Consider the following 144,179-nt stretch of genomic DNA (forward strand, 5'->3'; position numbering starts at 1 on the left):
GAACAATGCAAAAAAAAAAATAAAACCTCCTTTCTATAAGGACAATTACCATCTGTGATTTTATGGTGAAATATTGTGAAATGTTAGAAAAATTGGAAAATTTTCTAGAATTTGCAATTTTTAGAAATATCTCCTGCAGAAAGACTCTCCCATCACAGTTCAAAGTTGCTCATGGTTAAGACATGTACAACATATATATGTAATTTATGTGTGTATGCTTGTGCTCTGAGACAAGGAAGGATGGTGAGTACCAAAATTCCCAGGAGTCTTTCTCCCCATCAACTTCTATTTATAGATTCTTTAAACTTTGTCTAGTAATATGAAAAGCCTGGCCACATGTTGTGTTCCATGTTATACAAGCATCCTAATTATTATTATTAATCTGTAGACCTAATTCAATCAGATATTCTCTTACTCACTGTACATGCCTCTTTTTTTTTTTTTTTTACTTTTTTTTTTCACATACACACAAGCTTCATACCAGGTTCTTCATGCATAGGAAAAACTTCATACCACTCTAAGGTGCTGTTGCACAGGGCAGCAGCTCTGGAGATTGTTTCCCCTGGCAAACAAGCTGTGATAAGATGTGCATGGAAACGCCTCACCTAACAGGTGACTGAAGTGGTTTACACATTTATCTTTCTGACCCCCCTGGGAACTTTATTTACTCCACCTCCATCAGTCACTTCTCTTTTTCTTCACTTTTTTATTCCTTCCGGCTTAGGTCACCAGTGGACAGACCAAGTTATCTGTTGTGATAGTCAGGCCTTAAACAAAGCACTGCATCTCAGTGACTGTAGCAGGTTCACTGTGACTGTAGGATACTTATATGTTCACTTAAACATAACACCACAGTAATAGTTTCTCAATGCTATCAGTGACACCATAGTCTTTACAATGACATTACAAGCGCACGATTGTGACTGTGTAACAGGTTCACTGACAGCAGTGCAAGCTTACTGCATTTTAGCGACACACAGCATAGCAGGCTGTACTGTTATTGTCACAAAGAAGGTGGAGGAGTCACAGGGAGAAACTATGCAGTGAAGGACATCCCGCCACCCCTTCTACTTTGAAACAAAAAAAGAAAAAGAAACAACTATTTTAAGCCACCCAGCAACCTGCTGACACTGGCGATGTGCAGAAGGCTGGGAGGGTCAACCAGTGTAAGGTAGCGAGAAGCATGAGTGACATCCCTTGAGCTATCCAGCCTACCATATACCCCTGACATCACTATAGAACAGCATGTCGTCACTACTCTAGAACTCTTTCTACCCCATGACATCCCTCCCATAATTCCAGTTCTTATCTAAATGCACCCCCTTATGTCAGCAAGGCTGATGCTATTTCCAACACCACAGTCCCACCCAGTTTTCATAGTTTGTGGCCTCATGAGTCACATCATGCTTTGTGATGTCGGATAAAAAAAATGATGCCCACTGGTCAGTATCCAAAGGCAATATATGCCATAGAATCAATCACGAGTTAGCACACGATTGTCAGCTGCATCTGACTGATGCAGGAACCTTGCCAACAGGCATGGGAATATTTTCGTGAAATTTAGAAGGCAGTTAATATACATATACGGAGTATGAAAGATTGTAACAATTCTTTCAAGTGCTCACACAAGTGTTGGCTTACGGCATATTTCAAGGAGAATAATAGCTTAACTTTCTTTTTTTTCCTCATCTCTTTTATTCTCGGCTTCATCTGGTACCTTTAAAATGTTCAGCAAGTTTTTAATACACAATAGAGACATAGCTGAATGTTATAGCCACCTGTTAGTAACAGACCATAAAGACACTTAGCAATAATTAACGATAATTTATTTCTTCTTCAAATTTCACAAAGGCATGTAACAAAACCTTGGACTGGTTCATGCCAAGAAATGTAAGATGCTGTTTCCATGCACAGAGAGCCAGAGTGATAAAGATAATGGATTACGGACAAGGGAAAAAAAAAAATAAAAACAGACCAAGAAAAAGAGAAAACTGAGAATTATCAGGAGGAAATGTGTGGATGATAATTTTATTTTCCAGATATGCCTGCATTGTTTTCAACGAACGGTGAAAAAAAAAAAAACCAACCCAACAGACAGTAAGGGATGCAGAAGCATCAACACGATCCAGTTCATTACCATCAAGCAAGACCAAAATAGCCGGCTGCAGAGTAGTGTTCGTTCACCACGGCTGCTGCAAGTCACACCTAACCGCAAACAGCATGGCTGGTAGGTATGCATGAAGCGAAAATCTCCACCCGCTTGCTGCAGATCCTGCATCTACCTAGCTCCAATCAGATGAAAAGTGAAATGAGCTCTAGCTTCCACAATCTTTGATATGATAAACTGTTGTCTTCCCGCCTTCAGTAAATACTTTAAAAAAAGCAAAAACCGCAAACAAAGATGGAAGAAAGAGAAGGTGAACAGGCAATATACCAAAGGCTACAACTTTATCTCTGAGTTTGAGTACAGATCAAAGCACATCTTCTAGAGCCTCTTTGCTACCAGACACTGGGATAAGGGACATCTGTGCTGCTTTTGCTGGGACAGGCGGTTCGTTTGATTGTTACGTTGTCTGACTTTTGGGGCAAGTGATGCTTACTCCGAAACACGTGTTCTGTAAAACGGAATGCACTGCAGGATAATATAGAAAGGGGCAAAGAATGTGCGGAAGTAAACAGGCCACAGCTGTTTATCTCCCCAGATCATGGTCCATAGCTGTTTATCTCGCCAGAACTAATGTCCACAAATGTATCCCCCGTTTACTGTCCACAGCTGAAAAGGTAAAATGATGAGAAAGGACAAAAGTTTTTTTTTTTTTTAAAAACCATCTTGGCTGTTGTATGGTACTGACTGTCGCTGAATCTTGTTAAAACAACTGTGTCTCTAACCCCACCTTAAAACTGTGCTCATTAATAAAAATGATAATATTTAATAACAGTTTGTTTAAAAATATTATTATTCACTACAATGTGAGCTTCGAAAGGGGAACAAAAGCGTGTAGGTAAAATAAGTGAATAGGTAAATTAAAAACAAAGAAAAACCATGCTGGATCGGGAAAAGTAAGAAACCTTCAGAATTTTCGGTCCTTGGGGAGGCTCCACTTATCTGATGGGTAGATTTTAGGTAGGGGGCGGGTTTTTTTTTTTTTTTCCCGGGTAAGGGGAAACTGAACATCTTTTCCAAACATTGTGGTCAACTACTGGAAGCAAGGGTGGAAAGGGGAGGAAGAACCGACGACTGGATGTTGGAAACTGTCTAGGGAGGGGTAGGCGAATTTATGAGAAAATCATCTTCACTTGGCTTTCCTCCAACATTTCATACCTTGTCTACTAAATCTCTCTAGTTCTTTATCCTTAACATTCCAATCACTTCAATCTACTTGCTTCTCTCAAGAACTAAATATAGTTTTAAGGTTATTTTTTTAAGCTGATGTTTCTTTTAATAGCTTACTGTCATCATTACTTTAACTTGCCGGCCACATGTGCTGCACAAAAAAAAGTTAGAAAGCATTTATGAAAAACTACAATTTAAAAGAAGAAAAGCAGCATTAAGCTGCAGTGTAAACAAGTGTATTGGTGGAGAGCATCAGTGTCGTGCGTGCATGAACCACAACGTACAACTGCGGTAACAGCCACCGAACATTACTTTTAGGCAATGTATATAACCTTTACGCTGAAACCCTAAGGCAAACCACAACCGTAAGACTGAAAGATAAATATGATGTACTCAAGAAATTCACTAGATTTTTAACCAGGAGACCTAAGAATGAAAGTAAAATCTTTTTTCAAAAAGTCCACAATTCACTGCTTAACATGCATGCGCGCGCATGTGTGAGCATGCTCAGTGTGTGTGTGTGCGCGCGCATCAAGCTCCCACCCGACTACTGCGCATGTGGAATGTCATCGGGTGATACGTCTGATCGCCGATAACTTGCCACCAGTTTGCCAAGACAGCTGCTGACTGTTCACCACAGCAGTCGGGGCGCCACGCATGGCACAGAATAGTCGACCCTCTCTGTCGACCCACGTAGCACGTGCAAGGGAAAAAAAATAATGATACGCAAATGCAGCCATGAGAGTGGTGTGGCGATGGTTTATTCAAGCTAGTAAAGAAATAGGCTACAGCCAAGGCAGGCCACGCCTACCAAGGGTCATGTCTCGCATAAAGATCGACGTTAAAAGGCTGAGCTGACAGAAAGCGGAAATATTCGTCGTCTGTGTTACAAAATCCGCACCCAACTGACTCAGATGAAAATGGGGCACAATGAGTCAGTTCATCTGCCCAAGTTTCTTCCCTGAGCGAAAAACTAGTCTACGAGGTCGACATGGCCTGGATTAAAATGGGAGACAAGTGTTATCGGTGTACGGGAATTTAACACACGCAACTGCCATCTCTCTCCAATGCAGAAATACAGTGACATTCAAACTAAGTAAATTATGTTCATGACGACCTGATTGCTAATGGGAGAGGATGGGGGAAATGGATGGAAACTGACCGTCACTATACAAGTTTCACAGCAACTTTTTTTTTAAGTGGGAAAGCTCTCTTTAAATAAGAACTGTACTAAGATTACACCATTTCGAATAACATCTTAAAGTACAAAACACACCTACAGAAACAATGCCTTTTCAGTCTTATATAAGTGAGTGCTGAAAGCATAAGTCAGGCAGAAACAAAAGACTTTTCAAGATATTCAGGCCTAAAATACTTGCTAATGAAGGAATCCTTACAGTAGCCAGCTGCATAAATATACAACAAAGAAATGGGAAGGGCATGTTGAAACCAGAGATAGCCCCTCATTGGACAGCTGATGACAAGAGGAAAATGGTTGACCAAAAGAAACATGGTGAAGATCAGCGAGAGACAACTAAAGGACCAGAAACTGTCCAAGAGCAACATAGCTAAACTTGCTGCTAAAAGACAAAAATGACGGTCTCCAGAGGATGCCTTATGTACAACCTAGGTACAAAGAGGACCAAGTACACACACCGTTTTCTGTGGTTGAGTACCTGGCATGCATAGGAAAAACATGAGAATCTAATGCGTGCAGGAGGTAAGGTAAAGTCCTTCCTTGAAGTTATCAGGTGGTTGGGGAGAAGTGTTAGAGGCCTCACTTTTCTGGAAGCCAGCTTTATAGAGGGTGGTGTCTATCTCCTCTCCCTCGTTGCCTTACCTTCCTCATCCCCGAGGAAGGGTGGCACAAAACTGGGGCCTGTTATCATGCTAGATTCTGGATCCACACACACCATTGTGTACTTTGTGACCTGAGATTTCCCAGACCTGTGGGAACTTCCAAAGTGGGCAAAGTATTTTTATGTGAAGAGTTAGATGGTTGGTTATGGTTGCCTGCTGGTTTACCACTAAAGGCCTTGTTGTTTATTAGCTTGGATGCCTTTAATCTCCATTGGTGACTGCACGGTGAACTGCCTCCAGTGGCTAATCTTTAGATAAGAGTGGAGGTAGGTAGATAGAGGGCAGCTACAGCAGGCAGAGTCTCCAGCAGAGGTGCTTGTTTCTCTGATGTCTTATCAGTTCTGGAAAAGTTGCTGCCCATAAGACCACCAGCCTACTTTCGTTCTTCTTTCAAAATTCATCTTTTTTCCTAGGGTCATTAAAGCCTGTGTATGTGGATGGGTAGTACAAGAATGCATGCTAATAAGCATACATGATACATAGCACCTAACCTGCAAGACGGCATTACATCCTCATCCCGCAGGACCAAAAATAGCCGCAAACAGGATTTCCTTATGTTTAAATTATTATACCATATCTCAGATTTATGGCTGCAACAATATTTAATGAAATTCTCTACACAAAGATTAATGAAGTAAACAGCTTTCCAAAGAATTCTAAAGACAGATTATTGATGCCTCTGAAAAAAAAAATCTATTAATTTTGCAGGTCGAAAATTTAAGTGAGTTACTTAACCAATATAAAGCCTACACACTAGGCCATGTCTTTCTATCAATCAAAACAAGTTTGTTTTATTTTAATTAGAAGAAAATACCATTAACCTTTCATGCTAGTTCCACAGCAGTCTGCTTTCATGATTATTCCAAACATTACTCTTAATATAAAAAAAAAATTACTTGTTAAAATCAAGTTCTTTAAAAACTCACTGAGAAATGCTAGAATACTGGAACATTTCAAACCAAAGACTTCCTCTCAAAAGAGAGGGATGTGGGTGAATGGGGCATCTAAGACAAAGTGGATTATGTTATCTGATACAGAAAAAAATCCACAAGAAAGTTTCTAACATTAAGCCCTGAACAATGGGTACGAATTGTTCAAATCCTACGTGCAGATGACATTGTGGGATATTTACACAGTGTAAACGCAAGCCATGTCCAAATAACTCATCCCTACCCACACCCCCTTTTTGCAGATTAAAAACATGGTTCATTAGGCATTTACCTTGCACGAAATGAACTCTTCTGATGCCCATCAGAGTGCTTGTCCTGTCTTCCTTCTTGTTTGTGCTCAGTCTTGTGACCATGTTTGTGAGGGTGGTATGGGAGATGAAGGTTTTCCAAAGAACCAAAGAAATCCAGAGAACGCCACTTTCTGCTAAGAGGCATGACGGTTACACTTACAGATAAGCAGAAGTAAACCCAATGCTCAGCTGAGAAGAGAATTAAAAGGATAAATATATGCATATATTTCTCCTTATGTAGATAACCACCACCTAATTCTGGTAATGAATTCCTCCCTTCTCAAGTTTCAGAGGCAAATCCATCTCGGTAGTACCAAGTCATCCCTTCTGAACTTTCAGGAAATGATCACTGCATCTGAAGCATCCCAAAGCACATACTTCCCTTGCATATATGGAACACTCAGCCATAATCCACAGAAAGAAATCCATTTTCCACTTTGCCTTACAAATTTACAATTCAATGCACAGTGTCTGACAAACTCATCTAAAAATTTTGCCTCTTCAAAATTAGCAATGCGTTGTCCTGATATGAAAATCGTAAACAAAAAAGGGCGGCATCTTTGCTTCCTGTAAGTTTTGTTAGTGAAAAAAAAAATGCACACTGCTTGATGACAAGGCACATATATACAAGCTGCTCCCTGAATAAACACTGTATGCTCCAAAATTACAAAACCCCTGTGACACCAAAGCAAAAGCTGATGCGGTTGTGCATAACATGTAAATCCAGGCACAAGGAGGAGAGCCAAGAGAAACTCGGGCCAGTGTCATCTGGCAGGTTTTCTCTTCTTAAATCACGTATGCTGCATTGATCACAATCCGGACTATCCTAGTAAGGCTGGCTGTGGCCACTGTTGATGCTGCTAAATGGGAGAATTGCCATTGTAATCCTGAATTTTGGAACCACCATTTACAAGCACTTGAGACCAGATGCTTCCTATCAGACCATCAACAGGTACTGAGACGGCTCTAGACGGCTGTTACACTGCAACTGAACTTCCAGACGCCACAGATCCCCAATTAAAATTCTATGTCGGCCTGCGCAAGGTCCCAATTTCTGAACACCGTCAGGTGCCCCCTGCCACCCTTTCTTCTGCACCTACCCACCAGACTTGTTTACCACAGCGCCTGGCCTCATAAACACGGCGTGCAGGCGTTAACATTCACTAGAACGACCAAGCAACAAGGCAAAGCACTAGGCGGTTCCGCTCTTGGTAACACCTCGCTTCAATGACCGTATCAATGCCACAGAGTGATGATCTCAGTCTTACTGCCAAAGAGACAGCGGTGATAGGGGTGCGACCAAGCAGAAAGCGTAAGACATCAACAGCTAACTCCTGAGTGTCAACAGGCCTAATGCTCGAGCGTGCACGTGAGGGCACAGCTAATTGTTGCCCTGCGCAGCGAGTGGAAGAGCCACAGATACTCCCATAATGCATCCCGGGCAAGGATTGCCACCGCTCTCCGTTGCCTGTCCCATTAAGAAACAGCTCTTTCCCCGACAGGTAGGGGCTTCTGGCTCATCTGTCTCACCTGACGACGAGAGGGTTTGGTGGAGGTGGTGTAGGCGATTACCCCCACCGTCTTGAACCCAGCCAGTGGATGTTGCCCTTCACGTCCGGGGGGCACGACCACGTTCTGCTGCACGATGGACCTTCAGGTGTGAGGCAGCGCGCCGCGCGCAATCCGCGACCACTTGCTGCACGAGAGGCGTTCCAACAGGTGAGGCTCCTTTGACTGGAGGTGAACCTCTCTGGGATACGAGCGCCGGACTTTCGTCTGCCAAGTTCTCCTCGTTACGAATCCGAGGCGGGTTCGCCTCGTCTTACGACGAAGACGTTGTCAACCACAAGCGACGCGATCGCACGTAACTCTGTGACACGCCTCGGTAAGTTTACGTGTATGCCTATGTGTGTATGTAAGCACGCTAGCACCTGTCGATGTTGCTTAACCGTCGCCCGTCCTCTTGTCCCTGCTTTGAGCTGTGCTTAGCACGTTAATAGCTTTATTCCCCTCCTCGGATTTCCGCCGTTCTGCGTGAGTGCGTGGTGAAAATGTAAAATCCAATTTTACAATAGCGTCGCCCTCCTCGGATTACATATGCTCCTCGCTCGCTGGCTGGAGAGGCGGGGAGAACTGACGCGGGGGAGATGGTGAATGGCTTAGATGTCGTGCCGCCCTCCCCACACCCGATCCCCCACCGAATGGGTTCACGCACCTTGCCGCCGCACGTCACAGCGAGGGTTGGCAGCAGTTAGAGATGAGTGGGTCTTCATTGGAGACACAGATCGCGCTCGTTTTTGACTTGCGAGGAACTAAATGCGGCCTCCCCATTGCTACCACTCTCAATTCTGCTCCGTGTCGCGCTGCTCTGCGTTGATTTTTGATCTGACGACAAAGAGTTCCCTACTTTTGACACCACAAGGCCGATCGTCACCCTGAAACCAACTTCTCGCTTCCTTGTCTGCTGCTGTTGCTTCCTCGTGTAAATAGCGGTTTACGAAGATGAAGCTGCGAGGGTGAGCCTGCCACTCCCCGCCCCCACCCAGAGGTCGCTTCTCCAGCATTTGTATTTTTATGAATGTCCCTTCCTCTTTACCCTTCTCGAGCTCCAGCCAGAAAACTATCGACGTAACAGGTGACGCGCGTAAATACAAGATGCGCATGCATCGCATCGACGAGCGCTTTCGACAGGCGAAGAAGGTGCGCGCGGATACAAACTACCCAACACCCTCACTTTCCGACAAACGAATACGCGGGAGTGACAGCGGACCCACCCTCCATGCCAATCACGACTGCAACACACTTCCCGCATGTCACGCAACAGCCTTCAAAGACACCCCGTGTCCGCATGTCGTTTTTGGCCGACGGAATGTTCAAAAACAACAACAACAAGAGTAAAGAAACGTCGATGGCGACACGCCAAGCGTCACAATCGATGAGACCAAGAATCATCAAAGGCAAGTCCCCTTCCCACCCTTCCCAAACCTTCTTGCACTGGGCAATCACAACTGTTTTACGCAAGACGGACGTGCGCTGGCGCATCGTTGCGACGCCATTTAAAAAATAATAATAATACATTGGCAATGTTTTGTTTCCTGTTCCATCGACCAGATCTACCTCAAAACTGTAGTACAATCTGGCCGTCGCATACAGAGGCCTCCCTCGTCCCACGTTTGCCATCGCCGCAAAGTAAACATTCATCGCGCACGCACACTGGGGAACCATGTGCGCGCCAAGCCATATCTCCTACAGCCCGCAATCGGCAGTGCGTGTACACTGCTCTGTGTGTGCATGGATTGGATGCGTGTATGGGTGTATTCAAGGAACTGCTGTGCTGCCGCCAAATTTGAATGGTTAATGGCACGCATGCCGTCGGAAACAAAAAGTGGGGTGACGACATGTATGTCGACGGTCTTTTGCGTTCGGAGAAGTCGACATATATGATGACTACTGTATAAGATATAAGCTAAGTACCTCTGGCATTTTTCCCTGTCACGATCCACATCCAGAAATAGAGCTTGTTCTGACATTTATTGTCTGACGGAACCGGTCCCATACCCAACACAACACAGCTGCCCTAGTCGCCCTGTACTTCTACACCTCGCCCCACCCACTTCTTTTGAAATGCATTTGAATAAAATTATTGAACTGATATAAACTGGCTAAACACTTGTTTGCCCTTTAGCATCAACTTCATGGAACTCGTGATACGCAACTAACAGACAATACTCATTTAAACGTGCTCTTAAAACACATTCTTTCAAGAAACTTCAGTCTGGCTGTTGTTCTATATCATCTGTAGTTTTTACTGTGATCATTGTACAATTTCTACCATTCGTGTTTTCGTACGTAGCGCTCAAAAAACACAAAAATGTTGTGATAGAGCGCTAGACAAATGTACACTTATTATTATATATGAAATGAAATCCATTAATTCACCAGAAACATTCTCTGTCCATATTTCTACAGTGATGAATTAGAGCTACATTTTGTAATTGCTCCAGATACGTGACTAACATAAGCAATATATCACCAGCAGGTTACAAGCTCTGTGTGAAGGTAAAAGTCCTCCCATGACATTGGGGAGTAAGGTGTTAGCGACCTCGGGGCTAGTTTTAGGTGAAGGCGTGCCCATCTACTCTCCCTCGCTGCTGTACTTTCCCCAACTCTCTTTGGAGACCCACTCCTGCCAGCTGGGTCGACTGGGGAAAGTGAGCTGCGCTACATGGGTATCGAACCTGCGCGCCTCTCAGTAAGAACACCAACGCTCTAACCATTCGGCTATTCGTTCCCAAAGAGCTTCTATATATATATAGGGGGGCGGGGGTGTTCGATCTAAGGGAGATGATGCCATTTCCTCTGCCTACTACTCTTACCACTACAGAGCCTATTTCAGTGATAAGTGCTCTCCTCTGGTTGCGGGCATCACCCTTTCATTCTCAGTACACGAGGTGACGTCAGCAGGCACAGTTTCCTGCAGTAGGGTAAAAGGAGTAAACGCGCCTGGCAGATGGAGTGAAAGATATTTCAGCGCTGCGATGGATAATCCTCTTGTGACGTATCATTCTTTCTTCCATTCCTTTTCTTTCGCCCACGCAGACGATGACTAAAACAGAAAAGAGCTCCACTGTTCAAGGACACCTGTTACTCAAAGCCGCCTTTCGGCTGCCTGGTACAGTCTGAATTCGGTGCCAGACATTCGGTCTCCGCGATAGCTTAGCTAACTACTAATCGTCGAGGAGCAGCGCTGGTCGAGGGACATCAACCACGTCCTCACCTGCGTCCCCCAACTGCCTCCATCACCCGGTGATCGCGCACAACACCCGAGCATGCACACATGACACATGCTAATGTTTTCTCTTGAGTTCACACCCGACACAAAGCCGGAGGCCGGGTGGAGTCGGCAGTGGCCACGACAAACAATAAAGTGCCCACGCCGAGTAATTATGAACCTGGTTGACAGGCTGCGGCAAAGACTGCACACAAACCACTCTTTGACTACAGGTGTGGATGAGTCTCAGCGAAGGAAGCTGTGCGCGTGGCACGCGCGACTGTGCCCGAGTGATATGCGCGTGCGGCCGTCCGAGCCTTTCAAGTCCGGACTTAGTGCACGCACGGCCCAGGATGCGTCTACTCGCGAGTCTTCGGTTGATGGCGAAGTTCCGCGTTGTGTCAACTGCTCGGTTTTCTGCTGTACTTGAAAACGCACCGCTTGCGGTCGACAAGGAATTCTCCAAGCAAACTGATAAGGTCCGTGTGATTCCCATGCACAATGCGTACCAACGTCTTTTAAATACCTTTCTCCGGCCGGTAAGCGTCAGAAATTGCAAAACAAAATTAAGTGTTACTTCTATTCTCAAATTTCACCTAAGGGTCTTCATAATCGGCGTGTTATTGAACATATGTCTATGTTTGGTTCACTATTTAAGATAACATTGGAAGCAGTTCATGTGTTTTACATAACTGACAATATATGTTTAATTTAAAAGACCCTTTATGATTTCTCCCATTACAGATATATGAGAATGGGTCAAAGTATACATGCACCATCACAATCACTAAGCGTACTACAGAAACTAATTTGCCTTCAAGACAATAAAACATGATGTTTGTTGGATTCAAGGTGCTATTTTCTTAAACGCCATCCAAGTTAATAACACCTCCTTAAAAATCCTAAAATACCACCTCAGACTATTTTATAGTTATATATTCACAGTTCACTGCTGGTGTTCACAGGTTACAATAAGAACTGCATATTACAGCAATACACTAGTGGATATTCAAGACATGTAAAAGTACTATTTTACAATTATGATACCAAATCAATGAATTTAACTTTTTTATGTTCCTTGAAGAATCATGTTGGCAAAGACAGACAACACAGGAGAACTGTTAATAATAATTCACTTCTGATTATGTCAGCCTTCTGTAAAGCTCTATTAAGGAAAAGGTTGCTAATTTGGGGGGCAGGAGTCATGTCACAATCATGAAGATAATAATTTAGGGGCTGTGATGAGCACTTCTCTTCAAATAAACAAAATAACACTAGACCTCCAGCAACAGCCAGACTCTATGGTGAATCAGTTCTTGCACAAATTTAGAGATGACTATTAACACATCTTCAGAACATACTTGCATTACTAAATTAATCCTGCCATTCTAATACTGTAGTAATAAGATAAGCGAGATATGCACTTTGATCATACACGTTGATAAGTTAAAGGACAACTTTTACAAAAAATATTGTATCTCTATTTCATACTAAATGAGTATCTTTTATCATTTAAACACCTGCTCTAATCATATGACTGACCCCTATACCCTTAGGTTCACAGTTTTCAACTGATGTGATTAATGGAGACAGGTGGCTCACACAGCTGTCTTCACTCTGTTGTAAGCAGACATTTGTATAAACTCTAAGCATTATCAGATGGTGCATGCGCTGCATAAGCGACAAAGCATGCTTGACAAAAATGACAAAAAACAGCTTCTAAGGATCTCTTTTAAGCACCGATGGCAGTAAACTATGCACAAATACTTATAATGCTTGCGCATAAATACTTATGTTGAATGAATAAGTCATAATCACAATTTCTAACTGCAGTCATTTGTGACTCTAATTATGAGCATGCCTATAGCAATGCACAAACTTAAACTCTAAAATCAATATAGCTTCAGCTCTCCCAACCCAGTTCCTTTTTTTTTTTTCAAAATAGTTGACCTCTGCCATCTGGTGATATTTTGGTGATCAGTATGCAGGATATGTTTCCTGTTTTTAAAGATTTCAATCTGTTACTATTCAAGATTCTTCATCACCTTTATCACAATCACAGCAAGCATGACACTCCACAAATTATTAAATTTAAAAGCCCTTTCACACTCAATGGTATGAGGAAAGCAAGGAAGCAGTGAAGGTACAGTTCCAACAATATCAGCTTTTTCAATATACTTCATAAAAACTTGCAACATTTATGTGGCATTTGCTATGAGCAACAGCATCTTTTAAATTCCAACACTTGTCATAGAGTGGGAAAGACTAGTCTTAAGCTAGAGCAGTGACTTGGTCTCACTCCAGTTAAACCTGAGCTTAAAATCAAGTGCACTAAACTCCATGCTAATAGTGAGCCCTCTTGAAATTATCTCTGTGTATTTCTTCAGGGGTAAACTTAAATCAGTAGAAAAGTGCATATAATAGAGAAACACTTTTACACCTTTTAGCATTTTGAACATTTTCTTTTTTTTAATAATTTTATTCCAAAAATTTCACATAAAATGTATGAGCTATATAAATGCAAACCACCAGCCTGTCAACACTAATGTCTGCTTATTACAGAGCAGCTTGAAAAATTTAGCATGCACTATCCACATCCAATGATTCCAAATGAAAAAAGTTTAAAGCTCTAATGGGATGCAATTTGTTTCTAATGACTCTTCTGTTTTCAAGGCACCTGCTTAAAGATGTCATTATGCTCAGAAAGAAGTCATCAGTATATGAATAATTTTACTTCGTCAAGATCTCAGCCAATGAGACAGCTGGGACCATTATGTCAGGAAACCCAAATAAGACTGTTTTTGAGAAACAAATAAATCAGAAGTTTAACCTCTGCCACTCTGAGGTGTTATACATGCCTGTAAACATCAGCATGCATTTTGAGAAAGAAAGGGGTTATTCATCCAGATTCTGGAAAATAGCATCTTTTATCCAGTGACTAGGAAAAAAACTGCAAGCCACTACATCTTCAAAGAAGTTGTTTGTTCTGTATTAATCTCATGAAAAGAACCTTTAAAAGGTGACTCATCTGCCAAAGACAAGTAACTTTTAAACGCATTTCTTTTGACCAACACAAAGTTAAGGGGACAGTACACACCATGTTCAGCATCTTGGCAATTACCTGAAAGAAAAGCAGTTTTTTCCAAAATGTGTCCACACCATTTAATCCTTAAAGATCACCTTTTACTAGCGGCTTGCAGCTAAAGTCTTTGAACTGTTCTTTGTTGTACATCACAGACTGTGATTGTCATGAACTGCTGTGATGTGTATAGCACAGTGAACTTGCTTGTTGGCTGGGATGTTGCACTGTGCAAGTAACCTTGATGAATAATTATCATTAAATGTTAGCAGCTAGATACATCACAAAGTAGTCAATACTTCAGCCAAGTGTGAATTTACTGGGTTCTGCTTGAGTGAAATTTTGGTGATAAAAAAAGAACCTTAAAATACTAAAATTTGGTGGTTCTAATTGAAACATTTCTAGCACAAATGTAAATAGTTTAATGTATAAATGTACAATGCAATAAGATAAAAATATATTTCCTGTACACTATAACTGCTTTTTCATGTATCAAAAAAGGTAGGGGAGGTGAGTGAGCTTCCTAATCATATTGTCACTGTTGCAAAATGCATGTCACCAGTTTCCTTTCACTCACAGTCAAAACTGTGTAATTGAATATTATACTTATACTCACTGCTAATCATTCATTCTTTAAAAAAAATCCAAAATTTAACACTGTTAGACTGAAACTTTAACCTTTGTCACGATGTCCCTTCACACCAGGTTGTTTTCATGTCTGTGACTGGCAGTCGCTACAGCAATATCTATCATCTTCGCTGGAGTTTTATGCTTTCTGGTCTCTGAACCATTCACTTCCTAGCTACATTTTTAAAATATGGATCTACATGTGTCACTTATATGTGCATAATGCTTTGAAAACTTGTGCATTGTTCTGCTCTGATACACCATCTCTACCGGTAATCTGTGTGCAAGCCAAAAAGGGACAGATATGTGTCTCGCTATCTCATTGTCTTTTTCACAGTTCCACTTACCCTGTGCACTCCTTGAGTTGTGTGCACTGTAACTGAACTGTGTTTGCTCATCTACATGCCCTTCAAATCATTCAACCCATCACTGTATACATAACCCCACTAGTCATTTAGGTGTTGTGTTTTTGACATTTCATATTCATTTTTCGATTATGATTTAGCTTTAACAATGACTATTTTTATGGATGTTGTGATGTGCAGTGAGTTCATCAACAGTACTGGGATAAAACTATATATTTGAAATTACTATTATCATCATCATGCACCTGCTTCAATGGATTGAAAATTTAATACCAATTCAGGGTAGCTTTCTAATTACCAGGTAAATATGCAATGATTCTAAAACAACTATTTTCAGTTTTCCTTCCCATTACAGGTTCCGAAACAATTTTTTCACATAAATTTAAACTACAGTATACGTATAAGATATAAATAAAAAAACAAACGAAGCATAAACATAGAAAACTCTTAACTAATTTCTTAATGACTAAAAAGCTAGCATAGTTTATGACACATGAAATCAACGCTCTTTCAATGTCAAACATGTTTGGCACACTTCTAAGAAAACAGAGGTTTACTGTATTTGATCATCCTGTATTATTATTATTAGTAGTAAAGAGCACTTAGGCAGTCTTTTTTTTTTTTTGCTTGGCAGCAGGCTCACAGAAATACACCAAAAAAAAAAATATAAATGGGAGATTGATGATGTGATTGTCTTGAGCTGTGAACAGGCAATGGATTCTCAGGTTTGTACACTCAGTCTTGAGCTGCTTGCTCACAGTCCACAATTTTGAACTTTTACTTCAAATCTCATCAGGTGATGACAAATATGCATATGCATTCTATAGATTGTGTACTCCAACAATAGCATTGACACAAAAACCATAATTTGCAGCCCACATGTCAAAGCCATGAGCAATAAACATCATCTACAGTCTCCAAACAGTATGTAGCAGAGAATCAGCAGTGACACAAAAATAAATCCGAAAATCAACTTAGGCCAAAAGGAAATTAAGTCACTGAGATGTAAAAAAAGCATGACATCTAAACATAAGAGCCACATCATGCACCAAAGTCCAGAGAAAGAGCAAGTTAGGCAGGATATATGTGACCCTCCACGACGAAATGAGTCTGGTCGGAAATTAAAGATTTCCCACATTGCATACTTTTAAAAAGTGAAGGTTCTGAACTTTCTTTAGATACAAAAGTTGCTTTTCTAGTCCCAACATTGAGTGAGTTATAATCGTTTGAAGTGTGAAAGTACGGTGGCAGCCATTTTGAGAAAAGCAGGTTCAAAGATTAGCATCACGATGGCCGACCAGGTTTGTTTACTCTAAACTTTTGCAGACAAATCTTTTGATATGTTAATATTTGAATTCTTCTTTAAAGAAGTTGAACATCCAGACTCTGGCTTTCTGGCGAGGTATAACACGATGGAGTTATGACAGGGAAACAGTATAAAAACAGCGTTTGGATTTTGTCTGAAATTGGTACGGATTGCAGTAGGGTAAAAAACATATTTAAAGTCTATTTCTAACGTTTATTCACACATATCAGTGTATTTTCCTGATAGTTTAATAACCAAGGAATCCATTTTTAAAGAAATGTCGAACTACACAAAATTGACCCCTATCACCTTTTGGGGCCTCTAGCACAAAACTGTTCCGTGCGACAAGACTCATTTTGTCGTGGAGGGTCACATATAAACTTCTTAGTTATGTTACAAAAGGTTCAAAATTGATTCACTTACAAAGTACTAGAAGACGTGCCACTTTCCCAAAAAGCCACTTGGTTAAATTAGTTACAAAAGAACAATCTAGTCATTCAAAGATACAGCATAATTAGTAACTCAGTAATTTACAAAATTAAATTCTTACGCATATACCAACACTAGCCATCTTGTTTACCCCAGGACAGTGGGAAAGAAGAGGCAGCTACAGAACACGCACAAGATTGTTTCCTAACAATATAACCAGCTTCCTCTATGTAAATACTTGTTCAAAAGGGAAAAAATGTGAATATAATGCTGCTTTACACAACACTATAGCTATATCTTAAGGCTGAGTAGCATAAATTAAGCCAATAAAGTAAGATCATTAACAAGACCAGATCTGCACCAAACTATTCATTTCCCTTTATCAATCTTTTATCTTAAAACTAGACTGTAAATCTCTATAACAGAAGAATATGACAGCACTGAAAAGGCAAATGATTAAATAACTGTGGAATGCAGAACATATATCACAAATGCAATGCACAAGCATGCAAAAAAGGCATATGTGTGCATCTTTAATGAAGAAGCTCTTCAGGTGATCCATATGTACAAGCATGAGCACTTACTATTCCTTAGGGTATGTCTCAATTTATGATAATAAATGGTAAAAAATTAAGCTGCTTTTAAAAGTTTGTCTTTGGATGACTGCTTAAACATTTATCAGCAAAACAATATCATAACATAAAAAGGCTTGTTTTTTCCGAACTGTTTATATTATCATGAAAAGTTAGATCGGCAACTAGGTGCTGATATTCATTACTAAATCAGGCTTGCTTAACTATACATATAAACACATATTAGGAAACCCATGCACACTTTTTGTGCATGAGAGGCTATGCAGCCAAATGGTTAGGGTAACCAAGATAATATATTTGGAAAACTACTCTATACTATTCCCAACATGTTTGAACAACCAATTAGAATATTATATGCTATGTGGGATTTATCAACATGAATCAACTTTATAGAAGGATTTAAAATTACAATACACTCACTTAATTATTTCTTGTGAAATGTTCTGTTAATACTGCTTTTGTGAGATACATTTAAGTGATAACAGATGTCTACATGTGAATAACTATTACAAAGATACTGGTTATACCAACAACATTAAAATATAAAAAAAGCATACTCTTGTGTGATCACATGTGTAATGAGTAAATTAGAAAGAGTTGTATTATCTGCACTAGTGACCTGTAACCAAACCTGAGCTCATGATAAGGGTACCAGTTACTGCAGTCAAGATCCCTATCTTAGAAAGTAGAACTGCTAATCTACTCTCTTTTAAAAATGCCCTAAAGCAGAATTAACTGGTACAACATTAAGCAATACAAAACCTGTCTTCGCATCTCCTTTAACTGTAAATGTAAGTCACGGGTAAGTAAGGGACAAAGTGTGCTTTAAACGCCAATTGAATTCATCGGTTCATCAGAATGCATGTATTGTTTAGATTTACTGTGATTTGTGAGAATAACACATGGGTAGGATACTGGAATATGAGCGTGCCGGCGAGAGAGAGACCAACTAACGAGCTAAAACATGAGTTTTTATGGGAGGTGCCACGACAAATTCCTAACACAACACCGCCCTTCAAGTCGCTTTCTCCCCATCCACTCGAGTATGATAACGCACGGTGATGCAGTATCATATGCTGAGCACACACAGGTATTAATGCACCAACTGGTGCGTTTCCATGTTGTACTCCCTTTCGGGAAACCAGGAAATTGAAGATTAACTCAAACGATCTCAAAGCTCCCCTAGTACGTATTGGGCCAGAGAAAGATGGATTATCTTCTCTGAATAAAGCTTTATCAATAAAAAAAAGTACCATGTTGTATGTATCAGGTGTGCCCAGTGTAAATCGTTAATCAGAGCAAGGCACTAGATGCAGCAGCACCGGAATCAAGTTAGATGATCCACATCACCAAGCACACTATCATGGTTGAGTAAGCACCATTTTCAGCATTTAGGATTAAGAAATGAATGTCAGGTTGTCCTTACCTCTCTGGGAGAGACATCGTTGGCGTCTTTCACTGCTTTGGTGCGCCTTTACATCTGTAAATCCCGTCAAAACCACCTCACATTCACAAAGTGTCGGATTTCATTTTAACTCAGGTCAATCTGCGATACGACGCCTTCCCGTGAAAGAATGCCTTGCCAGTTAGGGTAAATTACTGATTAACGACAGTCAAAATATCCAGCAATACACTAGTTCAACAAAGGATGGAATTTCACAAAACCAATACGACTCTGCATCTGTAAATCGAGAGTTTTGTTATCGTAAACTTGGTGTCATTCCAGGAATGATCGCAGTCTTAGCTCGACCTCATCACACATTCCGACTGCTTTTAGTTAGAAACAAATTCATCAGTGACATAATTCTGAAATTATAAAAGATATAATTGACTTCTATAAGAATAAAGATATAGCAGGGAGGTCAATTTTGGAAGATAGTTTACACCTATTTGAAGATCTATTTTCTACAAATATCATTACGCAGGACTATTTTTTTGTTTTAGGCTCGGAACACATACTTCCGTTTTAAGTTTTAAAATTACAATATGAAATTCTCTTTATCTGAAAATCAAATATTTTATTTGCAATAAAGCTGACTTTAATTTTTATTTTTATCTTAGTGATATGATTTTTCGTGACCTTTGACTTCATTCTTTCCGAGCTAGGTCATATGACCGTCGAGTCGTCTGGTCGCGAAGAAATGACTGTGCCGTTAGGGATCGAAGTATTCTTTCCTCATCATAAAAGAGAAATCACTGGAAGAAATGTATACAAAGAAATTGGGTAAGTTGCTTATAAATAGATTTATAACTAGACTGATCAATATATGTGACGGTCATGAAGACAGTTATCTATCATGTTTTAAAATCATTGTCATTGGTTATCATTCATATCTCGATTTTCCTAATCTCACTAGGGTCGTTGAAGTAGATGAAAGACTCAAGTTATATCATCACTATCACTTTACAGTTCTTGTGAATTTCAGATGCTGAAGCAGGCAAATGCGGCAGTGCGTAAATCATAATAGATGCACACTGCTTAATTGCTACTTAATACCACACCATAAATCTGTCAATGCCATAGGTTAATTCACTCTAAACCTTTTGCCTTTGCGTTCCCTGTTAAAACCACAGGTCCTTCCAAATGGCTTTTTTTCCCTCTGTCACATGTATGCATGTTTATTAATCTTGCTATGATGCCTAATAGTAAAGCATTTATAACACTTTGTAATGTTAGAATGCTCATACCATAACAGAAGAAGCACAGACCCACTAGCACATTAAGTTTGTTGTTCCTCTTTTTTAGCAACGGCATAATTTTCACTCTCAGAACTATTTTCGAAAATAATTGTCAGGGTTACAACTAGCTGGCCAGAATCTGCAGGTGTTAGGCAACTTTACTTTGGGCACTCATTTTTTTTTTTCCTATGCATCAGGTAAGTGACTCTAACCATTTTTAACAAAGAGAAGAAAAAAAATTATTTGGCTGTAGAATTCATACACATTTGAGTGAACTATTTGCACTTTAAATCCCTGTGACACGAATGAGTCATCATGAGTCCAAAATTAACTGCAGAACTTATGTTCCTGAACTTTCATTTTTGCAAAGGTCGCAGATAAGAATAATGCCATGACATTTGGACAGTGTCAACACAGATTGGTAAGTTTGAAGGAAAATGATGACTGCTTCCTCTGCATCTGCATGATTATTCTGCTTTTAGTTTTAGTAATAAGATTATATTGCCAGGATGGAGACTTTGAGTATAGAGTAAACAGAAGAGCATACAGCACAGTATAAAGATGTTGTACATATAATGTACTCTCAATTTTAGAAAATTTAGAAGTAATAAACTGCATTATGCAACATGCGTTTACATTTGTGTATGCATCCCATCATTATAAGTTGTCATTCTTAATCTGTGATGCTCTTGGTGATGGGTATAATGTTTGCTATTTTGATATTTTTGAAAACAGTTTTATATCTGTGGAGCAAACTCAAGATGTGCATGTGTGTTTGATGAGAGAGTGGAGTGGGGGCACCTAGTCTTTGTTGTCTCAAGCTGTTATTAATCTGTTTGTGAGTTGTGAGAGAAAGCATGCATAAAGTCACATTGATCACTGACAGTTGTTTAGATTACTAATAATTTAACTTGGGAACAAATAAAATTGTTGTGTAAGCTATTTTAACAGCTGACTTATCCAGGGTAATTTGTGTAATATGGACCACTGTTGAATTACAGCCTGGCCATGAGTGAAAGTGTGTTAAAAGTAAAATCATATAACTTTTAAAACAAAATAATCAAAATATTGCCTTTTTTTAATATTTATAAAAACCTTGGGATGGTTATCTAATATGAAAGTACACCTAAAATGTACACCAAAAGATGAATGCTAACCTACACTAAATGAACAATGCAAAGGGGAGCTCCATTAAAATGATCCTGCAGTTGGTAGAAAGGAAGAAAATTTCCTTCATGGTGTAGTATTCACCTTCTGCCATCATTAACAGAATCATACTGTCTGTATTGTTCATTTTCCGTGTAACTGGTCCCTACGTCCTCATGACAAATGCCCTGGCAGATATTTTGACAGACTTTTATCACTATAAAGAGCCCATAATTATAAGGGAAATGCTTTAAGAGTTTAGTGGGGGGGCAGGGGGGTTAGTTTATATTCAGTATGTAGAAGTTGAAAAGGTGAAATAGCTTTAAATTTATTGTTTTAGATTTGTGCTGACTTGGATAAAATAAATTTCAAAAATGTCTCTTTTTTAAAATAACCAGCATTGAAACTGTACAAAGTATAATTAAAAAGAATGAAATCAGATTTGTTGAGTAGATACATTGAAAGAATTGGTTTATAAAACACTTCATTTGCACTATTGTCTACCCACTGCACCAAAACTATGTAGGGTTTTTGTTTTTGTCTTTGTTTTTGTTTTTTGTTTTTTTGTAGCATATTACTAGATCCTTCACCCTAAAAATGTGATTGTGTATGTGAGATAGGGGAGGAGAGCAAGGGTTGTTGCAAGGGACCACAAGTTATTGTTTACATGCAAAGCAAAACTGATTTGCATTTAAGATTTATAGCATTTTGATATTGCACCATTTTTTGGACATTAGTGTGAATTTTCTGCATTGGTAGTGAATGCTCTTACACCTCAGTTGTAGCGATTGTTTTCTAAACTTATTTTAGTCTCTGAGTTCCTTGAATTGCTCAGTTCAGTGAATGAAAAAGTTACTTCCGAAAATGTAGCTGATCAGTGGTTAATGCTTTAGTTATGAACTTAATATCTTGACTTTGCTGTCAAAATATGTCGTGTGGCTGCTGATGTGCTTTTTCAGCAACAGTCAAATATATAACATCATATACATGTGCATTTTTTTATTGTTGCATTTCTTTCATGAGGGTAAGCATTTGGGTAGAAAAGTTGAATTTACAGTTTTTGTGTTTCAGTCATGTTGGTAGTTGTCTTAGAAACAGAAAAGTCCATGAACCTTGAATGAACATATTTGTTTCCCTGGTTTTTATTTTAAGAATATTAACAGAGACATGATAAAATCGAAGATTAGTTAGTCGTTTCAGGTCACTCAAGTGCTTAGCGGCAGAGGACTGATGGAGTAAGCCTGATAAATGCTGTGTTACTATTACAGATTGTACAATTAAATATTGTATATAATGCACATCACTTTTCGTGCATCTTTACTATCACGTAACTAGGGGAGACTATTCACTTGCAATGTGTTATTCGGCTTGCCTCCCTTTCTACATCTAAGCTGCTTTCGTTTGTCCATCACACGCGTGGTGTGTGTGTGTTCGGGTGTTCCTGCTTGCAGGCCCAGTTCTTCCATAAACCGAAGTAGGCAGTTGCCCATATCGCAAGCACTGAGTGGGACGCAGATATGGTGTGTGGTTTTGTTGTTGTTTAAGCGATGAATGGCGTTAGGAAAAAATGTTCTTAATATTACACGAATGCTTCCAGCACTATCTGTGGTGCCGCATTTCGAGTGTCGAGCGCCCACACCTAAACCGCACTGGAAGAGAGAGAGAGGGAGGGGGGGACATAAAAGTTGACCCCTGGGGTAGACGATACTAAATGCCTTCTTCACATTTCGCACCTTTTTGAAGTCATCAGAAGTCCCGCCACGTCTGCACCAGCTTACCGTAGCTAGATTTTGGGCCAGTGTTTCCGCAGTGTCGTTTTTAGTATCAGATTCATTGTTTTCTCCGATTGTTTGGGAGAGTTTGTCACAGTAAAGCATCGTGTACAGTAGCGGTGGGTATGATACGGCGGACATTGTGCTTCTCGGTGTGGGGAGGGGGAGGGGGGCTGCTCTTGCAATGACCGCTGGAGTGATGCTATTAGTAATAGCTGTGTAGACGAAAATTGTGGTTGTGATAAGAAGAAAAAATTTCTTGCTAACAGAAAACAGTTTTTGGTCGACATTTCGTATTATGATTTTCACTTAAATGACCCGTATTTAATGAGGTAGATCGGAATATTACATCGTGGGTAAAAAAAGTGGAAACAGACAACCGTTACCGCGACCAGCTAAACAAATGTCAGGCTTAGAGAAAAGTAGCGTAAAAGATGCAGCATCCGGCATTGATTCCTAAATAACTGCTAGTGAAGGGAACCTTATGTGTGAATATTTAATTAGCACTGCTGTGAGATATATGAACTTGATGTTTATTAAAAGCTCGTATATTTATTTAATTAGACTTATATTTGTGCTGATCAGTAATAATGCTGATCATATCATGGGTAAGTTGTTGTGCATCTGTTGTTGAAATAAGTGAAAACGGCTTTAGTCTATAAATTGCTCCATCTCTAGTGCTCCTCACTCGGGTAAAAAGGTATTGATAGCAGCGGCCGGCAAATGTTCTTTCCTCCAGTATACGGTTAAAGGTGGAAGAGTTAGACACAGGAGACCTTGCAGGACTCTTTCACTCATCAAGCAGACTGTCGCTTTCATAGGTTTGCTTTGTTTCCTCTATCAACTACCAAAAATTACGGCTTCGGCAAGAGCAAGCAACCGTGAAAGTGACTGCATGAGAACTTCTTTGATTTAAATCGCTCGTTCTCCATGTCAATAAAATTGAAATCCGTGGAAATTCGTAGAAGACGTTGACAGTGAAAGAACGCTTTATAGCTTGTCCTTCGCTCTTCATGTGCTACTGGGGATAAGCCAAGCCACGCACATACTTTGGCCCTTCTTTTCTGGTTTGCGCACAGCACTAAGAAAACTGCTAAAATCTGGTTGGACGTTGCCTTAGGACACCGATTTGAACAAAAGAGCTTCATTAAAAAAAATTATCTGAGGTCATCAGTTCTGCAAGAAACATTTAGTTAGGCTGAATGTCAACCACTGAGCATGACTTGGCAGCTTCACTAGATCAGAGAGAATAATATTTTGTACCCGGTTAAAAAGTATGGTGGGGGGTTCAAACCTCAAAGGAGCAGAACTTGTAATTTAATTGTTGAAGGTTTTATATTGGGTTGGGTTTTTTTTAGGGGAGGGGGGAGACGCAACATAACCTAGCACCGGCCATGTGTGAGGAAGAATGTAGCATGTGCGTGCGTGCATTAAGGAAGAAAGAAAAGGGCCAAAACTATGTTAGCTTACATACTCAGCAGCGAAATTTCCTTGTACAAATCACTGTTGTTTTCGGAACTTAGAACAGCATGCTGAAGGCGAGTAGTACTTCGTACATCATATTTTGTGTGTGGTCACGTTTCTGCTGTGCACGTAACATTAACAGATGACCTTCTCACAGCAGGCTATGGGGAGGTAAGTGGAAAGTTCAGCAAATTCAACCGACAGTTATCATCCCGTTTGTTAACTTGTTTCTGTATCAAGATAACATGTGCAGACGGCATGTGCCTAGACCAGGGGTGGACAAAGTTTTCTTTTTGCGGGGAGGTCTCAGAATTCGAAGCAATGCGGCGGACCGATAAAATACCCAAAAACCCATGCCAGGTGATTACACAACAAACCTAGTGATCATGGATATTATCATATAATGAGTACTTAATGGCGTTCAGACCGAATTTATTGTGTAAAGTGATGTTTGAATTCGCTCACAACAAAACTTTAAAACCAGCCTTTCCTTCTTTCCTTTGAAGACAGTCCCCCCTTCCCCTTGCTTTCTAACTACTCCATCAGACATGTCAGCCGCGTTATTTGTTATCTTTATCTTTGTATTTTGTGTTAGAATGTTACGGGCTACTGATTTCTAATGCTGCTGTACTTGATAAATTAAATTTCAGTCAAATCAACCGAGACTAAATATTAAAAAAAAGGAAAACAAATACACTTCACATTATGGCAGACGGGTCGTTCCGAAGATGTCCACGGGCCTTAGTTTACCAAACCATGGTCTAGACCAGACCTGGACAAAGGCCGGCCCTCGGCCCGCCCGCTGGCCCGCCCGCTGGCCCGCCCGCCAGTATATATACTATATATACCCTTATTGGGTAAAACTGACTTAACTATATTAGTCCGGCCCTCTAAAACCATCCCAATTTGTCATGCGGCCCCTTGGGAAAATTAATTGCCCACCCCTGGTCTAGACACTACAGTAAACAATAAAGCGCTACACTAATCTTCCTGTATCGACGATATTGATAGTAGTGACGTTCATTGTATTTCCCTAGTCACTGTCTCCTTGCTTTCCATTCTAGACATAAAACCTTTTTTTTTTCGAAAATACCTACAGTGATCGGTGTACCCTGACTTCCTCTCCCCTTACTGCTGTCTCTGTGTACCTTCGTGTTCCTGGTATTGTTTGACGTGTATGTGTGCACATGTGTGTTTGCCTGACTATTATGCCCGTCCCACTCATACATCATTGCCTATTGTCCCATGTCTCTTGCAGTGCATAAATGCTATCATTATTATTAAATAAGATGGGCTTTGTTTTTGTATGACTGATTCTCAAATATGCACGCGCCCTCACCGTACAAACTGTTGCCAATGAAGTTGATGTTTGCTGCTATCTGTTCCAGCTGTAGTATTATTGTCAACGCTCAATATGTCGCGTTATTTGAGTCAAGTTTATTCAGTCTGAGTGTCAGTTCAGAGAAATGGTAATATTGTACTGTTCGTGTCCTGTCCGAGGCTGCAATCGCCCTCCAACCCCCTCCAACATATACATATCACTGCAATCTGTTTTTTATTTATAGGACACCGACTTAAAGCCAGATGAAAAACGTAGTTGTTTTCCGCGTAAACAGCAATCGGAAACTAAAAACTGTGCGACATATTACGATATGACAACGGTCCTGTTACTCGCAGTTCCGTATGATCTGTTACTGACAGCCAAACACTTTATTGAACAATAGATCCACGATGACAACAGCTCGGAGAAATATTGACCCATCTCTGCTGGGCACGCTCTTATTTGACCACATCTTGCGCCAAGCTTTGTCTCAAAAACATTTGGGAAAATAGTGAAAAATCTGGTTGAAAAGACCTAAAATGTCAGATACAAGAAATAAGCAAATAAATAATAGCTGGCCATATTGTTTTGTCGAGGAACGCGTTCACACGAAAAGTGTAGGTGGGCGTTGTATGCTGTCTTCCCCGCCCCCTCCCTTTCCCTTGTCCAGACATTAGAAATTAGGAAGTATTTTAAAATTCGTGACTTTCTGTGTGTCAAGTTTCACCACCGCCATCACATAGACGTTCATGGCTCTGTCTCTCTCACCCCCCACTCCCACCCAACTCGTTCGATCATGTCTCATATAATCGTGGATGTGTTTGCGCGCGCGCACGCGTTGAGTTTGCAGGTGTGTACTGGCGTCTGTTTTGGAGATTATTTTACAAACACGGTTATCGTACGCATTAAATCAGGTGTTGACAATGGTACCATGGCCCTATTCATTCAAAAGGTTTGTTGTTCCCTATTGTCTCCAAAGCAGTGCAGATCCTAGGTCTATTTTTGTCACGTTGCACCACTTAGTCCAACCTGTTGTGTTGTTGCCATTACCTCGAGTACCAGCTGGTGAGGAGAAAGATCCCCACCCTGTCGCCTCTATCTGTCAGTGTGAGCTATGTTGTGAGTGAGAAAGAGCATTGGGTCTCCCTGTTTAAAAAGTGTTGATGATGTATGAACCAAGACATGTACTTGACCCAAACATTGTCATCTCTCTATCTTCTCATCTCATCCTGTTTATGGCTTAGCAGTCAAGTACTTGTCATCAAGACTGTAAGCTAGGATCATAGCAACGTGGACTCGGATCTCATTTCTGCCTCGTGTACTTTCGGGAGCTTAATGTAGTACCTGTTGACAGAGGTGGCCACTTTGACCTGCTGATTGAAACAAAAACTTTCGTACTTCATTCCTTTCTTCTGTAAGATTTTCATTCTTTAAACTCTCTCACTCACACACACACAAATTCAAACACGTTTACAGATTTACTTGCATCCAATCCGGTTTAAAAAACAAAAAACAAAAACGCCGATAGCGAGTATGAAATTACTGTTATCGGCAAAATTTTGACGTGACTATCGATCAGCCATCAGCAACAGCTGTTGAAAAGATACATTGCAGAGGACGAATATTTCCTTATCGGAAAACCGAGTGTAGTCTGTCTTATGTCAGCAACTAGCTGATCATGTGCGAATGAGCTGTCATCGTCATCACATACTACTACAACTGCCAGAGTGCCTAACAGGGTCTGTCAGAATTCCATCGTGTCCCTGGTTTACTGATGTTGGTCATAACTTTGCAGTAACACTACCCTGCAGTTATGGTCGCGACCAGAGAACATAGCTAATATTTCTATACTCTGTGGTCACAACCCTGCCACATCCTATGGTTCCTGGTCGCTGCTTGAAAATATTCTAAGATTCTCTTGTCACAGCTTCCTTATCAACTGATAACATCTCACTATACTTTTTTTTTTACCTTGGTTACAGTATTCGTTTTTGAGGACGGCTGTGACATATGTTGTCATAAATTGAAACTCTTTGTAAACTCTCAGATATTCCTCATGTTCTGGTAATCAAACTGAGGCTTAAAATTTTACGTTCTTTGCTTTTAGTTTTGTAAAGAGTGTTATTTTTCCGATCTAGTGGAGCTACCAAGTCATTTTCAATGGATAATAATAAACTTAATTTGTACATCATCAAGGGTTAGCTCAAAGTGCTTAAAAATATAAACACAGATAATAATAATAACAACACATACACGGACGCACGCAACAGAGTCATATAGGATGATGAACGAAATGAAGCAAGCAGTTGTTTCCAGCTTGGTCAGTCCACGGACGTGTATAGGTGGATTGCTGTCCGCCAAGACCAACACTTAGCCTCTTGCAAAAGTTCTCCGCTGTTAGTCTCGGCGAGCCATACCAATGAATGTGACTAAACCGGAAGCTTTGTACAAACCTGCCTCGTTTTTAGTAGTTAACTGGAAAAAAAATCGTCTGCCAGCAGTCCAGTAATACAAGTTCGTGGACAGTCCCACTGAAGAACTGCAAACGATTGGCCAGCCCAATTAGTCTTTCTTGCAGCATTGTTGACCTCAGATAATTTTTAATTACTGTCCATTGTGAGGAACATTTTCATCACTAGCTGTAGAAACTGACACGGTCAGTGCAATTCTGCAAATGTAGTACATTGAAAGTTACTTTTGAGATAAGTTTAGGGAAGCCTTTCATGACTGCATGTGCTTGCAAATAAAACGGTGACAACTCTTAAGAGAAGAGTTCTTATCTTTATTGGCACCTGTGTTGTCTTCATAGCAGTGGTTCAAAGCGAGAGAGAAGAAGACTAGACTAGTCTTGGTGGTATCAGCTATCTTTATGGCGGCCGTTTAAAGTATGGCTTTCACGTCTGTCTCCATCACAGCTGTCGATCTTATTATTCACGCTGTCTAGCTATTTCTAGATGGTATCTCATGGCTTGTACAGCAATATACTTTTTTGTAGTTGAAGAAATGATTTTTTTATTGTTTTATTTTAACGCAGAATTGGGAAGTGTGTCTGAACATAATGTATTTTTGACTGAACGGCGAAGAAAAACCCCGGCGGCCAGCAAAAAATATTTTTGCCGCAATTAATGGACCTTACAAAAGGAACGAACTTCGGGTCCGTCCGATACTTTCCTATGGATTGCGTGTGCAGTAGTCGTCCCCACTTGTTTTCCCCGGATATTCTGTTTTCCTTTCCTGCCCCCTCATAGTGTAAAATCATCCCTAGGTGTAAGTACTTTCCAGCCAAGCAAACCACTTAACTGTAAGTTAACTAAGCTGTTTTATTAGCTGTAACCACTGAGTGTTTCTGTCACGTACTATATTTTTGTATGACTGATTAACAGCGCGCGCGCGCACACACACATATATCATTTTATTGCCATTTTTCTTTCTTTTAATAATATGCTTATGTTAGAAATAATTTTATCAGCCTAGATTCTTCTCTTTAAAAAATGTGTAAAGCTGATAGAAATTAGGATGACTGCCCAGATACTAAACAGCTTTGTTATGATTACTCCATAAAGATTTGTGTAATAATACCTAATGCGTCTCGTTTTCATTTCCGTTCTTCTATTTCATCACCTTGATTGCATAAACGTTTTTCGTTTGCAAGGGCACGATGTTTGGAGAGAGAGATGAAGATCGTCCGACTTAATTAAAAAACTGCTTGCGATAACACCTGAAAGATGCCTGCATGCAGAGTCGTGTGCCGTGAATTACGCAAGACGTTACGCCTTAACAGCTACAGCAGGTCAAGGTCGGCAAACATGTAGAACTGACAATTAACCTTCACACTGATAGGTGACATCACACTGTCCTAACTGAGGAACTTTCTACTAGTTTTGTTAATCATATTGGGTAATAGTGAATAAGAACTAACTTGTCTCTTCTCTAAGCTCTTTTGTGTAAACTGTGTGTCGTTTGGATAGAGAATCGTCTTTATCGCTTGACAGTAGAGATCAGCTTGTATTAAACAGAATAACGTTGTATTCACGGGTGACGGGAATTTAACAGAGACTAACATTTTTGTACCGTATGCCAGTACTTTACTCAGCGGGTAAGTGACACAAGAGTGGAGGACAGAGGCTTACGTCAGCTGAAAGTCACACTTTTATCAAAATCCTGGTCAGGCATGTCCCCTCCCCCTCCGTGGCCGAAGGCCTTCTTCCATAACGCTGACCAAATCCCGCCCACCTCCCTAGGTGCTCCTACCATGGCAACGGAAGTCCCTCTTCATGCGCGTGCCTCTGGACGCATGACCACGTGAGCCAAGCATATTTACTATCAGTCACACAACAAACTGGGGTTAGTGCGAGAACCGTGCGTCCGGGCGTGCTCCTCTCCAGTTTTTATAAGCTGTCTTCCTCCTTTATTAGCATGTACAGGGCTTGACACTCATGTGTAAAAGCGGACTGCCCTCAACCAGTTTCCCTTCGCTGGACCGTGGCCATCAGTGTAGTCAGCAGAGCACACGTGATCGAGCAGCACCCCCTTTTGTACGGAGGGTCGCAAGGTTGACTACTGTTGTGTGTCGTTGCCGAGGATATACATTCAGGGCTTTTTATTTATGTAGAGTGCTTTAATTGTTTGAGGTACATACGCTAAGTTTCCACTAAAGCGAACGCTCGGCAGGCTCGTTTGAGCGGTGCGACGTCCACTCCAGCACTTGTAGTCGGTGGTCAGCTACACGTTTCACGGTCAGAGATGGCTAGTTACCACGCTATTAGGAGAGCTCGGTGAGAACGTTTTTCCTTTTTTTTTCAGAACAGTCCCTCCACATTATATCCTGTGCAACATTAATGACTGGTACATTGTATAATACAATGATGTGACAGATATGCCAGTTCACTGACCGCTCCACGCTCATTTGATAAAAGCCAAACTTCAGCTTATGGCGGAAAAGAACGATTCGACCTGAGGGAGGGTGAGAGGTTCACGCGGTGCCGGCAACCCAGGTGCTCATTCTTCGCTAATCGTGTCCATATTATCCGACTGATTTGGCTGCTATAGCACAATGGTAAAGGAACGGTTATGAATGCAAAGGTCGTAGGTTCGAAATCAAACAACCGACCTCTCACCGCCCTCCGCCGAATCTTTCCATCTTTTATTTAATCTCTGCGCAATCTGTTGAGACTTTTTTACTGTTTACAAAAATTTGAGTGTTACCTTTTTGCTAACAAAAGTTTCCTATTTTCAGCAGGTTTATTTCATGCTTTTCTAAAATGTAATGCAGTGTGCGAGTTTGTGTGTATGGGGTGACAACATGCTTGCTGCTATTGCAATATTCTTGTAAGCGCGCCTGATTCACTTTTAGGCTGGAGATGTCTTGTAGAGGTACCTTGTACCAGCATTTAGCGCGTCATAAAAAAATTGTTAAAGGGCAAGCTTGTGTCAGCATTTCAGTTTGTGTTGCCTTTTTTAATTCTAAACCTATTTTTCACCTTTGAAACATATTATCTCAGTTATTTTTAAAATGTTGTCCTTAGAGGTAAGATTCTCAATATGCTTTGAAATGTACCAGTGTAGGACAAAAATAAGTATCTTCTACTAGGTAAAAATATTTATTACATCTCTTGTGACTTGAATTCTGAAAGCAAGATTTAAAAGATGGAATGAATTTTAGTCAGTCTAGACTTAACAGCGCATATTGCTTTTGTTACCTGCTAATCAGAGTATGAATTGAAAGTAAGAATAACATTTGCTTTTATCAGCACCAGAATATGGTTGACGCTACTCTACCATATTGGTATTGCAACAATAGTTCTGATGGCCCCTAAAGTAACAACAGCAATAGTTGTGAAAAAAAAATTTAAATAAATTGCTATTGAGCCCTTACTAAATGCTTGCTTCTTGTACACCAGCTTTGTGTATGTGTGTATATATATGTGTGGTTTTTGTTGTTTCTCTACATCGTATTTGTGAAAGAAGAGAGCGTGTATATGTGCTTATTTAAAAATATTCCATGTAGGGACATGCAGAAAAACTGCAGCTGTTGCAAGGGAATGTTGCAAGGGAATCAGTGAGAAAAGTCATATGTCATTTTTCATGCATTTTTTGGTTGCGTTTCATGCCCCTTTCCCATTTATATAAATCATTGGTATCTAGAGACATTTGAACATTTTATGTATATATCAGGGGGTCTTTTTGTTTGTTTGTTTTTTTTCAATCAGTGAACATAACTAATCATCATATGCTTGGAAATGTTTATTTTAACTTCTCATAAAGTTGTCGCTCATGTAGGGCAAAGGAAAAGAGAGGGTTGTGCAGAAATTACACTTCTTCTCAAATTTAGTATTGCATTTGAAATGGTGCAAAGCAAATAACCAGGCTTGTGTTAGAATTATTTTTCACTGCATGCATCAAATAAATATGAAATATAATGCAATAAAATGATATAATTAGATGGGTTGTTTTTTTGTTTTTTTTTAACCTCATTGCCATCTTTCCATTGATGTGTAAAGGTGGACTGCTGTCTGTCTGCCAAGACCAACTTAGCCTCTTGTAAAGTTCTCTGCTGTTAGTTTCGGCGAGCCTAAACAAAGAATGTTAACTAAACTGGAAGCTTTGTACAAACATGCCTCGTTTTAGAAGTTAATCTGATATATGAATAAAGTGAAAGCTTTATACACAGCTGCCTAATTTTAATTGAAGAAAAGTCGTCTGCCAGCAATCCAGTAATACAAGTTTGTGATTTTTCTGTATAGCTGTTCTATAGCTTATGCCAGTCAGTAATTCTCAGACACTACACTAACTGAATATGTTGTTAAAGATGACTTATTTGTGAATGACTGCTTTATGCTGAAGGTGTGCTTTTGACAGTTTTCATGTTTGTGTACAATTGTGATATTGTTTGTCCGATAATTATTTCACTTCAATGTTTTAGGTAAAGCTTTGGTACTCATGTGTTTGTTGGTTTGGGGTTTTTTGTTTTTTTTGTTTCTTGTCACCATTACCTATGCTTGCTTTCAGGAGTTGAAAAAGTGAAAATATTGTTTTGGTTATTCATTTAATTCTTTGTAGGATTTTAGTAAGTTTCAGTATCATAAATGATAATCTTTGTGTAGTTTGTTGCCAGTCTTCTATCTGCCTTTTTCTGTCTGTGCAGATACCGTGTCTTCATCCTGATACTGACGTTTTTATGTTACGCCAGCTACCATCTGTCACGCAAGCCCATTAGTGTTGTAAAAGTAAGTAGACATGCTGTGTGGTATAGTGTGTGTGCAATATGTGGAGTTACAATAATGTCTGTGTGGACACAGGGATGAAGAGACAGGTGGTTTTTTACCCACTGTATTCTGTAGTCATTACAGTGACATCAAAAAGCTTCATGTTAAGATTTTGCATAATGTTAGTAGTGAAACAATTGTACAATAGATATGAACTCTTGACTTTGAGTTGTGAATATCAGGATGGCTTTTTTTATGATTTTGCTGAATTTTTTTTAAAATTTTATATTTCTTGTTAATTACAATAAGACCAAAGCGTCGTCAGGACTCAGAAGCAGACTTAAAAGATACAAAAATCATCCTGTTTGATTGTTTTGATTCTTGTACAGAATAGTTTGCACAAAAACTGCAGTAATGTTTTGCCACCTCCAGAGGTCACAAATGACAGCTCTTGGTGTAGCTGGGCACCATTTGGTAAGTCACAATTTTTATATTTAGTGTTTTAATCTGCTTGTTTGTTTTTTTAATGTATGTACTTGTTTTTGGAAAGACATAACTTTAGTTTATTAGGTGATCTCAGATTCTGTCAGCATGCCTATCATCCTTTGTCTCCAAATGTCAGTATGCATGTCCCCATTCAGTCCTCCTTTACATGCAGCTACCATGTAATCTGACTACCATACATTTATTTTTCAGACAAAAGCAACTATGAAGAGCTGTTTGGAGTACTGGATGTTGCTTATCTTTCAGCATATGCTGTTGGGATGTTCTGCAGGTATTGCTGAATGTAATCAGTTTTTAGATTTGTGTTAATCACATGGGTCATTAGTGTATGGCTCTAACATTAGCAGTTTAAAATGTGTGGAATGTTTTGTACTAAATGACAATAGTTGTTTTCAAAGTAAATATTTAATCTGTTTCAGTTTGTTGATTTTGTCATAAAATGTACATCTTTCTGCTTTTCGCAGTTGTTAATTTTTTTTTTTAAAGACCCTCCTAATTAGGAAAGTAAATTTTCATGCTATGCTATCTATGCAGGCAGTCATCGGGTTACGTCAGCCCTGAGTTACGATGTTTCATGGTTACGGCTCATCTCCCAGTTACTGTATAAAGCGTTGTTTTGACTTTAGTGGTTTTGCATCGTAAAAGTCGTAACCTGAACTTCGTGTTTCATTTCATTATTAAACATATTTATATATGTTTTTATGTTTTTTGGTAATTACTGTGTAAGGATAGGAGAAAGGCTTACAATATGTTAATTACGTACAGTATGTACATATGTTCCGACTTACAGTGAAATTTGGTTTACAACGCGATGTAGGAACTGAACAATGTCGTAAGTCGAGGACTGCCTGTATATAAATCTGTCATTTGTAAACAGTATTGTCTTCAGTATGATGCATTATAGCAGCAAAATACTGTTTGCTATTCCGGTGTAAAATTGTGTGTGTGTTTGAATACTTTTGAACAGTGGTTACATAGCAGAACGGATGAACCTGCGTTACTTTATGACCATTGGCATGCTGGCATCAGGCTTTTTCACAGCTGCTTTTGGGTTTGGCTACTTCTTCAATATCCATAGTTTTGTCTACTATGTCATTGTTCAGGTGAGTCTTAACTATAATGTTTACTTTCTTAATAATAGCTTGTTTAGGCAGTTTATTTTTGTGGATGAAAGAAAAACTAAAGTTGAACCTTGATAAGACAAGCTTTGCTTAAGGCAATAGATAGTGCTGTTCTGCCATCTTTTCCACCAATTTCCAACTGGAGCCACAGTCCACTTCTTGTCTCGTGTCAAGAGTCTTGGTATCATGGTGGACTCCACTCTCTCCATGTATCTATGTATTATTATCCAATGTTTTCAGTATTTGTCATAGATTAGTCCTCCTTTTACCCCTGTGGGACCCCGGGGTATGCTTGCCTAGCAAGCATTGTAAGAATAGGGTCCCTGCCATCCAGCCAGGCATGTCGTAAGAGGCGACTAAGGTGGACACCTCACCTAGAGGTAAAATAGGTTGTGGTAGGGCTAACAACCCCACCATGTAAAAAAAATCATGTTACAGAAACTAAAACCAGAGAACTCGTCACAGATGGCGAAGGTAATGAAGCACACCAGGAGACTGGACTAATGACGGACGACAGCCAACCCGAAAGGGAGCTGGCGCCCCGACAGTGGATTTACTGAAGCCGAGGCAAAAGTTTGAGGGTGGGGTGCTGGAACGTCCAGACCTTGTACCAGACTGGCAGGATGCTCCAATTAGTCAAGGAGTTTGACAACTACAACTTGGACATCCTGGAGTCAGTGAGGTCAGATGGACCGGCACGGGAAAGAGGAGACTAGCGTCAGGACATACCATCTTGTTCTCAGGAAGATCAGACGCTCAGCACTCTGAAGAGTAGCTCTACTCCTCAACAAGAAAACGGAAAAGGCACTGCTGGAATGGAAGCCTTATGGACCCAGGCTTTTGAGAGCAAGATTCCATTCAAAGTACACCAAGCTGACAGTGCTAGCTTGCTATGCACCAACAAATGACTCTGAGGCAGAAGACAAGGATGCTTTTTACGATCAGCTCCAGGCAGCCTCAGAAAGCGTTCCAACCCACGACATGTTGCTCATCATCGGTGATCTTAATGCCAAGGTGGGAAGTGACAACACCTGCAGGGAGCATGTCATGGGCAAACATGGAATCGGAACCATCAATGACAACGGAGAGAGACTGGCAGACTTTTGTGAAGAAAACAACCTACTGATTGGAGGCACACTCTTCCCACACAAAGACATCCACAAGGCAACATGGACATCACCAGATGGGATCACAAAGAACCAGATAGACCATGTCATCATCAACCGAAAATGGAGGAGCTCACTTCAAGATGTTAGAGCCTTCAGAGGAGCAGACATTGCCAGTGACCACACTCTTGTGATAGCCACAGTTTCTCTGAAGCTGCGTCGATCACGAGGAAAACAGGCACGTCAGCAGAGAGTGGACTCCGGCAAACTAAAAAATCCAGCCACCGAAAGGGCCTTTGCTATGGAAGTAAAGAACAGGTTCCAGGCACTAGGAGACCAACAAGAGATGACCTTAGACTACTTCAATCGAGTCTTACAGGAATCAGGAGAGAAAATACTGGGCTTCCAACGGAAAAAGAAAGAACAGTGGATCAGAGAAGAGACATGGAAGAAGATAGAAGAGAGAAGTCAGTCAAACAAAGAATCAACAGCACAAGATCTGAAACGCCTGAAGGAACAACTCAGACAAAGATATACAAAACTAAACAAAGAGGTAAAGAGGATGGCAAGAACCGACAAAAGAGACCATATAGAGAAACTGGCAGATGAAGCAGAAAATGCAGCAAGTAAAAAATGACCTGAAGACACTGTACAAGATAAACAAACAGCTAAAACAACGGGTTTAAGAACAGTGATGTGCCAGTGAAAACGTGAACGGTAATGTCATCGAGGGAGAGGCAGGAAACTACAGCGCTGGAGGGAACATTTTGAGTCGGTTCTGAACAGACCAGATCCCCCTCAGCTTGCAGACATCCAGCCAGCAGCTATAGACCTTGACATCTGCACAGACCCACCAAGCCTGGAAGAAGTGACAGCAGCAGTCAAGACAATGAAGAGCGGCAAAGAACCAGGGGCAGATGGAATAACAGCAGAGATGTTGAAAGCAGATATAAATGTGACAGCTCCCAAGCTGACTGAAATCTTCAGGCAAGTTTGGGAATCAGGGCAGGTCCCTGTTGCGTGGAAGACAGGGCTCATCTTCAAGTTACCCAAGAAAGGAGATCTTGGAGACTGCAATAATTGGAGGGGCATAACACTTCTTTCCTCACCAGCAAGGTCTTCAGCAAGATGTTTTGTCAAGACTGACGGCAACTCTTGAGAAAGACTCCGATCACAGCAAGCAGGATTTCGCCCTGGGCGATCCTGCTCTGAACACTCTTCATTCTGCGACAGATTCTGGAGCAGAGCAACGAATGGAACACACCGCTGTACATCAATTTCATCGACCTGGAGAAGGCTTTTGACAGCATCCACCGCGAATCCTTATGGAAGATCCTGAGGCATTATGGGTCCCTGCAAAACTTGTTCAGGTCATTGCAATGCTGTACAGCGATTTCAAATCCAGGTTGTCTGTGACACGGAGCTCACAGACCCCTTCAACGTCAGTACGGGGTGAAACGGGCTGCATTCTGTCGCCGTTCCTCTTCATCCTGGCCATGGACTGGATCATGAAGACTCACCGACAGTGAGAGGAGAGGGATCAGATGGACCATGACTATGACAGCAACAACAGCGCTGGAAGACTTAGACTTTGCTGATGACATTGCCCTGCTGTCACATCGCCACCAAGACATGCAGGAAAAAACAAAGGCCTTCTCAGAAACAGCTGGAAACCTTGGCTTGAAGGTCAGCACAAAGAAAACGAAAAGTATGAGAGTGAACGCAGAGTCCAAGACAGCATCAAACTAAATGGAGAAGAGATTGAGGAAGTTGACAGTTTCACCTATCTTGGGTCCAAAATGTCAAACACCGGGATGCGGAGGTGGAGATTCGAGCCGACTGGCGAAAGCCAGCCAGGCCTTCGCCTCACTCAGGAGCACATGAAGGCAAAAAACATCAGCCAGAAGATCAAACTGAGAATCTTCAAGTCAAATGTGATCAGCACCCTCCTTTACGATCAGAATCTTGGAAGATGACCAAAACCATCAGTAACAATTGACGTCTTCCAAAACAGATGCTCAGGCGCATACTTAAACATCTTTGGCCAAACACCATCACCAACGAAGAACTCCACGAAGAACTGAACCGAGTCCATACACACGCAGGTTCAACGAAGGCGTTGGCGATGGATTGGACATGTGCTCCGCAGCAGACACAGCAGACCTTTTCCAGAGTCTCCCTACGATGGACTCCAGACGGCCGAAGAAAACGAGGCCGCCCAAAGAAACTTGGAGAAGAACAGTGGAAGGGAGATGAAGGGAAAGGATGGACATGGGGTCACCTAGAGCGGGTTTTTAGCCGATCGACATCGGTGCGGACTCTGGTTGAGGCCTTATGTGCAACCTGATGCACGAAGAGGAATAGATAGATAGATAGTCCTCCTTTTATCAGTCATCTGCACTATTGTTTCTCGTTATTATTATTATTATTGCTATATTGTCATTTCCACTATCCAACCCTACCTGACATATGAGGCACTTGTCAAGCCGACCATTTCCCTCATACTGTCATGTCTAGACTATTGCAACACCTTATTTGCTGGTTTTCTATTTTGACCTTTCTATAACTTTCATTGTGCCCAGAATGCTGCCACCTGCCTGATGATCCAGAAAAATAAGTCATATTCACCTCTTTAGTTGGCTGCCAACCACCAGCTGTATTACTTATGAACTGTCTATACTGCCTTAGCTACAAATGTTTCAATTGCTGTGCTTCTGATTATCTTTTCTCTTGCCTCACCTTCCAGACTTTATTCCAGCTACTTCAGTCAGCATCTTATACTGTTTGGATATGTATCCCCTGCACCATACACTTTCTTCTAACCAGCACACCTTCAATTAAGCTAGTCCATGTGCTCGAGATACTTTTCCCCTTGCTACCTTTTTCGAGGAAATCAAGAAGCCACTTAAATCTCTTTAAAAGACTTGAGTACTTGCAAGCAACTCACCTCAACAGAGCCTTGAGCTGTTTAATGGGATCACTTACAGTACAAGTCTCCTTTAATTATTACTCACTTTGAAAAGATTACTAGCATGGTGTTGTAGCCGCTATAAAACGCTTTTCCTTTCTTTTGATGAGGACTTCACAGCTGGGATGACTGTAACAGTCTGAGTTTTTAGTGTGTGGTATTTACTTATATCTTTGTGTGCAGGTAATTGGTGGATTATTTCAGTCAACTGGCTGGCCAAGTGTGGTTACCTGCATGGGTAACTGGTATGGCAAGGGAAAGTAAGCTTATACTTTTGTCAGACCTGGTCAATATTTTAACCGCATTTCTTTATTGGAATATGGTGTCTTTTATAGGAATAAAGATAGTGTTTCAGCTATTAAGGGAAGATGCAGCTAAAAAAATTGAAAATCAAAGATTGACATGATTTCTCTGCCATTTTAATATCATTTGTTTTCCCTTGATTGAAAGTTCAAAAAATGTTTTTGCATGTTGTGCAATCAGTTACCATAGAAGTAATACAAGATAGTCCCCAACTAACCATTTTAAAACCTTGTAACTTCTTTCTTGTTGTGAGTAAATTCAAGATGTATCTTGAAATTGTTAAATTGTTAAATAAAAGAAATATCTACATTTTTATGTCTGGTAATAAGTAGAAACAATTTATTTTTTTGTTAAATATTTTGGTGTAAAATAGCATTAAAAAAACAAAGGATTTAAAACATTGCAACTGGTAAACTACTGTGCTCTGTCCCAAACATTCTCTATTTTTGAGAATTCTGAGCATGATATAAAATTAATGAAAATCAGCTTCACAGCAAAAGAACCTGTCTTGAATGAACACAGCAAGAACAAATATGACATTAGTCACTATCTTAAGTGACAATACATTTATTTATATAAAAATTAACTTGGACACATTAAACATTCATAATATGCCATAATGTCAAAATGGCAAAGAGTTAAGATTGAATTTAAGGGCTGTGTCTTGAGACCAACGAAAAACAGTCTATATTTATATATAATAGAGACATCATGCACATCCCATTTTTAGATGCTGATTTAGGGCTAAAACTCAATGCTATGTGTATATGAATGGTATTTTATACATGCTTATACAGACGAGGTCTCATCATGGGTATCTGGAACTCACACACCTCTGTTGGCAACATCCTTGGTGCAATCATTCCAGGATTTTTTGCTGAACATGAGTGGGGTTGGTCTTTTGTTGTTCCTGGCATCATTATAGCAGTGTTGGGCCTCATTGTCTTCATGTTTCTAGTCCCAAGTAAGTGTTTTGCTCTATCAGTTGAGTATTTGCCTCTTGTTCCTGAAAGGTTCTATATGCTTGTGTGTTAGGGATTTATTCATGCAAGAGGTTGTCTGTAATCTTAAAAACTACTCCTTGCCATAACTAAATCAGTAATTATAGATTTGTGATGAATAGTAAATTTTGTTAGAGGAAGTTTTACTTTATGTTCTACTCTTGTACTTCATTTTTATGCTGTTCATTGTCCCTATACGTACATCACTGTCCACTGTCTATTATCTTTCATTTATCATGACCTGTCTGCACAGAGAGTGTGATCTATCTTGGTCATGATGTTGTGTATTATAAGTACCCATTATTATTATTAAATAAGATTATTTACTAAATTATATGTTGAGTATACATTTTATAAAACTGCACAGAATATGAGTGTTAAATGTTCCTGAACTGGGAATGTGGGTAATGGTGATGATGTAACTCTTACCACCAAAGCTAACATAACCTTGCTGGTGAATGTTACAGTCGGTAATCATGTCAGTCACTTAAAATTTCATTACATGGCTCATGAGCCCCAACCCTCTTCCTGACAATATAACTAATCAGAAATCATTCTCGAACAAAATAAGGTCTTTATAAAGGGACGAAATTGACTTAAATAATATTTCTAAGGAGAAATGGCACAAGGATTTTTCAAATGTCTTCAGCTTAGCAAGTGCAGATTCCACACAGGAACAGGATACAAGTGAACCTTTAGTGATGAGGAAAGTGACTACTTAAACAGTCCAATTACAGTAGAAGAGATTCATAGGGCAGTGAAATCATTAAAAGATGGTAAAGCACCTGGACCTGATACACTGATGGTGGAATTTTGTAAACACTGAGTACATAAAACTGCACCCATTTCCTATTTTGATTGTCTCCTTGATAGCGTTCAATTCCCAGATGGATGAACCGAGGCAGTGATTCAGCCATTACTTAAAAAAGAAGAGAGAAATAATCCTGATAATTTTAGAAGAGAATCCCTCTTAAACATATGTAGTAAGATTTATAGTTCTATATTAAAACAAAGGATTACTTGGTGGATTGAACATAATGATACTGTTGGTGGGGAGCAGGCTGGTTTTAGAAGAGATCATACCACACAGGGTTCGCAGGGTCCTTACCTCTCCCTTCTAGTCCTTACGTAGAGAATTTTTGCCGAAAGGCCTTATAAGTCCTTACATTTGCCATGCGGTCCTTACAATTCCTCACACACATCCTTACATTTTCTCTGTGACCCTTACAAGTCCTTATATCGATAAAATATTACCACAGATTTATTTTTCGTGCCTCTTATAAATCCACAAATTTATTTTTGGAGTCGACTTTGGCGCAAAATACAGATGATTCGTTGCCTCACCGCTATTTTAATCACACGACTGCCAAGTCCCGTTCGTGACCAGAACCTACGTTTCGCGAGATTTTAGTCTTGACAGATGACCACATTTCGTTAGGTCTACTTATCTGTACTACACTAGCTGCCCCTCCGTATTCGCAAAAAACACACTCTTCTTTCCAAAGGTCTTTAGAAACTTATCTCTTTCTTGAACCAGAGTCTTGATCTTCTAGAACTGTGCATAGTTCTATTTCTCTCTCTCCCTTTTGAATGTATGTGAGAGAGAGAGAGACATGATCTGACTTTTGTATTATACCAAAGAATGGCTTTCAGGTCTTGCAGTTATTATTACTTAGATTTCTAGCAAACTTGGAACATTAACATTAACGGTGTATGTTATCTGCGTGCTAAAGAGACTTTTCAAGTTATCTAAATATGGCAGATAGCATCAAAATTAACTCTTTTATTATTTATTACTAGAATAGTGATACATGTATTTCAGAACATAGAGAAGACTAAAGATTTATAAATAATACTTCTTTTTCCGACCGTACTTGAGAAAAACTTAAGCATTGAAGACTGTCACTCAGGTCCTTACAAATGTATGAAAGGTCCTTACTTGGCACCATCCCTGATCCCTGGGAACCTTGAGCACAGTAGATCACATTTTTACATTATTGCTATTATACAAAAACAATGCAGCATCATAAAAAGTTATATGTAGTATTTATCGATTTTAATTAAGCATTTGATTCTGTTAAGAGGGATAAAATCTGGAATGTGATGCATAAAAATGATATTCCAGACAAGTTACTTTCAGTGATTAATTAAAGTCATGTATAATGTAGTAAAAGCTAGAATTCGTGCTGGGGCTAATCTGGTAACAACAGTCCCATGAAGAGACTGTCTTGCAACGAGCCCTCAGATATTTATTGTCTGTGCCCTTGCCAGGTGATGCTGTTGCCCTCGACCCTGACCTAATCAATGTTCACACCTGCACTGGCGCCAGCCCCCGCCACAGTCCGTTCTTGTCATTTTAGGGTATCTACCTCACATAATATTTCTCTAAAAGCACTACATAAAGCCCTTTTAATTACTTAATTTGTCTCTGGCCGAGGACACATGGTCCGTTTTAGTCTACACCTATGTGGGTGTTTACCGCGAAGGCATGATGAGGTATTAAAGTAACAGAAGAGTTTCGGCTTTCTTCAATACCCCCAAATAAAACTATATACCTTGTTATTTTCAGACCCAAAAGACGTTGGCTGTGAGCCCCCAGACCAGCATGGCAAGAAGGTGGTTTGATCATTAGGAATAGATTTTTGCAATATAATCATTCCAGGTATCTGTAGATTTACAGTTGATGTAGCGCAGTGTTTAGCACAGCAAAAAGATCATTTTGAATTGGACAATGGTTTCATGAGTTTTTCACATTTTAAGCAGGTTCTACAAGTTCAACAAGTGACTAACAAATATTTCAATCTATAATTTAAGATGCTGGTCGTAGATCATTATCTGCAAACATGAAAGACAGTGTCTGTCAGATACAATTTTGGCGATAATTGATAATTTGTAGTAAGGCCATTTCAGAGATTGCATTGCTATGAACAGTGAAATGAAAAGCAGCGTTTGAGTCTGTTGAGTGAATTAATCTGCATGAAGAAGTGCCTGCATGTTCATGCACATAAACACAATATATGTTTTTGCTGTGCAGACTTTTACATCCTCAGAAAGACAGCCATTCGAGGATAACACATATTCATCAGATTCTCTTTCAAACGGTGAATCTGGCATAGCCTCAACAGGGGAAGAAGGCACTGTGAGTTGGGTTTTTTTTTTTCCCCTTCTAAGCGATCAGCAAGCATAAAATAATTTATAAACAAATCCTCTGATTGTAGTATCAACACTTGACAAGAAAAACTTTGGCAGACACTAAATGGAAAGCAGGATCATTAGTTTAGTCCTTGTTACTCCTAGGGCCGCAAAGCAGGATCGTAAGCCTCATCATTTTCCTATGGTAGCATATGATACATTATTCTATAATTTGTTGGGAATAGATGCCAGGCTAATGCCTTTATTCTACAGACATTTCAGAACATAAAAGGTGTCATTTTTAATAGAAATTCTCAAAGAAATATTCTTTGATGGTGGCTGCAGAAGACAAAACAAGATTATAATGTTTCCATGTATTACATATACTGCCAAGGTTTTATATTTATTTTCTTTTAATTGTTAAGTTTATTTAGACACAGTTTAAAAGATCTTATTGTTGCAAAGTCGATGCATAGAAATTACAGTCATGCTATAAAAAAAGATCCCATTAAATATTCCGGGCTTAGAAATGAAGAGTAAGAACAAAAGAGTATTTCAGAATAAATATGGCTTAAAAATAACAAGAAATAACCAGAATAAGCAAAATAACTAATATTTTGCGAGGACTGAATGGGATCTACTTTATAGTTCTTAACATGAGAAGTAGGAATTAAAGTTCTCTAATCAGATGTGTTAATCGCTGTAACTTGTGAACGAACTGACAGTGATGATACAGCTTGTCTGAAGTTTTTTTTTTTAATTCCTGTTGATACTGCTGCATAAGCTGTCTGCAGGAAGAAAGGTAAATGTCATTGAAATAATGGTTGCTGAAAGCAAGTGCTGGATTGCATAACTTGTTGGGGGTGTGAATGGTCTGTATAATTGTAGATTGCAGTGGCAGAAAAGTGTCTGTCTTAATTTTGTGGTGGGATGGAATAAGTATCTCATGGCAAAGGAGTATTCTAGCATGGTGATTTCATTTATAAACTGCTAACAGCTTTTTACAAAGGGTGGAAAAGTGATTGGTATACATTTTACTGAATTGTTGGGTTAAGATTTCAGAAGCAAAATGAAAAGACAGGCAACAATGATTGAGGCATTCATTTTCTAGAAGATGTAAAAAGTAGTTATCAGATTTATAAGGTGCCTGTTCAGAAGGTACTAGGCACACTCATTCTGTCATGCATGCCATTTAGAAAAAGCAATACTCAGGCCATGTTCAGTCAAACTAGATGAGACCAAGTCAAGCCATATTAGAAGTGCATATTGTAGGAGCCTTTGAGGCAAAGTGGAATTTTCCCCATTAGAGAGCTATAGATGTTTCAGGTTTCCAAATGCCTTTGGTGCTCATTGGCGATGAGTTGTTTTTTTTTTTAAAATATATATAAAAGATTACCTTAAGAAGCCGAACTCAAATTTTCAATTATTACTTGAGAAGAGCACAACTTCTGTCGGAAAATGCCGATTAACCTGGTGTGATGTATTTCAGAAAATGAGCTGTTTCATAATCTTTCCAAAAACTGTTTGCTAGACACCCATGTGGCATCATCTTTAGGATTACCTTCTATACATGCTTTGTTTCAGGAGAGGTGGTTAATATTTTTGGTTTCAAAACTTTTTCCGTTTTCTGATTGCTCAAATGTTTTGTCTAGAAGCGGAATAAAATAGTTTTAAAAGTAAATGAAAGCACAATCTTAGAAGCTGAGATTTGAAGGGGTTTAAGACAGATGTGTAAGTCTTCATTCCATCATTAACATCAAGATTTGTGTACACAGCCTCTACTGAGCAGTTCTGGAGAAGAACAAGACAAGCCAATCTCAGTCTTCCAAGCTATCATGCTACCAGTAAGTGACAGTGTATTTCAGTTTTTTTCTTCTGAGCCTTTTGCTAATTAGAACATTTTATTGTCTGTCTAGCTGCAGCCTAGCGGTGGGATTATGGTGTAAGTAAGCAACTTTCTCTCACACACTCAACCAAATGCGAAATGAGAGCTGGGAAATGTACTATCCTATATTGAATGGGCTTGGACATATGCCATGTCCCCATCCATCTACAAGTTTTAATGTCATGTCAGTGGGGATAAAATGCTGCTTTTTCTTCTTTCTGTGTCACTGATTAGATCTCCAGCACATCTGTTATGTTGTCTCAGCTGTGCTCTCATATACCCCTCGAAGGGCTGCAAAACTTTTCGTGATTCTCATGTAGGCCTTCTACTAGTTGCACCAAGAGTCCTAACTCCTAACAAATCACTGCCAAGCACTTTTTTGCAATGCTCATGCAGGTCTATGCAGATGTGATCTAAATATAAATCACTGCTGGACAGTTGGCTATCACTCTACATAGCCATTAGCCCTTATTTTCATTTGGTTGCATGTAAACAAAATTGAAGGAGCTGTTAAACACATTCATATTAGGTTTGTGTACCTAATAATAAAAATTTGTCAATGGGTATTGAAAAGAGTAAATTGATATAAATTCACAGGAAAGATGAATCATTAATGTGCTAAACCCACCCCTACCTGCTGGCGTTCCAGTCTTTAAAACAAATTTCCTCTTCAAGGTGTGTGTGTGTGTACATGTACGCACACGTGTATATGTGTATGCATGGATCTTTGAATTTATTTGTGTATTTATATTGTTTATGATTTATATTCTTCTGCACGATGCATATCATGTAGCTTATTATGTAATGCCCATGCATGCTGAATGAATGTCTTTTTCTAAAACAGGGTGTTCTGGAGTTCTCCCTTTGCCTGTTCTTTGCCAAACTAGTGAGCTACACATTTCTGTTTTGGCTGCCAAAATACATTGGTTCTACAAGTGAGTCTAAGTCTTCTGCTAGCAAATAAATAACAATAAAAATTAACTTCATTCTTGTTAGTCGATAACAGTGATCAACATTTTTCAAGTTTTTGTCCTTATCACAAGGCAAAGAAAGATTTTAAATAGATAAAATAAATATCAGCTGGCTTCCTTTTGTGGGAGAAATTGTTTATGTAGGTTAATATAGGGGGCGCTACTCTGTGGCTTGACCCCGGCTCACAATCATTCTCTACGTTTTTTGACGTGTTTGAATTCTACGGGAATTTCGCTTACTCCAGCTTGTGCATGAATGGTTATAAGTGTTACTTCAATACGTCTGACTGTGAGGAGCACCGTATTGCTGCGTGTGAGTGTCCCTGTACGGGAGAAATTTCTTTTACCAATAACCGCGTCCATTTTGTGACCGTTGGTTAGATCTATAGATAGTCAGAAACGGACTGAAACGGACTACAGGTGCGGCCAATCGGGACTATCTGGCTGTTTACAACACTCCCTTCAGTGACTGAGTATCGTCCCTACCAAGCAGATCTATTACAATCCCAATACCTAGTTGAATCGGCGATAGATCTGCCATGATCGTGCTATGAGCAGTGTAGTGTAGTCTATGCGTGTGTGTGCCTGTACGGCAGACTTTCACACTTCGATGGGTTAGAGTGGCGACACAGTCATGCTGATCTACAGTCGGGACTTTCTGCTATCGCTGCGGCAGAAGGCCACACAGGCCCCTGTTGTGAATTTCAGTGACATTCCGACACAGGGCGGGCAAAGAAAAAAGAAACTGAGAGGATCTAGAGGAGGAGTCAGACACAGACTGAAGAGGAGAGGGTGCCGACATCCACTGCCAGCCATCACCCTGTCGAATGTGCGCTCTCTCCACAACAAACAGGATGAGCTCTCTGCGCTCATTAATTCGATGGAGACTACCGACGTTGTGACCTCTTCTGTTTCACTGAAACATGGCTAACAGAGGAGGAGACATTCGGACTTGAAGGATACACAACGATTCGATTTGACAGGAATGCACAAGCGACAAATAAGCATGTAGGGGGAGGCTTGTGTATGCTTAAAATGAGAAATGGGCCACACTACTATGAACTACACAGTACGAGAACAGACTAGTACCCCCCATTATGAGATACTGACAGTGTCCTTCAGGCCGCATTATTTACCTCGTGAATTCGGCCAAATCACTGTGGTCCTCGTCTATGTGCCCGGCCCAGACTTCAACCTTGCAGCTGAGCACATTGCAGACACATATAATCGAGCGACAACAAGATCAGTTGATCAGCCTGTGTTTTTGCTCGGTGACTTCAACCGCTGTGATGTCTGTAAGCTGCTCTCCTGTCTCCATCAATACGTCACGTGTCCACCCGCCTCGACAGAACGCTAGACAGGTGTTTCGGTAATGTGCCGGCCGCTTATGTTTCCAAGTGCCGGCCGCCGCTGGGCAGAATCGGACACAACATTGTTCATCTGCTACCCACATACAGACAGCTCCTTAAACGTGAAAAGCCGACAACACTATGTATTAGGACCTGGACAAATGAAGCAACTGAGATGCTCAGAGACTGCCTAGAGGTCACTGACTGGATCTGTTCTTCACTACCTGTGGAGACGACCTGGACTGTCTGGCAGACACAATCACCTCTTACATCACCTTCTGTGAAGAGTCTGTCATCCCTACCAAGCAGATCTGCAGCTATCCAAATAACAAACCATGGCTAGTAAAGGACTGAAGCACTGTCTCAATGAAAGAAGATAGCTTTTATGCAAGGAGACAAACAGAAAGTGAAAGAAAAGGAGAAGGAGTTCAGGGCAAAGGCAAGAACGGCTAGGGTGGAATACAGAAAGAAGGTAGAAAAGCAATTAATTGAGGGCAACGCAAGAGATGCTTGGAAGGGCCTGGACACCATGATGGGTAGAGAACGCAAGACACAAAGAGTAAAGTGTGATGACCCAGTGTCATTTGTTAATGAGCTCAACACTTTCTACGCGCGGTTTGATGTGAGAGACTTCAGCAATGAAGCAGAAAATATCTGTTCTTCACTGTCGGCAGCCACTGTCACCATCTGTGAGGGAGATGTTGTCAGAATTCTCTCTCATGTGAACCACGTAAAGCCCCTGGACCTGACCACGTGAGAGGCAAAATACTCAAAGAGTGTGCTAGTCAGCTGAGTGGTGTTTTTACCAGACTTTTTCAGCTCTCCTTGACTCTCATAGTGTCCCCGCGTGTGGAAACATCCACAATAATACCAGTGCCAAAGAAGCCCATGCTACAAACTTGAAAGACTTTCGACCTGTGGCTCTCACGTCTGTTGTGGCCAAATGTTTGGAGAGAGTTGTGGGAAGATTGTTAATCCCCACCATGGCTGATCGCCTGGATCCTTTGCAGTTTGCCTACAAGCCACGCAGGGGGTGTCTGATGCAACTCTCACGCTTTTAAATACTATCCTACAACACTTGGACACTTCTGGCACCTATGTTCGGGTCCTGTTCATGGACTTTTCCAGCGCCTTCAACACGGTCCAGCCACACCTTCTTGTACAGCGCCTACTAGACCTGGATGTCAACACTGGCCTAGTTCTATGGATCAGATCATTCCTGAAGGACCGACCACAGAGGGTGGGTTTCAGAGTTCCACCGACAGGTACTATAGGGTCCAGCAGCTCGTCTGACGGAGTTTATTTGTCAGTGGATGGAATGATTCTGTCAGATGAGCAGATCCTCAACACGGGTACCCCTCAGGGATGTGTGCTTTCCCCCATCCTGTTCTCTGTATATACAAATGGGATTAGTATTAACATGCTATTCTCAAACTTGTTAAATATGCAGATGACATGGCCCTTGTGGGCTGCCTGAAAGACGAGCAGTCCCTGTCACAGTACCTGGCCTGTGTGGGGGAGCTGGAGGAGTGGTTTGACCGCAGCTTTCTGGATCTGAACGTTGACAAAACGGAGGAGATGGCCTTTGGAAGAGCCTACGAAGGAAGAGATGGCACAACCCTCTCTCCCACCACTCCAAATCAAGGGACAGCAGGTGCAGAGGGCTGCTGTGTTTAGGTACCTTGGTACAGTGATCGACGGAAAGCTCTCATTTAGTGATCACGTGAACCAAGTGTACAAAAAAGACCCAGCAACGGCTGTACCTTCTGAGGAGACTTCGCAGCTTCGACGTCAGCTCTGGGTGCTGGAGACTGTGTACAGGTCTCTTGTTGAGAGCATCCTCTCATTCAACATCGCTGCCTGGTATGGTCATCTACTAGTCAAAGACAAGGCAAGGCTGGCCAGAATCATCCACCAGGCAAATAAAATTATTGGTCAAGCACAGCTGCCACTTTCTGACTTGTACTTCATGCAGTCAGAAGGATGGCACATAACATCATTTCGGACCTGAAACACCCTCTCCACACTAGCTTCCAGCTGTTGCCCTCAGGCAGGCGCTATAAGGTACACGCATAAGGAAAGCTGCCTACCAGAGGTCCTTCGTGCCAGCAGCCATCACCATCCTAAATAAAGGCACAAGACTCAGGAGGAATCAAACAGAGACTGAAGAAGAGTGAGTGCTGACATCTATTGTCAGCCATCACCTCGTGTGTCATTCTTGTCAATGACATTTTCTGGACGCAGCCGCGGTAAAGTTGAAGAAAATGAACAATTAGCAAAATAAACAACTGATCAATGCTTACGTGTCATCTACGGTGTCACCGATCACCGCAACTAAAAAATATATCCATGGTATTCATATTGCCATGGCATAGCGTCGCACGAACTGTTTCATCCTACACTTTGTGCGAGTTTGTTGCCTGTCTCGCGGTAAGTCGCTGCGATCTGCGCGGTTCGGACACGATAGGGACTCATTTCTGGTACTGTCATCTGACACCACAGACACTGTTACTTCTGGCACCACAGGCATTGTCACAAGAGTTCTGTGGTGATGGTTTGGAAGAGTAGCATACCACCCTGGCGTTTCCTCTTCACTGTCGTCATCCTGAAGGTATGGCGCCTCCCGCAGTTGAATGTCCTTTATCTTGGAGTATACAAATGATCGTCTAGGTACACAAGAAGGACTGAAATTAAACAGTTCGGCATGGTGGTCTGCATTAACCTCTGGAAAGTGGCTGGTGTGGACGTCAGACCCATTGGCATCCTGGAACGGGCGTGTTGCCAGCGGCCCTAGCCAGTCCTTTTGTTGACAATGTCTTCTCAAGATGAGCTTCATGCACGGCTGCCTGTACTGCCTGCGCCACATCTGCGGTAGAGTCCATTATCCGATCAAGGACGTTCTCCCTAGTAGAAGCGACACGCGCCTCCTGCGCTCACTTGTGACCACATCGACCAGGTCCTTGACCACCAGGATAGGAACGTCCTCAGACGCTGGCCGTAAACATGTCCACCACCGCCACTCCTGAGTTTGTTTTAGTTGTAAGTCCTGTATGTGCCCTCGTGCCCACTCGTCAGTGACCGTCGTTACCTCACTGCCGGTGTCGAGCAACGCCATCACTCAACTGCCATAAATGACAACCTCCGCCGTCGGACACTTTCCAGTCAGGCCAGCTACACTTTATTTCCCTGTCATCCTGTTACGGACGACGGGGGCAGTCACTTTCCCTGACCGGTCGGGCTGCAGTCCTCCGAGATGGTGTCAATCGCCGCCACTTCGACGCTCTGCGCCGCCTTCTACCTCGCCTGCTTAAATTCTGGAGCTTCGCGGCGTATTCGTCGACCACCTCATCACGTTGCTGTGGCACTGATGTCGACATCCTTCCGTTCGCCGTACGCCTCCACTAGGACACCAAGATCTTTCTCGGCGTATCTCTTGCGTCATGCGGAAGCATCAACACTCGACGTCTGGCAGGTCCTCCAGCGAGCTCAAAGATGTAACCACGAGCCGCATTCTGACACATCGGGTTTATGGCGAGAGCTAACTCGACCTCTGTTTCATCTCGTCGACACTCGTTGGTCCACCGGCAAACTACTGACAGCGGACTAACTAGTATGCTCGTAGAGCCTCTGCCACCCAACGGATAGCATCATGGTCCTCTCTATGTACTAATCTTCTGTCGTGGCTTCTGCCGTGATGAACAAATGTTTCTTTTGTTCAGCAGTGCTTTTAGGCTTGGTCACCAAGGTTTGTTGTTAGGATAAACATACACTGCCTTGATGGACTGGTGCAATCAACACTATTTTACTCCTCACTTTTACTTCTGTTTGTTAAATGTCTGTATGGGTATGTGAGCAAAGACAAATTTCTGTCCTCCTGGGCAGACAATAAAGTCTGTTTTGATTTTTTGATTTTTTTTGATGTAGAAGCCACCAGGGGTTAGGTGCTCAGAAAACCGCTATACGTTATCTGAATGACTAACAAAAAGCAGTCAGCTAAAGTACTGATAAAATTTAAGCTTTTCAGTTCACTGATTTGCACTAGCCATTTATCTAGTACTTACCAACATGCTGTGTGCCTCATATCAGGTGATATAAATAATCTAGTCATTGTCTGTACTCTATGTGCATGTATAAATAGAGAGCTTAATGTTTGGAAGGTTTTTTTCTTTTAAGTTTTGTGTGATGCTCATCAGAGGACATTTAATACTCTCCCTTTCCAAATCTACCACCTACTCACTATTGAATCCTTTAAACGTGCACTGAAAGCGCATCTCTTCCGTAAACATTACTCCTAACAGCCTTTCCCATTATGCTTTCCCATTCCACCCTTCTTTTGCAATATCCTGTTACTCTCATTTCTTCTTGTTGTTATTTGGTTCCTCTTTGTGTTTTCTGTTATTCTTCGTTTAGTATGGTTTTTTTATTCTTTTTTTCGTTCATATGCCATTCATTTGTTTTCCTGTCCCTCATATGCTTTCACTGTTTTGTTCTTGTTCTTAAGCGCTAAGAGCATGCTCCTTAGGAGTGTGAGTATGCTCTTTACAAATTTTGCATTTATTATTATTTATCTTTTTCATTTCACCAGTTTATTTTACTGTTTGTCCTGTGGATGTCTAAACTGGGAGGTAGCACACTTTCTCTTCTGTTCATAAGAGTTGTGAGAAAATTATTAAAAGCAAGTAAAAAGGCTTTCTTTTTCTTTTGTTAACAGCTAACTTTGATGCAGAGAAATCTGCTGATTTATCAACACTCTTTGATGTCGGCGGAATTCTGGGTAAGGAAGGCCGTGATGTATATTCTCACTCCTCAGTTCTTCGTCGTTATCCATGCACTTTGTTCTTTTTTTCCGATTGTTATCCATTTGCTATTTTTTTTTTCATGGTTAATTCTTGGTTTGTTAGTGGTTTTTCATGGGGAGTACTTTGAGCTTGCATTATGTGGGGTAATGCACTCTACAAATTAATATCATAAAATATCAACTCAAGAAGTGAAGATTTCATCAAGTGGTTTGATTCTACACAATTTGAGGAGTGCTTTTTTTTTTGGTCAGTACTCGCACATTTTGTATTGCATTAGATTATTTATATCTTGCTATTATGTTATCATACATTGTCTTGCAGGAGGCATTGTAGCAGGAATTATATCTGACTTGACGGGGGCACATGGATGCGTATGTGTAGCTATGCTGCTTGCAGGAACTCCAGCGGTATGTGCAGCACCATTAGAATGAATTATGAAAACTTTTTCATATGTTTATTTGGTTATATTTCCTTTATTGGTTTTTGCATCGCATAAAAATTGTCGAACATTGCCACGTGTGTCCGCTTGATGTAGTAAAGTGAAGCATTGTGATATCTCCTCGTCTAGAGATGATTAACCTGTGTAAAGATAATTTAATTTACACATTTTTCCAACTGTTAGCAAAACTGAAAATCAGTCAAGTATTATTTTTTTTAAGTAATATTGATGAGGTCATTGTTGTGCTTTTCTTATTTATATTAAAATCTAATTGTATTATCTTAATGTATCCCAGCTCTTCCTCTATGACCACCTAGGCAACAGGTCTTTTGGTCTCAGTATAGGTATGTCAGCTATTTAGTGACTTTCACTCAAGTAATGTTTTAAAAAAATGGACATATAGTCTACTGCTATGTATTTTGACTTCTTTCTATGCTTGTCCCTTCATTTAAAAAAAAAAAATCACTTTTTTCTATCTCTTTCACTGCTTTCTTTTTTTTTTTTTTTTCTTTTGTTTCCTTACATTGCATTGGAAATACTTAAGGATGTAATAAAAAAATTTTGATGGATTTTTTGAATAACCTGTAAAATGACTACGCTCATTCACTGTTTAATAGCTTTTAAATGATAAGATTGATACATGCATTTGTTGAAGGTGAATGCAAGTTGTATTAAAAGAAAATAGGCTCTCAAAGAAAGCATAAAAAAAACTTTTTTTTTAAAGCGTGTGTGTGGTAACTGTTAGTTGGTCTCTTTGTTCTCAGGTCTGTTAATGATCTGTGGAGCACTCGTGAATGGACCATATGCTCTAATTACCACGGCTGTGAGTGCTGATCTTGGTACACAGGAGGCGCTGAGGGGCAATGCCAAGGCGCTAGCAACAGTCACGGCCATTATTGATGGCACAGGCAGCATAGGTAAGCACATTAACAGGCTGACATCCTTTGCATCTTTATGGTGTGCGCAATGTGTTTGATGTGCATTATGTTTGTATTTATATATAGTATTATATATTGTATATCACTTTTTTTTAGTGTAATATGACATTTGAGTTTTTATACTAATTCAGGTAGATGGAGAAAGTATAAATATGTTCTGTAAAAATTTTAGCCCTTGAAGTACAGTTGTTTGTTCATTAAGTTTTGATTCCACCTAAAACCACCAAGTCCTGCAAAATCTTGCTTCCTTGCTCCAATTTAGCTTTGTAATACAGGTTTTCTCTGGTGAAATGTGATCATGTGGATATCAGCCATTCCATGACAATTTTAGCCATGTTGTTGAGTATTGGTTGAGTACTGGAAAACTTTGGGGGTGCATCGCTTCAATAGAGTAATCAGTTAGGTTTATCAATTAAAAAAGGTGGTTAGATCACTAGTCGGAATTGTTTTAGAAATGTACCTCTTGCCAGTCCTGGGTGGTTTCTCTTAGGGTAGTGCCAGTGTCTACAGACTGAGAGAAAATCACAAAGTTGCAACAGATGTTCAATTAGAGGCAAATTCTTTTCAAGGGTTTTGGTTTGAGTTGGCCTAGCTGTACTCACCTTTTGATAATTTTTTTTTGCAGGTGCAGCGTTAGGTCCACTGTTAACAGGACTTATCTCCCCTACAGGGTGGTCCAATGTATTTTACATGCTGATAGCTGCTGATATTGCTGCAGCCATTGTAAGTTTCTTGTTTCCATCTTAGATAATAATGGTAATGATGACTGTAACTAAGGTTAATAATTAAGATGCGATATATCCTGATATGGACATTGTTAATGCATTTTACAACATATCCAAACATTCCATACATGAATTCTGAACCCTTTCACCGACTGCTATAGTACCTATAGTGAGCAAACAGTAACAATAGAAAGCTTTCCCTCTATTTTCCCATTTATCTAACTGGCATTCACCATGAAGAATGGGTGCCACCAATATAGTGCTACATTAGTAGATTATACTATGCCCATTTATCTTGAAAAGAGTTCAGCATGAAAGGTTACCCCTTGCTACACCCCACCTTCCCTGTTAATGATCTCACCTCAAAACTGTGCAAAAAAAGAGCTTGTGTGTGTGTTGATAGGATAAACAGATTGAACTAACCATCAAGCCCTGTCTGATTAAAATGACAATGACTGTTCCACTTTATGTGTAAGTTAGCATACTTCTGTTTTTTAAATAGCCTTACAGCCATCTTCCTTCACTCTTTTTATTATTTTATGTATAGGAATAAGTATCAGAGTAGCCATAGAGTGCTGATTTTCCTTTCTTAACTTTTGTTTCAGCTGTTGACTCGGGTGGTGATTGTTGAATTACGCAACCGCTTCTGTCCTCGGACTTATGAGTTGGTGCTTTCCACTCAGGTTCCATCAGAGAGAGGAGCAGCCTACCACGACAAATGAGCTGGCTTAAAGAGTGATGAACATGGCATTTTGGACTGTCTTTCACTGTACAGATGTTAATTCTGCTGTTGTCATGGGCATTTGTATACATGACCGGTGCTTGCCTTACTCAGCATCTGGTGCCTGAAAGAATGTATAGATCCGTGTCACTTGAATGTGTTTTAAGAGCTTCCTCCCTTTCAAGATAAATCATACTTCAGCATTACATTTCGGTCTGGTGACATTGGACTCTTTTTGCAATTTTTAAGTCTTTCTCACACAGTAACAGTAAAACTTTGTATTAAATCAGTTTCTTTGCACTGTTACTTCTGACAAGAGAGGCACAAAGCAGCTACAAGTAGGTTTATTAATTATTAGTGTTTATGCTGTAAGAGGACAGACCTAACCTTGACAACTATTTCATTATACTAGGATTTTACTCTTATTGGGAGTAATTAGATTGTGTGATGGATATTTAATTGCTGTTAACATTCTGACATGTAATGTTGCAGATAATTTTAAAAGAATTACTTTATTGATGTGTAGACCTGAGCAGTTACCGGCCTGTTCTGAGCTCTGTAATAACTATCTTGATATTTGTTTAATTTAAATGTTGGTGCTAAATACTGAGCTTGTATAGAGTTTTAAAAGTCTGGAAGTATTTCTGTAAAACAGGAATCTGTTTTCTAAACTGAAAAAGGTTTGGAAGTTTGACAGTTTGTTTATCAAGTCTGGAAAAGTTTTGAAAGTTAAGCAGCACATTGACTTGCATGAGAAGTTTCCATAGATAAAATGAATCTGGTGATAATGTTAATCGTATCAATACTAAACTCTACTAGGGCAACATTCTATTTTCTTGTGCATTTTTTTTAATTTAGTTTTTACAAATGAGTAGTGAAGCACAATTTTTTGCAAAATTTTGTATTCTATATACAAACAAATCACCGAAATTTTTTGTTTTATAAGAAAAAGACATAATCCAAATACAGTAAAACCAGTGATATTTGCAACATGACCAGCAAGTTCCTTCCTTCTTGGCAGGGCTGGTGCTACAAACCCTGTGAATACGTTAAATATATATGCTTCCTTGAGAGATTTTTATGCTTGCATATTTGCCTCTACTGGGCATAAAAAGATAATCAATAGTACAGTTACGCCTCAAATATTTTTCACGGACATATTTAGTTACATGAACATCATCTCAATTTTGACAACTTCCCCAACCCTACTGACAGTTTACTCTCTATTATAACTTTTTTTCTTAACTTTTGAAAAAAGTGTATTTAAAATAAACTGCATCTGCTTACCTTAGATTATGATTTTCTGCAGAAATCATATAAAATAAATATGTACTGCTTGTTCTATACGTCACCAGTTCCAGTCAGACCTTGATAAGTCAACCTTCCATAAGTCGAAAACCTCCCTGTATCGAATTAATTGTTAGTTCCCGGCCAAATTGCATAAGACCAATGTATTTTAGATATCCTTCACTCAAAGATATTTTGGCTTCCAACCTCCGTTAGTCGAAGTCTGAGTTATCCCCAACCAGACGCAACTATGTCTCAAACTGTTCCAAGCTCAACCAGGGCATCATCAACAATTTCAAGTTGCGATAGTGCAAACTCGTCAGAAAATTGCTGCGGAATATCGAAGACAAATGCCCACTTGGAACTGACTTGCTAGAAGCTATGCGAATGGCCCGGAAAGCATGGGATGAAGTTCCGAAGGAAACCAACAAAAACTACTTCAAAAACAGCCGGTTTTGGACAGCAAACCGTTGATGATTCAGGGGACTTGAAGATATGCAAATGGAAACAGACGACGCACTTACAAGCCCCAAAGAATGGTCTACGGTTCTCACAGCTACTGGCGCTAGTAAGGAAGTGTCTTTTAAGACTTTCTGGAAGTTGACAGTGTGGTGAATGTTTGTGGAGAACTAATGGACGCTGACATTATTGCTGAGGTGGCAAACGAGGAACAAAAGGAAGATGAGAGTGCAGATGAGGAAGAAGATGACAAGGATGGTGATACACATCCTGCCCCCAGTCGAAAAGAAGCAAGGTTTTTTCTCTAAAGGTAAGCTGATTGGTTGTACTGTTCGATTGTACAGTACTGTACTAAATGCATCCGTATAAAACGATAATAATATAATAAACGGTTATAATACAGTAATTAAGCAGGAAAAACATTGTCCTTTCTTGATTAACCTGCGCCTATTACGCCATTTTCACTAACTCGAAAACTCCGTAAGTCAAATGTTTTTTCCAGGTCCATTTGAGTTCGACTTATCGAGGTCCGACCATATTTCAACCCAGTTCGTATCACTCCAGTCATGGCTTTCATATCGTCCCAACACGAACAGTTGAATCCATCCAGGCCTAAAAGGCGAATTGATCTTTGATGATAGGAGGAGACATTGTCAACAGAGCCATGTATTGTTCGCACAAATTCAGCCACCATTTTACTAAACAAATAAGCTGCTTGGCAATACACATTCTAAGAACAACTCGCACGGTGGTGCATAACATCGTTTTCTTATAATTTTTTTAAAGCCTTTGTCATTATTCTTTAGTTTGGAGGTTAGTATTAAATGTATCTGCAGACGTTCAGTTAAAATCTCACAGTGGCATATAACGCAATTTTCTTTTTTTTTTTAATTCTTTAAGAGGTTTTCATTGTGTATGGTCTAACCTGGAGAGTTTCCCTATAAATCTTTAGTCCAGCCTAACAATAGACAGCATGCATGAACTTGACAAAGTGAAAATGACAAAAAAGAAAGGCATTATGATGTGGTTTCTATTTCAACAATTCTGACGTGGAGCTCCCCCGGGCTTGTAGCCAGTAAATGAAATGTAACTTAAAAGGGAAGTTTTACTGACAAGAAAATAAAGGGTTTTAAGCAGACCTGGTGCCAGATAAGCGGCGGACACACGAGAAGCAAAAAGCACGAAACTTTTCCGAAGCAAGCCTGCTTTTCCTGCTTGCCGTGTGACCACCACTGCAAACTATCCCCAAAGCGGCTTCGTAAGCCTGCTTGGCTTTAGCTTGCGGCCTGCTTCGCGCTTTAGAACCTGTTCTACTTCTCCACGCGTTTCCACATGGCTGTGAAAGCAACAGGGCCTCTGGCGAACCTCAGCGAGGACCAGACCGTTCATTTGTTCAAATTAATTAACTCCCATAGCGAGCTATGGGACTCGAGACGGCCTAAATATAGGCACAAACAATTTAAGACCGAAACAGCGTTCGTGTGTGTGACCAGCGGCCCCCCCAAAGCCGGCTTATCAAGCAGCCCGCTAGCGGGCTCGGAAAAGCGCTGCTTCGAAAGCCAAGCTTGCGAAGCCGCTTTTTGCTTCTCGTGTGTCCGCACCTTAAGAGACCTGTTTTTACAAATTCTTCTTGCAGTATATTTCCTGAAGATCTGATTTCACCTGCTCCACCTTCCTCCCCTACATTTCAGTCTGTGTGTATATAATATAGAAGATTTAACTCCTTTGCATAGAATACTTTGTGATTTCCTATGGTTTTTATACTTTTATAAAGTACTAAAAATGGTTAGTAGCATCCTCACTAAATAAATGTCTAATTCAAAGCCACTCCTGGTTCCACTTCACGAATATTCACCTCATTTCCCTCTAAGCCACATGTAGAGCTCATTCGCATCTATGTATAACCATAAAATATATTTGCCTATGTAGTCTACTTCCAGGCTATTTTGCGAAAGCACTTGTTTCCCTTTTTAGTCATATAAGTATGATTGTATTGCACTTTGAAATTTTTGTGCAATTTTAAGCTTAAATGGAATATGCAAAGGTTCTTGTACTTTGTGTTTTGAGACTCTTTGTTTGCAATTTGGAAAATTATTTTTGCACTTATTTTATCCGGTGTACATTTTCTATAAATGTTGATTTGTAATCTATACTGTAAATTCTAGAGGGTTCATTTTAAACATAAACTTCAGATGATGGTAGGCAGACGTTATAGTATCATATTTTTACAGCTGTGGTATATTTGGATGTGGTTACTTTAGATCTCATTTAAATATTTTTTGATCTCATTTTAATAGAGAGTACTGTATAGCCACACTATAACAATGAAAAATAACATGGGATTTTCTATTTTCTGTTCTTGACGTCCTTTTGTCATACCTGATTTCACCCTTCTCTTTCCTAGTCTCATTTGCCAACTCACGAAAACAGTTCTCAGCACATATACGAAAAAAATTAATTTTCTCATAAGAATTTTATAGTCCTGACCAAAATTTAATGCAAACATAATTTAGGTTTCTCACATTTGACAATATTTGATCGAAAAAATATTAATTCTATCTTTGAAAATCTTATTAATAAGGTGAATAATTCAATGAAGAAATGTTTATCAAATATTAAATATTATGAACTCAGTTTTTATTGATGTGAAATCAGTGATTAATAAAAGGTTGCTCCAGAGAAGTTATTGTTTTGTTTTCTGTATAGTGAAGTTTTGTACCTGACTTAAGCAACAGCAGGTTTGGGTTATGTATTGATATATTCTTGATAAGCGTGCGGTGGTCATGTGGGTGTGACCGGACTGGGTAGGGCACTGGAGGCAGCCGCCGCCTCAAAAAAAAAAAGAGACTGAGGATGCAAGAATGTGAACGCGCTCCAACCTCTTTCCCCAAGCCGAGCATCTTCTTACGCCACTGCTGACTGAGGCGCAGCATTCTATTTCTACAGGCTTTCTGCATCCCAGGGTTGATCGATTTTTTTTTTTTCGTTTCTTATAGGCTGAAATTAGGGGAGATAACATAGTTTTGCAGTTGTAGAGCAGCAGCTATGTCCCCTATTTCGGTAATTCGGCTTATCAGTTCATATACAAAATTAAACACTATTTGTAGACTGCTGGAAATGACTTAATACTGCACTGTCGCAGGAAATAGGTAGCTGGTGAAAGTTTGAGATCAATCTAAGACGATGGGAAGTGGGTGAAAAATCGAGTACGAAATTGCACCGAACCACAACTTGTATTACCGAACACGCGGAAAGCTAAATAAAAGTATTTAAAGAAAGTGGTAACTCTTCCTTCAATAAACAGTAGATTTTCTTACACTCTTTTCTTGCTCTTACTTTAACATAATGCATTACATGTCATGATGATTACTTTCATAACAGATAAATCATAATCTTTTAACAATGAAGTATATAAACCAAATCTCGACAACAGATCGAAGCAGAAGCGGCAAAAAGAATCTGTAACGATAACGTTGTCTAATAATCTACTAAAAATGATTATAACCTCAACAGAAAGTTTAAAAATATTAATCCTGTAACACTTTTCATATCCTTTCGAATATTTCTTTCAAATACCTGTCTTGATATGCGACCCTCTCAACGAAGTTTGTAGGAGACAAGTGTAAATAATCTCTACCTAGAAATATTTAAAGATTTTTCTGAGAGTAAAAATTTTCAGTAAAATTAGATAGTTGATATAATTATCAAAATGTCACTTTTTGTAACTATTAGGCGAATTAAGTTAATTTAGCAATTTCTTTCTAACAAGAAAGAGACTATCAAAACAAACCATGGCCGACTAAGGAAAGTAGAGGAAGCTACGAAAGTGCAAGCATGCTTAGAAAGTGACCAATAATGGCAAACTACTTTGAGATAGTTGGAAGTATCGTAATTTTGTGTATATGTTTATGTTTTTCCCAGCTTGTTGTAAACGTCAAAAATAAAGGTGATGAGGTTATCGTGGAAAGTATCCAGGCGAATACAACCTCTGACACAGTGACGCTCGAATATCAAAACACTGATGGGACATTAATTACTCTTTTCATCGACTTCAAATCTGTGAGTAGAAAACAAAAGAACTGATTAGAGTTTTCGAGAATAACGAAAATTTTTGGAAATCTAAAACAAGTTCCGACCCAACCATGCAGAAAATACCCACGAACTTGCATTACACATCCCATCCATGAAATACATGTGTAGGATGAGGAGTTGGGTGGATAGAACTATGAAGACAAATTTCACCCCTCCCCCCATTCACGGGAACATTAGTAATGGCCTAGAACACCATGATACTTTTACAGACCAAAAAATAGGCTAGAACTAAGATTAGGTTTAGGAGTTGGGCTAGAGTGAGGGGTTGGGTTAGGGTTAGAATTCAGGTTAATGTTTATATTTTTGGTTTGAGGGTTTATAATGATAACGTCTGTAATAATCAGTGTCCCAAAATAGTTTTCTTGTTAAAGCAAAAGTTTTATAGGTTCTAATGTTGGTCATAATGATGTATTTTGAAACTCCTTAATTTCAGGAGGTCCAAATTTTCCGTATTATCATGCCAGGAGAAGAAGAACTTGGAGAGACACAGGCTCAGGCTATTTGTTTTCTTGCACGATTCAGCCACAGTGATTTCATTTCATCAGATGCTATGTCAAAACTTCGACAGGTATATAAATGTGTCGGAGTTTTATTTCTTTTATTTAAACTTGTGACAGTAATGAACTACTATGTAAAATTTCTAGGTAGCATTTAAAATAATGGCTAAAATATTCCACTTTTAAAATAATTCGTAATAGTTAAAAAAAACTTTTCGCTTTTCATATATATACATACACTTCTTCTTGTTCATCCCCACTGGAGCATAGGGCCACATTTCATATATATAAGGTACCTAAATGATTTGTCATGAACAGTCTTATGACTTATCTTGCACTAAGCATATAAGAAATTGTATTTTAGCATATTTTCATGTTAACCAAGTCATTTTATTGACATTAAATTTTCTGGAGCTAAACCCAGGAGAAACTAAGCAAATGCTTCTTTACCTATATGTCTGTAAGGGTTAGTAGACGATTTTTTTTTAAAAAACTAGTATACATAACAGTGGAATGAGAATTTTTACTGCTTTAATTATGCAACAAAGCTTAATGTTTTGTGTTAAGAGAAAGTGGGTACAGTTTGATACAGAATAATAGTCAAAGGCCAATACAAAATTGTGTACCAGTAGGTGGAGCTATTCAAATACATCAACGTCACTCCACTTCTGTTCTTCTTACCCCAGTTGGTCATTCATTTTAACCAATTCTAAAAATTAAAAAGTCCCTATAACTTGGTTCATTAAAGGTAGGTCATGGAAAAAAAACTCTGCACACCCTTGTTAACAATTGATTGTACCTATGATGTACTACCATTATTGTATACTGGAGTTCAACCAGATTATGTAATTTGTAGCTAAGTTTAAAAAATAAACTTGTGGAGGTAACTATAAAAGATGAACAATGCACATACTTTCAGGGTTTTTTCATAGGCATTTGTTTTCCAAAGGTATTTCCATGTAAGGCACATTCTCAATGTCTTCTAGATAAGACAAAAATGCAGCCACCATCTATCTTTCCTGTAAGATTTGTACATATTTGCTCAGCTATGTTCATATGGGATGCATCTGTTCACAGAAAAACCCCACAGCTATACGGACACCAGAGGAAGAAAAGAGCCCAACTGTCTACACTCACGACCTTCTTGCTGATCTTTCTAAAAGTCATGTGATCAGTCCTTACATCTACAACATCTGCAACGATGCCATAGATGCTATCTACTTTACAGAGGCAGATTTGCGGACTATTTCTCGCTGTGAGTGTTTTTCGTGGAGGTCACCTTTTTATCAATCTTTAACAATAACTTTACTGCATGCTTAAACACATCATTTTCAAACATTTAAAAAATTATTTTAAGTCTTACTGCCACTGTTAAGTTTTAAAAAATTTCATTTCTTTATGCAGAAAAATGTTTACTGTAGTTCTATTTTAAGCATTATTTGTGAGCTGAATGAAGTCTTGATTATAAATATTCTGTATGAGAGATATCAGCATTATTGATTTGAACAGATTATTTAAAACTAATAAGCAATTTAGAGCAAAAAGTGTGGATTTGGATTAAGTTTTGCTGTAGGATTATTAATAATGCATTTTTTCCATTTTATTTTTTGCTAATTTGCATTTTTTTAAGAGCAAAGTTTTGCTTTAGGATTGTTAATCATTTAATCTGTTTATTTCTAAACGTTATGCATTTTTTTTATTTACAGCACTTTCAAAAGACTATGCAACAATGATGTCAGCTATGCAAAAACAGGTTCCTTCCAGACATGGCGCTGCATGGACACCCAGGACATAGAGACTCCGTGTTTGTGTCGCTTTGACATGTGCATTGGATGGTATCCATGTGGCTTGAAGTATTGCCGAGGAAAGGATACAGTAGGAAAGGTTGTCAGCTACAGATGTGGGATCAAAACCTGCAAGCGATGCTTGACATTTTATCATGTTGTTGTTCAGAAACGAAGATGTTTATGGGATAGTTAAATCATGTCCCTAATTGTTCTTGAACTTGGTGTAGCCAGGCTATGTTTTTATTTGTCTCAAGGACTCATGTCTTCAGGACTAGCTTCCATGACATCTTTTGTAGAGAGTGTTTTCCATGGCCGCTGCTTTCATGAAGATAATGAAACAGCCCAACACCAAAATAGCTAATTTTTGAGATGTTTAACATTGCTGGAAGATTACTGGTTAGTCATTTTTATAAAACTTTTCTGATGCATTTATTGTTATGCATTGGATTATTTTGGCATCTTAATAGGGTCAACAGTTTTTGTAATACTACAGTCTTTCGACAATCTTACCTGCTGGTGCTGGATGGTCCATGCCATCTGCACATGTGTTACCTCCCTTTGCTTGAGTAAATAAATACTCGTTTTTAGGATTTGATAATGGCAGTACTACCCGTTTAAAAATTATTTTTTTGAGTGTCTATAAACTTTTGAAAAAGAAGTCTGGACAAACTGTGAGAGTGGACATTTGTGACATTTTGACAATGGTCAGCAGAAAAAAAAAGAAAAAAATACGTTTGATGTAGTTGGTTTAGTCTAAAACAAAAATTTCTTTCTTGCTAAAACTTTCATTAAATTCTTTGCAGGTGTTTCTAACCTCTAGCTGATGTGGACTTTGTGTCAACAACTTTCTAGTAAGATAGTTATGTGACCCTCCATGATGAAATGAATCTTAAGTCGGAAATTTGAGGTTTGCCAAATCACATATTTTTAAAAAATATAGGTTCTGAACCTTTTTTTTGATACAAAAGTTGTTTTTCTAGTTGTAACATTGAGTGAGCTATAAACGTTTGAAGTGTGAAAGTATGGTGGCAGCCATTTTGAGAAAAGCGGGTTCAAAGACTAGCGTCAAGATGGTCGACCAGGTTTGTTTACTCCTAAACTTTTGCAGACAAATCTTTGGATTGGTTAATATTTGAATCGTTCTTTAAAGAAGTTGAACATGCAGACTGCGGGCTTTCTGGTGAGGTATAACACGTTGGGGTTATGACTGAGATACAGTATCGAAACAGCGTTTGAATTTCGTCTGAAATCGGTATGGATCACAATAGGGTACCTTGATTAAAAAGTATTTAAAATCGATTTCTTACTTTTATATTAACATAACAGTGTATTTTCCGGATAGTTTAATAACCAGGGAATCCATTTTTAAAGAAAAGTCAAACAGCACAAAATTGACCCTTATATCCTTTCGGGGCCTGTAGCACAGAACTGTTCCGCACGACTTAAGACTCATTTCCTCATGGAGGGTCACATATATATTGTTTTGGTCAGGTGGTCATAGTGAGAGTTCACTATATGAAAATCTAGACTGTGCAGCTTAGTTTATTCACTAATGACAAACTATTTTTGGGTTCCTCTACCCTCTTGCAGGAGGAAATGTGTTACTAATTCATTTTTATTTTGAATGTTTTCACACAATAGAATATTGGCAGAAATGGTCCCTTTGTATATGTGCATTGGTATATGCAAGCAGTTCATTGTTTACTTGTAAGGATATGTAGAACACATTGGAAATCTGAGTTCATAGGAGACATTAAGTTACAGATGTTGATTTTGTTCTCTCAGTAGTTAAGATATTTGAGATGCAGATTTTCTTGGTGTGAATGTTGGCACACACAGATGTGAGAGAATGAAAAAACAGAAAATTTGAGAAAACGTAATAATATATACTGTTTGTTTTTCAATTTCTGTGGAATTTACATAATTTTGAATCTGGAGCCAAAGTATAACATTTTTATATACAAAAATGCTGATAATCTCTGTAATAGGTTGTGATTTTGGCTTTGACCAGAAAGAGGAAGCTGTGTTCATTTAACTGCTGAGTGCTTTCGTATACAGAGACATACTAATTTCTTCCACTGTTAAGTTTCATTACCTTACTGTAATCAAATCAGAATTGTTCCTGTTTTAATTCTTTAAATTTGTTGCTTTTAATCATGCATTTTTTAAATTTTTTTATTTTTCATTAATTGGTTACAAGATGTGTTGTCTCTCAACTGTTCTACAGAGCATCAATCTGGAATAAAAAAATGGTGCTAAGAATTTTATTTTTAGTGCCTTCTTCATCTACCAAAACTGAATTAGTCTGTTTATAAGAACAAAGGGGAAAATGTCACTTTTTGTTTTGATTTCAAACAGAAAAGACCAGTCCTGGTTTAGTCTTCAATTTTTTTAAATAAAATCTATTTATATGTGCACATACATATACCATACGGTTATCATGCCCCCAATACAAGGGAAGAATAGAGGAAGAAGTTATTATTCATATGAATAAAGGAAAAACAGTCAAAAACAAATTCATCTTTTTAGTCATGCCATGCTATAAAATAATGTGAATTATACAAGGCTGTTATTTATTGGTGGATGCCAATTCCAATCAAATACACTTACATTATTTCTTATTGGAGAAAGTGCTCGGCATTCAGACGTAATCAGCCTTCCAGAAGGGATTGTGGTCAAGTGCTGAGGAACCTCAGTACTTATGAGGCAGCCTTGAGAAGAAGCAATAAACAGATGAAGTGGCCACAACTGCATCAGACAGAGGAGCATGGTGTTGAAAAAAATTCTTATAGAAGGTATAAATGACTTGGGCCATGTTCTGGGAAACACCCTCAGTCCAACCAGCAGTGTTGGAGCATCAGACCAGTCAAGGGAGGTAAAGACTCTGCTGGAGCCTGGCCTGGGTTGTTCCAACACCAAGGAGATAATGATTGTTGAAATTGAGAGGTATATAACAACAGCAAACACCAATTTTCAGCTGGCAAAATGAGCTTACAAGATGTTTAAGAAAATAGCAGTTTTCCAGATTAATCTGTCCATACTTTCTGTTTATCATAAACGCAAAGAATTTTTTTTTAAATGTCAAGCTATCTCCTCTTATCACGGATGATTGGTAGACTTCATAATGGCAGGCCCCATGAGTGCTAGACTTCCTGAAAAACGAGCCACCCACAGCGAATATCTCGACAGTTAAGAGACTTTAATAAGAAGTGTTGGGAGGGGAAATACAGTTACGCTAGGAGGCATTCAGGCACGCATACAAAACACACAAAAAAACCTGGCCACGCATACGTTAATTGAATAGGGTTACTTTGACAGATTAGCTGATCATATATTGTTTTTATTTGAAGTCGCCGCAGGGCGCCTGTCTGTATTTACAAATTTCACATTTACACAAGCAAACACCTGCTCAGCCATCTACTGATGTTATCGCTTGATGACCGATTTGTATCATTTTGATGCATGGTTTTTGCCCCGTCCTTTGTCCACTTTGAGCTTCGTCGACATGGAATTTAGTACTGTTGTACTTTACCAGTTGAGATATTTTAATAGATTTTCAGAATCATTTTATCTTCCTCAACACTGCAGTGAAGAGACATCATTATGACACTTCACTGTAAGTGTTGTCGGGAAAGTGAAAGGAGGCCCTTTTCATACGTTAATTAAATATTTTGATAAAGAGACCTTTCATTCACGAAAAGTTTACTTCAGCCATGTTGTCAGTTTTTCATTACTGCCTATTACATTAAAACTATTGGTGGAGAAATAAATCCTAATTAATTAAACAAATAAGCGGTAAAAAAATGGACTTAAGTTTACTTTAAATTTGAAGCTTCGTGAAAAAAAAATGCATCGCCGACTTACACAGTCTACGTGTCTGCTTCTCGCACGATCTATTGACAGCTGGGAAGGAGAGAAGAATATGATTTGATTATCAGTGACTGTTATTACCAGCCTCTAAAGAAAGCTGGAGCCAGATGCTCGGCACAAAAGTAAGCACTAGCGGATAGTTTAGACTAAATCGTCAGCTAAGCTCCTTAGACTTCATGATCAATCCGGGTGAGTGCTTGGGGTTAATTCTCACGACGTGTTGTGCAACTGGCTATAGGACATCAGTCCGAGTATTCGATCATACATAAGTACACGATATGATTTTGTTATCAGTGAACTAGTTTCGTCAGAGGACATATTCCCAAAAACAACTTACTTGAGTAAACGCAAGAGGATTGCAACACATCGAAGCAGAAAAGACAAGTTTTATAATGTCAGTAGGTACACTGACAAATTATTTTGTGAAGTAAATCTTGGTACGAAACCAAGTCAGCTGTCGGTCATCGCAAAAAGACGATGACAAACGAAGATGATGTTTATGATATAATAATAATAAGCAATGGTTTTCGAATCAGATTGTTATTTGTGATAACAACTGAACAACTCTTGTTTGCAAAAATAGAAACTGTCTCTTACTCACACATATCCTCCACTCCCTTTTGATCATCTCGCGATTCACTCGGGCACGCTGTCTGCCCTCACCCGGATATGTTTTCATCTAGATATGTCGTCTGCCCGCAACAAGTCAGTTGCTGAAACCAGCAGGCAGAACAAATCGTGAGGACAGCTGCTGACCGTGTTTCTTTTTAAAGGGATCGTTTGTAAACAAACACTTTGGTGCAGACAGATGCCCCTGCAGACACATGTTGATGTACATGCACATCCCAATTCCTTATGGACTTGATGACCTTGTGGTGAGTTGGTTGGTTAATTGGCTAGTTTATTCAGTTTGAAAGTGATTTCATCTTGACGTTATTTCGCACTATTATGGAATTGGAGGGGTAAGAACAGGAATTTCGAGGGAAGGGAGAAAACTTGTGAGCAGGCGCCACATTCAGAAAAGAGGTTCGTGTGTCCCGAATTAGATTTGAACCCGAAACCTTTCGGTTCATGCTGTAGCGGTGAAACTAAAGCAAGTGTTTTACCGCTGCTCTACCGCGCGCCTGTGTGGTGTGTCTTAACAGGTCACGTGTTATACAAGATGCCGCTACCAGCATCACCACCTCTGTAAAGTCATTGTCTCCCAGATATTATTCTCCTCGCAGTTATACGATTCACTCTGCTAGTTCTGAAGTGTAATTCACTGACGTGTGACGAGCCGTAGAGGAACGGACTTTCGTCGAGGTTGTTTTAAGCGGCATCGAGCTCTTTGCACCAAGACAACGCGTACACACACCTGGAACATTCTTTCCGACGTGTGTCATATTAGATCCAATGACCTCAGTGACCTGCACTCTGAAAGACTTCAGACAGAGCAAGGTAGATTACACAACATACTACTGTTTTCTCGGAAACTAGCATAAACCCTTCTCCTATCTCACCTTCTTGACCTGTTTTTAGCTTCCTTCTCCAACAAGGAATAGGCTATGGACGTAGGCGTATCTTAATTAGGCCAACTGTTAAGAACAGTTTACTAGTTTTAGGAGAGAAGCGGGGGCGAGGGAAGATTGGTGTTATACGCCGAGCCAGCAACTAAGGCAAGGCAGCCAACCCTGTATAAAAGATGCCACAGAGAAAGAACAGTGTGCCCTAGACGAGATATGAACCAAGGACAGCCACCTATCACTGTATTGGTGACAGACGCTAATCATTTCGCCATTGAACGCTTTGCAGACGTCTACCTGATAGCAGGAACTAACAGAGAACTGAACAACTTTACCAACAGACTGACAGACAGTTCGAATGCATATTGAATAGAGACCAGCACCGATAAGAGTAAAGTCGTGGTCACTGGCAACGGGAAAGCTGTCTATATCTCTAGGGTACGACTTGAAGAGATAAAGAACTGCAAGGACGGCAGCTCTACGACAAATATCCGCATCAAGATCGTGACAGCAACAGGGGCAATGGCTAGGGTGCGCCACATCAGTTTTACTGTGAAGTACAATGTGCATAAGTTTTGGCTTAAAGACCAGCTTTGACGATCAGAGTAAATTTTTCTTGATTGGGTCTATATTCTTAATAGATTGCTTCTCAGATGTGAGTGAATAGCCCTGTCTGTTAGTGAGATGCAGCTCTTCCGGAACAGACATTCTAAATTTAGCCGCAAATCCCTGATGTCATCTTAGATCATGGGTACACTTAAATTATTCTATCCACTATTCACTCCATTGACTGTAGCCATGGCGATGTAAACACATCCCTGTAGCACAGTGACTCATTGCACTGAACTTTGTTCACAAGCGGGACATACTGACTTTTGTATCTCGTGAACTGTATAGGGCTATTCAATCAGATTTTCAGAATTATTGCCATGTAAAGAACCAGGGCTAGTCATTTGAAAACAGCGCACCCTAGTTGGTCTTTAACAAGAGGCTCTCGTTCAAGTGCGTGGGCGGACGCAGTTTACATATACCGTTTTAGTTTTGTGGTCACTCGTTGTGTTCTCTTTACGAGAAATGATCGTGTTGATATTGTCGGGGCTTGGAAGAAGGAAGTGTAATTTATCGCTTTACTTATTGCATGATCAATGTGGCTGCCGGCAGGCCTTACTGTTATTATTTAAAATCAGTTTTAAATGACGCGTTTGGCAGTTTTTAGAAAAGGCGGAGTGAATCTCCCACATCGGGGACCACTTGGAATTCGTTCTTGAAAGAACACATTTCTTCTTTGTGTAAAGGATACTGTCTCTCAGTCCTACGTCTACAGTATCATTAGGGGCGCCCGGTAATGTAGTGGTTAAACACTCGCTTGTCACCACTGCAGTGAGCGGCTCAGGGTTCAGATCTCGTTTCGGGACACTCTCTGTTGATACCTGTTCACAGGACTGGGAGTAGAGAGTTTTCTCTGGGTACTCCTGTTCCCTCCTCCTTCCTCTACGCCCACAGTGTGAAATCGCCGCAAGGTGGAGGCACTTTCCTACTAAATAAACCAACCAAACCAACTGCAGTATCATTGGAGCTGGAAGTTGTAAGCGGTTTACCGCATCTAGGACACGGCAGGTGCAAGGGGTGCTCTGCCCTTCCTTCCCCTTACCCTTCACTTTGTTTGAAAACTCAGGTACCCACTGTGGGCTGTGAGCCTCCAACCATGTTGATCATCTGCTCCGAAATCGAGTGGGCTGTGGGTCCTTCCCCCTCTTTGCATAGGCAAAGGTATCTTTTTTCCCCTTTGTTGACTCCCCTGCTCGTCCTCGTGCAGATTCACTGAAACTCTCAATCCTCTATTTGTTCCCTGATTAGTCTTCGCGCTGTCTACATTTGCCTTTTATTATTTGTCTGCACGGTTGTTTATCCTTTCAGCCTTCCTATGCTCTCCGTGTCTCCTTGTCTCAAGCGCTGAGAGCATGCTCCTTCATTCATGCACTATGTAAATCACACGTTGTTTTCGTTGTTGCTATTAACATTATTGCAAATACGTACTACACTGTATTACCAATTAATAAATTAGTAAGGTCATGTCATCAAAACAGAAAACACCAAAGAGAATTGTTAACCTTACTAGAACAAACAAGCACTTATTAAGGGATTCCCGTTTGGCGTCGGTGTGAAAAAGAAAGTTGGGTTTTTTACATCATTTTTTTCACATTTTTCGTCAGGTGCTGGGCTCTTTCCATTCTGTCATTGCTGATCTGTAATGCATGCTGACACTTGTTTAGACTAGGCTTGTCCGGAGTTAGGCAACTTGCCAAGATATATATATATATGTTTATGAAGCAACAGCAGCACAAAAGCGCTCGGGAGTTTGGGTTCAGTTTTTATTATAGTCGTCTTTTTAAATACATATTTTAGGTTTGTATCTTTAGTTTGCTTTACACATCGTGTGTTCGCGCCTGCACAATTTTTTTATATTATTATTGAACGTTACAGCATTAGCGTTGGGGCGTGGGTTAGGGTTTTGGTTAGGGTTAAAGTAAGTATCGGCACAAGAAATAAGTTTCTAAAAATGAGTAATTTTTCTTTGTTTACATGAAAGTATAAGAAAATATAAGAAAAACAAAGTAAAAGCTGAATCTCTATCTCTATTAGTGTTTCTATTAGCAGCTACAAACACTGACTTCTAGGCAAGTGACAAAAAAGTAATTTGCAAAAGACATACTGGAAAAAAACCCATCAAAATCTGGAAAAGTACAATTTCGCTGTTCATCATTTTGCACGAAAACATCAGACTTCAAGTACTACATTTCAAGGACAAGGCACTAAAACATATTTACTTCAAAGTAACCATTATATACTACTCTCCTAATTTTTGCTACAAATTTGTACAATCTCTTTTGTGAGATATGCTGAAATATTACAAATCATCAATTTTTCAGGCGGAAAGAACGAAAAGTTTAAAGGTAATATATTTTAAACATTTGTAATTTCTGATGCACTGAACGGATTTGGTTCAAACTTTAAACATCGATTAAAAGGACATGTACCTTTTAATATGTGTTAAAGCTAGTAATTAATGTTACACTTGAAATCACTTTACACGGCATCCTTCGGGTACTCGTTCGAGTTTTGTCGCTCAAAGGTGATGGATATTTTGCGCCTTTTATTAAACGTTAGGTCTGTTAAATTGATGGTTTTCTATTATAAAATAACAGTTTCTCTTTTACATAACTTGGAAAGTACATATTCTTTATAAGACAAAAGGTAATTTTCGACAGTTAGGCTTGGGAGGCTGGACATAACATTCACAGCGTCAGTTCCGAAAGACCTCCAATATACGGAAACGCAGAGATACTCTTACAGGTACACATGATCAAATAAGAAATTTGTACTTCCCCATATAATCATTGACTGACATAGCCAGTTCGATTATTCTTTGTCTCAAGCTCTTGTATGTGAAGACCTTATTCCTACTTCAACTACATACTACCCGATGTCCTCCAGGTAACTGTCAATCTCCAGGCCTGCTTGTTTGTGCCAATGTCCAACAAAGGTTATTCTATACTTTCTATCTCTGTTTTTGAAGAAGGGGTTTTGCATTCATTTGATCTCTGGTAGCCTTCTTGTGTATCGTGGTTGTGTATCTAGTATCGCAGCCAGTCAACCCGAACCTGTGCTCAACCCTTTAAAAGCACGGGTCTTGCAGAAGGGACAAAGAAGCCAACAGAAGGAAACATCTGTCCCCGATCCTGCGTGCTACTGCACGCAAAGATCACACCACTGTGAAGGAGAAGTTGCAACACCTGCATCCATTTAATATGATTTAGGTCCGGGCCACTTTGATGTCAACAGAACTTGTCCTTTAAGTGTTTTACACCAGTCTGCCAAATCAAATAAAAGCCGCTCAGGGAGCTGTCTAAGTTTTCTCACTTATAACAGAGAGGGACTTGTACATATCTGCGGTCCTGATGTGCGTTTCCTATATAACTATCTTTGCCTTATTAGCTGAGACTTTTACAGTAACGTTTATGATAACTTTCCACATCATGATGCTCACTAGCACCTGGCATCAGCTTTCTGGTGGTGTAGTTAGAAAGTCTCTGAAATCGTACGTTGAAAAAAGTCCACGTTGAGTACGACAATATGATTGTTTTATGATTGTAAACAAATATCAAGACAGTTATTTGGTTTAAACTCAGATGTTCTCGTGACTGGTGCCTGTCTGTCCCTAGCTGATTCGACATACCAAAGAGACAGACGTTTACAACGAAGTTTCTTTGATTTAAGTGTGTGTTATGGATTTATTTGAACGTTTCACAACCATTGTATCCTCTCACAACAACCCGTTTTATTCAACACATTTTCTCCACCTTGTAATCTCTACCCTTCCTACTTTTGCTTTGATGTGAAGCCGCGTGGTAACCGTGTGACTGACTGCCTTTATCACTGTAGTCAGTCATGTTGAAACTGTCACGGCTACCTCGCGGTGCTCGAAGTTCTTTTGCTGATTTATTTGTGTCACATGATTTCTCAAATGTCATTTTTCAGCACCTTATCTAATATCGATATCATACAAACCGAATTGCTTCATCGATAAAAATAGACATGATGTGATATACTCCAAAGTTCACCAGTTCGGACGTCAGGCAACCGAAATAGCGGGCTCTCATGACATGCAGCTCTGTCTTTTCCAGGAACGAAATAGCTTTCGCTTCCATTCCCCGAAAGTTCTGGTAAACCCATCCGTGTTTTACAGTTGCCATTGAAGACAGTGTATGTTAAATTAGCCTCTAAGAGACAGCTAGTATATAAGTGAACAATCAACGGTTCGAATCCCATTTAAACTTATCTCAACCTCAGGTTTAAACTTAAAGGATGCTGACATGTGTGTTACAAGCTTTCAAGAGGTTACACATACGAAAACTAGGAAAACATTGAGCCTATTTTATTTTCAGTACAAGCACGATGCCTGAGGCAAAGATTCATTTGAAACAGATAATTGGATAAATATAGGTTAAGTACAAAGAGTTTATCTGGCGATAATGATATAACAGGAAAATCTTAGTCATTGTATAGTAATCACTTTAAAACTGTTGGCGCATAGCCACGAGTTCCAAGGACAGGACATCCATTGCCAGTTCCGCACACTTAACCAGTTTGATGCCCACAGGGTGCAGCGTACTTCCTCCAGTTGACCCAACTATTGGATGGATTCATCACCCCTAGAGGCCGTTCAGGACAAACTTACAAGAAAGATTTGCTAACTTTGGTGAAATGTTTACAGGACAGGATATAAACACTTTGCCGATCTTGGTCAAGGTTCGTCCTAGAGGCAACTTCAAAACGACCAAAAGGTTGTTGGACTATATTTACTTTTTTTCAGCAACGCTATATCAAGGATAAAAAGCGGTTAAAAGAGGTTAGACGACATAGCCAATTAGATGATATGCGTTTAACGTCGTCAGCATCTTAGACTACATCACGGTGAACTAGTCCAGCTCTAGGAGCAAGTGTCATAAATAACAAGAAATAAAATTTACCGAAGGCGAAACCTGAATCCAAAGCTCTGGCTGTCGTGGTGACAAGCGCTCTACCGCTGCGCCACCAAGCTGCCTATGACGTAATGGAGTCTGTTAAACACTTGCATGACCAACAGACATATTGAGAACTTGATGAAAGGAAATAAAGGTAGCAGAAAGTGGAATCGAGAACCTCAAGAATCGTGCAGTAAGATTTTAGCTCAGTCATGATGATTAATAAACATGTAAGTATCAAGGTATGCAACTCTAAATTGAATGTTTCCCATTTGAGTGCAGCAGTTTCTTCCCTCGATTCTTGAGCAGAACATTCCTAGGACAGTTCAACTGTTGGTCAGCAGCAAACGCTGAAGCTTTACATACCCTGGCATTTCAGCATGTCAGGATTAGGTTTAACTACCAGCCTCAACCAGTTTTTCATGTTGCATTTTACGATCTCCAAGCGGCTAGCGCCTGGTGTGTAAAGTGGGGACAGTTACCCAGGTGGCAGGCGCGAGGCAGGGCATGACACAGAATATAGTGTGTTGTAGTATCAGGTAGACGCGATAAAAGTCACCCTTGCATATACCCACGACCCAGACACGCGCCGACAAGGGATCTGCCAACACCTACATATCATCGGAATGTAGGTGTAAGCAGATAATGGCCTAGTAATGTCTATTTTTAGGCGCACGGCCCTACACAAATCTGAACATGCTCACCTGAAGCTAACGTAAGCTTTGCTCCCCCCACCCTTACCTACCCACCTCTCTTCTCTCCCTTCGACGCCGTGTAATAAAAATCAATGAAACTTGGCGATCGATTCAGTTCGAACACAGCACAGATCACGGATGGGTCCACCGACACAGCCGTGAGTACCTGGTATTTCTAAGTTCCTATGTCCTCGAACTGGCTTACCTGCTCTTGATTTGTCCTACTGTCCCCTTGAGGTTTCTGTGCTGATTCGTCTCCTCCCTTAGCTTTCCACCCGGGTCTGATCAATTTTGTTTTATTCAGCTCGTCCGAGTATCTCGTCTTTTTTTCTTTCTCTCTCTGTTTGTGCGTCCATGTGTGTGTTATACATGTAATCTGTAAGTACAGGATTGCATGCCTGTATTTCAGTATTAATTTACACCCTGAGTACGGTAGTGGAATGGAAGGTAGGGGAAGGTGTTGAAAATGCGCTTCTACTCACGAGTCTACGTGTGTGTTGACTTATTTCTGGATACTATTCATATATAGATATATTATTATTTTGGCTCTGCATTCAAAATTGTTTGCTCAGCAGAGGCCAAAGGACACAGGAAGTCCCTGAGCTACGGTGAGATGTTTGTAACAGTCTCGTAGGCAAGACCTGCAATCTACTTGTTTACGCCCTAGCACCTCTCTTTTTTATTTGTCTGGCTTTATCTCACTCCTTTTATCTCATTCTGTGCACCTAACTCACTCACTAACTCACTTTTCGTTTCTCGTTTCCCTAGCAGAATATGTTGAGGTTTTTTTTTATGCTAATTTCTCCAAAAGGACTTTTAGCTGTTTGTGGATAATCTGCGATAAACATTATTCTTGACTCATGTTTCACGAATATCTCACAAAAACAACTTGCGATAAACAAAATGGCAACATGGACACTTTTCGAGAAAAGTATAAAACTTTTTTTTCAAACTACAGAGTGCCTGAGCACAGTATTTCGCGACCATTCCGTCATTGATGAACATTGCAAGATCATCGCTAACACATTTTACAATGACATTGAAAGGGACCTAACCTTGGCTGCGTGCTTACAGGCGAGTCTGTCGCTAGGTAAGCTAGGAAGCGCCAAACATGTAGTGCCGGGTCTCGGGCATTGTCAGCACCCATGCCTCCGACAGTGATACGGTTCGCAGCCACCGGGGCCCAGACGCACGACAGGGAAGTAGACGCTAGCCGAAGGGCTAACAACAAGTAGTCAGCTAAGCTTCTTATTGAATGTCAGAATAATTTTAGCTGACTGTTAAAACGTTAGATATCAATTAAACGTTTAGCGTTTGTGGATCTGGCCCCATACTTCTTGTCATGCAGACATTTGCTCTTTATTCTCGTTGTACTGTGCTCTCTGCCGTGTGTGTGTGTTCTTAAATGCGTGCGTGGGCACGCTTGTGACTGAGACTTATGGAGATCGACATCAGTGTAGCTTTCCATAAGAACTGCAGTGCTGATTGTTCCTAAATCCCTCGTCTGTAAATATATACGTTTGAAATCCCTTCCTGGTTCCATATTATCCAGTATTGGTTACGATCAATAAAAACGGCAAAGAAACACAAATTGCATATCCTATATCATGTATATATCCTACATCTTGTTTTTGATCAGTAGACCTTGTTTGTGACTTTCAACTCAAAAAAAATCTTTAACTATTGCCAGTTCATAGGCCATGTCATAAACTTTGCCGTATGGGTTCGATTATCGTATTCAACGATAACATATTAAGCAGATTCACCAATCAATCAGTCAAACCCACACACGCAAGGTCAATGGACATGCACACGCAGCTGGTGAACTCAAGCGTGTCATGGCTGCACATGTTATTCGGAAAAAGTCGTGTGAAGCAATGTAAAGCCAGACATGCCAGTGGACACTGCACATGCGTATTGTTGACAAAGCAGTTCAGGTCTGGTACGGAATAAAATCCCACCACGGCTCGTGGCTTATTCACTGCACAATGGAGTTCATTCTGTGTCAATAAACTCTGCAAAATTGTCTTTGAGCTGACTAAGCGGGGTAAAAAGGGGATTCCCTTCCTTCTACACCCTCAAGGTGCATGTTGCTCGGATAACGACTTTTTCATGTCGGAAAATTCGCTCTTGTGCAAGAGAAAGGTCTCAGCCCAGTTTTGTCATACAAGACATGCAGTAGCGTATGTGAATCTGTTGGGCGAGAAAAGGAACTAGTCGAAAAGATTTGCGGAGGGATATGTACAAAGTGAAAGAATCAATGTCAGAGAGGAAGTGGAGAACACCTTTTGATAGAAACAATATATTAGATATTACAATGGGGCAGTGAGTGATCGAAGGAAGCGACAGATAGGGGTAGTGAGAAAGATATAGTACTTTCAGTGAGTGTCGCTTACAAAGGACAGGTGACATAGACCTTATGTCTGTCAGTCTTAGTTATCTGTAACAAAATTCAAAAAGGAAACATTGCCACTTTCCTGTATGTATATGAACGTAACTCAGGTGCATTTTAAAAGGCAGCAACGGGAATTTAGGAATAATTTGAAACAATAAACATTGCGACAGTTATGTAGAAAGTGTGTCCATAGAGCTAGCAGTGTGGTAGAGAGGTGGCAATCAAGAGTGTGATTTGGACTCTGTGAAGCTGTGCCGAAGTGCTTAGATTTTTTTTTGTTTTTTTTTTTTATTATTATTTTTGTTTTCGTGGGAAAGGTTCCGGCGGAGTGTGGAACTGCTAAGTTCGCAAAATGTGTTGCGGATGTTTTGCAACAGGCTCGTGAGTTGCGTTAGCTTGTTGTCTGACATCCACTTCACTTTGTTTGCTGACGACTCCACCCTTGAAAGCAGCGTTCATTTCAGTTTTCAGACAATGCTGTGTTTTGGGTTATTCCATTCCTTTGTCTTGTCTTCCAGGCTTGGTTTTCATCTGTTAATTTCAATGTTTTCATCCATTTTTAGTTTGTCTTCTTCTCCAAATCTCACTTCTTTGTCTAGTCGCCTAATTGGGATCTGAACACGGATGGACGTCGCTATACTAGTACAACTGTTATCGTCGATGGCTGCTGCTGATGACGTCCTCGATGTGTGTGATAGGTGTTGCTATTTACAACTGTATCAACTGTAAATGCATCGCCTCTCACTTATGTCGTGGTGTCACATTCAGATGATCGAAGGCAATTCTTTCGGCTCTGTTGCATGTGCTGAAATATGCGATCACGCTGTTCTAACATTAAAGATAATCAGTTCCTTCAATCCACGACATACAACAAATTTATTGATAATTCTTATCGATGTCTAAGGAACTCGTCGAATCTTCCAATAATTATCTTTCCTTACATTTTGAGCACTCTGAGTAAAAACCAAAAAAAGGACGAAAAAAAGGCATATGCATGCCTCACTCTAGCTCCGCTCAGTCTATCGAGTATCTGTTAAAAACTTTGTATACGTTCGTGCGTGTGTGCGAGAGAGATTGAAATTCTTTCCAATTAATTTTTCAAATAACTGCTGGTGATAACTGCGGTGTCTGTAGTTCATGTAATTTTCTATGTAAAACAATGAGATAGTTTCAAGAAGTAGGCATTCTTCATAATTATCATTACTTGTGCCTGCTTGTTTCACTTTCTCACACTCATTAAATGTGAATAATTCTACCGACAACTGTGCATTTTTATTAATGATAACTGAATTGATATCGTGTACTCTGGCGTTGGAGAACATTTCAGACTTTCAGTATCTTGACACAAGCCAGGTAGAACCGTTTTGTGATGCATTTCTAAAAATCATTCACTATTTTATGTTGCATTGTGATCAATATTATCATCACATTTTATCATATTTTCTATCGCATTCCATCACCTTCCTCAACTTTTCATGCATCTTATCTTCAGAAGTAATTTCATTACAGCTTAAATTATTTCAAGTACAAACATCAAAGCTAATTTCATTATACTTTTTGTCATTATCATTTCTGAGAAAGAAGAAAAATGTGATAGAGTTTTGTTATTTTCAAGAAGTGGTAGTTGGATATTTTTGAGACATTCGTCGACTTCGTTGAGCGATTGCAGTTTCCTAAATAATGTTGAGTGAATATTTCCGAGGATCTGACAGAATTTCAATGGCGGCTTATTTATCAGTCAGGTTTAAGAAAAATTGTATGCATCCCTCAAACCTCATTTCTTGTGAAATCTTGTTCCACGCGAGGGCAAGAACAAGCAATTCTCATCACAGCTATGACATACAATGTATATCCTATACTATATCCTGGTTTCTGAGTTGACTTATTGCTGTATTTTTCAGAATCTGCCTTGTTTCCTGAAACGAACTCCATAAATATTAGTTTTGGTTCTAACGACCTAATAATATTAGTACTGGTACTAATATTCTGATCATTTTAGTTTTAGTACTGCTGTCCAGAGAATGCGGAGTTTGGGGTTTTCCCGAAGCTGTGGATGTCCAAGGTCTTGCTCATGCGCTGACTTTGCGGATGCTTTGCAACTAGGTTGTGAATGTGACTAACCTGGTGCTAGGCGTGCGCACAATCAGGTGGGCCTATCCGTATGCTGTGTGGGCCAAAAGAGGGCTTGAAGTTTAGGTATTCCCGCACCCCTGGTTCTGCTCATGTGCTGACTTTGTGTATGCTTCTCAACGAGGCTGTAAACGTGATTAGTCAACTGCCTGAAAACACACAGGATAGGTCCTCCTCTTATCTGGAAAGGTGGAATATGAGTTTAAATTTATTTGAGTCGTCTTGTTCATCTTATATAGGAATACAGGGATACACATGCATTGGCATAAGCATACACAGGTAGATATTTAAAAACTTCATGTATTGCTCTTGAAGATACTAAATTAAATGTAAACTATAATAAAAGTACCAGCAAAAAATGTACACACACTCTCTCACAGAGCGATGTTGCTTGTTTGTTCTACCCGTCATTATATGTGTACTGGACCTAATGAGATGTTCATCTGAAGATTACGAGTATCATGACCAGCCGAGGACGGCAGGTGTAGAGAACGGGTGATTTCTGACGTCAGCGGTGCGTGTGATAGGTGTTGCGATTTACGTGTGCATGGCAGTCCGTAAATGCATTGCCTGTCACTTACACCCTGACAACGACAGGCCCACGGGTGCAGCTCTTTCGTCTCTGAAGGGAAACATCCTACGTTCTCGTTTCAGTAGGCGAACATCTCCAAGCATTCGTTTCCGACATTAGGAATATTGAATATTAAATTCGACAATTTGACACAAACATGCACTCATAATGGAACGATATTCTGTGTATTGGGTTTTCCCTGGCGTTACTCACTCTCTTCTCTTGTGTAAAAATGTCGGAATTAAATAATCGGATGCTTAAAAATGATATCTTATTCATGCACAGGCATGTTGAGGGAGTGTCGTAGACAAATTTCATACCATACATGCTGATACAAGAAAAGGTCGCTGGCGTGTAAGTGTAATAAGAAGTCGGCGCCTACTTCTATTGCATCGTATTGCTGCTAAGTTATTGTTATATTGTTAATTGTATGTTATGCTATGCTAGTCATTATCGAATAGGTCTGTGACAAAAGCAAGTCACACTTAGTGCCCAAACAGAAATAGAGAAGTAAAAAAAAAAAAAGAAAGAATAATACTGCATTCGTTATCTGAAAACAAGGGTGCGAGCTGAACTAATGACAGAAAGGGAAAGAAGAAAAAAATTGATTGATTGGCTGATTAGAGCCATAGGGGTGTGTAAAGCAAGGACACATTTTACATACCGTGACAAAGTGTAAAGGCATTATCTTTATATCTGTACAGCTTCAGCAATACAAGAAAATTCTTTGCGTTTATGAGACTAACTGTGGCCTTAAATGCCTAATAAGCAAAAATGCAGAATTTTCTGCATGTAATTTTATTATTTGAAGACAAAAGCAACGAAAATCGGAAGATACTTGGGTTTCTTATATATTTGCGACCGATAAATTTCATTCTCAGGTTACCTAGGAATGGGCAGACAAGTACACAGTGGATTTCATCTTTCTTAGTATTTCCCCTTAGCATACAGAAAATGATCCAATGAAAGACAGACAGACAGACAGACAGACAGACAGAGAACGTTATAGAACGCTGTGTATTAGAGGTATGTGTGACTTGTAGTGAGAAGGCAGAAATGGCTGCGGTAGTAAGTAATCATTTAATTCCTTACCCGAGGAAAGGGTTTTGTGCTTAACCAATGAAGCGTGAAGCTCTGCGATTAGGTCAAGCATGAGCAAGTGTAGCAGACACAGCATGGCTTGTCCTGGAGAAGAATACAATCTGTGTGACAGACTGCGAGTTCTCGACCTGGAAAATGAAAGCCGACACACATTAAAACATTGTGCGTGCGTGCGTGCGCGCTCGTGGGCGTCGGTGTGTTTAGTGTGCGCACAAGTGTGTCAACTGATAATGATAGTAGTACTGTGAGTAAACTATGAGGAGTTCGACAAAACCTAGCGCAGTGTAAACTGATACTTCTCTAACGACGACGAGTTTTATTAACAAATCCTCTTTCTCCTTATTCATCATCAAAATCCTTCTGTTATTCATCGCTATTGCCCACTTTGCCCTCTGTGTGTTTTAAGAGTGACGTCTCATAAATTTTGCAATTTCTCGGAATCTGATATTCTTTTCTAGAAATGCTGGCAAGAGTCCAAGAGAATGACCCACGAGCCGAGCTTTCTCAAGTGTTTTCAAGGTGCAATGATATGTCGAGGTGTGTACGGAAGCCGGTTAAGTGTCATAAATACCTTTTTCGGGTTCCGTTAAAGGTGTGGTGGTGTCTGAAACGTGACCCTTGCGGTTGACGAAGGAGTGAGCGCTCCTGAATGTGATATTCTATATCCTCTTGGTTTTTTTGTAACATTACATGTTACACGTGTCTTTTTTGTCTGTAATAAGAAATGTCGTCAAGATGAACAGCTTATTAAGAAATCACGTGCTAGTTAAAAATGCAGACAAACGGTAAATAATTTGGGAAATAGGCATTTTTTACGTAACGACTAAGTCACTGAAAAGCAAGGACCGATAACAGTGCACCTTGCCCTAACCCCACATATTAAAAAATATTTTAATATCAATATTTTTCACTGAGAGATGCTAATGTTTTATGTTTCAGAACATTCTTTTCCGCTTAGTTATGAGTTTGTGAAAATCTCTAAAAGAGTCTTGTACAGAGGGAGGGTAATTTACAACTTATACACATAATGAACACGATTGACATCGTACATACGGTAACAAACTCAGGTCGAGTGGTTTGCAAGACTACAGCGTCACAGTTGTACTTAAAGCCCGATATCTAACAGCCTGTATGTTCCGTCGAAATATACAAGAAGTATTTGGACCTGTTGAAAAATTTTTAACATTGTTGAAGTTGTTGCTGCTTCTAAGTTTACCCTAACTCACATTATTGCTCGGTAGTGCCGCCGATGTGAGTGCTTTTGAAGCTGATAATAAAGGAGATGTAACGTTTAACACTCGTATAAATCGATGCTTAAAAGGTCTTAGATTTCTGTTGTTTTGTTGTTTTTTATTTTGTTAGTTTGTTCTGAAACTGTCCAGCTGTTAACTGCCTCGCTGAATGATGCATCTCAGAAAAGTTAAAAAAAATTCTGAATGAGATTTCATTTTATTTCCCTTGGATTCTGTTATTAAATATCTCCATGTTAAGCGTTTCATTTAGGTATTCTTTAGCTTATGTTGTCTATTATCGCTGTGTGTATGTTGTTTGTATTTTGTTTATTGGAACGAGGCATTTCGTGTGATCTGTTCTTTGCTTGATTTTTGTGGGTCGCATCGTTTATCATCTTATCGTTGGTGTCTTCTGCTATCTTATCAACTCTCACCTAAAAGCAGTCTATTTTCACCTAAACGTCGATAAAGACAGATACACACCCGAGTAATTCGTACAAGATATAAAAAACTGATAACGGGTACCCTCTTTGTCATGCAAACTACACGAAAATCTGATTGAAACTCTTGTATTTTATGTATTACTTCGTTCAGGGATAAGTGAAAAAAAAAAGTTATTGAAGGAATACTAAATTGTTTCATACAATTCGTCTCATAGAATTTATTAAGTTCATGTATATTTGACCAAGTGTTTGTCTGGATTGTGTCCAGTTTTTCTTCGTCTTTCGGTCCGTTTCATTTCATTTACTCCTTCCATCTTTCTGTCAATGTATACGTGTGTCGCAATGTTTCTTCTCAGCTTGAGTCCAATGCTTTCTTTCTTAAAAAATGAACTAATCAACCATGTTAATGATTCCCGGCAGCTTTCCCGGCGAGCGAGGCCTACTTTTAATGTGTTTTATTGAAATAAAAAAAGGATGATCTAATGAAAAAGTGTGCGTGGAACCTCGACCAAAATCGACCTGCAGTTTCCGTGAAAATAATTTATTTTCCTGCAATAGCAGCTCTCCGTACACAGTTTTTTTGCGTTTTAAAACCACTTATTACAAAATCTATTAAGGAGCCGCTAAACTTGAGTAAAACTTAAAGTTTCGTTTCATCTATCATAGGTACAGAATGACAGAACTGCGGAGAGTTAGCACTCGGTTCTGCAAGAATGATTTACTTAATCGCTTTAAACAGATGATCTTCTGCTGCTTTTTCTGTCAGCAAGACTAACGGAAAAGCGGAGAAAGTCGTGGATCAGAAAGACAGACTCAATTTAAAGCGGGGAAATCTGGAGGAAAACTGATTATCACAGTTCAAAAAGTTTTGAAAATTTATTTATCCCCACCCGAAGAAGTTGTAAGTACTACTGCTGGTGGTCGCATGATGCATTTTCGGATTTGATAAAGAATGACACTCGCCAATTGCAAGTATACCGCAAGCACGACCAAAACATATATTTACTGTTTTTTAAGCTTTTAATTAATGCTTTTTGCTCAGTTTCGTGTAGCTCTCTGATTTCACAAAGGATCCGGAAACGAATGTGATTCCGCCGCACGAGGTGGGTGAAGAAATGAAGGTTCAAAAAATAGTGAGGATGATTTAAGTGTGCTGGGAGTAAAGAATTTGATTTTGTTTTATCATTTCGTTCTCCTCCTCCAGGTTTTTCGATCCATGACCCCCGAAAATCCCCCTTTCTACACACTTGATTTTGACTTAGTTCTTCCTTTCTTTGCAAATGGGAATGACAGTTTTAACATCTGCATTGTGAACAAACTGCTACGAAAACACAACAGCTTATTTTATTTAGAAGAAAAGTCTCTTTAGTTGTTTAAAAGGCGTTAGTTATAAAGTGGACAGTGTCTACTTAGTTTTTTACAATTATAGATTGTTTTCTTAATATCGTCAGAAAAGATTTCGCAGATTATAGTTAATGACAGCTAAAATTGCATCTTTGGTGTCCAATCGTTCACTGTAACAATTATCTTGAAATATTTTTTGTTGTTAATTGGTTATTGTAAGACATTTTTGTTCCTTTGAATGCGATCTGTTTATTGACTTTTCGTTATGGTCTTGGCAATCAGGAACATGTTTTTGAAAGATTATAAAGGAATGCCACAAAAGTTGAAAGATACATAGGCATTGAAAAAAGCAAATGGACCTTAGAGGAGAATGAAATACTGTCGCAGACTGCCAGCACTCAATGTGTTCGGGCTCGGAAATGAAAATTGTCGATGGTTTCATATAAGAACAGACCCAGCAGAAGCGATGATCCCTTACGCTGGTAATAAATGACTCTCGAATCGAAAGTAACTGGTTGGCTGAGTGGCTGGCTGGGTGGCTGTCAAAGCGAAAGGACTAAAAGATTTCAGCGGAGTGGGTGGTGAATGATAAGAAACCGAGTACAGCGCGGGGTTTCGAGAGCTTGGCGAGGGAAGGTTATTCATATCCGACAATATTCAAGATTCTTTCACTCTCTAAGGTGTATTGAGATATTCAAGATATATATATATATGTATATATTCACAGATTCATATCTTTACATGCAATATCTCTTCTCTCTCTCTCTCTTATACACACATATATTAACTGATCGCTTTTGTAACATTAATACCTTACTAATTAATATATTAATGCTAATACATTAAAAGTTTTTTTGTCTCAATTACTTCAATTCTAGGCTTTTGAAACCTTTTAATCTGCGTATGTAATCAAATAAATCAAAGTATTTAAACACATGTCGACAAGGGATACACCGTTGAGGGGATGTTTATGCCCACTGTCTTCTCGTTATTACCTAAATCACAGATGCTTACACATACCATATCCTCCTCTCTCTCTCACACACACACATTTTGTTAATTCTTCTAGGTCACCTTTCTGAGTAATACATTAACATAAAATACGCGATTAAAAGAAAAGATTCAGAAAGAACCACCATTTTGGATATTAAAAAACTTGCACTTAATAAAATCCACTTAACAAAAGGTTATGTACGAGGAGCGTTTGCATGTGTGAGCAACTGAGAATGTCTCTCCTGTCGTACTGGCATCTTTGATGCGATCCAGGCCCAGCCCATGGCGTACTGACTTTTAGCGTCTTACATGTGAAACTAGTAACATAGGTAAGTGTACAGTGTCACACTCGTTACATAGGTAAGTACGCAACGTCACACTAGTTAAATAGGTAAGTATGCAAAGTCATACTATTTACGTAGGTAAATACGCAATCCCACACTCGTTAAATAGGTAAGTATGAAATGCAGAAAATATATACTGACGGTGTGCATTTTTAATGAGAAAATGTTTGCTTTTATAGCATTTTTTCAAATACCTCTTACTTATTTAACTTTTGTTGTTGCTGTATTTTGTTTTATTTCTTTCCTTTTCTTCTTTTGTCACTCAGTTTCTTCCTATTTCCTTCACTTACTTGGTTGTGTATATTTTTTTATTTTTGACCGAGTCGCACAGACAGGCCTCTGTAGTTGTTGGAATCAGTAACATTATTCTCACAAACTTTAATGCAAAAGACACGCCAAGTTTCAGAACCTAGGCTGTTACACAAATGGTATCAGAAGCAGCAGCAGCATCAATCATTTTAATGACTTTTGATGAGTCACGAGAAAAGATCCGACCTCCAGCTCTTGGGCTTTTTATTCAGAGCTATTAAACTTTCCCCCTTTTTTTTCACTCTATCCTAACTGCAGATATCTTCATCTAGCCCTCTTTTGACTTTCCTGGAAAATGTCTGCATCTGTGAGTTTACAGTCTCTGTATCATCAAGTATTATATTGTTTTTAAAATAAGGTTTTTATCTCAGGTTTCTAACTAACCGGTACGTCAGATGCAAATCTTCTATTTTCTCTTTCTGTATTCATTTCCCTTTCTTTCTTATTTTTCGTCTTTCTTTCTCTCACTCTTTCTGAGTATTGATTCGATTGGATGTATGTGTATACCTCACTGCGCAACTGTAAAAAATCATCTTTGTTCATTTCTATATGATATGAATTTATTATATATATAATTTTATGTCAGTGACTTGTTACATTGTATAAGCTACAAATGCCTTCAAAGATCGGATGTAATGCTGCTTCCAAATTAATGGTTAATTAAGATCATAACGAAGAGTATAGATTACTACAGTGTCTAGTTTGTGGCCTCTTAAAAAGATACGATAAGACGCTCGAAGCCAAGGTTTTCACTGTTGTCCCGCTTCTTTCTTTTCGGTTAACACTAGATTGCCTCAGTCAAACCCATGATCATTTGAGCGTGTCACATGATAAATGTACCGTGAAAATACATAGCGAGAGGGGAATTTACAGTTTACAAAATCGCACCGGTTTTTTTTTTCTGTGAGCGTGTTTGAGTAAACGATTTGTTTCTTACTTTCCTCAGCTTCTTGTCTAATAAAATGAACACAGCACATTGCAACCTACATCTTTCACACACCAGCGTTGAAAATACATGATAGCTATTAAACTACTTCTTATCCTTGTTTTTGTTTCTCGGGTAGTTAATGACTGTGGGAACGGACTCGAGAACAAACTCTGTCCCGTATACTTTGTCTCTCCAGTTTTTACTTCCTGTGCGCGACTGGAGCAACCTATGGATGACATGTTAGAAGGGTACTGCAGCCCAGCGAAAGGTTCTCAGCTTCTCGATCCTTTGTTTAAAAGACACTAACATATTCAAATCAATGTCATATTATTAAATATCCGAACCCGCTAGTACACCATGACATTTAGTTGGTCAGATTAATTATAGCTGAGGCAGTATCCTGCTGCTATCGAGGAAGAAGGGAATCTGCATGACAGAAGAGGTATGTGTGTGTGTGTTGGGGGGTGGTGGTAGAGAGAGAGAGAAAGAGAGAAAGAAGACAAAGGAAGCAGAAAGATAGATGTGGAGAAGAAATGTACGTTCCTGCCTGGTTATCAAATGATACACGAAGAATAGATTCTTACTTCTGTGTGTGTGTGCGCACGCGCTTGAAAGTGTGTTTACATTCTTATGTCGTTAATTCAAAGCAGGCACATCGTCAAACAACAAGCATATTTATTTTTCAGTTTATTTTTAAATCTCGATGTAATATACTTGAAGTCTTACTTTATACAAGAAATAAAATGGTGAATTACACTAACATTTAAAAACATTTGTGACAAAAACGCTGTCATTTCATCTTTCGTTTATAAACGCTATAGCAAACAAAATAGGCCAATGACAACATATATTTATTTACACATAAATGACCAGTAAAGTAACACATACTTCTTGCAATAAAGTTCGAGTCATCAGCAATATTATTATAGATATTTCTGAGGTACTAGATTCATACAAAATGTTGGCATAAATCTCGGCCATAGCGTCTGTGCTGTTAGAACTTTCTAGGTACGACGTTTAAAGTGAAGGTACGATATTGTACCTCATAATCATGTAAATACCGTCACCTGACAAATAAAGGATGACCAATTGTCCTCTCCCCCAAGAACAACGCTTATCGTTGTAACGTATTTAAAACTACGATTTCAAAACACGCGTTTCTCGTTTATAAACGTTGAAAGTCGCCAGCAGAGCTTATACAACCTCACTCTGAATTTCCTGAGACAACTGCTCTGCAGAAATATTCGACACTCGCTTGAAAACCCGCTCTAGCTACACAACTTCATTGTGCTTACAGTTTTTAATTATATTACTCCTGTAATGTATTTTTATTATCGTTTTTTCTTGAAGTATCATAAACTGTTGCCAGTTAAAGCATTCGATGTCTTGCAGAAAATTGCAAAAAATCATTAGTTTGGCTACTACCTGGACAATGGTTTTCTTCTATTCATATGACCACTACGCGTGCATATTAAACAGGGAACAAGGCATATTATAAAAATTGTCCATGAATTGTCAATACCTGCTTTTACCGATAAGCATGAAAAAAAGAAGGAAACAGAAACAGCACTACACTGCCTTAAGTACTAAAGAATATTGATGTGAGTGGTGTTCATCGGTCATATGTGTGTTCACTGAGCTCCCCGTTTCTCTGATTAAGTTAATTTATATAATATATTTAGCACAAATTATATTATCCTCACTTCGAGGAAAACAACGAAGTACTTTTATGGATTATTTTAAGAACTCAGTTTATCCAATGCTACCATTCACCGCCATGTCGTTCGGTTCAAACGTCAAATAAAATAGGTTTAAAAAAAACTTTTAACACACTCTTACACATGTAACTTAATATAAAAGTGTGAAGGGCACTCTCTCAAGCTATTAAAAATCTAATCATCAATGCTCCTCATACTTTTATATTTTAAGTTATATGTATATATAATTATTTTAAGAAAATCTCGAGACCTAAAGAAAAAATGATTTTACCTTTTCTTCAAATAAAGATGTGTCAAAAATATTTTACTTATTTTAATTTTAAATTTGTAGTCCTTTTTTTAATCACGTTGCTATTTCAATCGCGAACCCTTCTCGGCTTTAGTCTCCGACTATAATTTCTCCTGATGCTTTGCCTCTTTTTTTCTAGGCTTGTTTTTGCTTCGTTGTGGTTTCACCCATCTGTGTTCTCACTTAAAAGGATATGATTTAATATTGCATTATAGTGAGTTAGAGGGTCGAGTGTCGTAACGGGAAGGTTACTAATTAATCATCTGACTGACTGGCGCGCCACATGCTATTTCTACACGCTTTAATAGTCTCGAGACCTCAGTGACATCACGTGTAAAGCACGGCACTCGCAAAAACTTTCGCGCCGCGTATTTTCTTAACTGACAAGCACTGCGACAGTTCACGAACGTGAATTACCGGACTACTGACAGACGATATTTTTTCGGTTAATTACTAAAACGAGGCAGATTTGTAAAAGCTTCCGGTTTATTCACATTTCAGACTAAACTACTAAAACAAGACATGTGTGTATAAAGCTTCCGGTTTAGTCACATTCATTGCTTAGGCTCGCCGAGACTAACAGCGGAGAACTTCGCAAGAGGCTAAGCGTTGGTCTCGGCAGACATTAATCCACCAATACCATTCCTTGGACAGTTGGCACGCATGGGAACTTGAACAGCAGAAACTAATGTTACACTTGTGATACTGCTGGAAATTATTAAATATTGCATTGGCACTGGAAAGGACTAACTGGTGAAAATTTAAGACGTCTAAGACGATGGAAAATGGGTAAATAATCGACTACTTAATTCGACCGAACATGCTCAAAAGCCAATCGCCGTTTCTCCTCATACTTCGACACAGAAAGATCCTTACATAATTGTACATACCGGACGAGGATCTTTGAGGGAGACTTATAGGCAGTGAACCAGCAAGACCAACAGTGCCAATGCATCAAATATACCCGAGGGCGTTTAAACATGTGTTAACGAGACACTCGCTGGATCCAGCAACTGTGATAGCTTTCTGAGACAAGTAGTGACTGCACTGGTTACAGTCCTCTCTATTGCTATCACCGAAGCGCTTGACCCTTAGTTTAGTCAGTAAACCACAGACGGTGTGCAGCCACACACTGCAAGAGATGGCACAACCCGTAAAGAGGAGAAGACCGCAGCGTAAATATCAACACTTACAGCGTTTAACACTCACCACATTCTATACAAGCAGCTTTTCCTTTACTAGACTGTCCCAAAGTAATCTTAATCTGTTCTGACTTCTCCAAGACCACATAGCCGTAAACATTTGTTACAGTATAAACCCAGTGTAGCCGGTAGTTGTAGTCAGCTGAGCAAACACCAGACCTTCCCCATTCAAAAAAAAACAAAAAACCATTTCGTTGTAAACAGCCATCTTGCTTTACTCCTGTGTGCTTGAGGTAAATGGTAGTGAACGTGAGGGTATTGCATGGACTACTTATACCGATAGTTTAAAATTTGTGTGAAATGCACTAGGCACTAACTTATACCGAGGGAGTTCAACGTTATATTGGGCGATGCCGACAAAATTTAGTAATCATATGTGCAGAAAAATTATATACTGCGCTGGACACACGAGTATTATCACACAACTCTGCTAGCCTTGAAAAATGTATATAACAAAATAGAAGTTTTACAATTGATCTGTAGATACTACTACGAGAAGAGATTGAAAAATAGGAAAGTAGATGAGAGTCGTAACACCCCATCTAGTAATCAATAACACATCAAAACAAATTCTTACCTGTCTTTCTATGTCAGTGCTGGCGTTTGAGAGTGTGAGTAAGCGAGTGAGGGAGTGAGAGGGAGCGAGAAAGAAGTTTCACAACATTTTGGCAAATAAGAGAAAATAGGAGAGAACATGGGTTTGGTTGTTAGGAGCGAAGCAGTCAGTAAGTCTGTCTCTCAGTCGTTCCTTGACTGTCACCTGCAAGATGAGGAAGATAACGAAGGTTTAAATGAAAAACAAACCGAGAAAAATGAGAGTTATAGCTAGTTCTTTCCGCAAATACAGATGTGTAGCGAAAACGAGAATGACTTAAGGCTGTTGAGGAGCACTCACATAAGCATTCTCGCAAAGAAGCATCTAGCATCCAAGATTAGTAAAGATGATCAATGATGATCTTCCTCCGAGGCTATCGCTAAACACTGTCGAACATGCTGTAGTGGAACAGTAAAGGAGATGTCGCATACTTTTGTATGGATCTTGGAATTTTGTATTGAGCTGTGTTTTAATGTTACTGGGATCTAAAGAATGTAAGTTTGGAGGTTAGAAAGATCACTGGTAGACAAAAAGTCCATTCGAATTAAAAACTGAAATACATGACGTTGTAAATACTCATCACTTTAAAAAAAATCAAAATATTATAATAGGTTACTTGTTTGCTATAAAATGTCTTCCGCTAAAAAAGAAAAAGCCATAACAAAAACAAGGCCTAGGTTTCTAGTCGATGTGCCTAACTAGTCTTGAATAACCTTTCAGTCCTTAACAGAACTCTTTCACGTGTCCTTCTCCAGGTAATACTGTTTTGTCACGGAAATCATTTGCTCTTTTATTACTAAAGGATTCACTAATCGATTGTTAGTAATTCTAGCACCACTTCAGGGATGGTTGATTTTATTTGAAGTACTATCAGGAGATTACTTAATTTATTACTTCACGAAGAGCAAGATAGTCTAGCCTTTTCTTATCTAAGAGGAAAATGATTCTGTTTGTCACTCTTCGCATAACATGGTCTTTTTGTTTTTAATACAGTTCTTCCTATAAAAGTTTCTGTGAACTCGACTAGCTATCTCCTTAACCTGACGAATAGTGCCAGGAGCTGATGGCAGGCAGAGCAGCACGGACCGGAAAGGAACCGACTCACCTTGCATACCATCATCTCTTAGCTTTGTACTGGGAGAGGACACCCACCCATACACAACTAAGAGGCAGAAGCTAACGCAGCTGTCAGACGTGGACACGTCGGCTGATTTGTGCACATTATAAGGCTGCTTGTGCTTCCAGTCTTCTTAACATGCTCGCCTCTTCTGCTTGTTTCCACTTCTCTAGCACAAGGTTAAACGTGTAAAGGAAAGGATTCAGCGACGCATTTAAAGGCAGAACAAAGATAACCATGACTACACTGAATTCAGAGGGTACGGCAATTCCTGATGCCGCCATAATGCTGACCATTCCTATTGGGAACCAGCACAGGAAGTCAGATACCACGACAGTGGCCAGGCGGCGTGCTATGATGATATCTTTCGATTTCTTGGTCGTACTTCCTTTCATGGAATTCAATCGTACTGACCAGTAGATGCAGATCTGACCCACTGCTATGACTATAAACAGTATCATATTAAAAACGATCATAACTCCAAAGGAGTAACTGCGACCTCCAAAACTTTTTCTTGTTATCGGCAGTGGTATGCAAATTCCATTTTGATTATAAAACTCCCACTCAGAGAGGAATGGTGAAAAGGGAACAGCGGCCAGTGTGAACCCTACAGTCCAAGCAAGTCCACAAGCCCACGAGGCTGACCAGCGCTCAAAGCGGAATTTGCTAAACGGAAAGCGGAGAACGATAAAACGGTCGATGGTGATGAGACAGATAATCAAAGCCGACACCTCGCTGGACATGAGAGACACAAAGCCGGCCACTTTGCACGTCGTGCTGACTTTCCACTGGACATCGTTCCACAAGTAGGTGGAGCGGTAAGTTTCATCCGCAAACCCGACTATGGCCAGGTACACGCCCATCAGGAAGTCCGATACACTCAGGTTAGTAACAAATACCCCGAATCCAGACACAGACTGGCGCCTGTGATAAAACTGCTGAAATAAAAAACTGCCGACATTTCCTGATATCGACAAAACACAAAACACCCATAAGAATATCCGGTACACGTCAGATCGTAAGAGGTCGTCGCAAGACGAAATTTCATCTTGTGGGGCAAAGCAGGATTCGAGGCCAAACAGTTCTGGGAGATTCTTCTGGCAACAGAACTTATAATTATCCACATACACCGCACTGAGATACCTAGCGGCCGTCAACACTTCTTTAGGAAATACCGATAAAGAGTTTTTTCTCGCATCGAGTTGTGCGAGTCTGGAGAGGTAATCAAACTTACTTTCTGTAATAGTTTCTATATTATTAAAAGATATATTCAAAAAAACAATATTTGGAAATTCCAGAAATGCTTTACTGTCAAATGTGTTTAACAAGCACGTAGATAAATCAACAGCCTGAAGGTTAATATGATAGGGACTGAAGCCGTCGTTTGTTAACGTGGTGAGGGGGTTACCTGCCAAGCGCAAAACTTTCAGATTTTGCAATAAACGAAACAAACTTAAATCGACGGTGATTATTTTGTTGTAGCTAAGATCCAAAACCTGAAGGTTTGGAAGTTCAATGCTGGAAACATTTGTCAAACTACAAGAGGAAAGACATAACCAGATAAGATAAAAATTAAATTGTACGTCATTAACTGTCATACCTGAACCTGTGGCATCTAAGAAGCGCATTTGCAGATAATCTTTGGCTGCGAACGATTTGGTACAAACAAACGCTAAGCCCTGACAGACGCACGCATCAGGACAGCGCAGTCCACAGTAAGTCTCGTCGTCGTGTTGCGGACACTGTGGCCAGCCGTCGCACACGTTGTCGGGATGAACACAAACACGTGATCCACGACAGCGATAGAAGCCCGGACACGTGTATCGCTGACAGTCCTCCTCGTCCTCGTGGGAGGGACAGTCGTACACACCGTTACAGCGCACGTACACGGGCAGACAGTAAGCCGACTCGCCTGCACACCGGAAGTGCGTTTGTGGACATGGCTCAGAAGATGGTATAGGTGCTTGGTAAAACTCACCTTCACCGTCGAAATAAACAACAGCTGGTGCAAACAATCGTTGCTTTGGTGGATACTCGTAGAAAAAAATAGACGAACAGTCTTCGTCGGATCCATCCCAGCAGTCCTTGTACAAGTCACAGTAATATTTATTTGCAATACACTGACCATTACGACACGAGAACTCGTGGCACTTCTGTTTGTGTTTGCAAAAGTTTTCGTCAGATTCATCCAAGCAGTCAGACCTAAAGTCACACACTAGAGTGTAGGGGAGTATGGTGACTTGATCGTCACAGCGGAACATCTCTGTTTCTTCTCCAGTAATAGTTTTACACAGGAGGGCAGTTGCTGTTGCCCGGCAGTAGCTGTTTGGATCACACGATAAGAAGGAATGCGTCACGTGACCTCCCGCACATTGTACGACAGAGACATATTTGCGGTTATGCCAAAGCATCATTGGATTATCAAATGTGGGATATACCACCTGCTTTTGCTTTATGGGTATTTGAAGCTTTACGCGATATTCACAAATGAAACTTTTTATTATAGGGTTACGCATTCCAGAAGAACAGAACGTAAAGGCATAGTGAACTGGTAAAAACCACAAACATCACGTGATTGCCCCAAAAAGAAATCCTGCGTGGTGTTGGTTTCGTAAGACACTGTGCCGTCTGCCCACATCAGCGCGTACTTGTAGTATTTTGGCCAGTCTGTTCTAGATGTCCGCAGACCGATCATAGCCATGCTTAGTCTTTTTCCATATTGGAAAAGCTTTACAAATGCCTTCCATTCCTCTCGTGATTTCATCGTCGCAAGATGGCCTCCTCTCTTCTTACACTTCTCTTCTGACGAGCGGGCTGAGACTACCTCTAAGGTGTGTACGTTCTCATAACATTTGTCACCCACGGCAACAGAGCCATTGCAGGCGAGACTGCTGAAGACGCAATGGGGTCCCTCATCCTCCCCGCCGTCGCACTCGGCTTCCAGATTGCACTCCAGGTGTTGTTTAAAGGTGTTGTAATTAGGTACTGAACAATCCCACAAACCGCTGGTCAGCCTTCGTGGTGCTTCCGGTGAAGGATGAAAAGAAAAATATATTTTGAAGCCGGTGATCGTAATCGATCGTCTTTTTTGTAGATGCAGCAATATGTTCGATTGGATGAATGTTGGCCTTTGTCTTGTCCGTTTACTATTCCTAAGTTCGCTAAGGATCCGTCGTCATTGATCTTGTACATCTTGAGCTCAGGGGTCCTACATAAGATAAACTATTTACACTAGTGTAGACAGCCGCGAAGCTGATCATCATCACGTGACCTTGTGGAGCAATGATTAGACGTGTTGCGTTTGTACCACACGGAAATTCAAGCCCCTTTTCAAACCCATATGACGTCACGTAGCCGGAGCTTGGCGAAGTATACGTTATAGGAAGCGAGTGTAAAACTCTTTCGGTGAGTGGAACTGCTTGGAACTGCACTATGAACTCAATCGAGCGAGACGCATCTTCCAAACTATCACTAAAGAGGAAAAGCTGCTGATTGGAGCCACTGAGGGCTAACGTGGGATTTATCTTCGTATCTTTACAACTAAATACTTTCTGTTTACAACCTTCCGAGTCATTGATAACAGTAACTGTGACGTCAAGGAAGCAGGGATACAAACGAAAATGTACAGAGCTTGACGCTTGGTAGCCATCAGGGCCCCGCACTGTCCAGCTACACTCAGTAATTGTTCTTGAGAGATTTCTTCCTCCCGACTTCACGTGGATCTCTCCTGTCTCACCAGTAAAAATAATGACCTTTGCGCCAGCACACTCCATGATGCTGATGTCGAATGAAAAAATCATTCCAGTATTAACATACTCACTGCTGGTCGTAGTGTGATCTTCACTGTTTAACTGCCGTGTGTTAATCGAGACCTCAGTATGCTCATCAGTTTGATGGGTATAGCGAAAGTCATTGGACGTAAAATGAAAAAGTTCGATGTATTTTCTTAGAGCTTGATCATTTTGAAAATAGGTATTTATTGACTGTCGGAGTTCTGTACTCGTTTGCAGTGGAGAAGAATGTGTACGAGGCAGAGAGAAACTGAATGTGCACATTGTGAGAAACAATGTTCGTAGTAAGTGGTCGAAGGGATTTATGCACTTGTGGATAATATCGCAACTAATGTTAACTTCGATTTCATTTCTGCAGCACAAAATCTCAGATGTCCTGGTCGTCTTCATCAACTGTTGTATGTTATTCTGGTTTTTAGCAATGTCATTATTCGCCAGAATACGAGGAAATCAAAGCAGGTATAAACTGGGGCGTTTTCTTCACAAACGTGAGCATCTATATAAATATATGTATAGTCAAAAGTATTATGTTAAGAAGCTGATCAATCCCTCCATACCTCGATGTAGACTTCTACATTTTTTCTAGTCAAAATCGTATCATATTCCTGATGTCTTAAAATTAAGTGAAATCAATTAAAAAACAAGGCCTACCACGGACTGAAATGCTGCGTTAGTTTATCTGTTGTCGGAGTAGTGTAACAGATGGTGAATCGATGGATAGTCGCAGTTAAAGTTTTGATCTCCTGTTGTTTACATTGAAGGGGAGACCTTGCCTTTGAAGAAACAGACAGCAAATATTTAAAAGATCAGAGGGAGAACAGTAGAAGGGAAAACAGATCTGATAAAAACAAAATAAGGGGCAACACCAATCACATCAGCAAGATCTACGTGAAATGGACAACAATATTATGGCCTCATAAGGCTTTAATACCTTGTTATTAGCTTGTCACAAAATGGAACTACTCATTAAAAATCATCATTTACAATGACTACAGAAGCAATGAACGTACTGTACAGGATTTGAGACAGCGAGACCAAACTTCGTCAGAAACAAAAATTATTCTGGCATTAGAGAATATCTTCTTGGAAAAAACTACGTTGAATCCTGAATTAAGACCAGTGACTATGTAGTTGACAACATCTCACGCAAGACCCTTTCTAGAAATAGTAACATGGTGAAAGCCTCCCTGGTTTGGTCATGGGATCCGCTGTAACACATAGGGTTAAAGAACTTTTGATAAAGGCCGACATAGCAGACTAAGAAGTGACTTTGAAGAAATCTCTGTTTTACGTAAGTCCAGAAGCTCAGAATAAGTTGCTGCCTCCCAAAGTACATGTCTCGAAGCCACTTAAAAACAAACTCTGCAGCGCACCACTTACCTCTTTCCCTAAAACAATGTAACGAGCAAGATTACGTTACCGCGAAGTGAGGTTGAGATGGGTTGACGGTCGAAAACAACCTCAATGGGGAAAGGATAAAGACAACGACTACTAACTCCACTACTCATAACGACAGAACTGTGGACGCAGTAGCAAGCCTCGTCAGACGTGTGACTTTATAGTCGCCTTAAGGAGACGGTTTCTAAAAAAGTCAGCCACGCCCTAAGTGATGATGTGGAATTATGCTGGTAATCTGAACCTTTTAAAATTTCTTCACTCAAAGATGTTCATTACAATATCTCATCGTAAGCAGTGTAATAGTGGAATGAAATATTGCATAAAAAGATATTTTGAAATAAGTAATCTCCATTGTTTGAGACAATTTATCAAAAAGGAAATAGAAAAATTGACTGGAAATTTTAAGCTCCCGTTTCTTAAAAGGAACTTAGACATAGCAAAATGTATTTATGTCAGGATTCAAAAAAGCGTTATTATTTTCTCGTAAAAAATATCTATAAACGTGTATATAAATTACACTTTTAAAATAAAAAATGATAGAAAATGCGAACATTAAAATACATTAAAAAAACAATTTTAGTTAAAAATTTTGCAAAAAAAATTACAAAATATAATGCACTTAAATTTATTTTAGTAGAAAAAAATCTGGTGAAAGACTTTAAAAATCTGATTATTTACAAAAGAGACATTTTTGTTGGCATCGTACAAAACAAGTACACGACAGCTACGCACAAAATATTACGCCTTATATAAACTCTTCTTTACCTGATAAGACTGTGAAACAGGCAAACTCTCCACGACCGTGAACACATTTCACAAACAAGTCTGTAAAATGACATCACTTCTGCTGTTATTTTGGGTGTGGAGCTTTTCTCTCGTGACATATCTGCACTCTTTTGATGATAGGTCCATACAAAGATTGTACAATGTCACGGAAAATGCCTCCTGGAGTTTAACCGAAAACACTTCAAGCTTTGATTCTACAACTGTAGATTCCTCTTTCAACTTTGTTCATGACAGCAGCACATCACGTGACACGGACACATCTTTAATTGTGAATGATAAGGTTACTTTCCGAAATTATGACGACTACACTGAAAACATAAGCGACGAGGAGACGATTTATTATGTGACAGTGAATGAGTGCTTAGAGAACAAAATCCTGAGTTTTTCATCAAGATCGGGCATCGTCCGCGGTGTTCACATGACAGAGACACTAAACATAACTAATGATGAAAGTTGTATACTGAGTGTTTCTGTTCCCAAAGGCCCGTATATAGAGGCTACTTTTGAAAGCTACATCAGCTTGTTGAGCGAGAAATTGATGCTCAGATGTGCTGAAGATATCGACTTCCTAGAAAAAAGAGAGTCCTTACTGTACGTCCCCGCATATGAGCCCGTCTTCTTATCGGGGGAAGAACAGCTTTACTTTCAAATTGCAATTACTGTGATTCCAGTATTTGAAATTAGATTTACATCGAATGAAGAAGATTCGAGAACATCACTTCCGATCGTGTACACGTCACCGTTGTCCGGTTACGTAACGATAAGACTGTTCAGAGACAAAAGGAGACAAGCACTTCTACCGAATGCGTCTCGCGTCATAGACGTTCATCCAGGTCAAGAGGTCATGATCAGTTTTTCTTTTGTCGACTTTGAAGGCTATATACTTAATGATTGTCATTTACAAATATTCACAATCAATAATGATGGAAATCTTTCAATGCACATGGATATCACCAGGAGCTTAGTTATGCCTGCGTTGGTGTTCAATCAGTCGCTTCAGATAAGGTTCATCTTTGAGTCTCCATCGTCTACACGTCGAGGGTTTAAAATGTTATTCTCGTTACACAATCTGTCAGAAATTCCTAGTAAATTGGAGAGCGGGCTGTGGGATTGTTCCGTACCTGTCTACAACTCCTTTAAGCAGCACCTGGAGTGTAACCTGGTGCCGGAGTGTCATGGAGGGGAGGACGAAGGAGCGCACTGTCCTTACAGCAGTCCCGCCTGTAACGGCTCTATTGCCGTAGGTAACAAGTGTTATGTCGTCTTGAGCTGGGAAGAGGAAGTTCTGTGGCCGATGGCGAGTAAATTGTGCACAGATAATGGAGGTAACCTGGCAACTGTAAAAACAAAGGATGATTTGTATTCCCTTAGGAAGATAGACAAATTTGCAAAGGTATTAGCAGATTTTCACATAGGACTCACTACCTACCAGCCACCTTTGCCTTCATTGTACAAAAAAACTTTGATTTGGGCGGACATGACTATAGCCTACAGTTTTTCGTGGTTTTTTCAAAGACGCATTTCTATTAATACAATGAGCAAACTTTGTTTTCATAACTCTTACAGAAATGAATACGTACTTGAAGGCCAGTGCTATGGATACGAGATTTTTCTCACACTGTGTGAGTTTGCTTTAGACGGATATCAAACGAAAAACAACGTTCTGGTATCTTCCTTTGATGCTGATTTCGTTACTGGAAATGACAGCCTCTATGTCGTTTGTCCAGAAGGCCACTTCACATACAACTTCTTGTCATGTGATAAAGCCAGCCGTTGTGGTGCAGCAAATCTTCCTTTACGCTGTAAAACTCAACCAAAGAGTTCGGGGTCGTCTATTGTCACTGAGATGTTTCTCTGCTCCGACCAAACACGCACCTTGCACTACACTCTGGTTTGTGACTTCAAGCAGGACTGCAACGATGGATCTGATGAAATGTTTTGCACACGAAGTCAGACGTGTGACGGGTACCAGTGTCAGAACGGTCAGTGTATTCCACTCGACAAACTCTGTGACGTAGAAAACGACTGTTGGGATGCTTCCGACGAGGACTGCGATCAGTTCCAAGAGTGGTACGTGTCTCTTACTAATCACATTGATCCCCCTGCTGTGATCAATTTTGAAAAGGACGGTAACTTAACGTATAAGGCACTTAGTGTCTTCGAATCTTGCCCCGAAACTCACTTCCGGTGTCCTCCTGACGGCTACTGTTTGCCTGTGTACGTGCGGTGTAACGGCGTGTACGACTGTCCAAACCGGGAAGATGAGGCGAACTGCCAGGTGTACACGTGTCCAGGTTTCTACAGGTGTCGCGCCTCCACCGTGTGCGTGCACATTGACCACATGTGTGACGGCCGACCACAGTGTCCACAACACGACGACGAACTGTTCTGTGACCTCAGATGCCCACAAGGCTGTGTGTGTCAAGGTCTTGCATTTCTTTGCTCAGAAACATTCGACATGCAGAACGTTCCTGCCCTGCGTTATTTAGATGCTAGAGGGAGCGGTTTGTCAACAAAAGATTTGTCTCCAACAATTTACCTCGCGTGGCTTAGTCTCGCAGCTTGTAATCTGCAAGTTCTTTATAATATATCGCTTCCTACTCTTCAAACACTTGACTTGAGTGACAACCTAATCAGCTGGTTAGACATGTCGTATTTCATGCGGTTTGAAAATCTCCGCGTTCTTCGTCTAGCCGGGAATCCATTGCAGTTCTTGTTCACAAGTTACACAGAACCACAACATTCCCCTTTGACGTATCTCGACCTTTCGCGAACGTTGCTGAAAGTGTTTACGGGAGAGATGTTGAGTAGTTTTTCCGCCATACAGGTACTGAATCTGTCCATTAGCTGTCTTACAGAACTGCGCTACGACAGTTTTTATTACATTCAAGATGTGACCCACCTGGATCTGTCCAAAACACAAATCAGAAGAGTGCACAACGACACGTTCAAGCATCTGAAGTCTTTAAAAGTCCTACAAGCGAGCTCCTACAAGCTTTGCTGCCACGAACTGCTGCCAGACCTCGCCCACGAAGTGATGTGTTTCTCACCGGATGACATTTTTTCGTCCTGCCAAAATCTGTTGCGTTCAAAGACTGTTTTTGCTTTCTTCTGGGCTTTATGTGTTGTTTCTTTAACTGGGAATGTATATTGTATTGTGCATTCTGAAATCAAGAAGAAGGAAAAGCACAGATCCGTCTTTAATGTCTTGATGATTAATCTGCACGTGTCCGACTTTCTCACCGGCACGTACATGTTAGTGATAGGGGTGGCTGACGTGGTGTACCGAGACCGCTATTTGTGGTATGAAGAAGCATGGACGGGAGGATGGTTGTGTCAGATGTCCGGCCTCGTGTTCTGGGTGTGCGTGGATGTGTCTATCATAACCTTGACGGCCATCATAGCAGAACGTCTTATCGTCGTACGGTCTCCTCTCGATTTTTCTCTGCACGGCAAATCCTTGGTTACAATCTGTTGCATCATCTGGTTGCTTGCTTTAGTCTTTGCTGTTTTGCCCATTCTTTGTACGTGGCAGTGGCAGTTCTATGGGCAGAACTCAGTTTGTCTTCCTTTACCTGTCTTCGAGAAAGATTACAAAGGCTGGGACTACGTCTTCGTACTGATGCTTTTTCGCCTCGTCCTGACTTTAGTTGCTGGAGTTTGTCATGCATTCAGCGTGTGTACCTTGCACCCTAGTGAGATCTCTGCAGTCATGGCATTGAAAAGTGAAGAGATGGCGCTGGCTCGACGAGTTACTGTTCTTATCGTGACAAAAATTCTTAGCTCTTTGGTTACCAGCGTGTTTGGTGTAATGTCAGAGACAGCTGCTGTCATTGCAGGTGTACTCATCCTGTTCGTTCATACTATTAATGCGTCTTTGAACCCTTGGCTTTACATCGTTAATGTTTTTCTGAAAGAAAGAAGAGATTCTGCGAAAGGTCGTATTGTGAAAGTTCTACGATCTCGACTAAGGGTGTCTCAGAAATGTGTCTGAAAAGTACGATCTGCATTCAAAAATATAGAGCTTTAAAAACGGTTTCTTCTTTCAAATTGTTTGAAGTAAGCATTTTGTCTAAACACAGAAAACTGCACTAGTTTCCTTTTTACACCATGTCACATCTCTCTACCATCCATTGATTAAACCTTTTTCCATAAAAGGCCAATAACGGCGATCTGTCAAGGACTTTCTAAATAATGTTCTTCTTCCTCTTTTTATGTTGTTTGAGGTCGTGAAGCTTCCTAATTTATAACATGATGCGCTACCATGACTAAATTTTCTATTCTCTAGGCTTCTAAAAATGCAATTTAAAGAACTCAGCTGATAAAAGAGTGCTATCTACTTAAAGCCGCAGATTTTTGCTAAAGTGGTCTAATACTTCGTAGTATGTAACAGCAGCATCGACTATACGCAGGGCTCTAGTATACTACTAGAACATCCTACCTGCACTTGCTGCGTGGTTCAGAAAAGGTGATCGAGTGATAGCCAAATAGAACGCGCGTGCAGTTTATCTTCTGTTTTGTTACACACCCCCATGCAGCTTTCCCCTCGAGAAACGACTGGATGCCATTCGATGAAGTGTTTCAGTTCGGTCTTGTCTTGCTTGTCGTCTTGTTTGTATTGACGTGTAAGCTTAGGAAGATAGGACGCTGTCGTTGATTTACGACACCTGCCTATTGCTTGTTTTTATTTACGTTATACAATAAAGCTTACATTTTATTGTATCTTGTGTGGTCTTTTCTTCCGTATTTGTGTGTGTGGTTATAATCAGTTTATCGACAGTTACAAAGCAGCTGTTTCTGAATCGACAACTCTTGTTTGGCACCTTGGAGAATGATTCCTTAATTCGCGCATGCCTTTATAACATTCGTAGTTCATTTTTGCGAATTTTAAAAACTTTTGTTCTTACAGTAACCCATTAAAACTGCATAGTTATATCCCTTTGCCCCATGCCTCTGGCGTGTGTCTGCTCTCCCCTTCGTTCTCGTCGGTGTCTGTTGATGTTTGTCGTAATTGCGAGGGCTGAATGATATTTCCCTTTGTTGCTTTTCCTGCCATTGTTTTAGACTATTTTATATGTCCACGTCTGATTGTTTCCCTCTTCAACGAGTAACTGCATCAAATGTTATGGATTTTTCCGGTTTACAATAAATTGTCAACTCCCCGTAAGTTGTTAACATTTTCTGATCTATTGATGATTTTTCTCACTAAACTTAATACACCAGACCATGACAACTTACATTTCTATCACTCTCATGGTAACACACGCACACACACCCAAACAATGCTAACGAGAGATCCATTCCCCATTACACGCACATCCCATCATGAAAAAAGACGACGTGGTGATTAAATATGATTACTGAGAAGAGTACATGTATACCTAAAAATAATTAGTGTTTGTTTGTTTATATATATATATGAGAGAGAGACAGTGAAAGTATATGTGTGCCTTTACGTTCTTCTGACGGTAATTCAAAGCAGGCACATCGTCAAACAACAAGCATCATTATCTTTCACGATTTAATTTTTAAATTTCGATGTACTATATTTGAAGTCTTGTTGTGTACAAGAAATAAAATAATGCATTATACTGACATTTGAAACCATTTGTGAGAGAAACACTGTCATTTTATCTTTCATTTATAAACGTTATGGCAAACAAAATAGACCAATGACATATACATGTATATATATAATCAGGGCTTCTGCTTACCCAAAAAATTGCGTACAGTACGCATTAAAAGTTCGGAGGACCCCTTCAACTTTCGTCAATGGGGTCCCCTCCAAAGTTGGGCGAAGAACAGGGACCCCTTAAAAATCTGAAGAAGGGGTCCCTGGGACCCCAAAGAATTTAGCCTTAGCAGAAGCCCTGCTATAATGATCAGTACAGTAACAGATACTTCTTGCAATAAAGTCCGAGTCATCAGCAATATTATTATAGTTTATCTCTGATGTTCTACTATGTAATACAAAACTTCGGCATATATCTCAATGACAGTATCTGAGCTGTTAGAGCTTTCTAGGTGCGACGTTCGAATTGAAGGTACGATATCTGTACCACTTGACCAAATTGATCATGACCAATCCCACTCCCTACTCTCCAAAGAAAAAAACTGACAAAACACGCGTCTCTCATATATAAATGTTAAAGTCGCCAACAGAGCTTACTCAATATCACTTATTATTTCCTGAGAAAAACTGCGCTACAGAAATATTCGAAACTGGCTTGAAAAACCGTTAAAACTGTAGAAAGTTTATTGTGCTTACAGTTTTGCATTGCATTACTCCTGTAATGTATTCCCATTATAATTTCTTCTTGAAGTATCACAAACTGTTGCCATTTAAAACATTCAATGTCTTGCAGAAAATTGCAAAATTTGATTAACTTGTCTACCACCTGGACAATGGTTTTCTTCTCTTGATATAACCACTAAGCATGCATATTAAATAGAGAACAAAGAATATAGAAATTGTCCATGCATTCTCAAATCCCTACTTTTACCGATAAGCATGGAGGAAAGAAGGAAGCAGTAATACGGCCCTACATTGCCTTTCGTACGAAAGAATACTGATGTGAGTGGTGTTCACCGGTCAGATGTGTGTTCATTGAGCTCCCTATTTCTCTTATTATGTGTGTACTTATAAAGTGTACATATAAAGTACTTTATGTAATATACTTATCCCGCTGTAAAAGATATACATACTGCGAGGAAAGGAACAGAATCATTTTTATCTTAATGTGTATTATTCATAATGTGTCTTATTTTATAAACTCGATTCATGCAATGCTTCTCTGAACTGCCATGTTGACCGGTACACTCGATCCAGCAAGTGTGACAACTGTGATACCTTTCTGAGACAAGTAGTGACTGCACTGGCTATTGTCCTCTCTATTGCTATCGTCGAGGCGCTTGACTGTTAGTTTAGTCAGTACGCTACAGAGGGGGAGCAGACAGACCCTGCAAGCGGCGCAACCCGTACAGAGAAGATTGCAGATATCAACACTTACACCGTTTAACAGTCACCACATTACATAGAAGCAGACTCACTTTTGACTTGACTGTCGTAAAGTTTTATCGAGACTTCCCCAAGCCGTAAGCTTTGCTACAGTATCACCAAGTGTAGCCGGTACATGTAGTTGTAGTCAGCTGAGCAAACACCGGTCTAACCCAAGTAAAAAAAAATGTTACGTTGTAAACAACCATCTTGCGTTACTCCTCAGCACTTCACATGTGGCAGTAAACATTGAGTTTACTGAGAAAGAAGTTTCGCCAAATTTTGCGAGATTATAGGAGACAGAAGGTGGTAAGGTGTTGCGAGCGAGGCATAAAAGAGGGAGACAATAAAATTACAAAGCACGAAAAAAGGAAGGTTTGAAGGAAAAACAAAAGATGAGAGTTATATCTAGTTATATCTTTTCGCAGACAGATGTGTAGCGAAAACAATAATGACTGAATTCTCTTAGGAAGAACTAACCAAGCAATTTCTTGTGCAAAATCATCTAGCATCTAAGATTGCAAAGTTCTCCGCTGTTAGTCACGACGAGACTAAACAAAGAATGTGACTAAACCGGAAGCATTTAAGCCTAATGCATCGTTTTAAGAATTAACTGGAAAAAAATCTTGTGCCAGCAGTCCAGTAATACGAGTTAGTGTTTATACGGATCTGTAAATTTTGTATTGCGCTGTGTTTTATTGTTACCAGGATCTAAAGAATGTAAGCTTGGACGTTTGGAAGCTAAATGCTAGATACAAATCGCGTAGAATTCAAAAATAAAACGAAATGATACGTTGTAAATAACCATCCCTTTGAAGAATAATTAAAATATCACACTAGGTTACTTGTTTGTTGTAAAATGTTTTCATCCCGAAATATAAAGCCATGCCAAAAAGCAAGCCTCAACATATCTAGTCGATGTGTCTTACCAATATCTACTAGCAGTCAGGTTTAAATACATACAGTAATACTTCCTTTATCCACTCTGAATAATGTAGGCGGCGTCTACTTGAGACAAATAAAAGATAAACCAAGTGAACAAATGTTTGACTGTGTATGTACGAACACGGGTCGACGAAACACCGGTATCAGTACAACAACGGAAGAACAAGTTCGTAAAGAAGTGTTAATGAAATTTCTAAAGCAAATTCTGTGGTGCTAAATATTATTTTTTGGACACTCACTTTGATTATGAGAAGGTTGAGCCTGCTTGCTGTTGCATAGAGAAGCGAACCTGTGTCGATGTTCGTACCCACTGCTATTCGAGCTCAGCCTCTGCGTCCACACGATTTCGTATTTCGACTTCAGTGCTGCCAATGCTGAAATCTTGCTCACACATATACGAAGTTGAAAATGGCAGCAGAACTTTCATTGCTTTCTCAGAAAGGAGAGGATATTCACCGTTGATGCTAATCCAGAATACTGGTGGTTGAAGACCATTTTCCACTCGAAAGGTCGATGAGCTTCTTCTTCTTGTGGACAACCCGCTTGTGTAGATCAGCCAGAAATGATTACGAATATAATCGTATTTAGTCACATCAATTTCAGCGAAATAATGCTGAAACCTTTTTGCAGTCCGTTTAGATGGGCAATTCTTCACCTGATCAAGATTCAAAGTTACTCTTCTGCTTCCACAACGAAATGTTTCGGACGAAAGCATTCATCTTGTCAGTTGTTACATATGAGCACGGAATGAAAGGTGTGAATGATGGACGTTTCCTGAATGCGTGCCTTTTAGATGTTTTAAAAAAAAAAAGAGAGTTGACTGAGAGATGGAGATGGAGGCAGCGATGAGAGATGGAGAATTGGAGGCGTATGCACTGCATTGCCCAGACAGGTACTTGAATAGGGAGAAGCGCCTCTCCGGTTACACAATGTAAAGAAACTTTTTTAAAAACTTGATTTATTTGGGGTTATTCTAGCCACATTGCTCTGGGCTTAACTGATCCCTGTCACATGTTCTTTTCTAAGTAATACTGTTCAGTGCAAGGAATCATTCGCCCTTAGATTACAAACCATTGGTAGTTACATCAAGACTTAAGGGAGGGTTGATTTTATCTGCAGACTGCTCTTAAGAGATTTTCTCTTTTATTACTTCATATCGCGCAAAAACTTACCTCCTTATTTTAATTATCTAAGAAGACAGTTATTCTGCTTGTCACTCTCTGCAGATCATAATCTTTGTATACCTTTTAAATATATTTTCCCTAAAAAGAAGATTCGATAAATTTGTCTAGTTGTCCCTTTACATCTGACGAATAGTGCCAAGAGCTGATGGCAGGCAGAGCAAGACGGACTGGAAAGGAACCGACTCACCTTGCATACCATCATCTCTTAGCTTCATACTGGATGCGGACACCCACCCATACACAACTAAGAGGCAGAGCTAACGCAGCTGTCAGACGTGGAAACGTCGGCTGATTTGTGCACGTTATTCCAAGGCTGCTGTGCTTCCAATCTTCTTATCATGCTCGCCTCCTCTGCTTGTTTCCACTTCTCTAGCACAAGGTTAAACGTGTAAAGGAAAGGATTCAGCGACGCATTTAAAGGCAGAACAAAGATAACCATGAACACACTAAATTCGCCGGGGACGGCAATTCCTGATGCCGCCATAATGCTGACCATTCCTATTGGGAACCAGCACAGGAAGTCAGATACCACGACAGTGGCCAGGCGGCGTGCTATGATAATATCTTTCGATTTCTTGGTCGTACTTTCTTTCATGGAATTCAATCGTACTGACCGGTAGATGCAGACCTGACCCACTGCTATGACCAAAAACAGTATCATATTAAAAACGATCATAACTCCGAAAGAGTAATCGCGACCTCCAAAATGTTTTCTTGTTATTGGCAGTGGTATGCAAATACCATTTTGACTATAAAACTCCCACTCAGAGAGGAATGGTAAAAAGGGAACAGCGGCCAGTGTGAACCCTACAGCCCAAGCAAGTCCACAAGCCCACGAGGCTGACCAGCTCTCAAAGCGGAATTTGCTAAATGGAAAGCGGAGAACGATAAAACGGTCGATGGTGATGAGACAGATGATCAAAGTCGACACCTCGCTGGACATGAGAGACACAAAGCCGGCCACTTTGCACGTCGTGCTGACTTTCCACTGGACATCGTTCCACAAGTAGGTGGAGCGATAAGTTTCATCCGCACACCCGACTATGGCCAGGTACACGCCCATCACGAAGTCAGATACACTCAGGTTAGTAACAAATACCCCGAATCCAGACACAGACTGGCGCCTGTGATAAAACTGCCGAAATAAAAAACTGCCGACATTTCCTGATATCGACAAAACACAAAACACCCATAAGAATATCCGGTACACGTCAGATCGTAAGAGGTCGTCGCAAGACGAAATTTCATCTTGTGGGGCAAAGCAGGATTCGAGGCCAAACAATTCTGGGAGATTCTTCCGGCAACAGAACTTGTAATTATCTACATACACCGCACTGAGATACCTAGCGGCCGTCAACACTTCTTTAGGAAATACCGATAAAGAGTTTTTTCTCGCATCAAATTGTGCAAGTCTTGGGAGGTAGTCAAACCTATTTTCTGTAATAGTTTCTATATTATTAAAAGATATATTTAAAAAATTAATGTTTGGAAATTCCAGAAATGCTTTACTGTCAAATGTGTTTAACAAGCACGAAGACAAATCCACAGCTGAAGGTTAATATGATAGGGACTGAAGCCGTCGTTTGTTAACATGATGAGTGGGTTACCTGCCAAACGCAACACTTTCAGATTTTGCAGCAAACGAAACGAACTTATATCGACGGTGATTATTTTGTTGTAGCTAAGATCCAAAACCTGAAGGTTTGGAAGTTCGATGCTAGAAACATTTGTCAAACTACAAAAAGAAAGACATAACCAGATAAGATAGGTATTAAATTGTAAGTCATTAACTGTCATACCTGAACCTGTGGCATCTAAGAAACGCATTTGCAGATAATCTTTGGCTGCGAACGATTTGGTACAAACAAACGCTAAGCCCTGACAGACGCAGGCATCAGGACAGCGCACTCCACAGAAAGTCTCGTCGTCGTGTTGCGGACACTGTGGCCAGCCGTCGCACACGTTGTCGGGATGAACACAAACACGTGATCCACGACAGCGATAGAAGCCCGGACACGTGTATCGCTGACAGTCCTCCTCGTCCTCGTGGGTGGGACAGTCGTACACACCGTTACAGCGCACGTACACGGGCAGACAGTAAGCCGAATCGCCTGCACACCGGAAGTGCGTTTGTGGACATGGCTCAGAAGATGGTATAGGTGCTTGGTAAAACTCACCTTCACCGTCGAAATAAACAACAGCTGGTGCAAACAATCGTTGCTTTGGTGGATACTCGTAGAAAAAATAGACGAACAATCTTCGTCGGATCCATCCAGCAGTCCTTGTACAAGTCACAGTATATTTATTTGCAATACACTGACCATTACGACACGAGAACTCGTGGCACTTCTGTTTGTGTTTGCAAAAGTTTTCGTCAGATTCATCCAAGCAGTCAGACCTAAAGTCACACACTAGAGTGTAGGGGAGTATGGTGACTTGATCGTCACAGCGGAACATCTCTGTTTCTTCTCCACTAATAGTTTTACACAGGAGGGCAGTTGCTGTTGCTCGGCAGTAGCTGTTTGGATCACACGATAAGAAGGAATGCGTCACGTGACCTCCCGCACATTGTACGACAGAGACATATTTGCGGTTATGCCAAAGCATCATGGGATTATCAAATGTGGGATATACCACCTGCTTTGGCTTTATGGGTATTTGAAGCTTTACGCGATATTCGCAAATGAAACTTTTTATTATAAGGGATACGCATTCCAGAAGAACAGAACGTAAAGGCATAGTGAACTGGTAAAAACCACAAACAGCACGTGATTGCCCCAAAAAGAAATCCTGCGTGGTGTTGGTTTCGTAAGACACTGTACCGTCTGCCCACATGAGCGCGTACTTGTAGTATTTTGGCCAGTCTGTTCTAGATGTCCGCAGGCCGATCATAGCCATGCTTAGTCTTTTTCCATATTGGAAAAGCTTTACAAATGCCTTCCATTCCTCTCGTGATTTCATCGTCGCAAGATGGCCTCCTCTCTTCTTACACTTCTCTTCTGACGAGCGGGCTGAGACTACCTCGAAGGTTTGTAAGTTCTCATAACATTTGTCACCCACGGCAACAGAGCCATTGCAGGCGAGACTGCTGAACCCGCAATGGGGTCCCTCATCCTCCCCACCGTCGCACTCGGCTTCCAGATTGCACTCCAGGTGTTGTTTAAAGGTGTTGTAATTAGGTACTGAACAATCCCACAAACCGCTGGTCATCCTTCGTGGTGCTTCCGGTGAAGGATGAAAAGAAAAATATATTTTGAAGCCGGTGATCGTAAACGATTGTCTTTTTTCTAGATGCAGCAATATGTTCGACTGGATGAATGTTGGGCCTTTATCTTGTCCGTTTACTATTCCTAAGTTCGCTAAGGATCCGTCGTCATTGACCTTGTACATCTTGAGCTCAGGGGGGCCTACATAAGACAAACTATTTACATTAGTGTAGACAGCCACGAAGCTGATCATCATCACGTGACCTTGTGGAGCAATGATTAGACGTGTTGCGTTTGTACCACACGGAAATTCAAGCCCCTTTTCAAACCCATATGACGTCACGTAGCCGGAGCTTGGTGAAGTATACGTTATAGGAAGCGAGTGTAAAACTCTTTCGGCGAGTGGAACTGCAAGGAACTGCACTGTGAGCTCAATCGAACGAGATGTATCTTGCAAACTATCACTAAAGAGGAAAAGCTGCTGATTGGAGCCGCTGAGGGCTAACGTGGGATTTATCTTCGTATCTTTACAACTAAATACTTTTTTTTTACAACCTTCCAAGTCATTGATAACAGTAACTGTGACGTCCATGAAGCAGGGATACAAACGAAAATGTACAGAGCTTGACGCTTGATAGCCTTCAGGGCCCCGCACTGTCCAGCTACATTCAGTAATTGTTCTTGAGAGATTTCTTCCTCCCGATTTCACGATGGATCTCTCCTGTCTCACCAGTAAAAATAATGACCTTGGCGTCAGCACACTCCATGATGTTGATGTCGAATGAAAAAATTGTTCCAGTATTATCATGCTCACTGCTGGTCGTAGTGCGATCTTCACTGTCTAACTGCCGTGTGTTAATCGAGACCTCAGTATCTGCATCCAGTGAAGTTTGATAGGTATAGTAAAGGTCATTGAAGGTAAAGTGAAGAAGTTCATTGTTGTTTCTTAGAACTTGGTCATTTTGAAAGTAGGTATTTATTGACTGTCGGAGTTCTGTACTCGTTTGCAGTACAGAAGAATGTGTAAGACACAGAGAGAGGCTGAATGTGCACATTGTAAGAAACAATGTTCGTAGTAAGTGGTCGAAGGGATTTATGCACTTGTGGGATAATAACGCAACTAACGTTAACTTCGATTTCATTTCTGCAGCACAAAATCTCAGATGTCCTGGTCGTCTTCATGAAGTGCAGAGTGGCAGCGTCTTTTTGTCCTGCTTTGTGTTTTTCTGCGTTTTAGTAATGTCATTATTCACCAGCATAGAAAGAAACAAAAAAAATTTGATTGAAATTTGCGCGTTTTCTTTGTACACAACAAAGCTAGCACATATATATAAAGTCAAAAGTGTTATTTGCGGAGTTGATCAATTCCTCCATACCTCGATGAAGATATTTTTATGTCTTCTTCCAGTTGAAGATGTCCTAAAATTGAATGAAATAAAATAAGAATCAGGTCTACCGAGGCAGGGATGTTTCACATGCAAATATGCAAAGAAAAATTACAAGCTTCTGGACTGGCGTACATCTTTGATCACAAATGCTAGATATTAGTCACAGGTGATGAGTCGATGGATAGCCGCAATTTTCTTTTGAAGCTTTTATTTCCTATTATTTATATTTACGGAGAGACCTAGCGTCTTAAGAAAAAGACAACAATTATTTAAATGATCCCGGTGCAACACGTAGAATCATAATAGGGAAGTGTGAATGAAATGTAAAACCTCAGAGACTCTCAGAGGATTCTGTAGAAGGCAAAACAGAACAGAAAGTAATGAGAAACACCAATCAAATCGGCAAACGTTACGTTAAAAGGACAACAAAAGGATGGCTTGAAGAGGCTTGAATAGCTTTCTTCCAGCTTGCCACAATATGGCAACTGCTCATTAAAAAAATTATTATTTACAATAACTACAGAAGCAGTGCATATGCTGTACAAGGTTTGGGACAATGAGACCAAACTTCGTCAGAAACAATGAATATTCTGGCATTAGAGAACATCATCCTGGAAAAACTACATTGAATCCTGAATTACGACCAGCGACTATGTAGATATAGTTGACACCATCTCACTCAAGACCCTTTTCGAGAAATCATAACACGGCGAAAGTCTCCTTGGTTTGGTTATTGGATCCGTTGTAACACATAGTATTAAAGAGCTGTTGATAAAGGCCGACATAGCAGACTAAGAAGTGACTATATTGGTGGACAAATCTCTCTCTTATGTAAGTCCAGAAGCTCAGGATAAGTTGCTGCTTCACAAAGTACATGCCTCGAAGCCACTAAGCAAAACATAAACTCTGCAGCGCACGACTTACCTCTTTCCCTAAAACATGAAAACAATGTAACGAGCAAGACTCCGTTATCGCGAAGTGAGATTGAGAGGGGTTGACGGTTAAAAACAATCTACAGTGGGGATTGGATAAAGACAGCCATGACTAACAGGTCTCTCTCCACTACTCATAATGACAGAACTATGGATGCAGTAGCAAGCCTCGTCAGACGTGTGGATATATAGTCACCTTAAGGAGACGGTTCCTTGATTAAAATGTCAGCCACGCCCTTGGTGACAATCTGGAATTAATCTGGTAATCTGAACCTTTTAAAAATTCTTCAGTCAAAGATGTTCTCTCGAATATTTTATTAAAAGCCATGCTGGTAAAAAAAAAAATTTAAAAATGGAGATAAGCAGTGTAATAGTTGGAATGAAATATTACATAGAAAGAAAATCTCGAAATCTCCATTGCTTAAGACTATTTATCAAGAAGGAAATACAAAAATTGACCAGCAGTTTTATGCTGACGATTCCTAAAGAGACCGACTTGCACACACCTAAATGTATTTATGTCAGGATTCATAGAATTGTTTTTTAAATAGCTATGAAGATTTTTTTAAATACGTAAATATGTTTACATTTTAAATTTGAAATTAAAAATAATACTAAAATGCTAGAAATAAAAATTTATTAAAAAAGTTCTTTTAAGTTGAAAATTTTACAAATAATCTATTTCAATTATTTTTATAAGAAATAAACCTCGAAGACTTCAGATAGATGATTATATACAAAAAAAGACATTTTTCTGATCAGCGTAAGCAACAGCAAAGCGCAATATATTACGCCTTATATAAACTCTTGATAAGAGTGTGAAACAGGCAAACTCTCCACGACCGTAAACAGATTTCACGAACAAGTCTCTAAAATGACACCACTTCTGCTGTTATTTTGGGTGTGGAGCTTTTCTCTCGTGACATATATGCACTCTTTTGGTGATAGGTCCATGCAAAGATTGTACAATATCACGGAAAATGACTCCTGGAGTTTAACCGAAAACACTTCAAGCTTTGATTCTACAAATTTAGATTCCACTTTCAACTGTGTTCATGACAGCAGCACATCACGTGACACGAACAAATCCTTATTTGCGAATGATAAGGTTACTTTCCAAGATTATGAGGACTACACTGAGAACATAAGCGATGAGGAGACGATTTTTAATGTAACAGTGAATGATTGCTTAGAGAAAAAAATCCTGAGTTTTCATCAAGATCTGGCATCATCCGCGGTGTATACATGACAGAAGCGCTAAACACAACTAATGATGAAAGTTGTATACTGAGTGTTTCCGTTTCCAAAAGGCCCGTATATAGAGGCTACTTTTGAAAGCTACATCAGCTTGTTGAGCGAGACATTGATGCTCAGATGTGCTGAAGATATCGACTCCCTAGAAGATTCCTTACTGTACGTCCCCGCATATGAACCCGTCTTCTTATCGGGGGAAGAACAACTTTATTTCCTAATTGCAATAACAGCGATTCCAGTATTTGAAATAAGATTTACATCGAACGAAGAAGATTCGCGAACATCACTTCCGATCGTGTACACGTCACCGTTGTCTGGTTACGTAACGATAAGACTGTTCAGAGACAAAAGGAGACAAGCACTTCTACCGAATGCGTCTCGCGTCATAGACGTTCATCCAGGTCAAGAGGTCATGATCAGTTTCTCTTTTGTCGACTTTGAAGGCTATCTACTTGATGATTGTCATTTACAAATATTCACAATCAATAATGATGGAAATCTTTCAATGCACATGGATATCACCAGGAGATTAGTTATGCCTGCGTTGGTGTTCAATCAGTCGCTTCAGATAAGGTTCATCTTTGAGTCTCTATCGTATATACGTCGAGGGTTTAAAATGTTATTCTCGTTACACAATCTGTCAGAAGTTCCTAGTAAATTAGAGAGCGGGCTGTGGGATTGTTCCGTACCTTTCTACAACTCCTTTAAGCAGCATCTGGAGTGTAACCTGGTGCCGGAGTGCCATGGAGGGGAGGACGAAGGAGCGCACTGTCCTTACAGCAGTCCCGCCTGTAACGGCTCTATTGCCGTAGGTAACAAGTGTTATGTCGTCTTGAGCTGGGAAGAAGTTCTGTGGCCGATGGCGAGTAAATTGTGCACAGATAAGGGAGGTAACCTGGCAACTTTAAAAACAAATAATGATTTGTATTCTCTTAGGAAGATAGACAAATTTGCAAAATATTAGCAGATTTTCACATAGGACTCACTACCTACCAGCTACCTTTGCCTTCATTGTACAAAAAAACTTTGATTTGGGCTGACATGACTATAGCCTACAGTTTTTCGGGGGTTTTTCAAAGACCCGTTTCTATTAATAAAATCAGCATACTTTGTTTCTATAACCCTTATGGCAGCGAATTATTACTTCAAGGCGAGTGTTATGGATACGAGGTTTTTCTCACACTCTGTGAGTTTGCTTTAGACAAATACCTAACGGAAATCAACGTTCTGGTATCTTCCTTTGAGGCTGATTTCGTTACTGGAAATGACAGCCTCTATGTCGTTTGTCCAGAGGCCACTTCACATACAACTTCTTGTCATGTGATAAAGCTAGTAGATGTGGTGCAGTGAATTTTCCTTTATACTGTAAAACTCAACCAAAGAGTTCGGGTCGTCTATTGTCACTGAGATGTTTCTTTGCTCTGACCAAACACGCACCTTGCACTACACTCTGGTTTGTGACTTCAAGCAGGACTGCAACGATGGATCTGATGAAATGTTTTGCACACGAAGTCAGACGTGTGTCGGGTACCAGTGTCAGAACGGTCAGTGTATTCCACTCGACAAACTCTGTGACGTAGAAAACGACTGTTGGGATGCTTCCGACGAGGACTGCGATCAGTTCCAAGAGTGGTACGTGTCTCTTACCAATCACAAAGATCCCCCTGCTGTGATCAAATTTTGATAAAGACGGTAACTTAACGTATAAGACACTCAGTTTCTTCGAATCTTGCCCCGAAACTCACTTCCGGTGTCCTCCTGACGGCTACTGTTTGCCTGTGTACGTGCGCTGTAACGGCGTGTACGACTGTCCCAACCGAGAAGATGAGGCGAACTGCCAGGTGTACACGTGTTCAGGTTTCTACAGGTGTCGCGCCTCCACCGTGTGCGTGCACGTTGACCACATGTGTGACGGCAGACCACAGTGTCCACAACACGACGACGAACTGTTCTGTGACCTCAGATGCCCACAAGGCTGTGTGTGTCAGGGTCTTGCATTTGTTTGCTCAGAAACATTCGACATGCAGAACGTTCCTGCCCTTCGTTATTTAGATGCTAGAGGGAGTGGTTTGTCAACAAAAGATCTGTCTCCAACAATTTACCTCGCGTGGCTTAGTCTCGCAGCTTGTAATCTGCAAGTTCTTTATAATATATCGCTTCCTACTCTTCAAACACTTGACTTGAGTGACAACCTGATCAGCTGGTTAGACATGTCGTATTTCATGCAGTTTGAAAATCTCCGCGTTCTTCGTCTAGCCGGAAATCCATTGCAGTTCTTGTTCACAAGTTACACAGAACCACAACATTCCCCTTTGACGTATCTAGACCTTTCGCGAACGTCGCTGAAAGTGTTTACAGGTGAGATGCTGAGTAGTTTTTCCGCCATACAGGTACTGAATCTGTCCATTAGCTGTCTTACAGAACTTCGTTATGACAGTTTTTATTACATTCAAGAAGTGACCCACCTGGATCTGTCCAAAACACAAATCAGAAGAGTGCACAACGACACGTTCAAGCATCTGAAGTCTTTAAAAGTCCTACAAGCGAGCTCCTACAAGCTTTGCTGCCATGAACTGCTGCCAGACCTCGCTCACGAAGTGATGTGTTTCTCACCGGATGACATTTTTTCGTCCTGCCAAAATCTGTTGAGTTCAAAGACTGCTTTTGCTTTGGTCTGGGCTTTATGTGTTCTTTCTTTAACTGGGAATGTTTATTGTATCGTGCATTCTGAAATCAAGAAGAAGGAAAAGCACAGATCCGTCTTTAATGTCTTGATGATTAATCTGCACGTGTCCGACTTTCTCACCGGCACGTACATGTTAGTGATAGGGGTGGCTGACTTGGTGTTCCGAGACCGCTATTTGTGGTACGAAGAAGCATGGACGGGTGGATGGTTGTGTCAGATGTCCGGCCTCGTGTTCTGGATGTGCGTGGATGTGTCTATCATAACCTTGACCGCCATCATAGCAGAACGTCTTATCGTCGTACGATCTCCTCTCGATTTTTCTCTGCACGGCAAATCCTTGGTTACAATCTGTTGCATCCATCTGGTTGCTTGCTTTAGTCTTTGCTGTTTTGCCCATTCTTTGTACGTGGCAGTGGCAGTTCTATGGGCAGAACTCAGTTTGTCTTCCTTTACCTGTCTTCGAGAAAGATTACAAAGGCTGGGACTACGTCTTCGTACTGATGCTTTTTCGCCTCGTCCTGACTTTAGTTGCTGGAGTTTGTCATGCATTCAGCGTTTGTACCTTGCATCCTAGTGAGATCTCTGCAGTCGTGGCATTGAAAAGTGAAGAAAGTGTGGTGGCTCGACGAGTCACTGTTCATATCGTGACAAAAATTCTTAGCTGCTCAGTTATCACCATTTTAGGTGTAATGTCACAGACAGGTACTGTCATTTCTAGGGATGTCGCAGGTGTACTCACGCTATTCGTTTATACTAGTAATTCATCGTTGAACCCTTGGATATACATCGTTAATATTTTTCTTGAGGAAAGGAGAGATTCTGCGAAAGGTCGTGTTGTGAAAGCTCTACGATCTCGACTAAAGGTGTCTCAAAAATGTGTCTGAAAATTACGATCTTCATTCAAAATTTAGAGCTTTAAAACGATATCTTTTTTCAAATAGTTTGAAGTAAGCATTTCGTCTAAACGCAGAAAACTGCACTTGTTTCCTTTTATACCATATTACATTTGCCTCCCATATCACACACTCCCTTTGATTACTATAAACCGTAAAAGGCCAATAACGGAGATTTGTCAGGGACTTTCTAAAAAATATTCTTCTTCCTCTTTTAATGTTGGCTCTTCTCGTTAAGTTCCTAATTTATAACGGTCATCCAAGTTATGCTGCGATACCAAGACTAAATTTTCTATTTTCTTCGCTTCTGAAAATGCTAGTCAAAAAACTAACTCAGCTGATAAAAGAGTGCTACCTACTTAAATCCACAGATTTTTGCTAAAGTTGTCTAATACTATGTAGTATGTAACAGTAGCATCGACTATACGCAGGGCTCTAGTATACTACCAGAACATCTTACCTGCACTTGATGCGTGGTTCAGAAAAGTCGATGGAGTGATGGCCAAATAGAACGCGCGTGCAGTTTATCTTCTCGTCTGTTACCCACCCTTCCAACCCCTTTCCCGGGGAAACGACTAGATGCCATTCGATGAAGTGTCGCAGTTCGGTCTTGTGCTCACCGTCTTTTTTGTATTGACGTTTAAAAGAAGGTAGTACACTGTCATCGATTCTCGATTTCTGATCATTGTTTATGTTGATTTATTTTTATCCAAGAATGTTTAGATTTTATTTTATTTTGTGTGCTAGTATTTTTTTATGTATTGAATGATTGTGTTTGTGTGTGTGTGCGCGCGCGAGAGGGAAAGGAAAATAGACGGAGATCGAAAGGGAAAAGGCTCTAGAAAGAGTGAAGCTACCCTATTGATCAACTGAAACCAATAAATACCAATTTAATAATTACTTAGACCATTTTGAGCTCCTCATGACTCTATAAAATTTAGATTCATGTTGAGGTCAGAGGAAATAATCAGTTTATCGACAGTAACATGGCAGCCGTTTCTGAATCGACAACTATTTTTTTTTTTTTTTTTTTTTTTTTTTTTTTGCATCTTCGAAAATGATTCCTTAATTTCTGCATGCAGGTAGAATATTCTTAGAATATTTTTGCAAGTTTTAAAATCTTCTGTTTCACAGGAATCCATAAAAGCTAAATATGAGCTATGTCCCTTCGCCCTATACGGCTGGCGTGTTCCTGCTCTCCCCTTATTACTTCTCAGTGTCTGTTGATGTTTGTCGTGATTGTGTGGGCTGAATGATATTAACTCTTAGTTTTGTTTGCTTTCCTGTCATTTTTGTACAAAATTTTACATGTCTACATCTGATTGTTTCCCTCTTCGACGATTAACGGCGTTAAACACCATATCCATTCCATGTGCTTTCTTATGGTTTACTATAGATTAATTGTCAACTTCCCCCAAGTTGTTTAGATTTGCTGCCCTCCTGATAAGCTGTGTGTGTGTGTGTTGTTACAGACGGACGGACGGACGGACGGACAGATAGAGTGATAGTATACATGTATATATGTGTCTTTACATTCTTCCGTCGCTAATTGAAAGCATGCACATCGCCAAACAACAAGCATTATTATCATTTCACGATTTATTTTTAAATTTCGATGTACTATATTTTAAATCTTACTGTGTACAGCAAATAAAATACATTAGTGATAAAAACACTGTCATTTTATCCTCATTTATAAAAGCTGTGGCGATCCAAATAGGCCAGTGATATATATATAAAACGAACAGTACAGTAACACATCTTTCCTGCAATAAAGTCCGAGTCATCAGCAATATTATTATAGTTTATCTCTGATGTACTAGATTCATGTAATATAAAATTTTGGCATAAATCTCGGCCATAGCATCTGTGGTGTTAGAACTTTTTAGGTACGAGTTTTAAAGTGAAGGTACGATATTTGTACCTCATAACCATATAAATACCGTCACTTGACCAAATCGATCATGATCAAGCTCCCGCCCCATGTTCCCAAGAATAATACTTATCGTTGTAACGTAACTAAAACTGCGATTTCAAAACACGCGTCTCTCGTTTATAAATGTTTGAAGTCGGCAGCAGAACTTACGCATTGTCACTAATAATTTCCTGAGACAAACTGCGCTACAGAAATATTCGGAACTGGCTTGAAAAACCGTTAGCTATTTTATTGTGCTCACAGTTTTGCATTGCATTACTCATGCAACGTATTCTTACTATCATTTTTTCTCACAAACTGTTGTCAGTTAAAACATTACATGTCTTGAAGAAAATTGAAAATTTGATTATCTTGACCACTACCTGGACAATGGTTTTAGTCCCCTTTATACGATCACTAAGCGTGCACATTAAACAAGGAACAAGTCAGATTATACAATTGTCCATGCAGTCTCAAGACCTACTTTTACCGATAGGCATGGATGAAACAGAAGGAAAAAGTAAGACATCTCTTCACTGGCAGTTACATCTTAAAAAAAAAACACTGCTGTGAGTGGTATTTACTGATCTGTTGTGTTCATTGAGATTTCTAAGTTTCTTATTAAAGCTATTTGTTTATCACAAATTATATTGTCCACACTTAAAGGAAAAAACCGAATTGTTTTTTTGTGGATTATTTTATGAAATCGGTTTATCCAATGCTATCATGCGCCACCATGTCGACCGGTACAAACGTCAAATAAAATAGATTAAAAAAATTGTAGCACATTTTACACATGTAATTTAATATAAAAGCGTGAAGGGCACTCTCTGAAGCTATTAAAAATCTAATCGTCAGTGCCCCTCATACTTTTATATTTTTAGCTTAATATACTTGATACGTCAGTGACATCACGTGTAAAGCACGGCACTCACAAAAACTTTCGAGCCCGTGTATTTTCTAAGCTGACAAGAACTCCGACAGTTGACACGCACGGGAACTTTAACAGCAAGGTTCTGTCTGCATGCCAGGGTTATTTCACGTTTCTATAGGGATTCTTCTTTCGTTTTATGTTTTGTTTAATGGTACAATAATCCAAGGTAAGTAAATATTTCATGTTTGAATGTTGTTACATGGTTTTTTTTCGATTTACTTTGTGTCTTCATTCTCTTCCTATAGGCTTAAACGTTCTCATAAGAAATTAAATCACAAATTTTTTTACTCTTGTCGGACTGCTGGAAATGAATAAATATTTCATTGTCACCGGAAATGAGTAACTGGTGAAAATTTAAGACGTCTAAGACGATGGATAATGCGTAAATAATCGACTGCAAAATTCGACTGAACATGCTCAAAAGTCAAGCGCCCTCTGTTTTATCCTCCTACTTCGACACAGAAAGATCCTTACATATACATACCGGACAAGGATCTTTAAGGGAAACTTACAGGAAGTGAACCAGATAGACAAGCAGGACAGATCAGATATACACGAGGGTGTCTTAAAGACCAACCTGAACGGTTTGTGGTTTTTTTCAGGTATCAATAGATATTGACGATATGAAAGTAACCTGTAAATTTCAGCCTCCAAAACCCATCCGTTAATTAATTATCCGCTACGATTCACACCTGCGATCAACGAGCGCCATAACAGTGTACTACGTCAGGTTGGTACACCATTCACAACATTGGCAGCAGTCAACAGCTCAGATTATTCGGACGCCGACAGTCTCCATTTATCCTGGTTCTGAAAAACTACTTTAGCACGGGAAATTCAGATTTTTAACTTCCGAATAGTCTAAACCAGGGATGCACAACCTACGGCCCGCGGGCCATATCCGGCCCGCGACGCGGTGCCATCTGGCCCGCGAAACTTCTGCCCACAGTGCAGGAAATCGGCATGTTAGTAATAAAAGAAGACCTTAAAAAAACGAAAAAAAAAAGAAAAAGGAAGAAGTATTTATCCCCACGTAGGGGCGTTTCCCAATCTTTTTTTCGATGGACGAACATTTCGATTCAGTGCTCTGACTTGGTGTCTCTACGATTCAGCCGGACATTCAGAAGTTGGTTTCGGGAAAACAACTTCAAATATCCCACTAATTACTACATAATTAATGGTAAGTACAACTTGTTTCTAATAAAAAATGGTATCTGTTCTATTTTTTTTTCCTTTTCGTATTTTTGCGGCGAAGGGCCCGCGACACGGTTGTCCGAAATGGATATGGCCCGCGACACGGCTGTCCGAAATGGATATGGCCCGCAGGCCGAAAAAGGCTGGGCATCACTGGTCTAAACTGTCGCTCTGTTTCTTGTTGTGAATGGTGTACCAACGTGACGTAGTACATTGTTATCAGCGCTCGTTGATCTCAGGTGCGAGTCGTGTATTTTTGATAGAGGAAAATTAATTAACGGAAGAGTTCTGGAAGCAGGTTAGGTTTATATCGCCTATATCTACCGACATCTGCAAAAAACGAAAACCACGCAGGTTGGTCTTTAACATGAGTTAAAGATACGCTCGATCCAGAAAGTGCGACAACTGTGATACCTTTCTGAAGCAAGTAGTGACTGCACTGGTTACAGTCCTCTCTATTGCTATCACCGAAGCGCTTGACCGTTAGTTTAGTCAGTAAACCACAGACGGTGTGCAGCCACACACTGCAAGAGATGGCACAACCCGTACAGAGGAGAAGACCGCAGCGCAAATGTCAATCATTACAGAAATTAACACTCACCCCATTATACAGATGCAGACTTTTTTTGAATTGATTGTCCAAAGTAATCTTAATCTGTTTGCTCGAGAATTCCCAAAGATCACATATCCGTAACCGTTTGTTACAGTATATTTTCAGTGTAGCCGGTAGTTGTAGTCATCTGAGCAAACACCAGGCCTCACCAACGTAAATGGGAGAAAGAATGGGGGCTGTTGTTGGGAGTGAGTAAGTCTGTTTGTCAGTCGTTCATTGACCGGCATCTGTCGTTGGAAGGATCACATGGATAGACTCACAGCTGACAGGGCCCCCTCTCTTGCCTATTTTGAGCAACAGTAAGCAGGTCCTGTACAGGACGACCAGTCCAGTCTTTGACTTTCATAAGCAAGTTCTTCCTCTAGCCACGCAGCATCGACTGCCCTCCAAGGTGCCTTGAATGATAGTCTTCGACAAGGTGTCGTGCTGCGTCACATGGCCAAAGAAGACCAGCTAGCGTCACTTGAGTGTTGCCAGTAGAGGTTCCTGGTGTCCTACTAGCATGGCAATTCTTTCTTCGTACAGTCTTTAGTTCTATGTTCTCTGCATAAGAGAAGCCTCCTCAGGACCTCAGTTTCTCGAATGCCTGTATTCTCCTTTTCGTCTTGGCGAGCAGAGTCCACATGTCACATGCGTAAAGCAGGATTGGTACTACCAAGGATTAGTATAGCTTGTAATTGGTAGTGAATTCCTATCTGACTCCTTAGTCAGATCCTATCTATTCTAGCCATTGCCACTGTTGTTGTCTCGATTCTGATGAGGATATATGGCGTGGAACTTACATCCTTGGAGAGGGTGGCTTCTAAGTGCCTCTCAAAAGAGGTATAAGACGGGTAGAGACACAAAAAAATTGCAAACAATGGAAGAAAGGAAGGTTTAAATGAAATAAAGTACACCGGAAAAAACTTTAGAGTTATAGCTAGTTCTTTCAGACAGATGTGTAGCGAAAACGAGAATGACTTAAGTGTCTTAGGAAGCACTCGCCTAAAAAATTCTCGTACAGTGGCATCTACCATCTAGGATTAGTAAACCTAGTGCATTACACTCAATGATGCTTTTACTCAGAGGCTACCGCTAAACACTGTCGAACATGCTGTAGTGGAACAGTAAAGGAGATGTCGCATACTTTTATATGGATCTTGGAATTTTGTATTGAGCTGTGTTTTAATGTTAACAGGGTCTAAAGAATGTAAGTTTCCAAGTTAGAAAGATAACTGCCAGACAAACGATCCATTCGAATTAAAAACTGAAACATGTTAAGTTGTATATACTCATCTCTTTAAAAAAATCAAAATATTGTATTAGGTTTTTTGTTTGTTGACAAATGTCTTCCACTAACAAAGAAAAAGCCATACCAAAAGCAAGCCCAAAATATCATGCCTTACTAGCTTTGAGTAGCATGGTAAATACATTCTAGAGACAGTAATACTTCATTTATCCACTGTGAGTAATGTAAGCGGCATCCTCTTGAGACAAAAAAAGATACACCAAGTGAATGAAAGTTATTTTTGACTGTGAATAGGGCACGGCAAGTGAACATGGGTACACAACCCTCTCTTGTTCGCTGTCTGCCTTTCCTGTTATATTCCATACTTTTGTTTTTTTTATGGGTGGACGAGTTTACACTGCTTTTGCAGGGATATAGACTAAGTTGCTAGCTCGGCGTAAAACATCAATCCTCTCCTCCCATGGGTGGAGGAGGAGACTCTTCTAGCAACCATAAACAGCCTTTCAGTCCTTCCCGAGCCCTGTCACAAGTAATACTTTTTTGTGATGGAATCATTTGCCCTTCAATTACAAAAGGAATCCAAAAATCGATTGTAAGAAACTACAGCACCACTTCAGGGATGGTTGATTTTATCAGCAGAGTGCTCTCAGACGAATAACTTATTTGTTTCTTCAAAAGACGCAAAAAAACCTAATATACGCAATTGTTCTTAGTTCAGAAGAGAATGATGCTGTCCCTCTTCGCAAATGATGGTCCTTTTCAGTATATTAAATATTTTTCTGGAAAATGTTTCTGCGAATTCGACTATCTCCATAACCTGACGAATAGTGCCAAGAGCTGATGGCAGGCAGAGCAAGACGGACTGGAAAGGAACCGACTCACCTTGCATACCATCATCTCCTAGCTTTGTACTGGGAGAGGACACGCACACATACACAACTAAGAGGCAGAGCTAACGCAGCTGTCAAACGTGGAAACGTCGGCTGATTTGTGCACATTCCAAGGCTGCTGTGCTTCCAGTCTTCTTAACATGCTCGCCTCCTCTGCTTGTTTCCACTTCTCTAGCACAAGGTTAAACGTGTAAAGGAAAGGATTCAGCGACGCATTTAAAGGCAGAACAAAGATAACCATGACAACACTAAATTCGCCAGGGACGGGTATTCCTGATGCCGCCATAATGCTGACCATTCCTATTGGGAACCAGCACAGGAAGTCAGATACCACGACAGTGGCCAGGCGACGTGCTATGATAATATCTTTCGATTTCTTAGTCGTACTTTCTTTCATGGAATTCAATCGTACTGACCAGTAGATGCAGATCTGACCCACTGTTATGACTATAAACAGTATCATATTAAAAACGATCATAACTCCAAAGGAGTAACTGCGACCTCCAAAACTTTTTCTTGTTATCGGCAGTGGTATGCAAATACTATTTTGACTATAAAACTGCCACTCAGAGAGGAATGGTGAAAAGGGAACAGCGGCCAGTGTGAACCCTACAGTCCAAGCCAGTCCACACGCCCATGAGGCTGACCAGCGCTCAAAGCGGAATTTGCTAAACGGAAAGCGGAGAACGATAAAACGGTCGATGGTGATGAGACAGATAATCAAAGCCGACACCTCGCTGGACATGAGAGACACAAAGCCGGCCACTTTGCACGTCGTGCTGACTTTCCACTGGACATCGTTCCACAAGTAGGTGGAGCGGTAAGTTTCATCCGCACACCCGACTATGGCCAGGTACACGCCCATCAGGAAGTCAGATACACTCAGGTTAGTAACAAATACCCCGAATCCAGACACAGATTGGCGCCTGTGATAAAACTGCCGAAATAAAAAACTGCCGACATTTCCTGATATCGACAAAACACAAAACACCCATAAGAATATCCGGTACACGTCAGATCGTAAAAGGTCGTCGCAAGACGAAATTTCATCTTGTGGGGCAAAGCAGGATTCGAGGCCAAATTGTTCTGGGAGATTCTTCCGGCAACAGAACTTATAATTATCCACATACACCGCACTGAGATACCTAGCGGCCGTCAACACTTCTTTAGGAAATACCGATAAAGAGTTTTTTCTCGCATCCAATTGTGCAAGTCTGGGAGGTAGTCAAACCTACTTTCTGTAATAGTTTCTATAGTATTAAAAGATATATTTAAAAAAATAATGTTCGGAAATTCCAGAAATACTTTACTGTCAAATGTGTTTAACAAGCACGAAGACAAATCAACAGCCTGAAGGTTAATATGATCGGGACTGAAGCCGTCGTTTGTTAACATGATGAGTGGGTTACCTGCCAAACGCAACACTTTCAGATTTTGCAATAAACGAAACGAGCTTAAATCGACGGTTATTATTTTGTTGTAGCTAAGATCCAAAACCTGAAGGTTTGGAAGTTCGATGCTAGAAACATTTGTCAAACTACAAGAAGAAAGACATAACCAGATAAGATAGGTATTAAATTGTACGTCATTAACTGTCATACCTGAACCTGTGGCATCTAAGAAGCGCATTTGCGGGTAATCTTTGGCTGCGAACGATTTGGTACAAACAAACGCTAAGCCCTGACAGACGCACGCATCAGGACAGCGCAGTCCACAGAAAGTCTCATCGTCGTGTTGCGGACACTGTGGCCAGCCGTCGCACACGTTGTCGGGATGGACACAAACACGTGATCCACGACAGCGATAGAAGCCCGGACACGTGTATCGCTGACAGTCCTCCTCGTCCTCGTGGGAGGGACAGTCGTACACACCATTACAGCGCACGTACACGGGCAGACAGTAAGCCGACTCGCCTGCACACCGGAAGTGCGTTTGTGGACATGGCTCAGAAGATGGTATAGGTGCTTGGTAAAACTCACCTTCACCGTCGAAATAAACAACAGCTGGTGCAAACAATCGTTGCTTTGGTGGATACTCGTAGAAAAAAATTGACGAACAATCTTCGTCGGATCCATCCCAGCAGTCCTTGTACAAGTCACAGTAATATTTATTTGCAATACACTGACCATTACGACACGAGAACTCGTGGCACTTCTGTTTGTGTTTGCAAAAGTTTTCGTCAGATTCATCCAAGCAGTCAGACCTAAAGTCACACACTAGAGTGTAGGGGAGTATGGTGACTTGATCGTCACAGCGGAACATCTCTGTTTCTTCTCCAGTAATAGTTTTACACAGGAGGGCAGTTGCTGTTGCAAGGCAGTAGCTGTTTGGATCACACGATAAGAAGGAATGCGTCACGTGACCTCCCGCACATTGTACGACAGAGACATATTTGCGGTTATGCCAAAGCATCATGGGATTATCAAATGTGGGATATACCACCTCCTTTTGCTTTATGGGTATTTGAAGCTTTACGCGATATTCACAAATGAAACTTTTTATTATAGGGGTTACGCATTCCAGAAGAACAGAACGTAACGGCATAGTGAACTGGTAAAAACCACAAACAGCACGTGATTGCCCCAAAAAGAAATCCTGCGTGGTGTTGGTTTCGTAAGACACTGTGCCGTCTGCCCACATGAGCGCGTACTTGTAGTATTTTGGCCAGTCTGTTCTAGATGTCCGCAGGCCGATCATAGCCATGCTTAGTCTTTTTCCATATTGGAAAAGCTTTACAAATGCCTTCCATTCCTCTCGTGATTTCATCGTCGCAAGATGGCCTCCTTTCATCTTACACTTCTCTTCTGACGAGCGGGCTGAGACATCCTCGAAGGTTTGTGAGTTCTCATAACATTTGTCACCCACGGCAACAGAGCCATTGCAGGCGAGACTGCTGAACCCGCAATGGGGTCCCTCATCCTCCCCGCCGTCGCACTCGGCTTCCAGATTGCACTCCAGGTGTTGTTTAAAGGTGTTGTAATTAGGTACTGAACAATCCCACAAACCGCTGGTCAGCCTTCGTGGTGCTTCTGGTGAAGGATGAAAAGAAAAATATATTTTGAAGCCGGTGATCGTATACCATCTTGTTTTTTGTAGATGCAGCAATATGTTCGATTGAATGAATGTTGGGCCTTTGTCTTGTCCGTTTACTATTCCTAAGTTCGCTAAGGATCCGTCGTCATTGACCTTGTACATCTTCAGATCAGCGGGTCCTACATAAGATAAACTATTTACACTAGTGTAAACAGCCGGGAAGCTGATCATCATCACGTGACCTTCTGGAGCAATGATTAGACGTGTTGCGTTTGTACCACACGGAAATTCAAGCCCCTTTTCAAACCCATATGACGTCACGTAGCCGGAGCTTGGCGAAGTATACGTTATAGGAAGCGAGTGTAAAACTCTTTCGGTGAGTGGAACTGCTTGGAACTGCACTATGAACTCAATCGAGCGAGACGCATCTTGCAAACTATCACTAAAGAGGAAAAGCTGCTGATTGGAGCCGCTGAGGGCTAACGTGGGATTTACCTTCGTATCTTTACAACTAAATACTTTCTGTTTACAACCTTCCGAGTCATTGATAACAGTAACTGTGACGTCCATGTAGCAGGGATACAAACGAAAATGTACAGAGCTTGACGCTTGGTAGCCATCAGGGCCCCGCACTGTCCAGCTACACTCAGTAATTGTTCTTGAGAGATTTCTTCCTCCCGATTTCACGTGGATCTCTCCTGTCTCACCGGTAAACATAATGACTTTGCGTCAGCACACTCCATGATGCTGATGTCGAATGAAAAAATTGTTCCAGTATTAACATACTCACTGCTGGTCGTAGTGCGATCTTCACTGTCTAACTGCCGTGTGTTAATCGAGACCTCAGTATCTGTATCCACTGAAGTTTGATGGGTATAGTAAAGTTCATTGAAGGTAAAGTGTAGAAGTTCATTGTTGTTTCTTAGAAAATTTTGAAAATAGGTATTTATTGACTGTCTGAATTCTGTACTCGTTTGCAGTACAGAAGAATGTGTAAGAGGCAGAGAGAGACTGAATGTGCACATTGTGAGAAACAATGTTCGTAGTAAGTGGTCGAAGGGATTTATGCACTTGTGGGATAATAACGCAACTAATGTTAACTGCGATTTCATTTCTGCAGCACAAAATCTCAGATGTCCTGGTCGTCTTCATCAAGTGCAGAGTGTCAGCGTCTTATTTGTCCTGCTTTGTGTTTTTCTGCGTTTTAGTAATGTCATTATTCGCCAGGATATGAGGACACCAAAATAGCTACAAACTGATGAGTCTTCTTTGCCCTACAACAAACGTGTTAAAAAGTTTAAAGTGTTCGGTTGCGGAGTTGATAAACCCCTCCATAACTCGTTGCAGACATCTATAATTCTTTTTAGTGAAGAAAGCGTCATCTTCCAGTCGATGATGTCTTAAAATTGAATGAAATATAAGAAAAGAAAATACCATAGAATGAAAAGCAAATATGCAAAGAAAAAGTACAAGATTCTTGGCTGACATAATTTTTTTTTTACTAATGCGAGAGACTAATCACAGGTGGCAAGTCGATGGATAGCAGCAGTTTTCATTAAAAATGTTAAATATGTCCTTTTGTGTACATTGACCTCACCTTTTTACAAACAGATAAAAATATTGAAAAGATCGCGCTGGGGCACGTAGCATTATAATAAAAGTTTAATTGGAAATCCAGCCAATTGCTGATTCCCAAAGTACACGTGTCGAAACAACATATCAGGACTTACCTCTTTCCCTAAAACACTAAAACAGTAAAATAAACAAGATTCCGTTACAGCGAAGTGAGGTTGAGATTGGTGGAAGTTTTAAAACAACCTACAATGGGAACAGGATAAAGACAGCGGTGACTAACAGGTCTCTCTCCCCTATTCATAGTGACAGAACTTGGACGCAGTGGCAAGCTTCGTCAGAGGTGTGACTATGTAGTCGCCTTAAGGAAGCGGTTACTTGATTAAAAAGTCAGCCACGCCCTAAGTGACGGCTTCTGGTAAGTCTAAACCTTTTAAAAATTCTCCAGTCATAAATTCGTCACTCCTATATTTTATCATAAGGAATACGGGAAAAAAATTTATAAATGGAAATAAGCAGTGCAATAGCTGGAATGAAATATTGGATCAAAAAGATATCTTGAAATAAGTAATCTCCATTGTTTAATGTCAGAAAGAGAATATAAAAATGACTAGCAGTTTTATGCTCACGTGTCATAAAGGACCCTAACTCACAAACAGCTAATTGGATATATGTCAGCATTCATAAAATTGTTTCTGTTCAATTTATGATAATTTTAAAATATTTTTATATATAAATATTCAATCTTTAAACTAGAGAAAATTCAAACAACAAAGAGTTGTTTTAAAAAAATGAAGTTAAAAGTTTTATTTTTACAAAAACTCACAAGAAATAATGCATTGAAATGCTTTAAATAGAAATAAACTCCGATGACTGTGTATTTAAACGACTCAAAAAAGCTGATTATTTACAAAAGAGACATTATTGTTAGCATCTTTAGAAAGCAAGTAAACGACAGCTATGCGCAGTATATTACGCTTTATATAAACTCTTCGTTACCTGATAAGACTGTGAAATAGGCAAACTCCACGACTGTGATCACATTTCACAAGCAAGTCTGTAAAATGCACCCACATCTCTTGTACTTTTGGGTGTGGAGCTTTTGCCCCATGACGTATCTGAGCTGTTTTGGTGATAGCTATATGCATAAATTGTACAATATCACGGAAAATGCCTCCTGGAGTCCAGCCAAAAACACTTCAAGCTTTGAATCAACAAGTGTATACTCCGTTTACAACTTTGTTCATGACAGCAGCACATCACGTGACACGGACAAATCTTTAATTGTGAATGATAACGTTACTTTCCAAGATTATGAGGACTACGCTGAGAACATAAGCGACGAGGATACGATTTATTATGTGACAGTGAATGAGTGCTTAGAGAACAATATCCTGAGGTTTTCATCAAGATCTGGCATCATCCGCGGTGTATACATGACAGAGACACTCAACATAACTAATGATGAAAGTTGTATACTGAGTGTTTCTGTTCCCAAAGGCCCGTATATAGAGGCTACTTTTGAAAGCTACATCAGCTTGTTGAGCGAAAAATTGATGCTCAGATGTGCTGAAGATATCGACTCCTAGAAGAAAGAGAGTCCTTACTGTACGTCCCCGCATATGAACCCGTCTTCTTATCGGGGAAAGAACAGCTTTATTTCCTAATTGCAATAACAGCGATTCCAGTATTTGAAATTAGATTTACATCGAACGAAGAAGATTCGCGAACATCACTTCCGATCGTGTACACGTCACCGTTGTCCGGTTACGTAACGATAAGACTGTTCAGAGACAAAAGGAGACAAGCTCTTCTACCGAATGCGTCTCGCGTCATAGACGTTCATCCAGGTCAAGAGGTTATGATCAGTTTCTCTTTTGTCGACTTTGAAGGCTATATACTTAATGATTGTCATTTACAAATATTCACAATCAATAATGATGGAAATCTTTCACTGCACATGGATATCACCAGGAGCTTAGTTTTGCCTGCGTTGGTGTTCAATCAGTCGCTTCAGATAAGGTTCATCTTTGAGTCCCTATATTATATACGTCGAGGGTTTAAAATGCTATTCTCGTTACACAATCTGTCACAAGTTCCTAGTAAATTAGAGGGTGGGCTGTGGGATTGTTCCGTACCTTTCTACAACTCCTTTAAGCAGCATCTGGAGTGTAACCTGGTGCCGGAGTGCCTTGGAGGGGAGGACGAAGGAGCGCACTGTCCTTACAGCAGTCCCGCCTGTAACGGCTCTATTGCCGTAGGTAACAAGTGTTATGTCGTCTTGAGCTGGGAAGACGAAGTTCTGTGGCCGATGGCGAGTAAATTGTGTACAGATAAGGGAGGTAACCTGGCAACTTTAAAAACAAATGATGATTTGCATTCTCTTAGGAAGATAGACAAATTTGCAAAGTTATTAGCAGATTTTCACATAGGACTCACTACCTACCAGCTACCTTTGCCTTCATTGTACCAAAAAACTTTGATCTGGGCGGACATGACTATAGCCTACAGCTTTTCTCAGTTATTTCAAAGACGCGTTTCTATTAATACAATGAGCAAACTTTGTTTCTATAACCCTTATGGCAGCGAATTCTTAGTTGAAAGCCAGTGTTATGGATACGAGGTTTTTCTCACACTCTGTGAGTTTGCTTTAGACAAATACCAAACGGGAAATGTCATTCTGGTATCCTTTGATGCTGATTTCGTTATTGGAAATGACAGCCTCTATATCGTTTGTCCAGAAGGCCACTTCACATACAACTTCTTGTCATGTGATAAAGCCAGCCGATGTGGTGCAGTGAATTTTCCTTTATACTGTAAAACTCAACCAAAGAGTTCGGTGTCGTCTATTGTCACTGAGATGTTTCTTTGCTCTGACCAAACACGCACCTTGCACTACACTCTGGTTTGTGACTTCAAGCAGGACTGCAACGATGGATCTGATGAAATGTTTTGTACACGCAGTCAGACGTGTGACGGGTACCAGTGTCAGAACGGTCAGTGCATTCCACTCGAAAAACTCTGTGACGTAGAAAACGATTGTTGGGATGCTTCCGACGAAGACTGCGATCAGTTCCAAGAGTGGTACGTGTCTCTTACTAATCACATTGATCCCCCTGCTGTCATTAATTTTGACAAGGACGGTAACTTAACGTTTAAGGCACTCAGTGTCTTCGAATCTTGCCCCGAAACTCACTTCCGGTGTCCACCTGACGGCTACTGTTTGCCTGTGTACGTGCGCTGTAACGGCGTGTACGACTGTCCCAACCGAGAAGACGAGGCGAACTGCCAGGTGTACACGTGTCCAGGTTTCTACAGGTGTCGCGCCTCCACCGTGTGTGTGCACATTGACCACATGTGTGACGGCCGACCACAGTGTCCACAACACGACGACGAACTGTTCTGTGACCTCAGATGCCCACAAGGCTGTGTGTGTCAAGGTCTTGCATTTGTTTGCTCAGAAACATTCGACATGCAGAACGTTCCTGCCCTTCGTTATTTAGATGCTAGAGGGAGCGGTTTGTCAACAAAAGATCTGTCTCCAACCATTTACCTCGCGTGGCTTAGTCTCGCAGCTTGTAATCTGCAAGTTCTTTATAATATATCGCTTCCTACTCTTCAAACACTTGACTTGAGTGACAACCTGATCAGCTGGTTAGACATGTCGTATTTCATGCAGTTTGAAAATCTCCGCGTTCTTCGTCTAGCCGGGAATCCATTGCAGTTCTTGTTCACAAGTTACACAGAACCACAACATTCCCCTTTGACGTATCTCGACCTTTCGCGAACGTCGCTGAAAGTGTTTACAGGAGAGATGTTGAGTAGTTTTTCCGCCATACAGGTACTGAATCTGTCCATTAGCTGTCTTACAGAACTTCGTTATGACAGTTTTTATTACATTCAAGATGTGACCCACCTGGATCTGTCCAAAACACAAATCAGAAGAGTGCACAACGACACTTTCAAGCATCTGAAGTCTTTAAAAGTCCTACAAGCGAGCTCCTACAAGCTTTGCTGCCACGAACTGCTGCCAGACCTCGCTCACGAAGTGATGTGTTTCTCACCGGATGACATTTTTTCGTCCTGCCAAAATTTGTTGCGTTCAAAGACTGCTTTTGCTTTGGTCTGGGCTTTATGTGTTGTTTCTTTAACTGGGAATGTTTATTGTATCGTGCATTCTGAAATCAAGAAGAAGCAAAAGCACAGATCCGTCTTTAATGTCTTGATGATTAATCTGCACGTGTCCGACTTTCTCACCGGCACGTACATGTTAGTGATAGGGGTGGCTGACTTGGTGTTCCGAGACCGCTATTTGTGGTACGAAGAAGCATGGACGGGTGGATGGTTGTGTCAGATGTCCGGCCTCGTGTTCTGGATGTGCGTGGATGTGTCTATCATAACCTTGACCGCCATCATAGCAGAACGTCTTATCGTCGTACGGTCTCCTCTCGATTTTTCTCTGCACGGCAAATCCTTGGTTACAGTCTGTTGCACCATCTGGTTGCTTGCTTTAGTCTTTGCTGTTTTGCCCATTCTTTGTACGTGGCAGTGGCAGTTCTATGGGCAGAACTCGGTTTGTCTTCCTTTACCTGTCTTCGAGAAAGATTACAAAGGCTGGGACTACGTCTTTGTACTGATGCTTTTTCGCCTCGTCCTGAGTTTAGTTGCTGGAGTTTGTCATTCATTCAGCGTGTGTACCTTGCATCCTAGTGAGATCTCTGCAGTCGTAGCATTAAAAAGTGAAGAGAGGGCGCTGGCTCGACGAGTTACTGTTCTTATCGGAGTAAAAATTCTTAGCACTGTAGTTCGCAGCATGTTGGGAGTAATGTCAAAGACAGGGGCTGTCATTGCTAGGGATGTCGCAGGTGTACTCACACTATCCGTTTACCTTATTGATGCTTCTTTGGACCCGTGGCTTTACTTCGTTAATAGTATCCGTGAGGAAAGGAGAGATTCTGCTAAAGGTCGTGTTGTGAAAGCTCTACGATCTCGGCTAAGGATCCCTCAAAAATGTGTCTGAAAATTGCGATCTGCGTACGAAAGTTAGCACTTTAAAGGCGGTGTCTTCTTTCAAATTGTTTGAGGTAAGCACTTCGTCTAAACGCAAAAAAATCTGCGCTTGTTTCTTTTTTACACCATATCAGAACTACCATATTACACACTCCCAATAATGGCCTGCTTTTCAAGATGAATTATGTTTCAATTATAAAATGACACTAGCGGGACACCATTCCTCTGCCTGTGATTCGACCACCAGGCTAGTTTCTCAATACTTGTATTACAGAAAACCCCATTACTCGAGGAGGCATTTGCAGTGACCAGCTAACCAGCGGAGACGTAGAGGGCGCAGAAGAGATGGTAGAGGGTCTGCGGGCGGGTAGAGAGGGGCGGTGCTGGTTGCTGGAGGAGAGGCTGGTGGAGCAGGCACGGAGGGAGAGGGGCGCAAAATATCCTGCTTTTTTCTAAAGTGATGAAAAATGAAAAATACTCTTTTCATAAAATGGCATTTGTATGACACCTTTCCTTTGCTTGTAGGTTTACTACACTCGCGAATTTCTCAGTTCCCGTGTTACAAAAAAACATATCATCTGATGGCGGATTTGCAGTGACCAGCTGAGCAGAGGGGAAGAAGGGGCGGAGGAGGGATGGGCGAGGGGGCGGCGTTTGGGGATGGGAAATGGGCTGGTCGGGGAGGATCCCCTCACCTTTCTCTCTTCTAGTCAGTCCGAAGTTCTACACTTATTCATAGGAAATACTGCAGCTGAGTTCAGGGACAGCAACACTGACCTTAGGGCGAGAAGGCAGGGGGGGGGATTGGTGTTTTACATCGTGCCAGCAACTGAGGCTATATTACGGCAAGCAGCCAGCCCTGTAAACAGATGCCACGTGCAGAGAAAGAACAGCGTCCCCGAGACGAGAAATGAACTCTGGGCATCACTGTTTTGGTGACAGGCGCTAACCATTGCGGCACCGGACCGCTCGGAAAAAAATCCCGAGTGGAGAAACTTGTGTGGAAGGAAGGAATGTTACACGTCATGCACATTCAGCTAGATTATAATGTTCATTCGTCACAAAAATCGTTACTTACGGATCGATTGGCATTGTCTCTGGATTTGTCGAATGAATCTTTTGACTCCATGTGTGTATGCGAATGCAAATCCACGACAATCATGAATAGTAATATAACAGCTTATGTTTATTGTTTAAATTTTGAGTTCATAAAATGGAGGTATGCCTAAATGTATATATATTTTTGTAGATAAAAGGTTCTCTTTTGGGAGGCGATGTGGAATGGGGCGGGGCGCAGTATTTGTCTCTCGCCTACAGCACAGCCTGGCGCCGGGCCTGCATGCAGTTTATCTTCTCCTTTGTCACTCACCCTCCACTCCCTTTCCCGCGTGAAATGACTGGATGGCCCATTCGATGAAGGAAAGAAATGAAAGTAGAGAGATATTGGTGTATTTATTGATTTATTCTAGGGCTTTGCCCTACAGAAGGAAGGGGGGGGGGACAACAAATATGACAAAGTTACATGATTTGAAATAGACGATTTTGTCATCGTATTCTACAAATGAAAAACTAAGCATCAATATATTATAACACTTTGTGAAAAAACTAGTTACACTAAACTTCTGTTCTCACAGGAATCCATAAAACTACGTATAAGAGTTATTTCCCTTCACCTTGTTCGGCTGGCAAGTACCTGGCCTCCCCTATAGTTTTCTTGTCGGTGTCGGTTGATGTAAGTCGTGATTGTGTGGACTAAGTGATATTTACCATTATGTTTGTGTTAATTATCAACTTCACCGAAGTTGTTCACGTTTATTGCTCTACTGTCCCCTCCATTCTTTCCAAGAATAACGCCTACTCGAGTACAGAGGCGCAGACAAACTGGAGAAGAAAAATCGGGAGTTACAAACGTTGGCGTTACCGCTTTCAGTAAATAAGTAGTAAATACCACCAAATTTCTAAGTATTATAAGCAAAGATAGTTCCAGTTGTGTTCAACACTTAAGCGACGTTTATTTTTTCCGTGAGACTGATTTCTTTTCGTGCATAACTCCTTAACACAACATAAGTTTTAATGTTGATAGGTAAAACGTTCACTTTACAGCTCTTGCACGTTCAATTGTGACTGATGACAAACAAAGCTCGAGCAATCAGTCTCTGAACCGGCGTCTAACAAGGTCTGGAGCGCCTTTGTTTGTGCGTCAAACCACAAGCGGGTGATTATTATTGCTAAAACCCGTCCCCACCCACATCCAACACTAAGACGATTCCCCACCCATACCCAATAGCTGTGGAAACCTACCCTGACTTTTCAAAATGAGGAGCGTAATTGCTGTTTTTCGCTAAAACCTTTGTTGAATCTATAGGTTTGCACCTATAAAGTCAATCTACATAACTGGAAGTGTGCCCGCCTCTTTGCATCTTCTTCTTAAGAACACTAGAACTTTTAATAATGACTCTGATCGACCCTTTAAACACAGACCATCCAGCTGCTTCTCTTTCCAACAGTAGCTTTACCACACTGCATGGTGGTAGCTCTCCATTTGTTTCTATGATCCTTTGGTAGAATAACCTCTTATCTTCCAAAGTACACTTGCAAAGTGTCATCAAGCCTGCCTTCTCTTTCTACCCCTGCATGACCTACACAGCATATCCACATAAACTTACGTATACCGAGGGAAATATTACGCCAGTCAGGGTACGCATCAACTTTTTCCGCCCCTTTATGGATACCAACTGAGTTAAGGTGACGAAGACAAATCACAATATCCCCTGCCCTCTATCCATGGGTGTTCTTCATAACACCCGTGTCTCTGTGTGCACTTAAATAAAAGCATATATGGTTTGTTCTGAATGCCTGTCAGTCACGTTTTGACGAATTCTAGCAAGTTTTTTGTGGGTTTTTTTTAAGTCGCCATTTTGACTTTCTTATCTTTTGTAGGGCATACATAATCTCTATATCGATCGTAAAATCAGACTTCACTACTATTGGATACATGCATGGAGTTTACTGAACTATTAAAAAAATTTCACCAGGTCTGGAACGAAGGTACTGTTTTTGTACTTGCTGCTTAATTACTGAATCGATGAACAACAATTTAACTCTGGTGGTTGGTCTTAAATTGAACGGACGAAGAACTTTAATTGTTCAACCTTGTGTTTACCCAATCAATAAAATAGTACTGCAGAAATTCCTTAAAGGGAAAAGCAAGCTAAATGGTAATTAAATTTATGATTTTAAATGACAGATACTGAGGTTGCGAATCAAATTTCGATCAAAATTTTCGGTTGCAAAATGATCATCTGTTTACAATCGTGTCGAAAATACAGCTTTACCCCACTCATGAATGTTTCAGTGTTTGAGTACGTTTTGCGAAAGAAAGCAGTCATACTTGTCCTGGTTGCATCCTACTTTTAAAACAACCAAGGTGTGTGCAGATTACTTGCTTCGTTTGTTTGCGAGGGTCTGTACAAATTCTACTGTCTCTACCACCCATATCAATGCAAGCCATGCCAGAAGAGGTCTTTTTAGTTCTGCGATGACATTCTTCTATTTTGCACACACATATATAGTTAGCATGAAGTTTGCCATATGAAAGCACATAGTAGCTACATTGAAACTCTCTTTGTAACATTATTCTTTGTCTCTGTTCAACATTTCATAACTGTACTTTTTTCAATAGCGTTTTGACAACTCCCATTTAAGCCCAATTTTCCATTTGACTTGCTTTTCCCTTTAACTAAAAATATTTTTGTCTACAATTCCATGTTTCCTCAATGTAATATTATAATTACCGAAGAATTGGAAAGGGTGTTTAAAAGGTGAAGCAAATTTTGATAAACTAATGGACAAACTGACGATTTCGCCGATAGCTGAGATTTACAATCAAACACTAATTAGCACGATGTAATGTGTAAAAAATTCTACAGCTTGGTTTGTACTGTTATTTTAAGCGCTAAAATAGTAGAGCTAAAAGATACAATTATAGTACTGGCAAACGTAATTTTCTGTCGACCTTTCAGTCCCTTTATCGATGTAATAATTACTAAGTGTTACGCGAGACTGACTTCAGCAGAGGAAACATCGATTTGTTAATGGACCAGTTGTCACGTTCGCACACAAAAAAAGGTTTTTGAAGAAATACACGAATATCTTTTGATATTTTCTTTCAATTGTGTCTAAAAGTGTTTTAAAAATACGATAACGGATCTCCATTTTAAGTAGTACTTTTTAACCGTGTATGTTTGTGTCATAATATTTTGACATTCATTCTTGTCATGATATTGTTAGTAAGATAAACATAATCGCAGTTCAGACCTATGGCCTACTGACCGACAGTAACTTGTGAATGCTCAACACACCAAGTGACTTTGATTCAAGGGAAGCAAGCGTTATTCAGTATTGTCTTTTCTGAATTATTCCCTTAGCAAAAGTAAGACTCATATCACATGGATGAAGAGGAGCATTGTAAAATAATTTTGCGACGTTTAAAGATAGAATCTTCTGTATTTCATTCGCCATTGTTAGCTCAGGATGACCAGCGATCCCGTACATTTACTGTGATTAGACGACAGTAATACAGATACAAATTAATCACAACCCCAACACACGCAGACAGTGGGTGTAGTGTTCTTAGAGAGCTAGTACGGTCCGATGAACTATTGGGAAGTGATGTAAATGATCGCCAAGTCAATGACGACAGAACATCTGGAAAGTTTACGGGAGTGAAGAGCTCAAGGGCCCATTCAAGGCTTGCTGGGGAGAGGGGGTTGGTAGTGCAGGGGCAAGGGGGAGAGGGGAATGGTGTCGTGGATTTGTATCTCAGCTACGACATACTTCTCTCTCTGCATGTGAAACCTATTACTAGAGTTGACCCCGTGGTTTTATCCAGACATTTCAATTTCATCCATCATGCGTATGTGTGTGCGTGTTCATGAAGGTTCATTTGATGCATACCTTAAAAGCGTGTTTTAGTGGGGCTGTATGTAAAGCATGCATGCACTATTAAATAAATTTTTGTAAATTAATTAACCTGTGTGCAGCCATGCACTCCTGAAGCGAGACATAGCAGGTGTATAAAAAAATCGCAAACAGTGTAATCGATTAAATATTTATTTGAAGTACATAGGTATTGCATTAAGCAAATCAATACTTCCACCTTACTTAAAACACTGTCTAAAATTCTATATAAAGTATAAAAGAAATCGCTTTTATTCGTACTTTAAAACGTAAACAATCATTTCACTAAAGTTACAGATCAAACATTATCTCGTGTTTTTTAAACTGTGCCGAGATATACTCTTTAAAAAGATTATACTCGTACGCGACCAATTTTTCCACGAAACGTTGGTATTTTCGTTGTAAAACCTGTATTTATACTCTTTTACTAGTACTAGTGGTACGCCAACATCCCAACGTGGTTACCGATTGTTAAACCTGGATCTCAACTGATTGTTTTCTTTTCTCAAATAAAACTCCACACTTAGACCAGAACCCGAGCTCTAATCCTATGTCCTAGCCACAGACCAGACTCCAACTCTAACCCTTATATGCGCGCGCGCACACACAAACGCACACACACACATGCGCGGAGTCTCCGTAGAGAGAAGAAGTAAAAGTCAAAACGTGCATACAGAGGAAAAGATAATAAAATATCCGACAGAAATCGAACTCGATTCCTTTGCACTTAAACAGTTCGTTTCAACCACTACGTGACACCAGTTACAAGCTCGATCAATCACCAGTTATTCTATTTGAAATACGGCAGTTGTGATTGCTAACCATAGAATAACCAACTAAACGATGGTTTGCGTTCACATGTCATCGCTTTGTTGGGAAAGATCAGGTCCCTACCCGTATCTACAAAATATTTTCTGGCGTTGTTATTTGTCGATGAAGTGTAGGACTGACCTTTGAAAATTAGTTTACTCAAGTGTTAACTGAACCTTCAAACACTTGTTCGTTGAGGTTTATTTGTCAGAAGCCGAGAGTCTAACCAATACAATATTGTACCTTGGGCTAAAACACCTAAAATTTAAATGCAATAATTTTGAGTTTATGCACATTTTAATTGAATTTGATTTATTGATTTAGTTAAACCGGGCATCGTTAGACTACTTACTAGGAGAAGGTAAGAAATAAAAGAAATAAAAAGGGGAAAAATAAAAAAAATATCCTGAGGTCTTCGATGAAAGTTAGATGAAAGGAGAAATAGTAACTAAGTAATACGTAGCAGGCACCCCACCCCACTCAGCAGTAAGAGAGATCCCCAGAACGTGGAGCTGTAGCCAGCAAGTTGACGTCGATTTATTTATTTATTCTTTTACTTTTGCTATTACCGCTATGTTCCATTGTTTTCTTTATTTTTAGTTATTACTGTCTACAAATCATCCTGAAAGAACGTTTGTCGCTGCATTGTCTACGCACTCCGCATAAAACTATTTCGGCTTACTTTTCAAGTATCAATGATTCATCTGAAATAATACAATCACATGCCTTCTCTGTGGACATTGTTGAAAGTAAATAAAAAAAAATTACATTTATTACATTGCAGTTTAAAATTCTGCTACGGCGAATCGTATTTTCATATAGATCTCACATACAGCAGGATTCCATTTGCTTCCTAATGCATTCCACGATCATAAATACTATATTCGTTAGTACTTACTCGTCAACATGAGAGTATGATGTGTCAGCACGGTCCGTCGATCATAAAAACATCAATAAACAAAGCATCACTATAACGGCTATGTACTCAAAGGACAGCCTTGTGGATTTTACAGACCACACCACACTACATTAATCAGGTGAAAATACTTAAATCATAATATTCATGGTCTGCTAAATGCTTTTGAGGGGTCTGGGTTGGTTTTTATTTAGGGTAAAGAGACCCCTACATATGCTGTATCGTTAGTACTTACTCTTAGTGTAGGGGAACAGTGACACATTTTTATTACCATGCTCTCATGTTGACGATGATGCAAAAAGGTTGCAAGAACTGCCTTCAGCCAGCCGTATGCAACGTTGATGCGCCCTGAGGTACACGTTGATTCACATAAGAAATTCACCAAGGCTTAACAGCAGATTGGGTACAATGATTGTTGAGTCATTTCAAAATGCTTTCAGTCTTTCTTCACAGATAAAAATCAATTTTCACTATTTTTTATGCACATGATGCGGTACGATTGCAGCCGTTTAGCTTTAGCTGTCCGTAGCAGAACGCTAAAGGACTGTACATTTTTTTTGTCAGAATTTTACACAAATTTGGCCACGACCGGAATCTTTGCCTGACAGATATCCGAGGTTCACCAAGTCATATTATGTTAGATATAAAATATATTATAATAATACTTATCCTTTATATACGCTTTCAAAATATAAAAGCAAAAATAAATAGAATGTCTTATAATATCCACTGAGTAGGGAAAGGGAGATGTTTACAGAGAACATAGAGCAAACATACTCCCTTCAATACACAATATCAAAGTTTGGAATATATTGTCTATTTTGGAACGCACTCACGCACACACAGAACAAGAGAATCTAATCAATGGCTTGAGTAATAAAAATCTAGGTTTTTTTTCAATCAAATGTCACAACTTTTTCTTGAACTGATCACAGAAGCGTTCAAAATAAAATAGTTTTTACAATGCGTGGAAATGTACCATTAAAACAGCGTGCATTAAGTTCACGTTTTTCCTTTTAAAATGTTTACAATTAAGGCAATAAACACACGTATGCCTCACTAGTTGTAAAATCTGTCCACATTAAATTCTTTTTTGGGAAAGCCAGTTACATGTATTATAAAAGGTCCATTTTTCTTTGTTTCGATGTGTTTTTCTTTACTTTCGCGCCAACCCGACAGAAAGCGTCTTAACGTGGCTATGAAGTATGGATACATATACTGGCAATGTCAAAAACAGAAAAGGATCATGCTAGCCCGCAGTCAACATATTTAACTGGGCAAGTAAACATCCAGCTTACGTTCTAAACTTTTAATCAACATTATTTATTAAGATATCTTGCCCTGGAACGTCAAAGGACCTTAATTTTTGCCTGTGTGACGACAGATGTGTTTTCAAACTTTCCATTACTCGTGCTTCTTCTGCTTCTCTCCACTTCTCTAGCACGAGGTTGGACGTGTACAGAAAGGGATTGAGGGACGCATTCAGAGGCAGCACGAAGATGACCATGAATACGCTGACCTCACCCGGAACTGGGATTCCCAAACTTGCCATGATGCTGACCATACCAATTGGAAACCAGCACAGGAAGTCAGACACTACGACAGTGGCCAGGCGACGAGCTATGATAATATCTTTCGATTTTTTTGTGGTGTTTGCTTTCATTGAATTTGCTCGGACTGACCAGTAGATGCAGATCTGACCCACTGCTATGACGATAAACAGGGCCATGTTGAAGATGATCATAACTCCAAAAGCATAATTGCGACCTCCAAAAATCTTTCTTGTTGTTGGCAGCGGAATACAAATACCATTTTGACTATAAAACTCCCACTCGGAGAGGAATGGTAAAAGGGAACAGCGGCCAGTGTGAACCCTACAGCCCAAGCAAGTCCACAAGCCAATGAGGCTGACCAGCTCTCAAAGTGGAATTTACTAAACGGAAAGCGGAGAACGACAAAACGGTCGATGGTTATGAGACAGATAATCAAGGCCGACACCTCGCTGGACATGAGAGACACAAAGCCGGCCACTTTGCACGTCGTGCTGACTTTCCACTGGACATCGTTCCACAAGTAAGTGGAGCGGTAAGTTTCATCCGCACCCCCAACAATTGCCAGATAAACTCCCATCAGGAAGTCCGATACACTTAGGTTAGTAACAAATACCCCAAATCCAGAGGAAAGATGACGCCTGTGAAAAAACTGCCGGAATAAAAAACTGCCAACATTTCCTGATATCGACAAAGCACAAAACAACCATAAAAATGTTCGGTATATGTCAGAACGCAAAAGGTCGTCGCAGGACGAAATCTCATCTTCTGGAGCAAAGCAGAATCCCATATCAAATAAGTCTTGGAAGGTTCTGCTTGCAGCAAAGTTTATAATTATCCGCAAAGACCGTGTGAAGGTTTTGTGCGTTACTCAACACTTCTCTAGGAAATATCTTCAACGAGTTTTTTCTTACATCGACTTGTGCAAGTCTTGGGAGGTAGGTAAACTTATTGTCTGTAATAATTTCAATGTCATTTAAAGACATATTTAGCGAATTAATGTTTGGAAACTCAAGAAATATTTTACTGTCAAATGTAGTCAGCAAGCATCGCGACACATCCAGGCTCTGCAGATTAGCATGATTTGGAGTGAAACCACTGTTTATTAACGAGACGATAGGGTTTCCAGCTAGGCGCAAACGTTTCAGATTTGTTAATAAATGAAAAGTACTTAAATCAACAGCTAATATTTTATTGTCACTAAGATCCAGAACCTGAAGATTTGGAAGCTCACTGTAATCAACATTCGTTAAACTACACGAGGCTAGCGATAACCAAACAAGATAAGAATTAGAAATCACATCATAAAGAGTCATGGTTGAGCCTGTTGCATCTAAGTAACGCATTTCATGGTAATCTTTTGCTATGAAAGATCTTTCGCAAACAAAGGCTAGGCCTTGGCAAAAACAGACATCAGGACAGCGCAGTCCACAGAACGTCTCGTCGTCGTGCTGCGGACACTGTGGCCAGCCGTCGCACACGTTGTCGGGATGGACACAAACACTGGATCCACGACAGCGATAGAAGCCCGGACACGTGTATCGCTGACAGTCCTCCTCGTCCTCGTGGGACGGACAGTCGTACACACCGTTACAGCGCACGTACACGGGCAGACAGTAAGCAGACTCACCTGCACATCGGAAGTGTGTTTGTGGACATGACTCAGAAGACGATAAAGGTATTTGATAAAACTCACCTTGTCCGTCAAAATAAACCACAGCTGGAGCAAACAATCTTTTCTTTGGTGGATATTCGTAAAGGAAATCAGACAAACAATCTTCGTCGGAACCATCCCAACAATCTTTATACAAGTCACAGGAATATGTATTTGGAATGCACTGTCCGTTACGACAAGTGAACTCTTGGCACTTACTATCGTGTTGACAAAAATTTTCGTCAGACCCGTCCAAGCAGTCAGGCCTGAAGTCACACACCAGAGTGTAGGGCAGTATAGCGAGATGGTCGTCGCAGACAAACATTTCAGTCTCCACGGAAATTCCTACACTATTTCTAGTCATGCAGGAAGCAGATAGCTTTGTTCTCCCACAAAATGATTTCACATCACACAGAGAAAATGTGTGCGTAACGTGACCTCCAGGACACAGCACGACAGACACATTTTCAACTCTTTTCCAAAGAGTCATGGGATCTAAGATATCGGGGAATATAATTTGATCTTGCATGGTCACTTGCTGATGAACGACATACTCGCAAATGGTGCTATCAACTAATGAGTTTGCACATTCCACGAGAATAACACGCATAGGACGAACATATTCGTATGAGCCACAGACACGCCTAGAAAGTTCTTAGGAAATACTCCTGCGTGGTGTTGGTTTCGTAAGACACTGTGCCGTCTTCCCACGTTAGCGCGTACTTGTAGTATTTTGGCCAGTCTGCTCTAGATGGCCGAAGGCCGATCATTGCGGTGCTTAGTCTTTTTCCATATTGGAAGAATTTTAGAAACGCAGCCCATTCCTCTAGAGATTTTATAGTCGCTATATAACCTCCCCG

General features: G+C 40.2%; 7 protein-coding genes across 12 annotated transcripts in view; 5 read left to right on the forward strand and 2 right to left on the reverse strand.

Moving 5' to 3' along the window:
* Nucleotides 1–6,790, reverse strand: part of LOC112567758 (rho guanine nucleotide exchange factor 12-like) — a 73,906-nt gene extending 67,116 nt beyond the window's left edge. For all 3 annotated transcript variants that reach the window (XM_025244565.1, XM_025244567.1, XM_025244566.1), the window contains exon 1: nucleotides 6,416–6,790. In XM_025244565.1, the coding sequence (XP_025100350.1) occupies nucleotides 6,416–6,657 (242 nt within the window). In that variant the 5' untranslated portion in view covers nucleotides 6,658–6,790. The remainder of the gene's footprint in view (nucleotides 1–6,415) is intronic.
* Nucleotides 6,791–8,203: 1,413 nt separating this feature from the next.
* On the forward strand, nucleotides 8,204–57,878 carry LOC112567756 (glucose-6-phosphate exchanger SLC37A2-like). 4 transcript variants are annotated; one of them, XM_025244562.1, is made up of 19 exons: nucleotides 19,711–19,828; nucleotides 20,654–20,704; nucleotides 29,639–29,782; nucleotides 33,131–33,212; nucleotides 33,581–33,665; nucleotides 33,888–33,966; nucleotides 34,663–34,798; nucleotides 39,074–39,150; nucleotides 39,991–40,157; nucleotides 42,764–42,810; nucleotides 43,229–43,333; nucleotides 45,102–45,170; nucleotides 46,056–46,146; nucleotides 52,243–52,305; nucleotides 52,652–52,737; nucleotides 53,065–53,113; nucleotides 53,534–53,686; nucleotides 54,333–54,430; nucleotides 55,038–57,878. In XM_025244562.1, exons 3-19 carry the CDS (start codon nucleotides 29,712–29,714, stop codon nucleotides 55,152–55,154), a joined length of 1,575 nt encoding a protein of 524 aa, XP_025100347.1. In that variant the 5' UTR covers nucleotides 19,711–19,828; nucleotides 20,654–20,704; nucleotides 29,639–29,711; the 3' UTR covers nucleotides 55,155–57,878. The 4 variants fall into 4 exon arrangements, with proteins under 4 accessions (XP_025100346.1, XP_025100347.1, XP_025100348.1 ...); XM_025244561.1 differs by lacking the exons at nucleotides 20,654–20,704; nucleotides 29,639–29,782 and adding an exon at nucleotides 8,204–8,319; XM_025244563.1 differs by lacking the exon at nucleotides 20,654–20,704.
* Nucleotides 57,879–60,659: 2,781 nt separating this feature from the next.
* Nucleotides 60,660–65,537, forward strand: LOC112567759 (out at first protein-like). Its single transcript, XM_025244569.1, is given in 5 exon segments — nucleotides 60,660–60,958; nucleotides 61,425–61,559; nucleotides 62,566–62,743; nucleotides 63,195–63,254; nucleotides 63,257–65,537. Coding segments are annotated over 5 exon segments (789 nt in total). The 5' UTR covers nucleotides 60,660–60,754; the 3' UTR covers nucleotides 63,469–65,537.
* Nucleotides 65,538–99,090: 33,553 nt separating this feature from the next.
* LOC112568535 (G-protein coupled receptor GRL101-like) lies at nucleotides 99,091–101,550 on the forward strand. The gene has a single exon (XM_025245854.1). The coding sequence runs from the start codon at nucleotides 99,091–99,093 to the stop codon at nucleotides 101,548–101,550; it is 2,460 nt and encodes an 819-aa protein (XP_025101639.1).
* Nucleotides 101,551–114,870: 13,320 nt separating this feature from the next.
* On the forward strand, nucleotides 114,871–116,722 carry LOC112568537 (G-protein coupled receptor GRL101-like). The gene is made up of 2 exons (XM_025245856.1): nucleotides 114,871–115,006; nucleotides 115,152–116,722. Exons 1-2 carry the CDS (start codon nucleotides 114,871–114,873, stop codon nucleotides 116,720–116,722), a joined length of 1,707 nt encoding a protein of 568 aa, XP_025101641.1.
* Nucleotides 116,723–130,971: 14,249 nt separating this feature from the next.
* Nucleotides 130,972–133,440, forward strand: LOC112568538 (G-protein coupled receptor GRL101-like). Its single transcript, XM_025245857.1, has one exon. The coding sequence runs from the start codon at nucleotides 130,972–130,974 to the stop codon at nucleotides 133,438–133,440; it is 2,469 nt and encodes an 822-aa protein (XP_025101642.1).
* An 8,415-nt stretch (nucleotides 133,441–141,855) lies between these two features.
* Nucleotides 141,856–143,754, reverse strand: LOC112568543 (G-protein coupled receptor GRL101-like). The gene is made up of 2 exons (XM_025245867.1): nucleotides 142,693–143,754; nucleotides 141,856–142,433 (listed from the first exon to the last, which is right to left on the reverse strand). Exons 1-2 carry the CDS (start codon nucleotides 143,681–143,683, stop codon nucleotides 141,856–141,858), a joined length of 1,569 nt encoding a protein of 522 aa, XP_025101652.1. The 5' UTR covers nucleotides 143,684–143,754.
* Nucleotides 143,755–144,179: the final 425 nt, after the last annotated feature.

The sequence above is a fragment of the Pomacea canaliculata genome, linkage group LG7, assembly GCF_003073045.1.
Source record: "Pomacea canaliculata isolate SZHN2017 linkage group LG7, ASM307304v1, whole genome shotgun sequence".
Lineage (NCBI taxonomy): Eukaryota > Metazoa > Mollusca > Gastropoda > Architaenioglossa > Ampullariidae > Pomacea > Pomacea canaliculata.

Bases quoted from the DNA above. Each gene is read 5' to 3' on its own strand.
- LOC112567756 (XM_025244561.1), top strand. From the start codon at position 19,716: ATGACCGTCGAGTCGTCTGGTCGCGAAGAAATGACTGTGCCGTTAGGG. The intron at 40,158-42,763 runs GTAAGTGTTTTG...TGTTATTTTCAG, and splicing joins CTTCATGTTTCTAGTCCCAA to ACCCAAAAGACGTTGGCTGT. The intron at 42,811-43,228 runs GTGGTTTGATCA...TTTGCTGTGCAG, and splicing joins CAGACCAGCATGGCAAGAAG to ACTTTTACATCCTCAGAAAG.
- LOC112568543 (XM_025245867.1), bottom strand. From the start codon at position 143,683: ATGACTAGAAATAGTGTAGGAATTTCCGTGGAGACTGAAATGTTTGTC. The intron at 142,434-142,692 runs GTAAAATATTTC...GCTTTGCTCCAG, and splicing joins CTTGCTGACTACATTTGACA to AAGATGAGATTTCGTCCTGC.
- LOC112568535 (XM_025245854.1), top strand. From the start codon at position 99,091: ATGAGCAAACTTTGTTTTCATAACTCTTACAGAAATGAATACGTACTT.
- LOC112568537 (XM_025245856.1), top strand. From the start codon at position 114,871: ATGTTTCTTTGCTCTGACCAAACACGCACCTTGCACTACACTCTGGTT. The intron at 115,007-115,151 runs GTCAGTGTATTC...ATTTTGATAAAG, and splicing joins CGGGTACCAGTGTCAGAACG to ACGGTAACTTAACGTATAAG.
- LOC112568538 (XM_025245857.1), top strand. From the start codon at position 130,972: ATGAGCAAACTTTGTTTCTATAACCCTTATGGCAGCGAATTCTTAGTT.